The sequence below is a fragment of the Nyctereutes procyonoides genome, unplaced genomic scaffold, assembly GCF_905146905.1.
Source record: "Nyctereutes procyonoides isolate TBG_1078 unplaced genomic scaffold, NYPRO_anot_genome, whole genome shotgun sequence".
Lineage (NCBI taxonomy): Eukaryota > Metazoa > Chordata > Mammalia > Carnivora > Canidae > Nyctereutes > Nyctereutes procyonoides.
In genome coordinates, this window is record NW_026575139.1 from 35,897,376 (window position 1) to 36,041,554 (window position 144,179).

The window sequence follows — 144,179 nt, forward strand, 5'->3', positions numbered from 1 at the left end:
GACAGGAGAGCCCCGTCCCGGAGGAGCAGGAGCTGCACCAACCTTCCCGGGCGGGCGGAAAGGGGCTCGCAGGGAGTTGGAGCAGGACCCAGGAGGGCGGGGATGCCCTCGGGCTCCCGGGGACACTAACAGGCACCTGCGCCCCGGGAGAGTGCGCCGAGCTCCCTAAGGGCTGCAGCGCGCACGGAGGGACCGACCGGAGCAGCTCGGAGGGGCTCGGGCGGCGGCTCCGCGGAGGGGGCTGCGGGGCGGGAGCGCGAATCCAACAGCGCAGGCCCCGGAGCACAGGGCGCCGGGACACAGCCCAGGATCCGGCCTCCCCCGGGACAGGCAGAGGCCGGGAGGGCCCAGGACAGCAAGGACGCTCCTGCCCCGAGCTGAGCAGATCAGCGGCCCCGCCCCGGAGCCTCCAGGCCCTGCGGACGGAGAGCCGAGAGCCCGAGCCCCGTAGTTCCTGCGGAGGCTGAATCCAGGCTTCCAGAGTTGCCATAGCAACTGCGACTGTTCCTCCTGGGGCCTGACGGGGTAAACAACCCCCGCTGAGCCCTGCAGCAGGCAGGGGCAGAGCAGCTCCCCCAAGTGCTAACACCTGAAAATCAGCACAGCAGGCCCCTCCCCCAGAAGACCAGCTAGACGGACCAGTGATACTCCCCCGTGTTCCAATACAACTTGTTTTTGGCCACTCTGCACTGAGCAAAATGACTAGAAGGAAAACCTCACTTCAAAAGAAAGAATCAGAAACAGCCCTCTTTCCCACAGAGTTACAAAATCTGGATTACACTTCAATGTCAGAAAGCCAATTCAGAAGCACTATTCTACAGCTACTGGTGGCTCTAGAAAAAAGCATTAAGGCCTCACGAGACTTCATGACTGCAGAATTTAGATCCAATCAGGCAGAAATTAAAAATCAATTGAATGAGATGCAATCCAAACTAGAAGTCCTAACGACGAGGGTTAACGAGGTGGAAGAACGAGTGAGTGACATAGAAGACAAGTTAATGGCAAAGAGGGAAACTGAGGAAAAAAGAGACAATCAATTAAGGGACCATGAAGACAGATTAAGGCAAATAAATGACACTCTAAGGAAGAAAAACCTACGTTTAATTGGGGTTCCCGAGGGCGCCGAAAGGGACAGAGGGCCAGAATATGTATTTGAACAAATCCTAGCTGAAAACTTTCCCAATCTGGGAAGGGAAACAGGCATTCAGATCCAGGAAATAGAGAGATCCCCCCCTAAAATCAATAAAAACCGTTCAACACCTCGACATCTAATAGTGAAGCTTGCAAATTCCAAAGATAAAGAGAAGATCCTTAAAGCAGCAAGAGACAAGAAGTCCCTGACTTTCATGGGGAGGAATATTAGGGTAACAGCAGACCTCTCCACAGAGACCTGGCAGGCCAGAAAGGGCTGGCAGGATATATTCAGGGTCCTAAATGAGAAGAACATGCAACCAAGAATACTTTATCCAGCAAGGCTCTCATTCAAAATGGAAGGAGAGATAAAGAGCTTCCAAGACAGGCAGGAACTGAAAGAATATGTGACCTCCAAACCAGCTCTGCAAGAAATTTTAAGGGGGACTCTTAAAACTCCCCTTTAAGAAGAAGTTCAAGTAACTCTGAACGTGAATGGGCTTAATGACCCCATCAAAAGGCGCAGAGTTTCAGACTGGATAAAAAAAACAGGACCCATCTATTTGCTGTCTACAAGAGACTCATTTTAGACAGAAGGACACCTACAACCTGAAAATAAAAGGTTGGAGAACCATTTACCATTCAAATGGTTCTCAAAATATACCCTAAAAACTACAGAACACTTCTGAAAGAAATTGAGGAAGACACAAAGAGATGGAAAAATATTCCATGCTCATGGATTGGCAGAATTAATATTGTGAAAATGTCAATGTTACCCAGGGCAATTTACACGTATAATGCAATCCCTATCAAAATACCATGGACTTTCTTCAGAGACTTAGAACAAATTATTTTAAGATTTGTGTGGAATCAGAAAAGACCCCAAACAGCCAGGGGAATTTTAAAAAAGAAAACCATATCTGGGGGCATCACAATGCCAGATTTCAGGTTGTACTACAAAGCTGTGTTCATCAAGACAGTGTGGTACTGGCACAAAAACAGACATATAGATCAATGGAACAGAACAGAGAACCAGAAGTGGACCCTGAACTTTATGCTCAACTAATATACGATAAAGGAGGAAAGACGATCCACTGGAAGAAAGACAGTCTCTTCAATAAATGGTGCTGGGAAAATTGGACATCCACATGCAGAAGAATGAAACTGGACCACTCTCTTGCACCATACACAAAGATAAACTCAAAATAGATGAAAGATCTAAATGTGAGACAAGATTCCATCAAAATCCCAGAGGAGAACTCAGGCAACACCCTTTTTGAACTTGGCCACAGTAACCGGAGAAGGACAAACAGTGTATGTTCTCATTCATTTGGGGAATATGAATAATAGCGAAAGGGAATATAAGGGAAGGGAGAAGAAATGTGTGAGAAATATCAGAAAGGGAGACAGAACATAAAGACTTCTAACTCTGGGAAATGAACTAGGGGTGGTGGAGGGGGAGGAGGGTGGGGGGTGGGGGTGAATGGGTGACGGGCACTGAGGGGTACACTTGATGGGATGAGCACTGGGTGTTATTCTGTATGTTGGTAAATTGAACACCAATAAAAATTAATTTATAAAAAAAAAAAGAACACACAACACCAATAGTGAACTCTAATGTAGACTATGGACTTTGAGTGATTATGATGTATCTATGTAGGTTCATCCTTAGAAAGAAAGAAAAGAAAGAGAGAGAGAGAGGAAGAAAAGAAAAAGAAAGCACCATTCTATTAAGTAATGTTGATACTAGGGAAGATTATGTATAAGTTGGGACAGGAAGTATATGGGAAGTCCTCTACCTCTCAATTTTGTTGTGAACCTAAAAAAATTCTTTGAAAAAAATATACTCCTATTCATGGACTGAAATTGAAATTGAAAATAAAAGAAAAAAATTAAAATCAACCAAAAGGGAAAGATAATGTATCTAAAACTAAATTATAAATCACATTTCTCATCAATGATAGATGCCAAAGGACTGAAAAATAATATATTAAAATGTTGAGTGGAGTTGGGCATGCGGGTGCCTCAGTGGTTGAGCATCTGCCTTTGGCTCAGGTCGTGATCCCAGGGCCCTGGGATTGAGTCCCGCATCAGGGTCCCCGCAGGGAGCCTGCTTCTCCTTCTGCCTGTGTCTCTGCCTCTCTCTGTGTTTCTCATGAATAAATAAATAAAATCTTTAAAAAAAAATGTTGAGGGGATCTCCACTTTTGGACAAGATGAAATAAATGTTAAAAAATAAATAGCTCCAAGAAAAGTCCACTCTCTGTAGCTCAGGGGTTCTCAACCTTGACATTATTGATATTTCAGACGAGATAATTTTATTGTTGTTGTTCAGGGTAGGGGCAGGACTATTTTGTGTACTGTAGCATATTTAGCAACATCTCTAATCCCTACCCACTAGATGCCAGTAACAACTTCCCACTTCTAATAGCAAAAAATGTCTTCAGACACTGTCAAATGTCACCCAAAGGGCAATTCATCCCCAATTGAGGTCTCTCCTCTCTAGCCAAAGGTCTTGGAAGAGGAAAACTCTAAAGGATAGAATATCTTTTAATATACCTAGCCCACTCTAAGCAAACACCATGAAAAAGCCACATCCCTGTGCCTCCCCACCAGGCACTGTGCCTGAGGGAAGGAGCCCTGCTGACCATCCCTGCCCTACACTAACAAAGCAGAGGTAGCAAGCCTCCTCTGCCCAGGATGTGCCACCCATGGGGCAAGGTGGAGTCTCGTTGACCATCCCTGCCCTGCACTAAGATGAAATCAGGAAAGAGGCAGTGCTCATTCCTCTCTGCACTGCCACAGTGACCACCAAGGCTACAGACTATGAAGGAAAGTACTATCAACCACCACACTGGACCACGTGGAGGACAACAGAGCAGCTGCCTCATCTCAGCTGGAGGTAGGGGGTGGTGATAAAGACTACAGAGAAGAGGGAACTGGATAAACTTATAAAATAGTCCATGCATAAAATCAATCTTAACACAGGAAAGTTTTGAAAACTGAACTACATTGAAAAACAGAATACACAGGCACAACATTCTAGTAGGGGTGAGGATGTCATCGTTCCTTATCGTTCCTTATGTACCATCTACCGAATCTTTTTTTTTTTAATTTATTTATTTGAGAAAGAAAGAGAGCACAAGCAGAGGAAGGGGTAGAGGGAGAGGGAGAAGTTGCAGGGCTCCATCCCAGGTCCCCAGGATCATGACCTGAGCCGAAGGCAGACGCATAACCAACTGAGTCATCCAGATGCCCCCCCACCCCCATCTGCCAATTAATGATAACAGTCAAGAAAAAGGAAAATGAATAGACAAAGACAATATTGGAAATATTATGAAAGCAGTTTTGACCTTACTGGCCCTCTAAAGTCTTAGAGACCTCCACCATGCAGGGTTGCTAGGTCCACACTTTGAGAACTGTTGGAATAAAGAGGGGCATCCAAAGAAGAGTCTCATAGTGGAGAAACAGACCAAATGTGGCAACCATGTGTGTGGTTACTCCTTGCAAAGCACCAAGCTTATTCAATAGATTGACAAAAATTGAGGAAATAAACCTAAAAGTAGATCTTTCCTTAAAGAACATACAGACTAGAGAAAGGGAAAAAAAGAAAAAAGAAAGGAAAAGAAAGAAAAAAAACTTAGGAAGTATAGATAAAATGAGCAATGGATTCTGTTGAGAATCTGTTGGACATTTGTACCTATTGGAGAGTTTAGAAAGACTTCAGAGAGAAAACAGCATGTGATTTGGCCACAATGGGAGAGAGAATCCCTTTTACAAAAATAATTTAAGGTTCCTACCTTCTAATAATTTTATATGGGCTGATTTATATCAGATAAAAATGTACATGTTTGTCTCTAGGATTCAAATCAATTTATTAAAACTAAGATAGTCTTACCTTAATTATGAGTAGCTAATGGCTGTGATTACATCTCTTCTACTGTAGAATAGCTTTTGGGTGTTAAGTAGCAACCAAAAAAAATCAAGATGTTCAAAATCTCAAGAAAAGGACATGCAGTAAAAATCAACATTTACCATTGAAGAAAACCTCTTTCAGTAGTTTCATATTCTAAACTCTGAGTCAATTTTAAAGCAAGAATTCAGCATGCAATTTGTTACACAGAAAAAATATTATCAGTAGTCAAGAATTCTCCAGTTTCCAGGCATCCGTCATCCTCTCAGTAAGTCAAAAACAATAGTTTGAGATGAATAAAATCACGAGAATACAACACAAATGGAAACTTAAAAGCTTAAATAATCTCTTACCCCCTTACAATGCTTCACACACTGACAAGGCACCTTAATAAAATCCATTTGCCCCCATAAGAAAACAGCTTCTCTTTGATGGAGTTCTCATTCCCCTTATTTTTCTTATTCTGGGACCTTCACAGACTTTTAGCCCTAATTTCATAGCTTTGTCCTGAGTCCATCTTTTAACTTTTCCAAAAATGAGAACTTTGAGTGTTTCAATTTTTAAAAATTCTTTTTTTTTAAGATTTTATTTATTTATCCATGAGAGACAGAGAGAGAGAAAGAGGCAGAGACACAGGCAGAAGGAGAAGTAGGCTCGGGCAGGGAGCCTGATGCAGGACTCAATCCCAGGACCCCAGGATCACAACCTGAGCTAAAACCAGACACTCAACCACTGGGCCACCTACTGGTTTTTAATTTTTAAAAATTTTTAAATTTTTAATTTAAATTCTTAAAAAATTAAAAATTTTTAAATTTTCAAAAAATTTAATGGTTTTCATAAAAGTAATTCACAAAGCATATAGGCTTGTTTACTTGAAATTCCCCTCAGCAGCACCTCATTCAGACATGTCTTTCCCAATAACAGCTCCAAGACCAAAACCTCTCCTTTCCTGCCCCACCATCATTCCTACAGCACAACAGCTCTCTGGTAGGAGGAAAGAGAATGATTTCTTTTCTGAGCAAGGCAATTATCATTTCAGGCTTTACCGCCTCAGTATTATCTAAAGTTTTAAAAAGGAATGTGATACTCCAAACAAAAAGCTAGTTGAAGTAGATGCTAAAAGTTTTACCGGGAGTATGGCTGACAGACTCAAAGATGGTCTCCAACTGCCCTCATCTTCTGATACTCACACCCTTGTGTAATATCTTCTCTTTGAGTTCAGCAGAATCTCTAATTTGCTTCTAAACAATAAAATACGTCAATGGTGATGAGATGTCACTTCTGTGATTCTATCACTTAGGATTTTAATACCTATCTTGCTAGGAGACTTCGTTTCTTGCTAGCTGTGATGAAGTAAGTGGATATACTGAAGAGATTCATGTATTAAGGACCTGAGAGGGAGCTCCAGCCAACAAGAAATGGAGATCTTCAGTCCACGAGACTGCCAGGGTCTGAACCTAGCCAACAAGTGATACACTGATAATATGCCAACATAAGCCTGGAAGTAGATCCTTCCCTAGTCAAGTCTCAGGCCTTCAGATGAGAACCCAGACCTGACTGACACCTTAATTGCAGCTTTGCAAACTCCCAATACCCAGAAGTCCCGTCCAGACTCGTGACTTAACAGAGCTGGGAGACAGATGTGTTGTTTTAAGGCACTAAGTTTGTGGTAAATTGTTGCACAGCAAAAGATAACAAATACAGGGGGAGCACAAAGAAAAATTATCATTATAATTACCACCACTAACATCTAACAATTGATTTTATGCTGATGGACCAGTCAAGAGAAACATTATAATGTGCCTCTAAAAAGCCTAAGGACAGGATGGTAGAGTCTGAGGGATGAAGAGCTATCCTCTACTTTCTAATTATGGAGAAGCAGGGGAGGGCTGGTTGAAAGCAGCCTAGCTGCTGGGGACTCTACAAACTGAAGTTGACAGAATCAGTGTGGTTCAACCACAGTTCAAAGAAATAATGAAAGTGAAGAAAAAACAGATTGGCAGATAAGGAGAGTTAGAGCATGGGCTGAAATGCAAGAGAAACAGGAAATATCAAGATGGGCAGTGGGAGTATGAGATAGAGAAAGGTTACTCTCAGTCAGAACCTGGATTGCCAAGAACTGGATCAGCAGGGACATCAGGCAGATGAGGTCATCATGGACATTATTAGAAGACAACGCCTTTGTAAAGCTTGATAATGGGCCGACCAGAAATTTCTTCAGGTTTATCAACATCACTGGTCAGGCTTTTTAAGACTTCAGAACCAGGAGGGTATCAAACTCCAGGGAGACCCCCTAAAATAACATCCATCCAGTACTACAACCACCCATCAGTCATGCCCAAGTCAGGGGCAAAACTACAAAGTCCAAAGACATCACTAGGAGCAAGTTAGCATAGAGGATCCCATAGCCCTTTTGGATCTTCCGTAAAAGACATAAATAGCTGTTGCAGTGCCTCTAAGAGCCCATCACTAAAATTGTCCTAGGTTATTAAAAATTATATGTGTTCATATGCACTGCAAACCCACATGTTCATGGTACATGCTGCAAGTATACTTGTGCAAAACTGATAAGTTTTGGGAAGGAAAACGTCATGATTTAATACATCTATTTTAAATCTGAGTTGTCTACCTTAGGGTGATTTCTCCTAGATTCACTTCTGTAGAGTCCTATATTTCTAAACAGATAATTTGGTATTCATTTTATATTCTTCACAAAGAAAAGTGGAATCAATGACTAGGACTCCATTTCTAAAGGACAGATTATTCCTGCAACATGAGCCATACACTACAGCCTGGATCTTGTAGAGGGTGAGGAGACATTTTTAATGCCTACTATGTGCACCATCTTATTTAATTTTTACAACTTCTCAGAGTGGAATAAGATAGCTCTGGGAAGTTAAACAATTTACCCGTGGTTACCCAGGCAGTGAGTGTTAGGTCCAGTGTTCAGAGCTCAGGCACTTCTGAAGCTAAGCTTATACTTTCTTCCACTATCACACTGAGTTCATCAACCTTTTCAATTGTCTATTGAGCTAAGTCAGTGGAAAATCTAAGTTTCATTGGTAATAGATTAAAGGAGTCTATAAATATGCAAGTATGTAAGCCAGGGGAATTTTCACATAGGGTGGATAAAATCATTTTATGTTTCTTAATCTTTGTTTCATTGCAAATCAAACTATAAAATGTGACACTGCATTCCTAAAATTAGAACTCTCAAGGATCTTATACTCTTATTTTCAATACGAAAATCTATCATAAAGGGATGGTATCTATGCATACATTTAAACAACCTAAAATCATATGTGTATAATCTGTTAATGGAAGTATAATAGTTGTATATAAGAATTTTATTTGTGCTTCAGATACCTCCTTAATTTAGTAAAAAGAGCTGTCAAAGATTTTATCATCATTTTACATACATAATCATTGTTAAAAGGCATAAGGGGCATCTTTTTATCAATCTATAATGTTAAATAATAGTTAATAACTAAATGATATCCTAGTGACCTAAAAGAACAAATGTCATCCAAATTTACCATATGCAGGAAAAGGCTTATTCTTCCCAAGAGACCTGGCCCATTTCTATACAAAACATTGGAAAGTCAGCTCAGCAAGAAAAGGCTTCTCTGGGCTTACCAAATCAAAGATGCCATGCTGAAATTAAAGCAATGGAATTCTACTCATTCAGCATGAAGTTAGTCATTCTGACTTTCAGAATCTTTCAATAGGGTAACAGCAAATAGGTAAATCAATCCAGAATACTGTCTCCATACACATCTTTATGTTTTCTTCAAGTATTTAATTCTTGGTTGAAAACAGGAGGAGGAGTTTGGAAAACAGAACAAGAACAAGCAGCTTCTCAGATTCTTTTTTCTAAACTATTTATAATTACTAGGCTTAGTCAGCTTTTCAAACTTAAAACAAGCGCACAACCCTTGTATGTCAAATCGATACGTCCTCAGAACTCGGGTTACTATTCTAACCAATCTAACAATATCTAAATCTCTTATTTTGGAACTGTTCCTTTTCCTAAGTACACTAGCAGCATGGGCGTTCTGGGAGGGAAAAAGTGTGCACAGAGGCCCACTGAGGCATCAGTGGTTAAAGCGACATGATATCCGGAATTTGCTTGCAGAATACCTTCCCAATTTAGGGTCTGACCCAAAATCATCCACTGTGTTTCCTTGTCTCTGGTCCCCCTCAATCTCAAATAGTGCCTCAGCCCTTTCTCATGCCATAGACTTCTGTGGAATGTCTCTTGATTTGCATTTGTCTGAGATTTCCTCTTGATTAGAATCAGATTATACATTTTTGGCACAACTGGCATTGTGTCCTTCCACTGTCTCATACCAGGAAGCACAGGATATCTGTTTGCCCCATTACAGGTGATATTAACTTTGATTATTTGCACAATGGAGTGTACATCCATGTTTCTCTACTGTAAAATTAACATATTCCCCTTTGCAATTATTATAAGTCATCTGTGGGAAAATTCTCCAGGAATGTAAATATTCTGGTCTTCAAGTTTTCACACAATAGTTTAGCATCCATGGATGATTTTTGCATGAATCAATTGTTACTATGATAGTTACAAAGTAGCAATTTTCCAAGTCTTAGTTGGTCTATATTTTTTAATTGGCACTATTTGTAAGCTTTTTAATAATTATTAGAATTGGAAAGAAATTTACTCAAGAATGGGTCCATTTTCACTCAAAGTCAAGCAATTTTCTTTTAAATCCTGAACAGCACCTTTCTGGCAGAAGTTCCCATCTTTACCTGCTAAGGACCTGCATTTGATTTTTCCTTTCTCTGCTCTCTCTTCCTTCTATCCTGAGCACTAAGTACAGGGTAGAAATTGCTGATGGGGGCAGGTAGGATAAGGAAAAAGAATTTCCAGGTTACTGACCAAAAGCAGAAAGGAGGGAATGGCCACTGGCAGAGGTAGCCTGTGGGGTAGCTTGTGAACAGACCAAGCCAAATGACACAAGATCAACCAGTAAACCAGGAGCAACCAGATGGGGACCAGATGTTCCCCTTATGAAGCCAAATGTTTGTCAACACAGCCACAAAGACCCATCCACTTGAGACTTGCCTGAGATTTCTGGGGTATAATACAATTACATATTTCCAACATTGCCCAAACAGGCCTACCTATTCCTGAGAAACTATTCTTTTTTTTAATAAATTTATTTTTTATTGGTATTCAATTTGTCAACATACAGAATAACACCCAGTGCTCATCCCATCAAGTGTCCCCCTCAGTGCCCGCCACCCAGTCACCCCCACCCCCCGCCCACCTCCCCTTCTACCACCCCTAGTTCGTTTCCCGGAGTTAGGAGTCTTTCATGTTCTGTCTCCCTTCTGAGAAACTATTCTCATAAACAGACTACAGTGACTTCAATAATAAGGACTTCATAAGGAGAAATATTAGTAATAAAACAAATGACATAAATGGAAGAAAAAGAAAAAAATACTTCACTGTGATTTGGAAACCCAAGATTATCTGGAACACTTGTTACTGGGGCAATCACGGAACATAGTTCAAATACCTGAGTACCACCACTTTATATAATATACTGGGCTAACAGCAGTTTTTCCCTACTAGTCTCTTATCTTTTTTTCCTATTACAATTCTTCCAAATTTTTCAATCTTTTAAAGGTCTTATAACCTGAATTATCCAAATAAAAATATGAATAGCCCAAGAGGAATTTAGTTGGAGGATCGAAAGTTCCTTATCATGTCATGATAACTCACTGAAAACCAAGCTGAGGTCCTCAGCTTCTCCATTCCTCTTTGGGAATGGGCTCTTAGGCATAAGATATTTTTCTTCTATTTGTTACATTATTTTTTGTCAAGGTTGTAAGCTGCCAGGCAAATATTTTTAAAGTATCTCTGTATTTTATATCCATTTACATACCACATTCATAAAGGTCCTTCTGGATTCCTTCCAGAAATGACTGGAGTAGAGCATTCAGATTTTGCCTGGCTTTAGAACCAATATTTCTCTCAAGGGGAAATTTCCTGGGGGAGAAAACGGGGAGAGCAGCCAGCTAGAGCCCCACGGCAGCACTGTGCCCAGGTGTGATGTCTTCATGAGGCCATGTACTAAGCGCACAGCAAAAGGACAGGACTGCTGAAGAAGTGACTGTCACTCTGTGCGCCCACCTGCCTCTCACCTGCAGAGATGGTGAGAAGGATGGGAAGCACAGTAGCTTCAACACCATCTGGAACTTGTTAAAAATGTAAATTCTCAGGCAGCAGCCAAAGTTCCTGTATCAGAAACTCTGGGGCGGGGCCCAGCAATCTTTTAACAAGCCCTCCAGGTCATTCGATACACATTTAAGTCTGAAACTTACTATGTTAAAAGAGAGATAGAGATAGAGAGAGAGAGAGGTGCCTGGGTGGCTCAGTTAGTTAAGCATCTGCTTTCTGCTCAGGTCACAATCCCTGGGTCCTAGGATAGAGCCAGGCTTCTTGCTCAATTGGGAGCCTGCTTCTCCTTCTCCTTCTGCCTGCCACTCCCCCTGCTTGTGAGCTGTCGCTCTCTCTCTGTCAAATAAATAAATAAAATCTTTAAAAAACTATTAGAGAGATACCAGAGTATTTTTTTTAAAAAAAGCTCTTGGGGTATATTATACCCCATATTATAATTATAATATGCAGCTAAGCTGAGAACTCTGTGTCCGGGAAGAGCCCTGGGCTCTAGTTTCAGAACCAACTTTATGATAACTATAAGAGGACTCTGGGACTTGAAGCTGTAAACATGGTCAAGATTTAGGGAGCATTTTTCAAGACACTGGCTGAAAATACCTCCCTTCTCTTCATTTCCATAGTAGAAACACGTAGGAAGTCTCTCACATTACTTCTGAAGAAGAACAAAGACAAACTAATTATCCTCTACACTCTGGAAACTTTTCAGATTTCCAGCTTCATCCCAGCTGAGAACAAACAGATTTTAGACCATGCCAAAAAACCAGCTCGTGAGATAATCTGATTGAATCTTATAATTTTTTCCACAAACAAAATAAATGGAATAAAGTTTGGTTCTTCAGTAGAGTTAAGTATACCATGTAAGGAAGTAGAAGAAACATTTATCTAAATACATTGGGACAGAATATGACCAATTTTTTTCTAGAATACCAAATGTATCATCTTTGCCCAAAATATAGAAAATGAATAACACTGTCCTACTGCATTTGTGTGATGCAAATGCCTATAGATACTTCACGCTCCTCCGGTTTTGTTTTCTTTAAGAAACACAAGAATAAGGCCAAATGTGACGATCCTCCTCTTTGTTGGGTCTTACTTTGGTAACAAAAGCCTAAATCCATAATTTCTTTTCCTAGCCTCCCCCCCCCCCAAAAAAAAAGTTAGCCAGATCACCCTTTTATAAATGAGGAAAGAAAAAAGGAGGCTTGGCCAGATTAGCTGGTTATCAAAACATGATCTACATTTTTTCCCATTTAAAAAAGGGGGGAGCACGTTGGTGCCTCCACACATGTAAAATGATGGTAAAGAGGGTGAGCAACCACCCTTTACTGAGGGCCAGCTCTGTGCAAAAGATCCGTCAGCTTTGTCCTGACTTTAAAGATAAACCAAGGACATCGGAGGTGGCCCCGCTACTAGTGAACTTCAGAAGTTTAAAATACAGATCTGTTTGGCTACCCAAACCCATGCTCTCCACACTACTCCAAACTGTGTGTTCTTGGCTGGGATAACAGCTTGTTTAAAAGAAAAATAATCATTATGGCAGACATGTGAACCCCCATCTTCCCATATTTGTCCCATCTCACCCCTCAAAAATGCCAACCAAAGCTCCTCTCTCACCAAGACATGCATTCGTTTGTTCATCCGTTCGCGGATTCCTTAACACGCGCCAGGTGTGTGTGTGGCAAGGACTCTGGACGCGGCACCTCTGCGAGGTAAGTATAGGGCAGGAGTGGTTGCGGCTCTGCTCTGAGCTCCCTCGGAGGCCCTATTAATAAGTATCCAGCTTCCAGTACTTCTTCCTTAACCAGCTTTCATAGACGTGCTTGCATTTCCAAAAGCACAGAGCCAAGAAAGCGGTGGTGCCAAGATGCTCAAGGGAGGCCAGCTCAGCGCCTTCCACCACTTCCATTCAGTAGTTGTGACCTCTGTGCGCGCGCCAGCCTCGCCCCCTCGCCCCCGTCCGCGGTGACCAGACGCCGACTCTGGCCGGCCCTCGGCTGCCCGCTGGGGACACGGCCCAGCTGGGGCCACCGGGCGGCCGACCAGGCAAGCCCCCGCATCCTCGGGAGGCACGCGCGCCAGTCACCCAAACTCGAGGCGAGCCTTGAGCCGCCGGCGCCAAAAGCTCGCCGCGCCTCGGTGACGGGGCTCCCCAAAGCCTGGGTCTGGCGCCTGGGGGCACGGCCCCCGGGGCTCGCTGGCAGGCCCCGCGGCATCGCTGTGTCCCCTCCGCGGCGGCGCCCGCCCCCTGGCCACAGCCCTCCGGGGCCAGCCGCCAGGGGCACCTGCGCCCCTCGGGCCCGCCGGGCGGCACGGGGTGCGACGGGCAGAGGGGCGCAGGCGCTCGCCCCGGGGGCGACGGGGGAGCCCACCGCTGCTCCCGCGAGCCGGGCACAAAGGCAGGCGTCAGCAAGGGGAGACCCCCCTTGGGCCCCGCGGCCTCCCCCCGGGGCCTCGGCGGCCCGAGCGCACTTACTGCCAGTCGCCATGGTCCGGCGAGGGGCTGCTGGGCGGCCGCCCGCGGCTGGGGTGGCGGGCACCGAGCCGGCCGGCGCGCTCCTCGCCAGGCCCCGCGCGCTCCGGAGCCGCCGCGCACCGCCCCTCCCGCCGCGCGCTCCCGCCGCGCCGCCCCGCGCCCCCGCCCTCCGCTCCCACCCACCCCGCCGCCCGGTGGGCGCCCCGAGAGCCCGGCCCCGCGGTGCCCCCCGCCCCCGCCGCAGCCCCTCGCGGCCTCGGGCCTCCCTCCCGCCCCCCGGACAATGCAGGCGCCCTGGCCGCGCCGGGGTCTCCCCGCCAGCTGCCTTTCCCACTGTCTTCCCCCAGGACGTTCTGGTTGTCGCGTCACCTTCACCGTTTCCACCTCCTCTCTGCCCAGGCTTCCTGCCCAACCCTGCGGCTTGGGACCCACGCTCAGCCCCGGCTGGAAAGAGCTGGAAAGAGCCAAGCGTGGAAAGAGGGCTGAGAGCGGGAGGCAGCGCTCCGCCAGGGGCCAGGCAGCGGCCCTCCCGCAGCAGAACTGCGGGGACACCTGCTCAACGCGGCCGGTAGGTCCCAGGGGGCCTGTGCCCTCCCCGTTACCATCTGTCTGGTCTCCGCCCGGCACATGGTGGGCTCTCGACAGCTACCCGTTGCCTGGGCGGATGGACGGCTGTATGACCCGAGGCCTGCATGAGCATGAGCAAATGAGGGACCGACTACACGGCCAACTGGCCGCAGGCCGACTGGACGAGCAGCTGAGTGACAGGTGACCACGGGCCAAACCACAGCCCCGCCAGCCAAGGATGGACGCTGGACGCCCGGGGAACTGGATCCGCCCGAACGAGTGAGGCAGGCGCTTTGTGGCTCCATGGACCACGGCCGGAGGGCTCGGAGTCACAGCCTTCTGTGACACGTGTCTGACACGTGTCTAGCTCGAAGTTCACAGACTGATTTCTTTTTTTTTTTTTAAGATTTTATTTATTTATTAATGAGAGATACACAGAGAGAGAGACAGAGACACGGGGAGAAGCAGGCTCCATGCAGGGAGCCCGCCGTGGGACTTGATCCCAGGTCTCCAGGATCACACCCTGGGCTGAAGGCAGCGCTAAACCCCTGAGCTACCGGGGCTGCCCACAGACTGATTTCTGATGGACTTGGTATATCGGCAGTGGTACTTGAGAACCCCAGATCCTTTACACAAAGAACCAAATAGCTCAAACATATATTCTAAAGCACAAGGCAGTCTAGTTACTCCTTCCAAATATAATCTATTTGATGCATTTGAGGATCCACATTCAAGCCACCTCATAGGGATCCCGACAGGGATCTTCCCAGCCCCAGGCTAGACACCAAGAAGACAGCGGGGTTAAGAGGTAGTTTGAAGCAGCTCCCATCTGACTGGGAAGAGCAGGGAGTAACACAGGAGTCCTTTCTGATCAGTCCACAGAACACAGATGAGCAAGAGGTTGATAATCTGATCAGGTTCTACATCCAAAGCAAGGACATCCTGAGGGGGACCCACCGGCATCAGTTTTTTTGTTTGCTTTTAATCCCTGTGTGTTTAGCACAGGTGATTCTGAGGCATACTTGTATTTAACAAGCACCAAGATCTGGCTCATTGGTCTTCAGAGCAACCCTCTGTGGTGGGTCCCCAAAGCAAAAAGGCTTGAAATGGATCAGATGCGGAAAAAAAAAAAAAAGAAAAAAGAAAAAAAGGATTCCTGGGTGGCGCAGCGGTTTGGCGCCTGCCTTTGGCCCAGGGCGCGATCCTGGAGACCCGGGATCAAATCCCACGTTGGGCTCCCAGTGCATGGAGCCTGCTTCTCCCTCTGCCTATGTCTCTGCCTCTCTCTCTCTCTCTCTGTGTGTGACTATCATAAATAAATTTTTTAAAAAAATTTAAAAAAAAGAAAGAAAGAAAAAAGAAAAAAACATAAAGATTGCCCCCGGAGTTTGGAACCTGTTTGAAACCCACAAACCAGTAGGTTAAGCTGCTGTGATGGGAAGATAATGAGTTGGGTTTGAACTCATTTGAAGGGTCAGTAGAACATTCATGAGGCTCTTTATTCATTAATTGTACTTACTTTTCTAAGTCAGAAAGCATTTGAAAAGTGATAACTCCAAGTATAAATTCAGTAAATGCTTTCTGAATAACTGATCTGTTTGATAGCAGGTATATTAGCCTGGAGCCAGATGAGGGATGAGAAGGGGTTGAGAAGTACATGGATGCCAAAGAAGTGGAGGCCCCAGGTATAGACAATTCTCTCCCAAACGTTAGCAGTGCAGGGAATGAAAGGGGATGGAGAGCTTTAGGGGAGGGGAGGGTTGACTGGTTTTTGTTTTGTTTTTCTTTTTTTAAGGTAGAGGACTTTTCAACAGGAAGAATTATTTCTGTCCACGTGTTCTAGTATGTAAAAGAGAAAAAATGTTTGCTTTTCTATAACTAAGTTGACCTTCTGGCCGGGGGGCCCCATTCCACCTGGGGCTAGGGAGCTTGATTTTTAATTAGCTCAGGGTAAACTCCATTGATTCAGGTTTTTCTTGGGTAATTCCATTTTCTTGCCCCCCCCCACCCCCCGCTTTTCTGGGGGATGCATCCAGGCTGGAGGAAAGAGCTGGACAGCATCAGCATGGTTTGCCAACAAACAAGACATTTAATGAGATGAATATCCCCAGAGGTCTCAGCTTCTCCAACCTCTCTGGAAGTTCCCTGGCAATGGGACTTTTCTCTAAGAAGGGGAGTAGGGGGAATGGGTGCAGAATATTTGCAACTACATCTAACTACAGTCGGTAGCTTAGGCAGTAGAAATATCTTCTCTCACATAACAATGAACCCAAGGTTGAGGGGTTCTGTGGTGTGTTTAGCATCTCAACAAAGTCATGAAAATTCAGACTCTTTCCATCTTCCTACTCTGCCATCCTCACTTTGTGGATAAGAAGACTGCCACAGCACCAACAGCTCATATCCTTACATGGTATTCCAGAAGTTCCAGGATTCCTTCTCATCTCTCTCTTTTTAATCAGGGGAGATAATCCCTGTTAAAAAACAAAAACAAAAACCCTCAAAAGCCTTCTCCTTCTATTCCAGCTGCAATGGGAGGCTGGGAAAGCAAGTGTCCATTTTTTTTTAAGAATTTTTTTTATTTTATTTATTTATTCATGAGCGACCCAGAGAGAGAGAGGCAGAGACACAGGCAGAGGGAGAAGCAGGCTCCATGCAGGGAGCCCAACGTGGGACTCGATCCTGGGTCTCCAGGATCACACCCTGGGCTGAAGGCAGGCGCTAAACTGCTGAGCCACCCAGGGATTGCAAGTGTCCATTAACTTCAGCTTCCGTGACGCAAGGTAGGTTCTGTCGGCAAAGGAGAATGGGTAGGGTAGGGAAAGGTGGTTGGGCACCCCATCAGTGTCTGCCATTGTCTTCTCACACCTCAGGAGGATATCAGCTCCTTTATAACCCTTGCTCTCTCCAAGGTTGACGAGACCCATTGCCTAAGGTGCTGGAAAACTGACTCTTAAAACACCCTATATTCTTTTTTTTTAAATATTTTATTTATTTATTAATTAGAGACACAGAGAGAGAGGCAGAGACACAAGCACAGGGTGAAGCAGGCTCCATGCAGGGAGCCCGATGTGGGACTCAATCCCAGGACTCTAGGATCATGCCCTGGGCCAAACAAAGAAAGGCAAAGGAAGCCGTGACCTGCTGAGCCACCCAGGGGTCCCAACATCCTATGTTCTTGCAAATCTATGCATCTTTTTCATGAACTTTTGCTTCTGAGATTCCAAAGCCAAGATTCTGGGGTTTTTTTGTTGTTGTTGTTGTTTTCTATATAACCTGAGGCTATAGATGGCTAAGTCTAGTTAGAGATAGGGAGACCCACATGGTACGTGAAATTACATGACAGGACTGAAAAAAAACACACAAGTCAGTATCAAGCTATAATATTAGTGCAATTTCAAGGGGAGGAGGAGTGTGTGGAGAGAGAAAGGATATAAAATATTGAGGCAGGACTGGGTGTTAGTTGAAAGAGTGGCTGGCATCACCAGCATAGCAGAGTTCCATCCTAGAAAGATGCATTTTCAGTCTCAGAAATGCAGGTTGAGGAATAAGAGAGACAATGCAAAGGGATTCTGGGGTTGGAAGAGAGAGGTTGAGGGAGTTCAGGCGTGCTGCCCGGTCCCCAAGTTCTCAATCATGTAAGGACATGAGCTTAGTTACCAAGGAAGAAAGCAGAGAGGAGAGGTGGAGGGCTTTGAGGGGAGAGTTGAGAGGGAATCCAGGCCACGAAAAGAAGAGGCTACACGGAGGGCTCACCTGGAATTGGACCTCTCGAGCATGAGAGGGAAGGTGGCCACATGCAATCTTCCTCCAACATGGCTGGGGAGAAGCCATGGAAGAGGATAGGACTTGGGGGGCCACAAAGAGGGAGGAATTCTAGGTCACTGTGTCCCTGAAATAGCCACAGGGGTGGAGGGACTGGGAGAGTGTGGACAGACTCAGGGCCTGAAGACCAGGAGGAGGGCTGGTAAGAGACCCTGTGGTCTGTGAGAATATCAATGCTTTGGACTGCACGTCCATAGAGGGGGTCAGGACAGAGAAAGGACAGGACCTAGCAACTGCTTTCAGAGTATTTTAGCTAAGGTCATTTGTGATTATTGCCTGGCTCTTCTGACTTATTTGCCGTAACTGTGAGGCAAATGACCACCCACATAGCTTGAGTTCATTTCCAAAATAAGAAAGGACAAATACCTCTTACACACATTGCATGGAAATTACCATATAGGCTCTCTGACCCCTGGCCTATGACCACATCCTGTTGACTTTATTAACTCTGGCTATAAACAAGAAAGGAGAACAGGGCAGGATGAGGGGCTGTCACCGCCACGGTGAGTGGGTCTGCGTCACCGCGGAGACTATTTTTGGTTGAGATAGCTATTGCTTTGTTTCTGTGTTAGAGTAGGTGAAAACAGAAAAATTATTTTGACTATAATTTGTGCATGTAGGCTGCGAGCTAATGAGCATTTTATCTGACAGGAGAGGAAATTTTTATTGTTTTGTGTAAAACTTGCCTTTGATTTTCATTCAGTCTCTATGTCTGTCCTAAGCCTCTGAACTCAAATACTTCAGAACATTCGATTTGACGTGGATTGTGCTAATACGCAAATAAAGCTTTTAAAAAGTAGCCATTAGGTAATAAATGGCATCATATTCTGGTTGAACCCTTGCAAGTCACACAGGGAATGGGCGGAAGTGTGACGGGACTTATCAGGCAGAAGTCTGGCCTGAGAAGTGGAAGGCAAGGCCTGGGTGCCAGCCTGCAGTGCAGTGACTGAACTTCCAGCAGACACTAGACAGACTCACCAGCTTACAACTGGAAAATCACAGTGTTACGCTTGCCCCTGTCTCATGGCAAGTTGTCTCCTTGCTAGTCCATACAGGGTGTCAGGTTAATATGTGTAAGGTAGGAATTCAGAAGAGGCAAGGGAAAATAACCAGTCTGGAAAAGGAGACAGTTCGGAGACCAGGAAAGCAAATAGGTGAAAAGGAAGGCTTTGCTGTTCAGCATTAATTTATTTTTTATTTTTTAAAAGATTTTATTTATTTATGATAGAGAGAGAGAGAGAGGCAGAGACACAGGCAGAGGGAGAGGCAGGCTCCATGCAGGGAGCCCGACGTGGGACTCAATCTTGGGGCTCCAGGATCACGCCCTGGGCCAAAGGCAGGTGCTAAACCACTGAGCCACCCAGGGAATTCTCTCTCTCTCTTTTTTTTAAGTACATTTTAGCAGTCATTAAAAAAAAAGTTCAAGAATGTTTTATCACCTCATTTCAGAAAGCAATACACAATTATAGAATATTAGAAATCTCAAGCAATACATACTCATCCTGATATCAAGTGCTTGGAGCAGGGTGAAGCCAAAGGCCTAGAAATGCATCCTAATAGCTGTTCAGTGTTTTTGCCAAAGGCAAGTAGGTCCAGCTTTCACCAGCTCTGGGCCTCAGACCACCTGGTACACAATCACCTGGAGAACTTGTTACAAATGCTAATTCTCAGACCCCAACCAGCACTCCCAGGAGCAGAAGCTGTAGCAGTGGGACCCTAGGATCTGCATATTAAATTAGCTCCCCAGGTGTTTCCAGTACAGCCTAAAATTAGCAAACCTCTGACCCAAGTAACAGCTGGTGACAGGACAATAAAACTACCGAGACACCTGGAATGTCAGACCTGGGAGACTTACGTCTCTAGTTTCTTACATCTAGCAACAGAGAATGGAGGTACTGATAAGTTATAAATGCTGAGAATTCAGCCACTAGGAAACAAATTCAGTTTTGACAAACCTTTTCAATACGTGGTTTTTACTCCAACCTAATTAAAGACCATCCGTTTAAAAATTAAAGTCCATTCTTTTAATGCTTCATAAAGATAGAGAACTGGTTATAATTCTCAGTAATTAATTCTTCATATAATAAGAAAAAGTTCCAAGAGTCATAGGGCCACATTGTTACTTTTCTCTTTCCAAGCTTAAGTAACTTTCATTCTTTGTCAAAGTACTTACTTGTTTTAGCTAGAAGAATAGGATATGATTTTTTCAAAACTGTGTTTTATTTGAGTAACTCTTAGACAAGAGCTTTATGGTTGTCAGGAAATAAAACACCCACTTCGCTCTACCTGTGAGTAGCTAATATTTTTTCAATTGGACACAAGGGAATAGAGCTAGATAACTATAATGGGAAATGTAAATAAGGTTTAAAACAGTGATTTGCAATATTAATGTATTGCAAGCTAGAATACAACTTCTAGTTTTAGTAAATCATTCTCTGTATCATTCTCCTTAGCTCTATTTTCTAAACCTATAAACATCTTGACCTTTTGATCCTGGGCTTCTCTCTGGCTGAACCAGTTTGTCTTTGTTCTCGTGCAAACTTCTGAAAAGAACAATCCATACTTCCCATCCAGAGTGCATCACTTCCAATTTAATCATCAACTCAGCACTAAAATTAGCCCTGTGCCTTGATCTCTTTGGGCTACTATAACAAACATACCATAAACTAGGTTGTTTAAACAGCATTTATTTCTCATGGTTCTGGAGGCTGGGTAGTTGAAGATAAGTCACAGCAGATTGGTATCTAGAGACAGGCCTCTTCCTGGTTCATAAAGGGCTATCTTCTGTGTCCTCACATGGTGGAAGGGGCAAGGGAGCTCTCTGGGGTCTCTCTAGTAAGTGCACTAATCCCATTCATGTGGGCTCCACCATCATCGCCTCCCAAGGCCCCCACCTTCCAAAAACCACAGCACTGGGGATCAGGCTTCAACATAAGAATGGGGGGGGGGGACACAACATTCAGTCTTTAGCACCCTCAGTAAAAGCAGTGACCTAATTGCCAAATGCAAAGGATAATTTTCAATATTGTATCATAGTGCTGTATGAGGACAGTACTTACTACTCCATCCTTAGGATTCTACTCCCTTGGCTTCTGTAACACTTCGTTTTCCTCAATTTCCACCTACATGTCATGTTATTATCAATGGTTCTCCAAGGTTACTCATCCCCTCCAGAGTGTCCTTATATTTGGTGTTCCATCCTCAGGTCACTGCTCCATCCTACACACTCCCTTACTATACTTTAAAAAAAAAAAAAAGATTTTATTTATTTATTCATGAGAGACATAGAGAGGCAGAGACAAAGAGAGAGAAGCAAGCTCCATACAAGGAGCCTGATGTGGGACTCGATCCCGGGACTCCAGGATCACACCCTGAGCTGAAGGCAGATGCTCAACCGCTGAGCCACCTAGGTGTCCCATCCCTTAGTATCCTATACTCTCTCCTGGTTTCACTAACCAATTCTTTGCAATATGTTGTGCAGTCTCCCTTGAGATTCACACTCACCTGTGTGGGGTGAAAGTATAGGCTCTGCAGCCAGAACACACAGGTCCAATAATGTCATCATCACTCACCAGCCTTGTGATATTGGGCAAGTTCTTATTATCATTGTGTCTTTGTTTCTTCAGTAAAATGATGATAAAGAATACCTCCTTGGACTTCTACTTCTGGCAGTATGACAAATCAGATACTTACAAAGGGCATCCCCACTCTTCCTGGATAAATTACTATAAAAAGAAATTTTAATGCATTCCTGCACTCACTAGAAAGTAAGGAAAATCTCCAAGGGGAAAAAGAAAACAATGAGCTGAAACCAGAGAAGTAGGCAATATGTTGTAAGCAAGTAGAATAGAGACCAGCAAAGTGGAGCTGACCTGATAACTCCTGCAATCAAGAGACCAAACTTGGAGCTTAACCTGAGATTCCAAGGACCCTAGAGGTACCAGAATAGTAGTATTCCTGGCTCACAGCAGGCATAAATGTAAGTCTTCTCTAAAGGAAAGCATCTCAGATTAGGCACACAGAATTCCCACTTGTTAGGTTTGAGAAAATACAAACTCCAAATACAATTAGGATAAAATTCATCATGAATGAGAGTTAGCAGAAACAACAAATTATAGACTTGTAGAATTTCAGATATTGAAATTATCAGATACAGAATATAAAACAATTGTTTGAAATAGTTAATGAAATAAAAGTTGAACTTAAAAAAACAAGGAACAAGAGAATATCAAAAATATCTAGGCACATATAGAAATCTCAGAAGTGAAAAAACAAAGTGGAAATTAAAAACTCACTGGAATCAGTCATGGCCTGACTTGGACTTGGCTGCCCCTGGTACCACAAATTCCAGCCTAAAGAGGCTTACTGGAAGCCCATGCCTGCCTGGTTTGATTTCACGCAGGCTAGTCACCCAGGCTTCATACATTACTAGAGATCCTCTCCTCATTCCATCAAAAAATTGGTTATCAGGAGAAGTATGTAAATCCACCAGAGGACAAAGAAATTTCTGAACATACAGCCCTAAGGAGACATTCTACATTTTTCATTTTCTTCTCTGAAGCAATAAATCCCAGTTATGGAGATACAGAAACATTATAAAGAGATAGGATCTGGATTCTGTAGTTTTGTGAATTATAGTTGTAAACATAAAGGATTTTCAGAAAGAAGGCTAATAGAGTTATTTACCAGTATAATATTTACAGTATGTGGGTAATTTTGTTAATAATTTGGTATTTGTTAGGTGTCAGTGGGAATACTAAGGAAGATAAGCTATATTTTTTGATTGGCTGATTCATCTTAAATTAAAAATAGAATGATTTTCCAGACATATGATCTCTAAATACAGGACAGGATATTTCATTGTTTTTGTTTTAAAGATGTATTTATTAGAGTGCGTGCACAGAGTGGGAGGGACAAGGGGGAGGAAGAGGGAATCTCAAGTAGTCTCCTGCTCAGCACAGCGTGGAGCCCAAGGTCTGGTGGATCCCTCGATCCTGAGACCATGACTCAAGCCAAAATCAAGAGTCAGTTGCTCAACCTACTGAGCCACCCAGGCACCCCAGGATATTTTGTTTTTAAATGCAATGCTAAAATTGGGGAAATTGCCTGGTGTGAAAATCTTATAGGCAACTAAGTTTACAAAAAAGAATACTTTCAGTTAACCACGTGTAATAAAATAGTGTGTAAAGTTAGCAAGAAAGTCAGTATACCAGTTATGCTGCAAGAAACTAAGAGATAAATCAACCATTTAAAACATTTAACAAAGGAACAAGAGTTAACAATTTGTGACACTTTAGCAAAACTCATTTTATTTAAATCATATACACTGTAAAAAGCTCAACAAATCTTGGGTATTGACTTCTCTAAAAACAGTTAAGCTAACATAGCCCAATTAATTAGGTACTATGCTGATAAGGTATTTGAAATCATCCTGTAGGTAATGTAACTATATGAAGGCTTTCTCTTTTTTGTTATCTTAAATAAGATTTTTTTTAAAGCCTTATATGAAAGCACTGGTAAGAAAAGAAGACCAGTGTATATAAAAAGGTTTCCCTCATAACATAATCTGTAATTAGCCTGATGATTGGTCTTTGCAGCTTGCAACCAAAAGCAAATTAATAACATAATTTGATAATTCTGTAGTGCTTAGCATTTTAGAAAGATTAACTTCCCTGAAAAATCAGGGATTTTTAACATTTTCAGAAGTGCACCAATTTCTTTCAAGCCATTAGGTTAGTATCACGCTGAATTATATTAAATATATTTGGGTGACCTAAATGAGCTAAAGTCTCCAAAAATACTAAGTGGAACCTTGGTAACTTGGGAGACACTCAGGGCACAAATTCAGTAACTTCTGGGTGAATAGGAAGCTATTACCTCATTCGTTTCTGTGATAAAAGCAGAGGCAGGGGGATCCCTGGGTGGCTTAGCGGTTTGGAGCCTGCCTTTGGCTGAGGGCGTGATCCTAAAGTCCCGGGATCAAGTCCCATATCAGGCTCCCTGCATGGAGCCTGCTTCTCCCTCTGCCTGTGTCTCTGCCTCTCTCTCTCTCTCTGTCTCTCATAAATAAATAAATAAAATCTTAAAAAAAAAAAAAAAAGCAGAGGCAGGTGCAACCCTTGAAAGGAGAGATCCAGGTTGATACAGCTTCACTCCTGAGTGTACACCCCTGCCTGGAAAAGGCAGGTAGAACTCAGGCAGAAAGCCTGAGTCCTACTGACCGAAGGAGTCAGAGAAGGAAGCCTGGGTTGTCAGAGTGGTTAGACATCGAGATGGGCAACCCCAAAATGTGAGTGTAAAACACCCTCACATCTTAGGCTGCAAGCAGGCAAGAACTCCAGTGATTCCAAAACAAGCGAACTGCTCAAGAGCTCCAAGGTCAGGCCCTGCCAGGAGAATGATGTGGCTAACACTCCAGGCTTTGCTGTGCCCTGTGGCTTGTGACCCTGCTACACTGGCCACAGCGGATGGTACCAGGGACCTATGCCGTAGTTAAGGGCAGCCATCCTTTGGGTAGATGTAAGGGAGGCCAAAATAATCCACTGGAATAATCTCTGTCCAATCAGGAAGATCTCTTTTGGTTTATTCAGATCCTCTTTCAGAGGATGCCTGCGTGGCTCAGCAGTTGAATGTCTGCCTTTGGCTCAGGGCGTGATCCCAGAGTCAAGGGACTGAGTCCCACACTGGGCTCCCCTCAGGGACCCTGCTTCTCCCTCTGTCTGTGTCTCTGCCTCTCTCTCCGTGTCTCTCATGAATAAATAAATCTTGAAAAAAACAAAAGATCCTCTTTCAGGAGCAATAAAAGTAGCAGACAGAGAAATGCACAGAGAGAAGCTGGAAAACACACGAATAAGAGTATGCATTTTGTGACTACATAGCAATGGACATCCATTTCAAAGATGAGAACACAACCCAGCCATCTGAGCTGCTGTGTTCACTTAATGACAAAGAGCCATTTTTTCAGCTCTCCGGGAAGCTGTGCCTCTGAGGAGATGGCTGCCTTACTGTCCCCCGTATTCTGAAAATAAGCCTCCAGGTTCTAAGATAACATGAATGTGCCTTTGTTCCTTGCAACCACAAGGAGCCTGTCCAAATTTATCTTAAAAAAAAAAAATCCAGATCTGCAATATACAACACATTAAACCAAATAATTCAGGCATAAAAATACTACATTACTACATGAGAAGGGGTACACCATCTGAGGTTTTGGCATCTACTTTACTATAGGGAATTTTTTTAATGTGCAATGGAAATCCTTACATAGTTGTTCAGAAGATAAATGAAAATGTGAATAGTTAAGCACCACAGAGTCTTCTCAATGCCATTTAAAAAGCAAGCATTCTTTGAACGGTAATTGAACTCAAGAATCAAGGGGAAGTTAGGAAGGCATTAGCAACTTCTGCTTATTTTCCCAGGCTCTTTACATGAAAGCAAAAGTAAATTTCAGTTCATAAAGATATCTCAATTAAAGGTTATTTTATCTCTCTATATATTTGTGAATCTTTTTGCCATAACCAAAATAGGTTAAGAGGAGGATATATATTGTGCCTAATTCAACTTGAAAAAAGGAAACCAGGAGCTCCTTAAGCTGTCAGTTGAGGTAGGAGAGCTCTGTCTCATGTCAATCTAAAAATCTGTGTAAACACATAAGCCTCTGATTATTGTCTTAAGAAAATCACATCAAAAGTCACACTAAGCTAAAGCACCTAGGTGGCTCAGTTGGTTAAGCGACTGCCTTTGGCTCAGTCATGATCCTGGGGACCTGGGATGGAGCCCAGCAGCAGGGCAGGCTCTCGGCTCATCAGGAATCGGCTTCTCCCTCTCCCTTTGGCTCATGCTCTCTCAAATAAATAAAAATCTTTAAAAAAAAAAAAATCACACTAAGCACTAATAATCACTCTGGTTTCCTTGGCATCCAAGTATTTTTTAAAAGCTTACACTTTCCAGAGGTTATTATTCTGAAGCTTAGAATTTCATTATCTTTGCATTTTCAAAGCACTATGCAATTCTAAGTATTTGTGACAAGTCTGTGAGACAGTTCTGTATTATCTTGAATTTACAACTGAGAAAAGGATTTAGACAAAAAGGAATTTTTTAAGGATACACAATGAATCAGTGGCAGAACTAGGATACAAATATTTGACTTTCTAGTCTTCTAGGTCAGGAAAATTACAGGTATTCAGATCATCTACATAAATGTATTTTTAATGCATTTTCCTATTACACCACTGTTCTGGAAATCTCTGTAAGAAGACAAAGTCTTTGCGTGAAAGTTGGTTCATTATCTCTCCTTTGGCAGTAGAAAATAGCCTGCAGATGGTATAACTGTGTCTGTTTCAGGGAACAAGCACTTTAATTGGGTATTAAAGAGATTGGGGATGTTTCCCCACAATAAATATATCCACTCACAGGAAACCTTTGAGGCATTACGAAGGGGTTATAAACCCAAATGGGATTGTAGGTGTACTTACAACATAAACTCAAAAGAGTACCAGAAAAGAAAACAAACACACTGTAGTTTCTCATAGCAAACTGCACATTTCCAGGGTAGTTTTCTTCTGAAGACATAAATTACAATACTTCATTTCCAAAGTGAAAAATATTTCCCTAATCAGTATCTGTACAGCCTCCATTTCCTTTATGGTTCTGCTGCTTTCATTCATGGTTTTAGATACTCCCAAGTAAACCTGGTACATAACAGTAAAACTACTAGATTCCAAGTTTCTACTTTGAACAGTACTATATTAAGATTTCTGAAAGTGGAATGGTTTTAAAATACAGCTTGTGGCTATAAATACTACCACACAACTCGTCTTCCTCGGAAAACATTAATTTAGTAATAAATATTAAAATCATGTATTTATAACTCACAGCAATTGTTTTATTATAATCAGGGTGACAATACAAATAATTTAATAGGTAGCTAGTATTATGACACCATATTTTAATTCTGAAAGCATACTGTTAAACATGAAATGTTAAACATTTTCTACTTAAATTCTATTTTAAGGGACGCCTGGGCAGCTCAGTGGTTGAGCGTCTGCCTTTGGCTCAGGTCATGGTCCCAGGATCAAGTCCCACATGGGGGGCTCCCTGCATGGAGCCTGCTTCTCCCTCTGCCTGTGCCTCTGCCTTTCTCTCTGTATCTCTCATGAATAAATAAAATCTTTTTAAAAAATTCTATTTTAAAATTTGATTTCATATTTAAAGCAAATCTATCAAGTGATTCACACCCTATCTTCATAATATATTCATGAAAAACTTGCTATCAGCTAAAGCATATACTGTGTCAGATGTAGCCATGTAATAATTCACAACTGCTTAGTACAATTTTGTTACTCTTAACTGTCTACATTTTCTGCTGTTAAGATTCAGGCTATGTTCAACTGGCAAAAATTACAAAGATTGATAACAAGTGTAATGGAGATGTGGAGAGACCTCGTAAATACTGTTAGTGGGAATGTAAATTGGCAGTCTTTTTGGAGCTTGCTTTGGCAATAATTAACAAAATTCTATATACATTTATATGTATATATACATACACACACATAGTCCGACATGCAAATTCATGTATAGCTTTACCCAACAGAAATATCAACCTAAGTGAACCAAAATATACACCCAATGATCAACACAGCAGTGTTCGAAATAGTGAAAAATGAAATGAACCTGTGCAGAGAAGAGGCACCAAAGTAGGCCTGAGATTGCAGTCCTTAGAAGGGCCTTCCTGCAAGGTTGGCCATTGGCTGACATTTGTGAATTTGGCTGGTGAACGGTTGCCTACGCTGAAATAAAGCTCCCCCTGAAGACCCAAACCTGTATATGAAGCCATCATGGAACTGACGTACTTTACAACCCAGAGCACCACTCTGCACTGAGACTCTACTAGTTTTCACCTTTTCTTATTGCTTAGGCCACTTCAAAATAGGGTTTTACTGCTTGCAGTCAGAAGTATTCCTTTGGATTTCCATTTCTGTTGGCTTATATAAAATGACACTGAAATTATAGGCAAGAGCCCTATATTTGTATCCCAGATGCATCACTTACTAACTCTGTGAATGCAGGCAAGGCACTTACCATCTTAAGATAGAATTTCTTCATTGTACAAGTGAAATGGTACTTTGTCTTTTGTTTAAGTACTATTATGAAAAAACAGAAGGCAACTCACTGTGTTAGCTGTAAAATGTTTGTAAATGTTAATGATCAGACAAGTTCTAGCCAATAACCTCGTACACAAGAGGCCAATCCCACTACCAGAGACATCTGAAATCAGGGGAAATAATTTTGTTTAGTAATTAATGTGATAGCACAGATTCTAATAAATGAAAGTTCATTTGGGGTAGCATTAGTATTTTTATTTTAAAGGATTATAGATACCACACATTTTCACTCACAGGACATTTGCCAAATTCCTGAATATACAATGCTGGAAAACAACATGGAGTATAATCAACTGTAGGACAGGCTGAGCCAACCACATGATATGGAGGTTGGCTGCTATTAGGAACAATTCAAACATCACTTAAGTGATTTCCATATGTCTTAAATGAGAAATTAACAGAGGCACGTCCACAAAGCTACAGAAATTTTTTTCTGTACCATCTATTCTGTACCATAGACACATTCTGGAATTTACACTACCAATCTTTAAGGTTTTATTAGAAATTATTAGTATTTAGGGGTACCTGGCTAGCTCGGTTGGTTACCTGGCCAACTCTTGATTTCAGCTCAGGTCATGATCTCAGGGTCATGGGATTGAGCCCTGCATGGGGCTTTCCTGCTTGGCAGAGAGTCTCTTCCTCCCTCAGCCACTGCACATGCGTGCACATGTACACATGTGCTCTCTCTAAAAATAAATAAATCTTTAAAAAATTTTTTTAAAGAAATAATATTTAAATGTACTTTATCTTAAAGAAATAATTAGTATTTAAATGTTGTACTTTAAAAATGTACTGAACTAATCATATATGTATATGTATGGACACATGCATACATATATCTATATATAAATACGTAAATGTTAGGCCAAAGGGAGCTTTAAAACAAGCACCAAAGAATACTTATTGATTGCAGAAGTAGAAACTGGGCTTCCTAAATATTAATCATGCTATTAACCACATGTTCAAAAATAGAGCAAATAAAGCAAAAATTATATTGCACTTAACCATACAATATATAAAATGGCTAATATACAACAAACAAATCCATGATCAGACTGTAAACGTAATTAGACACTTGCATGTCATAAACATTACTACCTTAAGAATATATACTTTAAATAGTATTATCAAAACTGTTCTAAGTATCACATCACAAAAAGTTACAGGAAATGGCAATAACCTGCAAATAACAGGATTATTTCTATTACATTCTAAATCCAAATTTTATTTCCATTTATGCACATAAAAGGAAATGTTAAAACTAAATCCTGAAGTAAATTCCTCTTTCTGATTTTTTGTTTCTTTATAAATCTAGAACTATGTTACAGTATTGCCATTTCAAAGAAATAACCTACAGTTTCCAAGAAGAATTATTTTTAATACCAGCAGTCTTCCTGTTCAATATACAAAATATAAATCTCTTCTTCTGTCAGAAAGGTCAACATTAAGAATTCTATACCAGGTTCTTTGTTCTGTATTTTCTTTTCCTCTTGGGTGCAGTGAACTCTAAAGACATAAAATTAAGAGTCTGTCAGTTCTAAAAAATAACTGGTAACATACATTTAAACTACAGAGCTCGGGAATCCCTGGGTGGCTCAGCAGTTTAGCGCCTGCCTTTGGCCCAGGGCGTGATCCTGGAGTCCCGGGATCAAGTCCCACGTCAGGCTCCCTGCATGGAGCCTGCTTCTCCCTCTGCCTGTGTCTCTGCCTCTCTCTCTCTGTGTGTCTTTCATGAATAAATAATAAATAAAACCTTTAAAAAAAAGTAAACTACAGAGCTGTTTAATTGGAATGTTCTCACAACAAAATTCCAACAAGAAATCCTAAACCTAAAAAAAAAAAAAAAAAGAAATCCTAAACCTAACATATACATTCTTTTCTTCAAAATGATACTGCAGTTGAAAACTTACTACTTACTACAGTAGATCCTATTCTTTCTTCCTAAGTCCTATTTAATAATAAGCTACTCTGAAGTGGTTTCATATGGATATACTCTTCCTACAGCTAGCATAGACCCAGTGTGCCAAATCGGAAGGTATACAGACTAATGCAATGAGAGTGATTAAGATTTGAATTTCATTTCAGTTAAACCTGAAAACGTAACCCAAACCACTAGTACCATACATCTTTTTGGCTATGACAATGGATGCCATAACCAACAACCAACATCCAAATATGTGTTTATCTAGAAACAGTTGTGAACTTAAAAATTACAAATCATTCAAAACAAAAAAATAGTAATACAACATGAAAATTATGAAAGATGTAAAGAAATAAAATATTCCCCATCAAAGAAAAACAAAAGAGGAGTGATAGGAAAAGGAACAAGAAAAGACAAGAAAAAGGAAAAACAAGTAAGAAGAAAAAGAGATTCCAGGAATCTTCTAGATCCCTAGAAGACAGCAGTGACCAGGATGGAGTGGAGCAGGCCAAGAGAGCAAACCATCCAGTAAAGCAGGTCAGAGGTCAGCCAGAGACTCTTTTAAAAGACGAAAATGACAAAATTCCTCTTGTATTTGAATATCCCAATAGGAGATTTACTCAATCGAGGAAGAGTTTGAGGATAAATTAGTGTTAAGTCTACAGAAAAAATAAATTAGTAAGGCAAAAAGTTATCAGTCTCTAGGGAAAACAAATGTACACATTAAGGAAAAATCATAGTAGATTACAGGGCTCTGTTGTCAATAATGTTTTGTAAATGCAGAATACTAATATAACTAAAATAATTATACTGGAAGGCCGGGGCCTGAGAAGTACACATGTGTCTCAAGTGGGAGGTGAAGAATGTATTAAAGAGAACTACACCCTTGCCTTCCTCACTGTAAAGTCAAGAGATAATCCACAGAACTAAAACATAAAGAAGTGACAAAATACATGGTTTTTTTGAGACACAGAGGTAAATACCAAAATAATAGTCAAAGTGATTAAGAAAGAAATGGAAGCCAGAGTCAGAAGACTGTGATTTCCTATAATGAATATTATTAAATTATTTGAATTCAATCATGTGCATTAATTAAATTATAATTTAACCAAATTTTTAAAAATCACAAACTGACAGACTTTAAATGGGACTTGCAAAGAGCCTTAAAGGTTTGTATATATAGTTTAACTGCTCACAAGAAAAGCCACCAATCAAGACTGGAAAGAAACTACAATCTGAAACTCATCATAAGACTGTAAGGAGTATCTTAATACTAACAAACAAATCACAGAGGCACTCACATTTCTAAAGGAACAAATACTCCCTTGTAAGTATCTATTCTTTTTTTTATATACTTCTATTCTTTTTCTATATACTTCTGTAACACCCTGCTTCTCCCTACCATAATGAACTGGGTTGGTTTTTCTCCCTAACTAAACTCTAAGGTCCTTGAAGGGACAGACTGATCTGATTCATTCAACAAATATATACATAAGTCCCTATGGGCCAGTCACTGTGCTCAGATCCATAACTGTGATCAAAATAAAATGATTCTAAAATTCCAGTAGTATATATCTTTTTTTTTTCCAGTAGTATATATCTTTACAGCCCTGTACATAGCTAAGTGTTTGAAACACAATAGGCACTCAGTAAATGCCTGCCTAAATAAATATAAACCAAAATGAAAAAAAGTCATTAGGCATTATTCTTAACACGTATTCATTATCATTGATGGATTACCAATTATCAAGCCTAGCCTGCTAAATATAACTTATTCTCTGTAATACTCTAATTATTACTAGAGACAATATTAATTAAGCTTGTTTAATAAACACTACAAATTATGAAAACTATAACACTAACAGATATAGTCATTTTAATTTACATCATGCAATTTACAACTATTTAGTTACAATACAATACAATCATTCCATAGGTGAAAATTTTATATTCAAATTTGAAATAACTATTTTTTAAATAACTGTTTTTTTTAACAATAAAATCTTCTTAAAGTTATATCCAGAAATTTGTATTTTGTGAACCCTTTGTTAGGAACACATTCCAGACATCCTCAGGATGAGGTATGTTCACGTACTAATAATGGTATTTTATCTAGCCTTCCCTTCTCACCTCAACTGACCACTACTTCTCCTTTCCATTTACTTATTGTATTAACAGTTACTTTTACATGTCATGTTGAATACTAAAATTCTCCAATGTGTCAAAGAAAAAAGCATCACGAGAACACACAGCCAACCATCATGCTCTTCAAGAGTTCTAAACCTCACTCTACAAGCATAACTTTCCATTAGTAGTTTGACAAAATTTCATCTGTACCTGGTTCACTAAAACTTTCATTGTCCTCTTCCTCTTCTGTAATTACAGGCATACTCAGCCTCAATGATTTATCTTCTTTATGTACATTCTGCATGTCATCTGGAAATAGTTGGGAAAATGAGTTCATATAAAAACAAAAAGATTAATCTTGAAAAATGTTTACACAAATAATGGCATTATTGCAAGAACATAAAAATTAAACTAAAAGCTAAAATTAAAACGGTAAAGAGCAATATGCATTTTAAAATAAATATCTATTTTTAAGTATTATTATATTTGTACCTATGCTTTGAAAAAAAAAATCTAATTCTTCCATTAAAGAAAATGGAGGAAAAGAGAAAAAATGAAATTATCCAAACATGAATATTTTACTCAAGCTTTATCACACACGTCATGGGTTGTATCTGCAGACAACAGAGAATAATCATGTGTCTTAATTCACCTTAATTAATTAATCACAAATGTAATTTTAAAGGTAATAGCCTTGTTTTTGAATGTGTACTTTCTTTTCTCACTACATGTGCTCCACAAGATAGATTTCTCTAGTCATAATTTGCCACTGACTTACCATTTTCCAAAGTATTTTTCTACATCAACCTTCTGGTGCCCGAAGAAATATCCTAACCAAATTGATCAAATACAATTGTCTTATCAGGTCTCATTTAGCACATAACTTTCAGGTCTCAACAGTAACGCCTACATATATTTTCATTCCTCATGCTGCCTTATTCTTCTCCACAATATTTTTACCACCTGATCTATTATTACATGTTAATTTTGTTTCTCTATGGTCTCCCTCTTCCCACTAGAATATAAATTTCACAAAGACAGACTTTGGTTTAAGTCAATGTATCCCTAACACTTAGAAAAGTGCCTGGCATACAGTAGAGCCTGAATAAATATTTATTAAATGATTAAATATGGGTTCAACGATTTTATACCACAGTATTTCATTTAGCACACGTTAATACATCCCTGTCAGCACAGTAGGCAAGAAATTAAATGAAAATAAGTTTAAAATTTTCTGCTCTGAACACATACACGATGAGATTCTTAATGGAGTATGGAGTTTATGGAATAAATACAGATTGCTCTAAGGTGGAGTTGAATAAATTGTAGCAATAAGCTTCCACGTAAACATAATTCAAACTTAAAATAATACTAGTTTCCCATTAAATCATTAAAGTAGAATTTTACCTTTACTTGCAAATCATAAATACTAACCTACAATAACTTACATGATTTTTAAGATGATCAATAATGTTTTAGGAAATCTCTTTCTACATCTAATTATATTTTTTTAATACTTGAACCTATTTTTTAATACTTGAACCTGTAAAGTTTTTCAGTTCACAAAATTAGTACAATCTACCCAAGTTAACTTCTGGCCATGTCCATCCATACCCATTATTAATGATTTTTCCCTAACTCCACATTTACAACCTCATAGAATCTATCCAACCACATCACAAGGTAAGGATTTTTGAGTTAACACGGAGAGTTGAGAAACAAGCCTTATTTAGTCACATGATGATTAATCACATTTTAAGAGATGGATTTCTATATTGTTTAAAAAAATAAAAATCAGGGCAGCCCGGGTGGCTCAGTGGTTTAGCGCCGCCTTCAGCCCAGGGCCTGATCCTGGGGACACAGGATCGAGTCCCACGTCGGGCTCCCTGCATGTAGCCTGCTTCTCCCTCTGCCTGTGTCTCCGCCTCTCTCTCTCTGTCTCTCATGAATAAAATCTTTAAAAATAATAATAAATAAATAAAAATAAAATAAAAATCAGTGTTTTCTAAGAGCTCTTAAAAACAAATACAGTGCTTCACCCATCTATTTTGCAGCCAGAAACCAAGCAAACACACAAAACTTCAGATGTTTATCTCAAAGTCCACATATTAAATAAGGTTCATGAACTTTAGTTACCAGTATGTTCAAGCCTTTATCTAGAACCTGATTACATTTATTTTACATAAGTGAAATGAAGGGCCAACCAGTTTCTGAAACCATTACAGTTAAGGTGCAAAAGGACCAAAAAAATTGCTATAAGCTACAACAAGAACAGAAAGAAGACACCTACCATGATAAACGTAACAGAAAAAACTTTTTAAAAAGTAAAACCTAAAAACTGACAAAGTACTGCAGCATGAAGCCATAAGTATACACTTCTCCACACAAGATATTTCTTGATACGATCATTGCATTATAAAACCCAGTAACATAATATGCTTATGATGATAACCCTGATTCATAAAGAGAAAATTAAATTATGTTTAGGATACACTGTTCTAGAAAATAGGAGAAAATAAAATACATTTAAACCTTTTTCTAATTATAAAAATGATAAATACACATGGTAGAAAACAAGTAATATACAGAGAAGAATGTTTTAGAGAGATATTAACCAGAATAATTAAACTTCTAAAAAGTAAATTTTGACATTTAAATTATTAACCTAAATTATTACAAAACTAACTCCCTAGAGGGTTTCAGGCACTTAGTTTTACTATGCTCAAAGCTAACAGAGTAGGATACAATTATAACTAATAGACTATTGCTCAATCTCTAGTAACAAATGATTACTAGACATGCAGCCGGAATACAATATACTAATTGCATGTCTAATTTGAGCTCCAGACTCACATTTCCAGTTACCTGAGGGACAGCAAGTATAGCAGTTAAAGATTCAGGCATGGATTCAGACACACTGCTATTTGAGTCTCAGCTCCATTTATTAGCTAGGTAACCTTGAACATGTAAAAAAAAAGCATGGCAGATATTAAGTGTGACAGAAATAACAGCTGCTACCCTCTTCACCATCATATCAACATTACTATTACTGATGTACTTCCAGAAATGTGTATAATCTAGGAATGAGGAACACATACAGCTGAAGCTTAAATAATACAGACCTAGGTTAAAAAAACAAAACAAAACAAACTTAAGTAAATCCAATCAATACACTGAGCACTTATTTATGTGCCAGACAACAATTATAGGAATTGGACCTGGAAAGGCAAACTTGGGCAAATTCTAACCCAAATGAAATCTTCATCCTGTGATCCTTATTTCTGTCAAAGGCACCAACATTCCCCTCAGTTGCTTAGGCATTAAAAGCATCCTTATATCCTGTCCCTCTCCACCAGCCTCTATATTTGGTTACATACAACTACATTGCATCTACATTTGGTAATATACATTGGCTCTCATATCTGTCACTCTTCTTTGTCAATTCCTACAACCACCTAGGCCAGATACTCATTACTCCTAAACAGCCTTTTACTTAGTGTTCCTGTTTTCAGTTTATCCCCATCTACCTAACCACACTACTCCCGACTGATTTTTTTCTAAGAAAACTGATCATACCACTTTCTTGCTCAGAATTCTCAATGACTCCCCTCTGCCTACCAAAATTTAATGGCTCCACATTTCAGAGCTTGTCGAAATACAATCCTCGACATATTTTTCTACATTAACAGTAGCTCCTCAACACATCCTTTATACTCTCAAGCAGAAGGGAATCACTATACTACCAACTACCCTGCTTTTTTCATGCCAATCCCTCTATTTGTCTAAAGTCTGTGAAAGTATTTTTAATTATATTAAAATAAAAAAACTCTGGATTTTTTTCCTGATTTCTAAAGTAACATACAGTTATCACAAAAAATTTACAACATTATAGAAATTCATGGGCTTGGAAATTTCTCATGATCCCATCCCTAAGAATTAACCACTATTAATATGCTTCTAGATTTCTTTAATGATAAACATTATGTTTATGTCTACATATGTATTTCTTAAAAGATTTTATGCATGTATGTATTTGAGAGTATGTGTGTGCAAGCAGGGGGGAGGGACAGGACAGAGTGGGAGGGAGAGGGACAAGTAGACTCCTTGTTGAGCTCAGAGAGCCCAACAGGGGACTGGATCCCATGACCCTGATATCATGACCCAAGACAAAACCAAGAGTTGGACACTCAACCAACTGAGCCACCCAGACACCCCTTAAGATATTTTTATGAACAGAAATGCAATCTAAGTAATACACTAAGTAATACATTGGTATATTTTGGATCTATTTTCATGTCACTATATATAGAACTTTCTCTAGCTTTTTAATAACTGCAAAATACCCATTTGTATGGGCTGACAATTTTATGTACCCAATTTTTCAATGTTATATATTTGACTTGTTTAGTCTTTGCCATTTCAAACAATCCTGCAATAAATATCTTGTGTGTTTTTGTTACTTGTAAAGGATAAATTCCTCAAAATTGAATTGCTATATTAAAAGGCACGTACCTTTAAAATTTTGACAGATGATTCCAAATTGCTGTCTAAAAAGGATGTGCCAATTTATACTCCCACTTAAATTCAGATTTTACCTCTTTACACTCTATCAGTGGGTATTCACTTATCCTAAATCTTTGCCAAGCTAATAAATTATATAAAAATCATGTTTAATTTACATTCCTTTAACTTTTGAGATTAAAAATCTCTTCATATGCATGTTGACTGCACTTTGTGAATTGCCTGCCAAGGAGTTTTTACACTGGGTGGTGGCCTTTTTTTCTTACTAATCTATAAGAGCTTCCCTAAAATTAGAAATGTTAACATTATTATATGTGCTGCAAACAGTTTTGAAGCTATTTTGCACTGTATGAGTATAAAGTACCTCTGCTTTACAATAGCAGAGTTGAGTAATTTTGACAGAAATCATATGGCCCATGAAGCCTAAAATATTTACCCTCTGGCTATCTACAATAGGTTTGCTGACCCCCTAATCTAAAGGATTCTTTTTTTAATTAAGAACGGATGCTAGATTTTATCAAATGTCTTCTTGGGTAACTATTAAAATGAATTCACATTTTCCCCTTTAGCTTATTTGTATGGCAACTTATATTCTTATATTGATAAATTCCTAATTGTACCATCCCTGCATCCTGGAACAAAATGCATTCATCAAATTGTTTTATATCTGGGATTCTTTCAAAATATATAACAAAATATATAACACAAGTTTTTTTCAGTAATACTTATGTGAGATTGGCCTAACAGTTTTCTTCCCAATATCTGCTAATCTTGTAAAAAGAACTAAAAGGGCAGCCCCGGTGCCCCAGCGGTTTGCCACTGCCTTTGGCCAGGGTGTGATCCTAGAGACCTGGGATCGAGTCCCGCATCGGACTCCCTGCATGGAGCCTGCTTCTCTCCCTCTCCCTCTGCCTGTGTCTCTGCCTCTCTCTGTGTCTATCATGAATAAATAAATAAAATCTTAAAAAAAAAAAAAAACTAAGAAATTCTGCTTTTGAAGTATTTCCTGATTGTCCTTAACAAATATGGTATCTCCTTTGAATTTTCAGTATACTTCAAGCAACTCTTACCGAACTTCATCATATCTGGACTATGTTAAAGGTATTTAACTTTAATTCTCCTTCCACTGCCTCAATATAGGAAAGAAAACATTGTTAAAAAGCCATAATATATCTTTATATACTACTGTAGTAGCTGGGAGTATGTTTTGCATCAAGCATTAAATTTTTCCTAATGTTTCCGATGTTTTTTACTCCTGACCCTGCTAATTAGATTCCAACTTTATGTCTGGTGAATGTATATTACTTGTGTAATTTGTTAAAAATTAAACTATTGAAATATATAGTCATTTCTTTAAGAATCAAATACCAAGGTTAATTTTATAAACACTATTTTAAAAGAAAAGGTACAGCTTAATTAATACAGCTAAAGGGTAATATAGTTTATATAGAGTATACAGTTAATAGAATGTATTACTTATACCTAATTCTACACATAAGTTTAATCCACACATAAAAAGTACTAATAAAGTATGCCCTGGATAATTCTAGAATGATTCTACAACTAGCTATTTCATTTTTAGACAACTTAGTTAATTTATGTGGACCTAAATTTCATCATCTTTGAAATGATGAATCTGTCAACTCCTGGGGTCCCTTAAAGCAGTTTCTAAGAATCTAAGAAAATTTATTTTTTATGTTAAATTTCACAAAGTTCTCAAACAAGTACCTAACCCCTTTTAATAAAGAAAAATCGGTGAGAAGAGGTTGTAAACAAGATGCATTATCCCTCATGCAGTCTCAAAAAGACTAAAAAGTTACCTCTGTTTCTGGAAGGCATCTTCCTTCCTTCTGATTTCAATGTTTCTTTGTTTCTTTTTTTCCTAGTTGCTTTGATTTGTCCTTGACCAGATGCGGAATCAGAGTCAGAAGAGTCAAGTTTGACTTGACGATGCCTTCTTGACTTGGATGCCTTAAGAGTTAGAAATCCAATTAACCACAATGAATCACAAAATGAATCCAACTGACCAATTTAGGAAAAGGCAAAATATACAAAGAGGAGGAAAAATAAGTCATAAAGTACTTTATCATTATACTGGCTTAATACCTGGTGCATAAATATACTCTTTTATCTTTACAACAGGAAAGGCTCCCTGCAGCTGTCATCATCCACTCAAACTGGGTAAAAAATATGGTTGTTGGGTTAAAACGTAGTTGTAGTTGTATGGTTGGGAAACAGGTGTAAAGGATGAGTATGGTTTCTTACTGCCTAATATCCTATCCTCCCTTTCTTCTAATAACATTTATGTTCCTAGTTACCACCATGTGTTGTGAGTGGAACTACTTTATGCCTGGCTCCAGGTATATGCCACTGATCTAGTCAGAAGTTTCACATCACCACAGCCACTGATTTGTTCAGGAGTGGGCATGTGAGCTCTATCACAGCTCGATTTTATTTTATTTTATTTTATTTTATTTTATTTTATTTTATTTTATTTTATTTTATTTATTTAATTACTTACTTACTTACTTATGCTAGTCACACAGACAGAGAGAGAGAGAGGCAGAGACAGGCAGAGGGAGAAGCAGGCTCCATGCACCGGGAGCCCGACGTGGGATTCGATCCCGGGTCCCCAGGATCGGGCCCTGGGCCAAAGGCAGGCGCCAAACCGCTGTGCCACCCAGGGATCCCTCACAGCTCGATTTTAGAATTCTGTCTAGCTATTAGGAAGGAAAATTCTTCCTCTCTAAAAACCTAGAGCTGGGAACGTACAAAGCTGGCTGTCAGACACAACACATGAAGAGAGTGAAAGCAACATAAGAGCTAGAAATGGAGGGACAGCACAAGGACATTTCAGTTTTATCAATGAATTCCATTATTTGCTTAAGCAGAGTCCTTATAGGAGTTTTCAGCTAATGTGACATACACAGTCCAGGTATTAACAGACATTTAAAATTATCACTCATTATGTTAATTGTACCTCAATAAAGAAAAAACCTGCAGCTATGCTATGACACACTCTTATAACACTTTGTGGGAATTACAATTTAATTCTTAATAACTTTTATGAAGTATTATATATCTTAAAATACACATTAAACATTAATTAGTACTATATACCATGGAATAGTTCTGGTTTAAAACAATTTGGATTAATTAACTTACTATCCTTAGGGCTTTCTTTTTTTTTTTTAATTTTTTTTAAATTTTTATTTATTTATGATAGTCACAGAGAGAGAGAGAGAGAGAGGCAGAGACACAGGCAGAGGGAGAAGCAGGCTCCATGCACCGGGAGCCCGATGTGGGATTTGATCCCGGGTCTCCAGGATCGCGCCCTGGGCCAAAGGCAGGCGCCAAACCACTGCGCCACCCCGGGATCCCTCCTTAGGGCTTTCATTCAATATTTTGTACTCAATTTACTGTGGATGGCAAATATGTAATACTTAACTATAATCATTTTTAATTTTTTTATTTATTCCTTCTCATTTCTACAACTAGAAAATGATAGTAATTTCCACAGGATAAAGACACTCTTATACTCATGAAAATAATCCAAAAAAAAATATGGGATTAAATACATAAATTTATCAGTGCTTCCTCCTGAAATCCCACTAAAATGAGTGTAAGAAAATAAAAATGAATAAACTCACAATAGAAAACACAGCTGCTAAAAAAAATTTAGTAGTAGGAACAGTGAACGATAGCTGATGTAACAGAATCAAGAACTCTAAAATCTAATTGCCTGTACCGAGAAAGTTACCATAAGGCAAGCTAATCCAAGTGGATCAGAAATGAGAGTCATCAGAAATGGGTCTAAAAAATGAGAGATATGCTGAAAATCTACAAAATCAATAGTGTCCCATTTCCCAAAGTCAACTGACCTCCTATAGAAAACTGGAGGCTTGGGGTAGCCCTGGTGGCGCAGCGGTTTAGCGCTGCCTGCAGCCCAGGGCGTGATCCTGGAGACCTGGGATCGAGTCCCACGTCAGGCTCTCTGCATGGGGCCTGCTTCTCCCTCTGCCTATGTCTCTGACTCTCTCTGTGTCTCTATGAATAAATAAATTTAAAAAAAAAAAGAAAAGAAAACTGGAGGGCTTGCTCTCTGGAGAGGCTAACCCAGAGAAGGTGCCAGCCTTTACTGATAATAGGGAAGTTAAGTGAAACCTGCATGAGGAATGGTATACCTCTTGATTTTCTCTGTAGGCTCCCAAAATATTGGTAGCTGGGCTTACTTACCCTTCCCTCCTCCCGACAAGGGAATGGAAGGTTGCTGTCTGGTAAAAATGACAAGATCCAACAAAAAGAAATACTGATGTTAAAAAGTCTTATCTCCACATGCCCACTCTTAAATATGATCTGAGGCTCTTCAAACATTTTAAAAATGCCACCAAAATGAAAGAGATCAAAAATAAAAACAGGAACTCTGGAGGAAAAGGGGTAATCTACAAAACACTATAATTAACATCCTCAAGGAGATAAAAGATAAAGATATTACATAAAAAAATACATTTTTTAAAAGCTTTTATTTATTCATGAGAGACACACAGAGAGAGGCAGAGACACAGGCAGAGGGAGAAGCAGGCTACATGCAGGGAGCCCGATGTGGGACTCAATCTCAGGATGCTGAGATCATGATGAGAGCCGAAGACAGATGCTCAAACACTGAACCACCCAAGTACCCACCAAAATACATTTTTTTAAAGAAAAGATTCAGAGAAGGAAAAAAAAAAAACCTTAGCAATAAAAAAAATTAAAAATCCAATATGATTCAGAAGACAAAGTTTAAGCAATCTCCCTGAGAACAGAGATTGAAAACAGAAAAGAAAAATAAGAAAATAAAAATTCAAGAGAAGGAGCAAAAAAATGCAGCAAATACTATCAAAGCAATTATTTATTTAAAAAAAACTCCTCAGAACTGCTCAAGCTCCCTGCAGGCTATCAGATCAAATGGATACCTGCCATGAGAGCCAAGAATGATGGGGAAAAGACCCATACCAAATTACATTATCATGAAATTTCGAAACTCAAGGGATAGAGAGAAAATCCTAAAACCTTTCACAATCAAGAATACTAAAAGTGGGGATCCCTGGGTGGCTCAGCAGTTTAGCACCACCTTTCACCCAGGGCGTGATCCTGGAGGCCCGGGATGGAGTCCCGCATCGGGCTCCCTGCATGGAGCCTGCTTCTCCCTCTGCCTGTGCCTCTCTCTCTCTCTCTCTCTCTCATGAATAAATAAATAAAATCTTAAATAAATAAATAAATAATACTAAAAGCTGGAAGACAATAAAAAGCAACAGTATCAAAATTCCAGGTCAAGACCAGAAAAGACAACTAAAAGAGAAAAAAAGTTGAAGATGGATTAGGAATACAGGGGTGGAAGTGGTGGAACAGGAGACTGCCGGGTAATATACGCTCTATAATAGTATTAGACTTTTTAAACCATGTACATGTATTACTGTGATGAAAAATAATCTCAAAAAAAGCATCAAGTCAATTCTAAATGACCTTATTAACGAAATAACTTACCTGAACCACAACTGAAAAGGCCTTTGATTTTATTCTTGCTAAGGATTCTGCCCTTTCACATCTCTGGATAAAAAAGAAACGGGAAGGGGAAAAAGTCAACACACATAAACCTTAAAAGAAATTACAGATTCCCCAGTATTTGTTACCAGAAATGAGATCTGAGACAAAAGGTAGGGTCAAAGAAATTAGCATTTATTGGACACATTGACCAAAGACATACATGCACACTACATTCTCATAGCAGGTTCACAATACCATCCCTATGGCTACTGACTGCTGTTATTCAGGATTTAAGGAGACTATGAATGAAACCCTTGGTGATCGGGCCATTCCTCCCTCATCTGCCTATGTCCTAAGATGGCTCCTTGTCTCATCCACCAAGATGGATGAAAACTCTGGAGGCAGGAAGCACTAACTGTAGCTAGAGCTCCATACTGGTTCAAAGTCAGACAGGAAGGAAAGACATTTAGCAAACACCCTGCTCTGTCTGTGTACGGACTGAGAGCACCTTCCACCATTATGCTTCCCTTTCCCTGTAGAAACACTTAGCATCCTCACTCCCAATCTACACTTGATGTGTCTTTCACAGGGTTTCTAGTAAAAAAAAAAAAAAAAAAAATTCTTCGGAGAACTGATGTTTCAGAACTGTCTCAGATAATTGTTACAAAAGTGACCAAGAGTCATGATACTTGTATATAGAATCACAGCTACATGTAAAATGAAAGAAGCTAACCCAAATACTGCCCTGTAAACAATCATATAGTGAATTTTTCTGACCTCTGATTCTTGCGAATTTCCTTCTCTCTTTTCTTCTCCATCTTTAACTTTTGATTTTAAGGGTGGATTCTAAAAGAACAAAAAAGTTATATATGCACATTTATAATTCAAATTAACTAAAAATCAACTGCAAATCATTTCATAGCAATGAGAATCATTTAGTTTCAATTATTGCAAAACTAAAAGATCATTTCACATTATTACAGCATGGTTCACCACTTGACATTAATATCACGGTTAGGTTTCAGAATAGTTCTAAAATTTATCAATAAAATGCCTAAATCCTAATGAAGGAAAATATGCATTTCATATAGCAGTAATAAAACTGGTTTAAGAGGTGCCTGGGTGGCTCAGTGGTTGAGTATCTGCCTTTGGTTCAGGTTGTGATCCTGGGGTCCTGAGATCGAGTTCCGCATTAGGCTCCTTTAAAGAATTTTATTTATTTATTCATGAGAGACAGAGAGAGAGAGAGAGAGAGAGAGGCAGAGACACAGGCAGAGGGAGAAGCAAGCTCCCTGCAAGAAGCCTGATGCAGGACTCGATCCTGGGGTTTCCAGGATCATGCCCCAGGGTTAAGGCAGTGCTAAACCGCTGAGCCACAGGGGCTGCCCTAATAAATAAAATCTTAAAAAAAAAAAAAAAAACTGTTTTATTCTCCTTTCCTTCAGGTTTTCAGAAGTCTTAGTAATGCTAACTAGAGTTTATTAAAAGAGAGTACTATAAAAAGAAGTACTATAAAAGTACTAAAAGATAATAGAATAGAGTTTTACATGAATAGCCTAGGTCATTTGTGTAACCCATTTATAACAAAATATTCAGACATTCTAAAATGTGCTGTCTCTCATTAAAATAAATATGGGTAGAGCAAGCAAATTATTTCCTTCTTCCCAAGACTGTAATCTCATCACTTTCTTCATCTTTTGTAAAATTAAGTTTTGAGCCAGCTCCCTTTATACAATGAAAAGCCAAAAGCTGGCAGCCAATCTTTCTGAAAGACAATATATAAAATAATAATATGGATCTAGCATTTGTGAAAATACTAACACAATACCAGGCACACAGTAAGTCATCAGAACTTGCTTATATACTATATTTATTTTTTCCTAAAAGGATTTCCTAAAATAAGATGGAGTAGTGGTTTCAAAGTTAAAGTTAGCAAGGCTGGCCCTAAGGTTTCCAGAGTAAGAAAGTTTCCCTACATGAAAAGGTTACTGTGGAATATGAGCAGCTCCAGCATCAGTTTTTGGATCAGAAAACTAAATTGAAGATTTATGTTGATGAGGTTTATAAATGGATAAACCGAGGCAGGTAGAGCATGTCCTACCACAATGGAAGAAGCCACCACTCAGGGCTAGCATATGCTGCCATGCAGAAAAATGGGCCCTGTGTTACCAAACCACTGACTTTTAAAAAATTTTTTTTAGATTTATGTATGTATTTTAGAAAGAGAAAGAGCATGTGAACTGGGGAAATGGGGACAGTGGCAGAAGGAGAGGGAAAGAATTTCAAGCAAACTCTGTGCTGAGCCTAGAGCCCAACAGAAAGCTCAATCTCACAACCCTGAGATCATGCATGACCTGAGCCAAAATCAAGAGTTGGACATTTAACTGACTGAGCTACCCAGGTGCCCCCAAACCACTGAAGAGAAGTTTTAGAGAACAGAAGTTGGATGTCTGAAATTTTAAGTGAAGTCCATAAAAATTTAAATGCTAGTGATTAATTCAACTTTTTAAAACAATGTTAGGGGTGCCTAGGCGGTTCAGTCAGTTAAGTGTCTGTCTTCAGCTCAGGACATGATCTCACAGTCCTGGGATCAATCTCTTCGGGCTCCCAGGTCAGCGGGCAGCCTGCTTCTCCCTCTCCCTCTGCCACTCCCCCCACTTTTGTGTGAGGATGCTCTCTCTCTCAAATAAATAAAATCTTAAAAAATTAAAAATTAAAAAATAAAACAATGCTAGGATCAACATTGTGTCAAATAAACCACACCTGTGTGTAGGATCTGGCCCAAAGACTGCCAGTGTGCAAGCTCTGGAAAACCACAATTACTTATTCCTCTATAGTTACACCAATATTATATATAAATATATAGTGTATATGTGTGTATATATATGTACATATATATAGTGTGTGTGTATATACAGTGTATTACTTAACATGTATTATAGAATTGTTATTAATAATTGTTTCACTATATATACGAAATCTGTTTGTATGGTTAAATAACATCACACAGCTGATAACTGGCAACACCAGAGCTAGGAAAATAAAGCCCTCGAAATCTTAACTCCAGAAGAACGTAGGCACTGAACTAAGCTGCATCTCAACTTTTTGACTTATGTCCAGCCATGAATGTACCAGGTGAATACATGGTGAGGCATCAAACAAGCGGTCACATACCTTTCTATCTTTGTGCCACTGCTGATGCTCCAAAACTATGTTCTTAATATTGTCAAAAAAATCATCCTTTATCAAGCTGAGGGCTTTGTCAGGATTGGATTTATCACCTGAAATTATATGTTTCATGTTCTGATAATGATCATGAACATTCAGCATTTCCTAAAAGTGAAAAGATGAATCTTTTATTTCAATTTTTGAGGAGAAACTTAAAGGCAAAACCAACTCAAAATAAAATGACTAAGTTGATAGGAATAACATGCTACAATATATTGAAAATAATATAATCATGCAACCAAAATAGTACAACTTTATTAATGAAGAAGCTGCTTTCCAGAGATAATGACTCACTGAATTTAATTCAACAAACATTAATATACACTGTATGGAGAGAGATGGGGAAAAGATAGGACATAACAAAACTTACTTACAGTATAACATCATTAAATATCACTAATGACAACCAAGATCGTATTTTTTTAAATTTTATATTATCATTTCGAGGATATTTACACAATTCTTTATTTTCAGCCATAAATTCCTATGTAATGACTCTCACCCAATCCTCCACCGAGATGTGCTGACTTTCACAAATCTCAAAGCCTATGTGCCTGTAAGCTTCATCATTTTTTCACTAGTAAGATCCGGGATTAAAAGAAAGAGAAGGCAATGTGTAACAATATTTGAGGAATCACTTATCACTTAGACGTTTATTCCCCAGAAACCTCCAGCCAAATGGGTAGGTCTATGAGGTAAGGAGAGAGATAACACATTATAGGCAGACTTTGGAAAACAGATAAAACCAGTATTGAGACTTAGCGCAAAGACCAGCAGAGAACTACCGTCACTTCCATCATAGATGATCTCTCCAACATTTGAATCATCCCTAGTTAGGCTACTCCATTCATTTCCAGCAGGTTTTGATGGAATTGATAGATATCTGTTCAAGCAATCATAAACTGCTGGATAGTGGTGAGTGCTCACATATGCATGATATTCAAAGAATAGTGTCTAGACATGGGGAGCCTCTAACTTTTTACGGCTTATAGTGTACTATATCCCATATAGTACATGCAGAAGAATATAGGGAAAAGATCACTACGCTGGACCTGGTTTTGAGCCTGAGTTCTGTCACTTGCCAGACTGTGGCTTTGAGCAAATACCTCAATCTGAGAATCACATTCCACATCTGTACAAAATTAAGCGATGCCATCTAATCCAGTATAAAAGTATCAAGTGAGCTTTTACAAGTGGGAGTGTTCTATAAAATGTAAAGCACTATACAAAGTAAAGGATTAAGAAATAAAACAATGAACTTCAGAGCTTTACAGCCTTGGACAGTCAAATCTAGTCTACACCTTGCAGCGTGCAAATTACTTAACTTCTCTGAATCTGTTTCCTTGTTTTTAAAATTAGGAAAATACTACCTCCTTTACAGGGTTACTATCAGTAAGATAACAACATAAAGCATCTAACATAGTTCCTGAACATGCTGAAACCTCAACATATAACAGCCATCATTATAATTGTATAAAGAAAGACTCAGAAATGAAATGACTGGTTCAAGGTCATATTTAAGTAGCAGAGTTAAAATTAATAGTCAAAAGTTTCTTTTTCCCCATATACTTTTTTTAAAAATTCCATTATAATTAAGTTATATTAATTTCATTTTAAAAAATTCCATTATAGTTAACATACAGTTATATTAGTTTCAGCTGTACAATACAGTGATTCAACAAAAATCAAGTTCTGGTCCTATTCTTTTCATTTTATTATTCCTTTTAACCACAAAGCTAGAAGTGGCAGAATGATGACAAAAATACAGGTCACTGACAGGCAAACTTAATAGCATTTGCAGGCAGTAGAAGGAAAGTAGAGAAGTATTAAATGTAAGGATTAACAGTAAGAATGGGTCAAAGACTATGCTAGGACAGGACAGTCAACTGAGGTATTGAGGGATAAGGCTCTCAAAGCAGATCAGTGGCAAGCCAAAAACCCTAGATAAAGTCAGGATGACTTTATACAGAAGCTCCTAGCTTGGCCCTTCTGACCCTCTTCCTCAATCACCCTAATAGGATATGCCATTGTGCCATTGTGCATCACCTCAGCTCTGTTCTCTAAAATCTTCCATACCTATTTGCTGACATGAACAATTTTTTTTTTTAACAGAGGAACCTTTAATTCAACACCTTCAGAACCTTTAATTCTTAAGATTAAAAGAACTTAAAATCAAAAAGCACGTTTAAGAAGGTGTGTTGGAAAAAGTTAACATTCTACCACCCTATTAGTCCATGACCAAAAATTACAACCAATTGGATTCAAATCCTCCTTTTCATTAGAAGAATAGGAATAAGAATAATGCAACATCTTGCTGTTCTAAAACATCCTCTGCCTCTCCCTTTTTATGGTTAACCTCAGTACTTCCTGGCAAATTCTTTCTGGTATCCCCAAACCTTCTGTTCTTCCTAATAACTATTGCAAACTCTCTATTCTCAATTCCTTGAACTCCCAATGGCCCTCTCTTAAAGTTCAGACTATTAGATCTGTTTGCCTTCTACTTCTCTTCTTCACAACAAATCATATGAATCCAGTTTCACCTTCTTTCCTCAAGTTTGAAAAGAATCAGGCTTCTCCTGGTCAATGCTAATCTTTCCCCTGGGCTTCCATCCCAGACCTGCCCACCTCCTCTAAAGCAAGAACCCTTCTCCTCCTTCTTCCAAACAACCTCTCCTGACTCCTTACCCTAAACCTAAATAAAAATTTGAAGTTTAACAAATAATTAAAAATTGTTTAAAACACCTATTTGGCAGGGATATTATAAGGATTAAAAGAATCTACACAAAACATCTTATTAAGCTCCTGTAAAATAGCTTCCTTCTAATGCAGTAATTCTTATCTTTTGGGGCAGGGGGCATGAACACCTTTGAGAATCTGAAGACAGTTATGATATCTCAACGTAACCAAGTGTCCATATGTATGACAGTTTATTATACAACGTAGGGGAAAAAGGGATACATGGACCATCTGAAGGTCATCCATGGATTCCAAATTAACAATTCTTGCTTTAAAATAGTTATTTTACAAAACACACCCAGAGTACTTTCAAAAATCAATTTGCTGGGGCACCTCAGTGGCTCAGTTGGTTAAACGTCTGACTCTTGACTTCAGTTCAAGTCATGATCTCATGGGTCCTGAGACTGAGCCCCTTATCCTGCTCCACATTCAGCAGGGAGTCTGCTTGAGATTCTTTCTCCCTCTGCCCCTTCCCCAGCTCTCACACATACACTCATTCCCTCTCTCTCTCTCAAGTTTTTTTTAAAAATTGATTTACTACCTTAATTACAAATCATACGTGATATCTGACAGGCTGAAGCTATCAGAATATGGTAGCATCTACAACACAGAAAAACATTTGAGCAAATCAAAGATCTGATCCCTCTTTTACTCCTGATATAGGAAGATTGAATAGTTGAGGGGAAAAAAAGGAGTAACACTTATCAGGAGTCTACTATGTGCCACATGCCATCCTCAGCATTACTCAGGCATAATTCAGTTTCAATTTTCATAATTGGATGAAATGAAGATGGTAATCCTAATATTAAAGACAGGGAAACTAAGGCTCAAAGAGATTAAAAAATCTGACCAAGGCTCCCATCTGGTTAGACTCACTCTCTCATGAGAACTCTCTCTCTTTATATATATGAATGAATCCATTCTTTTGAAATGTTAATATATCATGGATTACTAAGGCTGTAGTCCTATAGTGGGTTTGGTTTTTCAGGGCAGTGCTTTTCTATGCATGTAAAATTCTGTGAGTCTTACTACTGATCCATGTGAAAGATTTTTTTTCTCAATACTAAACAACTGGAATAAAATACCAAAATACATTAGTTGGTAAAGCTACTTTATGACTGTGCCTCTTATCCATAATTCTTGACTTTAAATTTTTATCAGAATAGCATCATTGGGGGATCCCCGGGTGGCTCAGCGGTTTAGCGCCTGCCTTTGGCCCAGGGCGCGATTCTGGGGTCCCGGAATCGAGTCCCATGTCGGGCTCCTGGCATGGAGCCTGCTTCTCCCTCTGCCTGTGTCTCTGCCTCTCTCTCTATCATGAACAAATACATTTTTTAAAATCTTAAAAAAAAAAAAAAAAAAAAAAAGAATAGCAACATTGGGGCAGCCCGGGTGGTTTAGTGCTGCCTTTAGCCCAGGGCCTGATCCTGGAGACTCAGGATGGAGTCCCACGTCAGGCTCCCTGCATGGAGCCTGCTTCTCCCTCTGCCTATGTCTCTGCCTTTCTCTCTCTCTCTCTCTGTGTCTCTCATGAATAAATAAAATCTTAAAAAAAAAAAAAAAAAGAATAGCCTCATTGCTCTCAATGGGTTTTTAAATAGACATTATAAAAAGGAATAGGAAATGAATACATAATGTTAAAAAATAAAAACAAAGTCCCTTTAATTCTTGTTTTACGGCCTATCTAAAGTCAAATACAAATGGTGGTTTCAGTACTTGAATCTAAATATCCTAAGTCCAATTAGTCTTCTACATCTTTTTGCTTCTGAGGTTCAAGATTCATTCCATAAATTTTCATATATTTAGGGTGTATTATTTCTGATACTTTGGAATAACAATAAGCATTCTCTGATTGGTTACATTCATTGGAAAAAATTCCAGTATCCCACAGATGAAGGTACAACTTCAATATATAGTTAAAAATAAAACAATTTTTTTCTAATATTTGAAGGGCAAAAAAAACAAATTTACCTCTAATACATCAGAAGTGATAAGTTTCATTACACGATCATTTGGGTCCTTAAATTCTTCTGTAACTTCAGCTCGTTGAATTTTCTTCTTCATCCTATATGATAGCTATATGATAATGAATATTTCTTAGATAACTATTTTTCAGAAACTATTAGACTTTTAAAACAACTTTTAAGAGGATCCCTGGATGGCTCAGTGGTTTGGTGTCTGCTCTCAGCCCAGGGCATGATCCTGGGGTCCCAGGATCACGTCCCACATTAGGCTTCCTGCATGGAGCCTGCTTCTTCCTCTGCCTATGTCTCTGTCTCTCATGAGTAAATAAATAAAATCTTAAAAAATAAATAAATAAAACAACTTTTAAGATGCCATGCCATGTACTTATAAATTCATATGATCTTCAGACAAGTTACATGATTTGCCAGCTGATGTCAGAAGCAGACTTAGGACTTAGTGCTCTTTCAATCTAGTGTCTCAACTGTCATGATTGAAGAAATATATTTTATTAGTGGAAGTTTCTACTTTTCACCAACTATTATTAAAATTCCTTGGTCCTCTTTCAGTAACCTGTTCTCTGAATAAAGAAATAAGCAAATGGCAGATGCCAAAACTCATTTCCTTTTCTAACAATTTAATAGACAGCATTTAAAAACTCACTGCATTGAAAAGGAGACTGAATTTTTGTTTTCAAAAAAAAAAAAAAGTAATCAGAAAGCATTTTCTCCTATTTTTAAGAAACTTTCTACAAGTATTGGAAATTACATAATATCTTTTCCAATATATGGAGACTGAGGTACTTTATGAACAATGAAGCATAATCTCTCATTTTGAAAAACAATCTATTTTAGATAACATACCAATTTGGGCATTGCCGTAAAATGAAATGCTTTGTCTAGTCGTAATTTCCTAAAAATATAAGCTGCATCAAAATGTTGTGCATTTATCAAATCTTGCTGAAATTTTAAAACTTCATCCCAATCCTTTAGGGCAACTCTAATCTACAACAAGAGTAAAAGCATTGTTATTAAAGGTAAATCTTTTTTCACAAATATATTATAATTTTGAAACACTGGCATTCCTATTAATATCAGTTTGTTATAAAAATACTTTACCAATTTCCTATTTTGCTGAGGGAAAACAAGTATTACCTTTTGTTTTGGTTGACACAGTTGGGTGTTATATAATCCATATAGCAGATACAAAGCACCAACTCTGATCTGGAAGGTGTATGGAGGTAAAAAATATTGCCAAGCCAAAGCTAATGCTTCTTTTGTAAACATGTTCTTTTCTAAATTTCTCATTCTACCACTAGAAAACAAAGAGAAAATATATTATGACTCTTAAGTAAATACGTAATGAACAAAATTTAAAAGAGGTATATTCTAGCAGCTGCTAGACACTGAAGGGGTGGGTATCCTACATCTGATCCTTTCATGATCAAGCACAAAGACCTAATTTTCTGCTGTGCTTATTATCCTGAGGCACAGGCATACACTAGGTAAACAAGATGCATATTCCTAAAGCATCAATTTTACTTGCTGAATTGGGGAGCAAAAGGGGAGGGGTCACAAATTATTCCTGGTTAAGAATTTTAAGCCTTTAAAATATTAAAATCATGGTTATAATACAGAATAAAATACAAAAATTACATGCATTTTAAAATATAACAGAGATTTTCCCCAATGCTCTCAGGGATTCACACTACACCTCATTTGTCCTTGAGACACCTAGATGAAAAAGTTAGAAAACCACAATACAAAGTAACCCATGCCTTCCTCCCAATTCCACTGGGTAAAGCTCACCAAAGTAAAGAGAGAACAGGGTAGGAAAGCAGACTCCCCTATACTCCCAAAGCCTGGGCTATTCAAATAATAAATATACTAAAAAAATGCAGAATACTTACTGTAGTTTTAGCAACCTAAGCAATTTCTAAATAAATAACATCACTATTCCCAAGTAGTCCCTACCTTTTTCTCATTTCTAGTTTTTCCCATTAGCTAAATATTAAGGTAACTCCAGCAAAATTTTCCTTAACTCCCACTTTTCAAGGGAGATGCACTTAAAGACCATGGGTTTTGGATAGCAGCAGACATAACAGGTTTCATTATCTGCTCTACCACCTACTAGGTTTATGATCATGGACTTAACCTCCTTAAGCCTCAATTTCCCCATCTATAAAACAAGGATAATTATATACTTGCTTTTCAGAGTTGTTCTATGAATTAAATACATTAAGCTATAAACACGTTACATTTAGTAGCCATTAAAAAATTAGTTCCTTTCCAGGGCACTTGGGTGGCTCAGTCAGTCGGTGAAGGGTCTGCCTTTGGCTCAGGTCATGATCCTGGGGTCCTGAGACAGGGCCCCACATCGGGCTCCCCGTTCATCAGCAAGCCTCTTCTCCCTGTCCCCAGCTCATGCTCTCCTTCTTTCATAAAAAAGTAAACTCTTAAAAAAAATTAGTTCCTTTCCTTTCATTGACTATACAACAAATAGCTCTCTATCCTCCAAATCATGCAATGGACAAACTACATAAGTAATTATTACATTGAGGGAAAAAAAAGAAAACTTTTAATTTTTATCCAGGAAAACAGTTTTAATCACAAGGACTCATTCAGCCAATTATTTAGCTTTTCCAATATCATATATATTATGCTAAAGGATACTAAATTCATCCAGTCATTGTCCTCACAGAGCTCTATCTAGTGAAGGGAAAATTTTAAAGCAGTAATAATAATGATGAGTATTTATGGAGCATTTAGAGTGCCCTCAACATATTTTATCTCATTTAATCCTCAGAACTATGATATGAAGTATTATCACTATCTCCATTCTACAGATATAGAAGCTCAGGCAAGTAACTTGACCAAAGAAGTTACTCTGTGGGGTCTGACTAAAAATCAGGGGCAGCCCAGGTGGCTCAGCGGTTTAGCGCCGCCTTCAGCCCAGGGCGTGACCCTGGAGACCCGGGATCGAGTCCCACATTGGGCTCCCTGCATGGAGCCTGCCTCTCTGTGTCTCTCATGAATAAATAAAATCTAAAAAAAAAAAAAAAAAAAAAAATCAGTGGGGCTCAGTGATCTGAACTTAACCACTATACTACACACACAACAACCTGCTCTAGGAAAAACGGAGTATGAACGCCTTACTTACCTTACCCTAGAAGGGCAAAGGAAGGCTTCCCTAAAGAACTGTCACTTGAGCTTAAATCTGAGTGAAGAAAAAGGTGGACTGGCAGGAGCTGGGGGAAAGTTCCAGGCTTTGGAAACGCCAAAAAGGGCCACAGGCAGAATGGAGCAAGTGAGTGCATGGAGGCGAGAGGCAGATAAAGCTGCAGAGACGAACCGAGGCCCGTCAGGCGTATTAGGGAATCTGAGCTTTCTTTACCCTAAGGGCAATGGAAATCACCCGAGTGGTAAGTACGGGGAGTGACTGGATGTCATTTGCACCTTAGAAAGACAACTTTCGTTATTCTGTGAGAAATGAATTCAGTCGTGCTGGGATTTGTTCTTACTTAGGTGTTTGTTTTTAAACATGGGGTTCTAGGGAACAACAGTGGAAGAGGGCAAATGATGAGGGGCTTAGGCCACGGTGAGGCAGGAGATGAAGGGAAGGGTTTAGAAAGGCGGCCACGCAGAAGTACCAACTCGTCAAGAAGCCGCAAAACGATGCAGTCGAAACCAATCCAAGTGCCCAGGAATGAGGCCCAGGGGGCTGGCGGCAGCATTCGGACACTGCCGCCTTTCTCTGCCCTTCCCAGATCCAGCGATGCCTCGGAGAACAAAGTGGCGTCCTACGCCGCCTCCGACCTGGGAGAGAGGCGGGCGGCGGACTAGAAACACGCACCAGAAGATGGTCCCGAACTTCTTACTCCTCCAGAGCTCCGTGAAGTCCTCGAATCGCACGCTATCCGTCTCCTGGAAGCGGCTGAGCAGCGCCTCGCAGTCCGTTTGCAGGCCGGGAGACGTCCCCATGCCTGCGAGGCCCGCAAGCCGAAAGCGAACTAACCCGCGGCTGTCGCCGAGGAAACCGCAACCGGACGTCCCGCCCCCTACAACAGGACGCACTTACGCTCCGTGACGTATTATCCGGCCTCGTTAGCCCCGCCTCCACCCGGCCGCGTGCGAAACGTAGTTTTGCTTACTGCGCATGCGTGGGGGCCTGTTTTCCGCCCCCCCCCTTTTTTTTTTTGCTTACTCTGCTCTCCTTAACAGAGAGACCTAAGGTCACTCCTTTAAACTTCATTGAAGAGGTTTTGATCTCAAGTGTCTTGTGAGCCCAAGAAGGATTTTAGGTCTGCATTAGGCTAGCTTGTGCACATTGGCTTTACTCTCACTATCCCTTTCCTTTAAGGTGACCCCACTATGACAGAAGTCAGCTTTTACCTCTTAGCTTCTCCCTGGAGCTAGATAGGGAGTGGTAGTTTGTACTTTGCACCATTTTCAGATTGCAGGGTATGCTATTTTTATTCTGTAGGAGTGGTATCCCAATATAATAGAAAGCATTAGATGATCTGGCTGTAGATCTGCTCAACTTTCCTGATTGTTGATCTATTTTTAAAATTTTATGTAATATTTTTATGTAAGCAGAAAACTTTATGTAACCTATCTGAGATAAGAAGCATAGCCATGAAGTGAGTATTTGTGTCCCTTCTACCTGTGTGGGACAGGAGCATTATCAACTCTGTCACACTAATCTGTGAACTCCTCTAAACTAGTCCCCCTGCCTCTACCGCTACCTTAGGAACAACTACCTTGTTTTGTTTCTCATTCTCTTGTATGTATTTTTATGACATGTGTATGGATCTCTAAACAATAGATTGTTTAGTTGTGGTTGGTTTTGAGTCTTATGAAAATAGTATTGCAATTTTTTTTAAGTTCTATGCCCAACTTAGGGTTTGAACCCATGGCCCAGAGATCAAGACTAGCATGCTTTCCAACCGAGCCAGCCAGGCACCACCACTCCCTTTTTTAACTTTACCTTTTTTTTTTTTTTTTCGATTTCTAATATATGGTCTCTGAATTACTCTTTTTTTTTAAATTACTTTTTACATTAAATAATGTTTCTAAGATTTATTCATGTTACTACTCATAGCTGTAGTTCATTCATTTTCACTGCTGCCTGATGTTCTGTTGTGTGAATACGTAGTTTATCGATTATTTCCTCCATGCAAATTTAGGTGAGCCCTAGATTTTATTATGAACAGTGCTACTATAAACACCTTTGTACATGGCTCCTCTTATTTGTAGGATAGCCAGAGAAAGTAGATGAAGCCAAATTAAAATTGAATTTTAGACAAAATTTAAAAATTACTCATTGTTTATCTTAAACACAAACTTTAAAAGATAACATGAAATTGTTTTTCAGGCGTGGTTGAACTGATTTTCACTTCACTATCAGTGTGTGACAGTTCCAAATTCAGCCATATGATCTCAGAAACTTGGTATAAAATTGTGGTCTTAACAGGAAGTTCTCTAATTATTAATGTGGTTGTGCATCTTCTTAAATTCTAATTTTTTCCTACTCCCTCTACTATGAAATGCTGTTCATATATTTTGTCCATGTTTCAATGGGGTTGTTTGCCTTTTTCATATTGATTAATAGGATCACCTTATATATTCTGAAACAAAACTGGTGTACATGTGTTATAAATATCATTCCCCACTCTAACTTGTTTTTGTTTACTAACCTTATGGTGATTTTTGATGTGCAAAGATTCTTTTTAGTGTAATCAATTTTTAAATCTTTCCCAATAAGGACTTTTGTCTATAAAAATGTTCCCTATATTTCATTATTAGTTAAGTAATACTGGTAATGTGACTTAATCAACTTAAATGCTTAGTAGCTTAACACAAATGAAAATTATTTTTATTCACATTAAGTTCAATTCATGGCAGGATGAGGTGGGAAGGGTTCTGCTCCAAGAAGTCATCCAGGGACCCAGACTGATGAAGCCTCTACTGTCTTCAACCATTGGTTTTCAAAGCTACCCTGACTACAGACATCTAGTCTGTAGACAGGGCAAGAAAGAATGTGAAAGATTGCATGAGAGATTTTTATGAGCCATGCCTAGAAGTGATGTGAACTCAAGTGATGCTAATTTCTGCTGGTCCACAAACTATTACCTCTCTCTCACTCAGTAGTACAGAAATTAAGAATAAGTATTTATAATTTTTAATAGCAATCTGACAAAGTAATTTTATGTGTATCATATCTAATAAAAAACTGGCTTGCATTTGGTCTGACTTTTTAAATATCAGTTTTCTGGCAGTTTATCTCTATTTTCATTTACAAAAGTATTGGTCTATAGTAAATTGGAGAGAAACTGTCCATTACCACAGACGGTTTGAGAAGCACTGGTGTACACCATTTCAGTCCACAAACTGTTGGCCAAAAGTCACTCACATAATCCTACCCCAAGGCCAAGAGACCTGGGAAACATTGTCCCTAACTGGGCAACCTCTTCCTCACAAAAAATCTAGTCTATGGAAGAGGTGTATAATCTTTGTTGAACTGCCAACATTGCTGCTACAATTTTATTCCAAAAGTCTTAAAGTATTGCCTTTCACCTTTAATTCACTATATCCATCTAAAAATGATTTCTAGGGGCGCCTGGGTGGCTCAGTGGTTGAGTGTCTGCCTTTGGCTCAGGTTGTGATCCTGGGGTCCTGGGATAGAGTACCGCATCGGGCTCCCGATTGGAGCTGCTTTTCCCTCTGCCTGTGTATCTGCCTCTCTGTGTGTCTCTCATGAATAAATGAATAAAATCTTTTAAAAAACTAAAAAATAAAAATGACTTCTGTATATGGTATGAGTTAAGGATCCAGTTTCACTTTTTTGCTTACGTATAACCATATATATGTATGTATGTGTATTTTCCATATGTGTAATTTCCCAGCACCTCTGATTGAACAGTCCATCCTTTCCCTAATGATCTAAAGTTACTTCTAAAAAAATAAATAAAAATAAAGTTACTTCTGTCATACATCAAATGTGCAAGACTAATTGAAGCCAGAACACAATTGTATGGCTCTGTACCTGTTGTTAAGATATTTACATTACTGTTAGTGTATATGATATAGGAGTCAGTTTCTCCCAGGAGGTGCAGCCTCTTAAGTAGCTACTCAGAGGGTACAGCTCCAGCTATGCACACAGTTGCCTGGGATGATAGTTGTTTTAGCAAGGCTTTCCTTGGCTCTCTCCTTTCCAGATCTCTAAGAGCCTGGCTCTGTTGGTATCACATCCAGCCATTAGGCTCCAGTAATTGCCTACTGATTGCTCCATTGCTTTTGACAGTGTCCTGGGGGCATGAATTGCTCCACAGTCTAATCCAATTACCTTTAGTCTCCTTTGCAAAGGTAGTCTTCAAGATTTGTTCTGATCTCAAGAGGGCTTCTCTTAAGTGTCTCTTCCCCAGGCTTTCCCTAGTAAATTAGTTGGTCTGCAGTTTAACTTGTTGCTGCCATGGAGCTACCAGCTTCCTCTTAATTACTACCATAATATCCATTGTTTCCAAGAGCACCTTTGGGTTTGAATCTTCTCAGACTCTTCCAAATAAATTCCATTCCACTGGTAGAGCTTCTGAATTCTCTGTTCTAATGGACTTTCTCTCCTCCTGGATAAAATCTCTGAGCCACTGCTATGGAGCTGGCGATAGGGACAGTGGCCCACTTCTCTCAGAATGATACCTCTGCTTTGGGAGCAGAGTTCTGGGAGGAAGTAATGGTCTGTTCTTTTCAGGATGTCTCTGCTGGCATGGAACTCCCAGCTTACATGTGAGCTGGGGTGAAAGTAATTGGGGTCCCAGTACTCATGGCCTGTCCTATGAATAGTGTCTGAAAGGAAGAAATGAGTTCCCAGTCTCCAATCTCCTGACTGTGCTTGTCCATTTGCCTGGAATTTAGCCTTTGCAACACGAACTTAAAGAAAATGAGAAATCCTGGCAGCCTGGTCCTTCCACAGAGATACCATAGCTCTTCACTGGGATCTAGAATATGGGGCCCTTTGTAGCCACACCCACCTGGAGTTGAGCTTTTGTCATACTGAGCAGCGAAGGGGAGGCTGCTGGTCACGGTTCAAGTGTCACTGACTCTTGATGTTCTTACCAAGATTTTGTATATTTTCTTACTAAAATTTTCTTCATCTGCTGTATTCTCTTCAATTTCAAGAAACTTTAAATGGTATTTTTAAAAAAATTCTTTGGGATCCCTGGGTGGCTCAGCTGCTTAGCGCCTGCCTTAGGCCCAGGGTGTGATCTTGGAGTCCCAGGATCCAGTCCCACATCAAGGTCCTTGCCATGGGGCCTGCTTCTCCCTCCGCCTCTCTCTCTCTCTCTCTGTCTCTCATGAATGAATGAATGAAATCTTTAAAAAATAAAAAATAAATTCTTACCAGTTGTAGTTGTTTCACTTGGGAGCAAGTCCATGGAGCTCCTCATACTGTCATTTCCCTCGAGATGAATTTAAAGGCATAACGCTCCCATCCAATGACTGAGCAGAGTAGGGGAGTAAAGGCCCCAGCCCTCTCTCTAACTTGGAACAACTCTCAAGGACTATCCTAGGTCTAGAGCTCCACATAAGGTTGCTGAAGATCTTTGCTGGGACTGCATCTCAGCTCAGTTTCTCCCTCTGCCTACTTCTGCTTTTTTGCTGTTTTCTCATGCTGTCCCTTAAACCACTCCCTAATACATGACTTGCTGTCTCTATCTCAGAGTCTACTTCCCAGGGAACCCAATAGCAGAGTCTTGGGCATCATTACACCATTCTCTTTATTTTTGTACATGTTCAAAGTTTCCATAGTGAAAATTTAAGAAAAGAAAAGAACTGAGTCAGACTGGATGTAGTGGATAAGATTATAAGTGACAAGCCATCTCTAAGGACTGGTTTGGGAGACTGTGTGGTGCCATTCATTGAACAGGGAATGCAGGAGGAGGAGACATTTGGAGAGCATATGATGAACCGTTTGGAGCACACTCAGTTTTACAGAAGCCAAATTTGAGGTTCCTGTGGGAAGCAGTATAGTCTGGGTACAATTATCAAGCTAGAAACAATTCATCAAAATAAAAGTAATGGTGACTCAGAACATCTTAAATGGCCAATAAACATTCTCTTTAGTCTTTAATCATGTTTTGCCCACTAACAGTTGAATGTGTGAGTAGCTCTTAGAATGGGAATTAACCACAATGCTAATGGTAGGCACCACATTCTGGAATATTTATCACCCACAGGTCTTAGAATAACATTGTCCTCATCTGTTCAAGCTGCTAGAAGAAAAATACCATAAGCTGGGGAGCTTATAAACAACAATTTATTCCTCACAGTTCTAGAGGCCAGTGAGGACCCTGTTACAGTTGCAAATGGCTGACTCTCATAGTATTAGGGTTCTACTTCAGAGAAAGGCATTATAACATATAATGCTACTGTAGCAACTAGACTTGCTAGAAGAGCTGCCCCACTTCCTAATACTGTCATCTGGGAGGTTAGGTTTCAACATACTAATGTTGAGAGGAAACAAACATTCTGAATATAGCAGACATCTTAGACTCACTCAACTCTCAGTAATTGTTCACTGAATGAATGGATTGCACTGAAAGAACTAGAAGATAGTCCTCTTTCCCCCATTCTTTTTCTCTGATCATAATTCTTCTCTGGTCCCTTTGTCACTTAAGATCTTCTACTACCTTTAATTATGTGTGAGTTGTCCTTGTGCAAACAGAGTTGAAGGTTTTAAGGAACAATCAAAGATGAATCATATAGAGTCATGCTTGCAGGAACTAAGAACTTTAGTAGAGGAGAGGAGACATGCATAAATGACCAAGGAAGATAAAAAAAAAAAAAAAAAGTAAAGTAAGGAAGCTAAAGGTGTACTGACATGGCAGTTCACAGAGATGGCAAATATTTGCCATCAAATTTCCTGGGAATAGCCATAGCACCTACCCAGGCTATGCTGGCTCCTTTCTAATTTGTAGTGTTAAGAACTCACTTTTGTTTATGTTTTTGCTTTCAATATTCTGCCAGCAGACTGGGAAATCAGGAAACAGTCTATGATGGTTTACCCCTCAGCTGTTCAGAGCTCCTGTGTTTGTCATAGCAGTTGTGTGTAGAACCATTAAGAAAAAAATGTTTGAAAGAATAATATTATCTAGGAATATTTGTTTGTTTAAGGTTTTATTTATTTATTCATGAGAGACAGAGAGAGAGAGAGGCAGAGACACAGGCAGAGGGAGAAGCAGGCTCCCTGCAGGGAGCCCGACGTGAGCCTCGATCCGGGGACCGCAGGATCACACCCCGAGCCCAAGGCAGATGCTCAACCACTGAGCCACCCAGGTGCCCCCTGTTTCTCAACTTTTTAAAATGCATTGCCCTTGGTGATAAACATTACAGCCACCCACTACAACCCCTAGCCTGTTCTGCTCTATAATCACCAGTTTATGATTTTTTTTCCAGTTTATGATTATTAAGCATCCATAAGACCAAAAGAGTTGTAGCACTCTCCTTAAATGGCATCTCCTTAAATAAATACAAACACCCAAGATGATTGAGGCTACAGATCAGTTTTTATTAGTAAAAAATATTTAAAACACTCCAATCACTTTTTAAAAATGGACTCTTACTTTCACAGTCTGTTTGAAAAACCATAAACAGTGAATTTTCCTGAGGCAAACAATTTAAAATAAAATGTAAAATGTTGACAACTGTGGATATGCACAGATGAAGTTATTTATTTTAAACAATACCTTTCTTTGTACTTTTACTACAAACTGCAAAATCGTAAGATACCAATTACGGGAGATTAAACTTAAATGCCCCAAGCTTTTCCGTATTCCATAAACTCACCTCCCTTCTGTCCAACAAGATTATCTTCTCCCAAAGGATTCTCAATAGCTGGCCTCAATAGGATGCTGGCACACAACATTCAGAAAACACGACAAACAAAACACAAAACAAAGCAAAAAAACACCTGGGGCAGCTAAGGTTCCAATTTACTTAATCAGGGATATCTCAAAGTGCTTTATTTAAAATAAACTAAATCTTTGAGTGCCTTATGGGAAATATATTTAAATAACCGAAACAGTCTTCTAATTTTTGACCAGATTAGTAGATGACTAATTTTAAAAATCTGTTATATAGTTAACCAAGGTCCCATCTGATAGGAGACCTCAGATATTTTTCTATTCCACAAAGCACAGCTTCACATCCCAAAGTATTTGGGAATTCTGCAGACAGGTTCGCAGCAACGCGAGTGTCAGTTCCTGAACCTCCCAACCGTTTCATCCCCCAAAGAAGCTTGGGCAAGGGCCAGGCGTCAGAATTGGACAAATCACGGAAGACAAAGGGCACTGCTGACCACGAGCGCACCCGCCCGTCCCCGCTAGAGGCCGGGAGGGGCCGCGCCTCCCGCATGAGCTCTAACACGTAGGCGGAGCGGACCCGGCCTGGGAGCCCGGAGCCGGGGCCGGGGCTGCGGTGCTGCGCCCGAGCACGTACCGGGGCGTGGCCTGCAGCGCGGCGGGCGGGGTTTGGGGAAGTTTCTCCCAGAGGCTGGTGTTTCGCATCCTCATCATGTAGAACCAGCGGCACCGGGGTTCCAAGGGGTGGCCGGTCCTCTCCGCATCCCTGTTCTTTTCCCCGCCGAGGATCTATCTGGTCAGTGCTGCTCTCAGGCACCTGTCTTTCCTCTCCGTCCCGCAATGGAGCCGAGACATGGGAATAAAAGAAATTAAATAGTACAAGGAGATCGGGTGTCTGGGCAGCGTCTTGGATAAAACCGTCCACTACAGGTAAGAAAATTATGTCCAAATGAAAGGTATGAACACCACAAAGCTCCAGAAGGCGTTTGATAGGAGGGTTTGTGATAAGGTATAGCTTTTATATTACAGGGAGACTATTTCGTATCAAATTCTACAGATCAAACCACGATCTGTAAAACGATCTGGGACAACAGGTTCTGCGCTATTTTAAGGGATGAAATAGGAGTGAAGCGGTTCGTGGCAGACCTAAAAACAAAACAAACACCTGAGTGAAAGATTTTCTCTACACTTTTGTTGGTTCCAGTTGGCAACATGTTGGCAAAGGGCTTACTTAACCAAAAAGAAAAAAGATTCCACATTCTTTGCACCTTGTTTTTCATTGCTACATTGGAAATAAGAATTTGTAGAATCTAAATGTTTACATTTATGCAAAGCCAGTAACTTTAAGCTCATATTTTCTGTATTATAGAGGTTGTAGGCGATAAGAGCTATTTGGAGTGCTAATTGCAAAGTTATACAAACTTAAAAAAATTAAATAAACGTGTCTATTCTGCCATTAAGCCAAACAGCTCAGGGAGAACTGTATCCATGATATACTTTTTCTAGTTCAGTAACGAGCTTTCCATATATCACCTCACTTATCTGTTTAATGTCTCCATCACCAGACACCCAAATCTCTCGTTCAAATGCAAAATTTGATAGCACTTTAGAACACCATTTTTACTCATTGTCATTTGTGTCTTACCATTTCTCACTTAGGACACCCCCTCAGTGTTCTCTATGACTTCATTACCTTCACCCTATTGCTTTCTCTTGTTTGCTATTTAAACAGTTAAAAGGGAAGAGTATGTGCTACTTACCTGGCTAGCAGGCTGCAGCGTTCAGCACCATGGGCTATGGAGTCACTTATGGCCAGCTCCAACGCTTTGAACCTTGAGCTACCTCTCCAAGACTGTTTTCTCATGTATAAATGTGATATAAATATTAACTCCTAGGGTTTTTTGAGGATTGTGAGATAACATGTAAAATGTTTAGCACAAAGTCTAGCATATAATACTGAAGAGATACCAGATTCGTTTTAACTCCTAATCTAAATGCCATTGTACTAAGTTGTGGTAAGCTCTCTGTGACACTTTTTAGTCCCAAAGTTAAAAGTGAGGCCTAGAACAAAAGAACAAACTATACTAACTGCTCTGCTATACTTTCTTCATCTGTGAAAATAATACTGTGGTCATTCGCTCACAACAGCACCAGAGAACCGGCGAAGTATAGGCACGCATAGGAAGAAGAGCTATTATAGAATTCTAGCTGCTAGAGTATACTTCAGAGAAACGCATTATAAAGAAATAAGTGACAGTCTCAGAGGTCACAATGCTGGAAATGAAGGGCTGGTTGTGCTATTTCCAACAGGTTCAAGGACTCCAGGGAGGGTTGTTTTCTGAATGACCAAGACGTGGGTACTTGTTTTCTTCCAGTTCTGCTGTTCTTTAAAGTGACTTCCTCTTTTAAATAACTGCTCTTACAAGCCATTTTCTGACTCCTTATCATTACATAATCTGATCACTTATACTTACTAATATTTGAAAACTAAACATATACTAGTTTTCAACTAAAGCTAATTTGCTACCAAAATAAGCAGAATTTTTGGTATTTTGAGCTGAAAATATTATGCAACTATGTTATTCTGAAATGCCATCTCTACACTATCTGTAATGAAATACAGACATACTTTGGATTATAGTATTTACAGTGAACTATACATGTGCCCCCCAAATCTTGGAGTAAGTCTTCATATTATAATTTTTGTTCCCAAATTTTCATGTAATTGTAATAACATTTTCTTCAGTCTTAGAAAACAGCCACCTATGATCTGGGGCTTAGTTCATTTTGTCCAGGATATTTTGTTCTTATAACATCAGGTTACAGGACCTAAGGCTCTGGCACTGCCTATGTAATTTGTCCATAAAAATCATTTGCTGTTACTTCTAGATGCAGAGGTTCACGGGGGTTTTTAATCTTTTTGTGCTAAATTTTTTAAGTGAGAATGTATTACTTTTATAATCATAAAAGAAACAGAACTATTCCATAAACAAAATACAGAAAAAAATTGAATAAAGCGATTTTAAAAATATATACAGTATCATTTAAAAAAATGCAAGGTTTGTTCTAATTTCATATTAGAGTCAGAAGACCTAAGTTTAAATCTTTGGGGTACCATTTACTACCTTGAAGACTTGGACAAGTCGATTATCATTTGAAGTCTACATATTTTTATCTATGAAATGGGAATAAATTGGAAATCTTGTGGCCCTTACAACATTATGTAACTATAATGTTCAGGATTTGCTTCACTCATCTCATTCACCTGGGATTAAAGCATTAAAATCTGCTTTACTTTAGTAGGTTCACAAATTTATAAATGATAAGTTTCTTTTCTAAAGGCGTTTTTACAGTGGAACATTATACTTAATACTTAACATGACATTTAGGGACAGTATACATTAAAGTGATGGCAATAAAATGTAGAAATAATCACTGATGTATAACTTTCATAAAATAATTAAATTATTGGTAATCAGTTTCATGAGTTGGAGGCATTGAAGCAAATATTTTTAATATAAAAGCTGATCAAAGGGGGCCTGGTCCACAGAAGATGTTTATTCGATGTAACAAAACAATACAGTTAGTGTTAGATCCAACCACAAAAAGCAAAAGGAATGAAAAATTTGTACAATGCACATAGAAAAACAAGATGTTTACTGTGACAACTATATATTTCTAAAATAATGCTTCTAAAATTACTCAATTATTGAAATCTACATGAAAACAGAAGGATGTTAATAGCGACAAAGTGCATAAAAACCAAACATCAAATTTTGAGCAAATTAACATACTAGGCAATTTTGCTAACAAAGCATGATTTTTTTTTTCTTGTTCATAATCTGCTCAAAATATCTTTATACCAACAGGGTGGGCAGAACATTTAGGTTTAATATCAATTACACAATATTAGCATAAACTTCCACAACTACAGATAGGGTATTGTTTTCTTTTGAGCTGGCAAAGTGACTACAGAAACATCAGATCATTTCTCTGAATTGAGAATTTTATCCAAATAAATGTCACATACCTTCCAGATATATGCATATCTTTCTATATCATGTAAATGGCTTTACCCATTTAAATAATAAACCATACAAGCATTTAAGAATCATTATTATATGATCAACAATGTCATGTTCCAGGTTTAACAATTTCATAGGCCAAAAAAAATTTCTTCTTAAAAACTAGTTTTATAAATGCAGAATATATTGCATGAGTAACTGCTGGTATTTTCTTAAGAAAATATATTGTGCAATTGTGGCTACCATGTACTGCTGGCAAATCATTATTGTTTATGTAAAATGTGAAAAAACTGAGTAAAAATTTTTCAAACTGATCATGATGAAAGGTTACTGCCTTCTTAAAAAAAATTATATTGGCATCTTATTAAAAATAATTCGATAAGGGACAAACTCCCTAGCCCAAAATAAATAAATAAAAAGGTGCATTTTAAAAATGACGCTACTGCAATGTAATGGTTTAAATACCAAGGAACTGTGAAAATGTGCTGTCTGTGATCTGGCGTTAAAGAATGTACTAAAAAAGAGCATTAATGTAAATGAAGTAGAAAGGGGATCAAGACTGAACTTAACCAAGTTTGTGCAGTATTGTAGCCAGGCTTCTAAAATTAGATATAGAAAATATAAATAGACTGCTTTAGGTAATGAGCCACCAGTGTCCAAAAAAAGGAATGAGATTATGAAAAAGCTCAGTTAACTTGATCCAAAGCTCTGAGTAATTCTTCACCCTGCAGTAGGTTTCTGCTGCCTTGTATAGGAGCATTAACTTCACAATCATAACTGGTCAGTTGTGGTAATCCACTCTCATCCATTGATTGCCCCAGCAGTCTACACGCTAAATCTGAAAAACAAAGACATGCCTAAATATTTGTTCACCTCATCAACAAATATTTTGAACACTCACTATGCTATAGGTATTGCAGGAAAATCAAATAAGCTCTAGGTTTTCAGTCTATAGAGCAAAACCACAGCTATGTAAGATAGGTAAGTGCAATAAAGTGTTACTGGTGCTGTCACAGCATTTAAAGGACACAATGATGGCAAATGGAGTGATAAATCAATTTTGAAAAGGGCATAAAAATGTACAATTTTCAGCTTTTATTCAGTATTGATAGCACAGAGACAGATATATATAAAAGGTAATTTCTAAAAATTAAAAGTTCCATCTTGAAATAGCTATTCCTGCGTTACGACCAGCAGATAAAATGCTACCTTACTTTTAATGATGCTAAAGAATGAAAATGACTCTGAGAGTAAAGCTTCTAAATAAAGTTTCACATATTTTAATTCTCTGTGGAATGTTGAAGGATAGAAAGAATAAACTAACCAGAAGGTATTAAAATAATTGTCTTTTGCTCCATTCCATTCTGTTCACTAGACTTGCATCCTTTTACGCGTTTCCAAGAAAGTGATGTAGTAGTTGCACGATCATCTGGCTGCTGTAATAATGTTCCCTAAAAACAGTAAAGTTATTTCAGTTTTACTGTGTTGAATTTCTTTTAAATCAACAACTTTGAAGTCAGGTTAAATTTAATAACAGTACAAAGGCAGATTTCTTAAATACGGCCCTAAATTATTTTTCTTTCTTTCTCTTAATATACTATGATAAAGTCATTTGCCACTCATTATGGCAATTGTTTCTGTGAATGCTTTCCAGTTAGTATTACCTGAAAATATCAGTATGAATAACACCATCCCTGATTTAACATTAACTACTGTCTACAACAAGAATGTATTCATTAAATGTATTTTAAAAAATATTTCATTTACTTATATGACAGAGAGGGAGCACAAGCAAGGGGAGCAACAGAAGGAGAGAGAGAAGCAGACCCCCTGCTGAGCAGGGAGCCCAATACGGGGCTCAATCCCAGGACCCTGGGATTATGACCTGAGCTGAAGGCCGACACTTAACTGACTGAGCCCCTCATTATATGTATTTTTATGAAATAGTACATACAAAGTGAAAGAAATAATGTTTAACCTCTGAAAATATAATTTTTGTATCTGGGAAAAATGAAGAATTAGCTATATATTAATTTACATTATATATAGTACATTAGCTAGAACAGAAAAACAAGTATGTACTCTCACACTTACAATTCCTACTGCTTGAAAAAGTGAACCGTCATGTTCTATTTTTCGCTTTCTCTGCGCATTCTGCAAAGCTAGTATCTTTGGATTTAGTTCTTCCTCAGGAATGGTAGTTCTGAAAAAAATATGATTGCTTTATTTTTAAAATATCTAACTTTTTTTTGAAAATATATAATGCTTGTTTGCCAACATTAAGGAATATAATGTTATATGTAAAAGAACTTTCCTGATTACTTAAGTTTATCATCTTAAAAGTCAAAGCTCAATTTTTAAAACAAAATTTCTTAAAATATGCATTTACCTGTTCATAAAACAGATCTGAACACAACTAAATTGACATTTTTATAGGTTAAAGTGAAATATTGGCTCTTCATTCCACTCAGTATAATATACAGATATTCTTGGGACTATAGTAATACAAGGTAATTTCACATTTGTACAGTGTTTTTTCATTTATAAAACACTGCATGTTCATTAGTTCACTTTAGCCTCACACCAGTCTCCAAGATAAAGGAGGTATATAACACCCATTTTATAAATGAGAAACCTGAAGCTTGTTTTCAATGGGGCTTTAAGCAAATTACTTAGTTAGGTGCAGATATGGAAGTACATTCTAAATCTTAAATCTCCTAATACCCATTCCTTTCCCAGTAATCTTTCCCACTAAACCACTTTGTCCTCAGTATTGATCTGGTTATCAAATTTGAACTATCTGCATTTAAATTAATATTAAATAGTGAAGAACTGTTTTTGCATCAGGCAAATGAATTATCATCTATTTTGTCTCTTCAAGAATTCCTCCCCCCAGCTCATACACAATCACAATGTCTCTTTGCTCTGTTCCATGCAGTTGGAATGCCATATGGATATCACTTACCCATATGATACATGATTCAAATTGCTCTCCTACATGCAGTTTTGTTTTGTATTTTAAAAAATTCTATAAAACCTTCACTATATAGATAGGCAAGTTTAAAAATTCCTATATAAATATATTATCTTTATGAAGCATAACTCTGTCATGTAAATATCACTTTAGTATTAGTAAAAAAAAAAAAAGCCTTCATAGAGCTCTTCAAGGTAAGTTCATCTCTTAAAAGTGGCAGCATATACTATTTTGGAACTAATGTGGAAAAAAACTGCTAAAGTGACTATATGGTAGACTGGCTTTGACAGGTAGTTAGCTGTTCAGAGAACTTAACATCTCATAGTCCTCTGTACTAACAGTAAACTGTAAATTCGAAGTCATTACCAATTCTACAACTATAGTCATTCATCTATCCATCTAATAACCATTTACTGAGCAACTAATACAAATTACATACTGTACTAAATATTAGTACCATCTAAGACATTGTCACTGCCTTAAAAGAGCTGAGTCTACAGTCAGTTAGTGACATACTAATTTGTAAAGTAAATGCAATCACTTCTTTGTTAATAATCTAAAGCCCCAAGATCTTTTCTTAGTTCTGGAAAAAGGTTCCTCCTAGCATTCTAGGTAAAAATAGTGATGAAGGGCAGAACAAAAAGGCCGTAAATTCTTGTTATGGCAGTGCTTTCCTCCTTAAACTGCCCCACCAACTAGCTAAAACTTGTTTCCTCTGATTACAGCCTCAAATTTAAAATGTCAAATCCCACTATAAAAATTACATATAGAGCTGAGTGAAATAAGTCAACTGGAGAAGGACAAACATTATATGGTCTCATTCATTTGGGGAATATAAAAAATAGTGAAAAGGAATAAAGGGGAAAGGAGAAAAAATGAGTGGGAAATATCAGGGAGGGAAACAGAACATGAGAGACTCCTAACTCCGGGAAATGAACTAGGGGTGGTTGAAGGGGAGGTGGGAGGGGGGTGGGGGTGACTGAGTGAAGGGCACTGAGGGGGGGCACTTGATGGGATGAGCACTGGGTGTTATTCTATATGTTGGCAAATTGAACATCAATAAAAAATAAATTTATAAAAAAAATACAACTTAAAAAATTATATATAGAAATTGTAACTTAAAATTTGGGTGGTATAAAGGTATTTGCTCAAACTAACTCCATAAAAGCAACATCATAAATCATGCTTAGATTCTTGTTGTAGCTTTTAAACATTTATTTAACCTATAATATAGCTAACGTTCTATAAATATGTAATGAAAAATAAAAGCAATTATACATAAATTTTAAAAGAAGGCTTGTAAATAAATACCTGTATTAAATACTGAGGATTGAAGACTATCAGGCTCAATTTGAAATGGGGAATTGGAAATACCCTTAGGTTGGAAGGTCTTTTATTCAAGTAAGCTTTAAAATAACTCAAAGAGACAGAAACAGTGAAGATGGTTAACTAGTCTGATTTACTTAACTACAAGAAATTGGGCCAATTTTTGTACATTTAAGAACTTATTGGCCGCATTATATTTTTTAAAGGTACTGGAAGACCCTCCTACCTCCTACTTTTAGATAGGTGATGTGGTTATTTTCAAGAAAATAAATACACAAGTTAATTTAGAAACATTTTTTTGAGTGCTTGTTTTATCAGAATTTGTATGTCAATTTAATATTCTTAAAGCATATTTACCAGAAAGTTAGTTATGTTTAGACATAATTAACCCTACATACATTTTAATAAAAGAGCTGTAACGTTAGTATTATATATAAATACCTTTGACTCAAAGTGACAGATAACACGTTAGGGCTTCTTGGATGAGATTTTTCCGTCTGTTCTATTACTCCTTTTCCTGCTCTGTTTGGTGAGGCTGTCCGACTTCCAGTATCACTGTATGGTGATGTTGTGGCACTAGTAGTTATTTTAGGTACATGGGTAGGAGATGGAGCTGCAATCAATATTTTAATGTCTTCTATGCCATCTTTTGTCACTGTTTTTAATTCATCAGTGGTAGCAGTGGTACTGGTAGTAGTAAGAGGAGGTTCTTGCATTGGAGTCGGCTGGAATACTGTAATTGTGCTCGCACTTTGAGGACTTGTAGAACTGCTTTCCAGTGGTGACAACTGATCGAAGGAACGTAACTGGAAGTCATCATCCATTGGGATATAAGGAGCTAACATCTCCAAGTCTAAATCAGTGTCCTTTAAAGCAAAAAGTACATGAGTTTTACAATGGCCACATCGTATAAAAGAAAAACAAGTTAACCCCAAAATCACTTCAAGCTAAAAATTAATGAAGTTTAATAGAAAATATAATAAACAAGTTCATATACCTGGGTGGAAAATGGATTCTTTGCTTCTGTGTCTTCAGCAAAAAGTTTCTCTACCAATTCAAGCTTAAATTCATTGACCATATCACTATCCACATCAAAACAATATTCACTGGGACTGTTGGGCTGTAAAAGGAATTCAATGTGTTTACTTTTCCCTGAGGAAACCTACATATATTTTGTTAGTTAGAATTCTCAAGCCAGACCTCAGAGAATAGAATACACAACAAAGTCCATTTCTTCTATCACATTTTATCTAACTAGTGACAAGTTAAACTTCAGAGCTTGCATTTATAACTATACATTTCTATGTAACAACATCATTTATGAAATTAGGACTAAAAGATACATTCATCTGCTTCTTCTGAAGAATAAAACTCATCTACTAATTCAACTCCCACATGGTACCTAATTGGCCAATAACTAGATATGATATACTCACTGGAATCTACCTTTATCCTGAGAGGCCAAACTTCCGTGATGATGTACCTAAAAATCTCACATGTTTCGGGGATGGGGTAGGGGTGAGGACGTAAGTTCTTTTACTTACATTCACCTTAATGAATATAGTACTATTTTAGGGGTTCCAAGCAAGGATTCTAACCAGTCACCTGTAACTACATAGTCTAAGCATAAGCTTTTGCTTTCTTCATTTTAACATTTGTTAGATTTACTTTTGTTAGATAAAAAAACAAAATAAATCAATAGATTTTTATGCTGGGTAAGCTGAGCAACTACAGCACAGACTGTATTTTTCAGAAGGCTGTGAGATGTCAAATCTCCCTACTCTTAGCTCACCAGTTTGAACTGATAAATATTTCATGTAAAATTATTCACCACTTATTAAGACTTACCTGTGCCTCATGGGTCATAATATTCAAGTCTGAGTTGCCTTACTACTCCTGAGCATATTTTTTGACATAGTAAGCTCTGAAATGGAATCATTCTAGATTTAGAAATAAAGCCCTATGTGACATCTTTAGTCTTGGCCTCAGCCTAACCCTTAAAAACTATTTTCATTGTGTTTATAGAAAAACTATTATCAAGACAGAACTTGAGTAAAAAATAGTTATTAGGTATTTACTCTGTTTAAGACTTGGTATTTTCATATTATACTTATCTAGGATTTCAAAACAGTGATGGAAATTGGGCTAAATTAGGCAAATAGCTTAGGGTCCCTTCGCTTTTAAAAAGCTTAGTTAAAATAAGCCTTTTGCTACTTGACAGTTCTCCAACTCATAGGGTAATATACCTTTGAGGGTAGCAATTACAGGCACACACATTGTTCTCTATGGATGTCTAAATTCAAGACTTTTTTTGTATTCATTTTATAAATACATTCCTAAAATTAAAATATGAAAGTTATCCTCTTCTTAGATCATGACACCTACCTCAGGTGAACTTTGTCTAGTGCTTCCATCAGAAGGACTAGCTGGCTGATCTTGAATCTGGGGCATAGTAAAAGAAAGTTCCAGTGACTCTGGATTTGGCTCTAATTTTAACGCAACTTCTTGATTGAGTGCCGGGTCAGCACTACTTCGAAGTGGCTTTGGAGTTTCAGAAGCAGGTAATGGAGACATTGCCAAATTTATATTCTGTAATTTTTCGTTGGATGAGGGGAGCATTACATCATTATACAACGGAACTTCCTCAAGTTGTTGGTCATCAGTTTCTGTGTCTATAGGGGAAAAAATTATTAATCAATTTAAAGAATGGCTAGATTTTAACATATAGGGAATTATATGTCCCCTTTTACAAAAGGTCTAATTCACTCAAACAAGAGTGTTACCAAATTTTCCTTAATCAGAAAGTTTACAGATATTATGGTATAATCATTAAATCTGAGTTGTCTTTCCAATCTACTGTTGACAGGTCCTATTATATTTATGGCATAAAAATCCCCTGCAATTCCAACCTTTTCATACCTTCTATTCATTAAAATTTAACCAACTTTGAAATTACAATTTTTATTTTCAGTGTCTGATATTATGGTATGACTGATTATCCTTTAATGAACTACACCTACTGCAATATAACTTTTACACTGTGGAGAAAATATGGCAACAGGATATAGAAATAAGAGTAGCTGAGACACATTCAAGTAGGAAAAAGAAAGACCTAAGAACCCTTTGAAGCACAACTTACAACAATGACACAGAAGCAGGAATGCTTAGAAATTGCAGGGGCAAACATATTTAAGCAAATACTTTGAAAAAGACATTGAAAAACAAAATATATAAGACTACAATATTCACATGATTACCAACAATAACATGTCCAAGTTTAGTTAAAGTGGGCTTGCAGCAACAGATAGAGTTTTTAGGCAATCGAAACAATAACTAAAGACCCACCATTGCTGCCGAAATCTAAAGATATGATTGTGTCTCCAGCAGCTGGGGCCAGTAAAGTTAAAGCATCAGGTTCCTTCTTAAGCTTATCAAAGAGACTACTTGTATCTTCTGATTCAACTTTGGTGAATAGCTGAGTCATTTTCATATCTGAAGATTCAACTGGTTTGAGGACACATTCTGTTTGTTGAAGGGAGAAAATCAAGTCGTGCTGAATAATACCACTGTCAAAAAAGAGAGATTAGTAGTTCTTAAATGAGCATTGACACAATAGGGTGAGGGTGACTGAAATAACCTGTCTCTTAAAATTCTGCTTTATGAAAAGGAACATTTTAAGATGCTTTATACTAATCTCTCATGCATACCTGGTTACATTCAGGGTATAAAATAGCAATATGAAATAAAGACCTCTAAAAATTCAAGAACTTCAGATATCCCTTTGGGAAGAGTGATGGTGACAAAGAAATGTAATAGTCAAGTACATGAAGGATACAAACAGATCTTCACAATTTTTATGCTGATTTAAACATGTAATAAAACCAACACAGAAGAACTCTTTGAGACTGATGTATGAGGTATGACCTAAAGATGGTCCTAAAGTAAAAAGATATATAAACAACCAAGGTCTTTCTAAGGAGGGTGCCATATTTTCCTTGGTGCCAAGAAAATGATACCGTTGATAACACCTGCAGGATAGCGTTGAAGAGGAATGATGAACAACAGATCCATCTTTGTGTTTGGCTTAAATGTAAGTTTTATTGTCCCTTTAATCAATAAATATTTAAGTGTTTACAAGTGAAATGAACCAAGGATACAAAGCTTAAAACACATAACCTTTGCCCTCAGAAGTTTATAACCCAGATATAGGGATATAGGATATATAAACCACAGTTTATATCTACTGTGAAAGTAGATGTGCAAACAATTAAAAAACAAAACGGTAACTGCTAAAATACAGAACATCTGCTTCACAGAGAAGCCAAAAGCTGAAACTCTGGCTCAACTAGTTTTTGGCAAATGGGTAATGGGGAAAAGCAGGACATTCCAAGTGGATGATTCTTATATAATAGGAAAGTCATGAAAGAACTCTTTGGCACTAATATTAAAACATTAAAGTATGGCAAAACTACAACAGCAACATTTAAGGACAGTGTCAGAAGTGGCAACAAATAAAAACAAATTACCAAAGTCTTCCAAAGAGAGGTGGCCACAGATTTTAGAAAGAGGATGGAATCTGTGAAAGCATGTGAGTATAGAAAATGACAAGAAATGATGCTATGCAAGTAAGCCATGGTTTATCTTGGGAGTGATGAAAAGATCTTTAAAATAATTCTAAGGAAAATGAGATGATCAGATATCCATGCAAGAAAACTCAGCATGGTGGTAATTTAGAAGATGGACTAGAAGGGGGGAGTCACCTGCTAAAGTAGATCAAATGAAAGATTAGTTTATGAGACCAATAATATTCACAAGTCAGTAAACTAAAAGAAAAGTTCATGAATATACAAGAGCCATGGACATTATACAGCATTTTACAGTCATTTCATGTAGGATTTCATCTAATGCTCTTTACAACCTTTTGAGCCAAGTATTATCATCTCTTCTATATGGGTGAAATGCAAAGAAATGAGAATTTCCCAAGGTCCTGGAGCTAATGAGTGAAAGAGCTATGACATAAACCTAACTATTCCAAGGCCAGTATTCTTCCTACAAAAATAACACAGCTACCTAAGATAGTATATGCTGATAGATACACGACTAAAACTAATCCAATAGGAGATCTGGAGTTTTTTCAAGGTCTTTTTAAAAATGGGAGTGAAAAGGAGGCAAATAGATGGCTACTGTAGAATAGCTGGCCCAGACACTCAAGTCAGAGTACTAAAAACCATAATTAGGCAGAAATATGAAAACAAAATACAGTTAACATTTATAATCTTCTTCTCCTATTAAAAATGATTATCCAAAAAAGTTACTACTTGCTCCCCCAAAATATTTACATTCCAAGCTTACCTCACAACATAATTTACACATACAATGCACTGTGGTTGAGAGTTCTTAGTGTTATATATGACAGTTGCTTGAGTTTCAACCCAGACATAACCACCTCTTTTGGCAAGCATCCTGTACTGTCCTGTGGTGACTTGTCCTTTAGTAAACACTAGGAGTGGAAAGGAGAAAGAGTCACACAGAGAAAATAACTTTGAATTTTCAATCAAATGAATGCATGCTGAATGCTGGCCATTATATTAGAAAAGAAGAGATATGTTTATTTTAAGGGAACCAGCTATAACTGTTTAAAGTGATAGAGAAAAAGCCCCAATATAGCCAAAAATATATGCATTTCATTCTTCTAACCTCCAAAATAAACTCCTTTCCTGCCAATCTTCATTTTAAATAAAATGAAAGCTAGAAATGAGGGACAGCACTAAAATTCCTTTAACACCTTGTATGTTCAAAGTATCAGAAAGACTAGAGAATGAGTAATCTTGATTCTATAGAAAGCATTTGAGCAAGTGGCACTGCTATATTTTCTTAAATTTGTACTGAGGTTTCCAGAGAATTAACAATGTTTCAAATAGCTGTGCAAGCATATTTGAATCTCAACTGATACCATACTAAAAATCTTTTTTTTTTTCATACTAAAAATCTTTTGGCAATTTAGGCAATTTTAATCTATTACTGATTTGGAAGAAAATACTAGATAAATAGTAATGAGGACATTACCATGAGTACTAGGGGCCCTGACTGCTGATTTGGACTCATTCTACATTCAAGGCTAATCGTACTAACTCAGTTGACACTCAAATATACCCAATCACATTGGGAAGTCATGTTAGGTACAGATTAAATGGGCAAGTGAGATTTCAAAGTCTTACTTACTATGGATCTTTAAATAACATTAACAAGTAAAATGGAGAATTTTATCTTATGTCACAGGTACCTGTTACCACTTGCATTGATCACCTTCACATTCACCGAGTCACTGAACAGTTACTTTCTGAGTGCCTTCCATGTGCCAACAACTGGTTTGAATACTTTATTACAAATCCTAAAAATGATGCTATAATATTCTATGACCTTTTTTTAGTCTTTGTATTTAAAATACCAAGTTAGTTTTACATATTATTAAATGATTCTACTTTAGTTTTGGTTACAACAAACACAAAACAAGATTTAATGGTCAAGATTCCTAATGAAGAATACTATTAAGACATTTAGTCTAGGATAGGCGCCTGGGTGGCTCAGTTGGTTAAGCATTTGACTCCTGATCTCAGCTCAGGTCTTGATCTCAGGTTTGGGAGTTAAAGCCCCAAACTTAAAAAAAAAAAAAAATTTAGTCTAGGAAGACTGGTTAATTTTAATCAAAAAGTTAGATATCTGTCTAAACAGTAAAGAGACTGTAAGAATTAAATAATTAGGATATCTGTAGTTCTTCCACTGTACTTACTATCATGATGAGTTTTGGTCAGATGGTCAGAGTCCAAAGCATGATAATATTCATATATTGAGCGGCCCAAAAGTTCTTCTGGCTCATATCCCATCAATTCAGTAATTCTGTTAAGTAAAAAATATAAGAGAAAAAAATAAACTAAATGATGAAGACTTTGCTTCTCCAAAGTAACTGATATGGATTAATCCTACAAACAAGTGGATTTTCAAAAATAAAGAGCATCCTTCTTTGCTTAGAATAAGTTAAATCTCACCTTTGGTAACTCTACAGTTAACTAAATAAAGCACCATGCATTTCTGTAAGTCTTCTGGAGTCATCCTGCTACTTGACCCTTTTATCCCCTTCACCCAAACTTGTTACCTACTTTTTAAAAAGATTTATTTATTTACTTCAGAGAGAGGGTGCCAGGAGGGAGGGGCAAAGGGAGAGGGAGAGGGAGAGACAGTCTCAAGCAGACTCCATGCTAAGCGCAGAGCCCAACGTGGGGCTGGATCCCACAACTCTGAGATCATGACCTGAGCTAAAGCCAAGAGTTAGATACTCAAAGTGACTGTGTCACCCAGGCGCTCCCTATTTTTAATCACATTTATTGTACTTACTTTAACAAGACAAGGGATTCATAACTAGATAGGAAGTACTGCTAAATTAAATGATAAAAGTTATAAAGGTAGTCACTGACATTTAATTTGAAATATAAGATTATATCCATAGTATTAACTTACCATAAAACCAGATTCTTTATTTAACAGTGCCCTAGACAAGGCTTCACTTTAGGGGAATCAATATTATTATAGAATTTTAGTATCACCAACCAAAGACTATCTACATTAAATGGGAACTTAAGAAATACATATTATGTAGGTTTTAGAAGATGCTCTTGTATTTAGTTTTTTTAATTACATAAAAATATAGGAATTCATTTCAGATGAAAAAATGATATCAAACTGAAAATGGACTAGAAAATAATTCAGTTACCCCTTCTGATTTCCAGGCAACTCTTTTAGGACAGATATTAGATCTTACTACTTTCTATAATCACACTCTGAAATGGGACCCATTTCATGTGAAAGAGAATGCTATCTTCTTAGTAACACACTAAACAGAAATATTCTCTTCTTTCTAAGAGCAAAACATGAGTTCAACTTTCAATTTCTCAGTTTTAGACTTCAAAAGACTTCCTGATGTATAAGCAAAAGTTACTTAATGTACTGTGTCCAAAAACACAACTACAAAAAACACAGAGGGAAGATACCTTTCTAAAAAATGTATAAAAGGAATACTGTTTGTGTTGTCACACTTTAAGGCAAGATCTGCCATACAGTTTATTCCAAAATAAAAACAGGTAAATAGAAAGTGGTTTGTAAAAAATCAAATGAAACCAAGCTAAAATCCAAGCTTCTTTACAAATGGATATCCCTAAACACATCTGCACTAGGTGGCAGCATTACAAAAGGAAACCACGGTTTTTAAAAATAGTCCTGTTTCTTTAAATTATACTTTAAAAATAATTTTAATTGGTCTTATATTGGTTACTTAAATGAAATTCCCATGGAATTAATAAAAACTTCCATTATTTAAATCGTTATATGCCTGAGTGTGTCTGGTACTGTTCTAGGTATGAAAATGCCAGGTCAAAACTCAACATGTAGCTAATCTTCTGGAACAGTTACCATACTACTCATGAAATAATGTGGTAAGTGTAGTGACAAGAATCTGTTGTAGGAATCAGAGGAACCACCCTTATCCAGAAGAAATGGTTGGCTGAGGGACAACGTTTTAGGATTTTAGGAGAGTGAAAGGAGACTTAGGGAGTTGAACAGACATGAGAAACAGAGAGAGCAAAACCATTTCAGGAAGAAGGTATACCAGAAGCAAAGCAGAGATGAGCTTAACACCGTATAAATAAGAAGGATTCATGTGGTTAGTGGAGGCAGATGAGGAGAGATGAGTTTAGAGAAGTAACCAGATTAATGAGGGCCTTGTATTATCATGTTAAGAAGCTCTAGTTTAATTAGATGTCAATCAGTACTTCTCAATCTGAGTTGAGGTAAGTCTATCACTAAGGGATACAAGATGTTAAAATATAAACGGCATATTTTCCTAGAAAATCAATTTAACTTTAGAGAATTACATAACTTATATTCTGTACCAAAAAGGGAAGTGATCCAGAAAATCTTATCAAAAAGTGTTTTTAAGGGACTAGGACTAGGATCTAAAGCAACTACATAGCATATTATTCAATCATTTTAAGTGTCCCAAGTGCAAGAACTGTTGCTCTTCATTTCTACTTTGCCATGAACTTGTAGATGCTCAAATAAATGTGTTAAATGACCATACATGGAAATTGGTACAGTAAATATTGTTTGTGAGACAGTTTGAATGCCAGAAGCTTGATAGGTTAGCTTTTCTCAAAATTGGGCAAAAATTTTTCTAGATCTCAGTTCTTAGGGGTTTCAGATGTGAGAAGTTTTTAGAAAGAGCTCCAACCAGAAAACAGCAATCTCCTGGACAAACTCAAAACCTTACTTGGTTGCTCTCTAAGCTGGCAGTCTTTACTCCTCTGTCATGATCATTCTGCCAGTTTTTTGATATAACCAGAGAGAAATGTCACTCCCTCTCAATTCTCATTCTAGCTCTGCTAGAATTTTCTCCCCAGCTTACCTCTATACTTTGCTAGAGTTCAAAAACTAAAAAAAAAAAAACCTCAAAAAAAAAAATTTCTGTTCTTTCATATATTCACATGAATAATGGAAATAAACACCATAAAGTACTTGTTAGTTTTTCTATCTTCATTTTTCTGATAGCTGACACCAGTGGTAAAGCATTCACTATGTGTATGAGGCACTCAACAAATTCCTTTAATCCTGGCAACAGCCTTTTGAAATATTACCCTTACTTAACAGGTAAGGATCATAAAATCTGAAATAGTTAAGGTCAAATACCAAGGCCACACGGTAAGTATCAGAACTGCAAGCCAGGACTGAATCCAGGACTATGGGATTTTATTTTTTTTTTAAGTTTTTATTTATTTATGATAGTCACACACAGAGAGAGGAAGAGGCAGAGACACAGGCAGAGGGAGAAGCAGGCTCCATGCACCGGGAGCCCGATGTGGGATTCGATCCCGGGTCTCCAGGATCGCGCCCTGGGCCAAAGGCAGGCGCCAAACCGCTGCGCCACCCAGGGATCCCAGGACTATGGGATTTTAAAGCCAGAGTTCTGTCACATTTCCTTGTCCAGTGGGGTGGGGGATTCCTATCTACTCTGTATCATGACTAAGTGCTTAAAATCGGTTTTCTCATACAATCTTTAAGTTGACCCTACATAAAGTGTTACCAAAGATGAAACTGGGACCCTTGGGTGGCTCAGTAGTTGAGCAACTGCCTTCAGCTCAGGTCATCATCCCGGGGTCCCGGAATCAAGTCTCACATCAAGCTCCCCATAGGGAGCCTGCTGCTCCCTCTGCCTATGTCTCTGCCTCTCTGTGTCTCTCATGAATTAATTAAATAAATAAATAGATGATAGATAGATAGATAGATAGATAGATAGATAGATAGATAGATAGAAAACAAAAGATGAAGAAACTGATGTGCCAAGATCATTTGGATATAGGCAGCAAAGTCAGGATTTAGTAGTCTGGCTGTGGAATCTATGCCTTCAGTTACTATATTACACAGGCATACATTAAAAAAAAAATGGGACAAGTAAGCAAATAATTACAATAGTAGAAAAAATGTTGACAGATGTACGCACAAGGAATAGTATAGTTTCTTGAAGGATAAAGGGAAGTTCCATAAAGGAATAGATGGCTCTTGAAAGATAAATATGTGTTAGGAATTGAAGAAAACTTCATCGCTGAATGGGAAGATGTGTGTAAAGGAACTAAGACAGCAAGTTAGCATGTGGTGTTCTCCAGCTGTAGGATGTTGGGGACATCAGAGTAATCCCCTCTTCCTGATTAATGTAGAGAAGTGGTCAGGGGCCAGATCATAAATATTTTTGTTGGCCATGCTAAGAAGTTTGGGTTTTATTGTAGAGGTCCATTTTTCTTTCAGCTTTTCAAAAGGTACATCTTTTGATAAAGAAAATCCCTTGCCCTCCTCTAATATTTTTATAAACCCAAGTTTTTTCTGTGTAAAGACAAAGGGAAACAATTGACACATTTTCAACAGTAATATGACATTATCTGATTTTCACATAATGAAGTCCACTTTTGGGGAATGTAAATGAGAGATTAAAAGGGCATAAATCTTTTGGCAGAGAGGCAGCCTAGGAGATTATGGCAAAAATTTGAGCCAAAGGTTGTAATAATGAGCTGAAGAATTCAGTGGCAGGAAGGCAAGGGTAGAAAGGAGGGAATGTACCAAGAGATATATGTAGATAGTAAATCTATAGGATTTAGAGAACGAGTACAGATGATGAAAGTAAAAGAGGGATGCCTGGGTGGCTCAGTGGTTGAGCGTGTGCCTTCAGCTCAGGGCATGATCCCAGGCCCTAGGATGGAGTCCCACATTGGGCTCCCCACAGGGAGCCTGCTTCTCCATCTGTCTCTCTCGATCTGTCTCTTATTAATAAATAGATAAAATCTTTAAAAAAAAAAAGATAGTAAAAGAAAAGTTAAGGATAAATTCCAAATTTTTGCAGGAGTTATGTATCTACAGTGGTATACTACCCATGTCAGCATTATTAAAACAGCGCAATTTTTAAAGTTGTTGTTTTGGGGCAATAGTGGTATAGTTCAATTATAGAAATACTCAGTTTATTAATATAGAAAATTATCCAGATAAAATATCAACTTTGCAGTTAAAAATAAATATGGACATAAATTTGGGAAAAGGCAATAGAAATAAATCATGGGCAATATGTAGGGTAAGGAGATGATCAAACATTTTCCTCTCTAGTCCATAACCAAAAGTATTTTGTTCTTCCCCAAATAATGCATTGTATCTTTGAAATATGTTTCTTTTTAAGTAAGTTAGAACCCCTAAAGGAAAACGACCTCATCATTATGATTTTTGATAGCACCTTGATAGAGTATTCATAGTGCACAGTGTTTGATAAATGCAGCTGAATTAATCTACAAAGTTAATCTAGTTATTACTGACTTCTACAATGTATCACTATTCAACTTCGTGGAAGGAAGCATTCGCAGTCTTTATTATAGTGAATGGTAAAAAAAAAAAAATACGCTAGGGACTAATTAAAATTTTCAAGTTATATTTTACATATATTTACCTTTCATCACAATAAGAAAATTTCATATCCAGACTGTGACGACTGAGAAAAGTCTTGCTATCTAAAGGAATTTCAATATTTGATGGATGAGGAATGGGTTCACAAATCAGCACCAAGCACGTCATGGGTGGTTTCTTATACCCACACTGAGATTGGTTACTATTAGTATCGTAGACATGAATGTGGCCTGTGCAGTGAAGTACCTATGTACAAAGAAAACAAAGCAGTTTTTTAAAAAACATAAAATGCTAGTTTAAAAATGCAGAGATAAACATCTGAAGTGACACAGCAGATAAGCTTTGATAAAATTTATTGTCATTAGTGGATTAACCATATCTTTGAAATCAATAAATGTTTCCTGGGTAACACCACTCATGTAACTCAGGCACCATAAAATACTCTTTAAAAATTTTCTTTCAGACAAATCTGGGCTGGTTTTTCATTCATTTCATCATAGTGGCTGTTTATTATTTTGTTACTTCTTACTTCGATGAATGTTGCAACACTGAGCAAAGAAATGAAATAATAAACAGAAAATTAAATTCTATCAAGACTCAAACACTGAGTGGGTGGCAAAGCCAACTGATTAAGTTAGTTCAGTACAATTTAAGTTCATGCCTCAAAGACAGATTTCTAGTTTGGGATGGTAACTCTGCAAATGCTAATAAATAACTCTAAGTTTTCCCTCACAATTCTAATGCTATTTTATGTATTAGTAGTGTTGGGATATACATCACTACTCACAAGTCATTTTTACTTACTTTCCATGTTGCTGACTTGATATTCATAGTTCTCCCCCGGCTAGTTAGGGTACACTTCATTCTGAGAAAAAAACTTCGCTGTGTATTCTGCTCTTTACCCTTTTTCACAAGGCCTAATGAATGAAAGCATGAAATAAAATTTAAAAACTAAATTTTTAAGTTTGTCACAGAGTAGCACAAAGGTGCTATATTCAATTAATAAGTCTCAGCATGAATAATGATTCACACTCCAACACGTTCAAGGGATCTAACATGATTCAATCACTAACTGGGGTTCACAACTCCCAATGATTCCCTGGTTTCAGACAGCAGTTAATCATTTCACATTCAAGCTTGTGAAGTTGGCAAAATTACAAAGAAACATAAATGTGGTATAAATTTGCCTTGTAATTGTGCTATCAGTTTACAAGCACATCCCAGAAAAGACTGCAGCAAACTCCTCTAAACCTTTGCTAAATGTGTTAGTTCAATTTATAATAAGCATACCCTATATTTATAGAACTTTTAAATCAGCAACTTTCTTTTCAAAGCAAATACCATTTTTATTTATCTGATTTTTCTTTAAATCTTCCTGTAAAGCAGGCATGACATTATTTCTACTTTGTTACTAGAGGAAAAAAACAAAGCAAATAAATGAACATACTGAATGACTTTTCCAAGCAAAACTAGAATGAAATAAATTCAGATCTATTTACTCCCATTCCAAACCTTACAGAACTAAGAAATGGTGAGAAGGAAAAAAAATGAAAAGCACAGAGGTGAGGAAAAGAGAACACATGTTTAGGAAACAGTAGATAGTTCAGGATGCTATAATATGAAGTACATGCAGAAGAGTAATGAGACAGAAAGGGAAGATTAGGGTTGTTAATAATGGAGGACTTCTGATGGCCTAATGAGTTGTCTTAAATATGCGACATGAAACTTCTAAAAAATTCTGAGATGGGAAGCACAATCAGGAATTTAAGGTATATTAATCCAGAAGCAATATATATGATGTATTAGAATCGCAGGATAATGATGGTAATCAGGGGCTGAGCAGTAGCAGAAGTGAAAAGGGTGACAAAAGACATATGAAGAACTAGAATCTATAAAAACTTGAAAACTGATGGAAGTAGTTGGGGAGGAGAGAAATTTAAAAAGAAAAAAGATCTGAAGATTTTAAGGCTAATATACTGAAAGAAAAGTGTCAAGTAGAAAGGAAACAAGATATTAAGTTTAAATTTAGGCTTACTAGCTGGAAATGCTGGACTCTTGAGGAAGAAGAATTCTAGAAGAAGAGTTCTAGTTCCATATCAATGGAACTAGGCAAGGGGGTGGTCTTGATGCCGATACAAATTATTTGGGTTTACTCAAAAATTAAGTTTGCCCTCCCTAGAAGCATTTGAGAATCAATTTTAAGAAGATGCCATGAGAACCATACTGGTCTCAGTGGTGGTACAGAGGTGAGTTGTAGTTGTGGTGCAGCAGAGATTTACTTGTAAATTCTCTGTGGATTTTCAGTCCTTAATAATCTAAGCTTGAATTGTACTGACTTCTGGAAACCCAAAGCTTGTGAATTGAGACATGAAGATTAATTTAAAAACCAAGGTACTAGCATTTTCCTAATGGAAAAAAAATTTTCAAAAGAACTAAATTTTCAGACCTTTAAAAATAAATCATATCTTATAATTTAATGGACTCTAAGTAATTATTTTAGAATTTAAATGAAAAAGTAATAGGACTATGTCATATAAACACACCACAGGTTCTTAGCATATCATTGGAATGTGATACATTGCAGCCGTCCCTCTTTTCTAAAAACAAAAAGTGCAGTTTTTTCCTTCCCAATGCAACATCAAACATTCATTACTTCAGGAATGATTTCCAAAAAGTTCATGTACCATAAAAACCCATCTATTTACAAAAATAAAAATAGAAAAAGTTTGTTTAAAAATATACATCTAGGGCAGCCCTGGTGGCGCAGCGGTTTAGTGCCGCCTGCAGACCAGGTGTGATCCTGGAGACCCAGGATCGAGTCCCACGTCAGGCTCCCCGCAGGGAGCCTGCTTCTCCCTCTGCCTGTGTCTCTGCCTCTCTCTCTCTGCATGTCTCTCATGAACAAATAAATAAAATCTAAATAAATAAATAGATAGATAGATAGATAGATAAAATACTTCTAAACTATATTATGGGGGATCCCTGGGTGGCTCAGCGGTTTGGTGCCTGCCTTTGGCCCAGGGCCTGATCCTGGAGACCCAGGATTGAGTCCCACATTGGGCTCCCTGCATGGAGCCTGCTTCTCCCTCTGCCTGGGTCTTTGCCTCTCTCTGTGTCTCTCATGAATAAATAAAAAAAATTCTTTTAATAAATAAATAAGTAAATAAATAAATAAACAAACAAACTATATTATGTAGAATATATTTGATTTAGAATAATGCATTAACATCATTACCAAATCAAAACAAAACTTCCTAATATCCATCCATTCATAGTCTAGCCCAAGGGAAGCACTAAGCAGCCAGTACAAACTTCAAAGTCTAAACACCAGAAGCCCTATTTTAAACTAACTGACAGCCCACCTAGGTCCCTGTGTGAAGTATATTTACTCTTCCTTTATATAAAATTCTAAAAATTATATATTTGCTTTCCAAGTTCACAGTAAACACAAAGTATGAGATTAAAAAACAGAAGAGGGCTCCTATTGGAAAGGTCAAAAGTGACCACAGAATGTAGTGAGAGCTGGTGAACATGAAATATCTCCAAAGTACTAATGAGTGTGGACTCATTTCCATTTACCTGAGTTTAACCTACACTCTGCCATTTATCTTGGTAAGTTACTTAATAACTTACATAATCTTGGTAAGTTACTTAATAACTCAGTGCCTCAGTTTCCTCAGTAAAATAGAAATAGTAACCTCACAGGGTGTTATGAGGAAAAAGAAGTTAAAGCACATAGCAGCAGGGAACAATGTTCTGGCACAGAATACTATCTAAATAGAGGTTAACTATTATTGTAAATGAGATGAAAAAGAAAACCATAAAAATATCCAAAAAATGTTATGAACTTGAGGTTGTTTAATACAGAAGCAAACAAACATACACTGGAGAGCAGCAAAGAACTATAGAGCAGAATGATAGGTTTTCATTGTGATAACTTTACAAATTATCCTTATATTTTGTTTAAGAAGGCATAGGTGTAAAGAGACTTCTTTAGTTATTAAGTTTTCATAATTCAAGAGGTACTTTCCAAAAATCTTAGAAACTTATTTTTAATAATTCATTCCTAAGAGTTAAGAGGTCTTAGTGGTCTTTTTTGTTGTTGCTAATGTGGGAGAATCCATAATATAATACTTTGTAATTTTACTACATAGTCTCAAATAACCGTGAATATCCTGAGGTCAAATAAGCAGTTATTAAGCTCTTAAAAATCTGGTGAACTTTCTCTTTTCTTTTTCTTGGTCCTTTAGAAAGCTTGAATGCAAACTGGTACCTCAAGTGTAGTAACTATCTAAATTCTTATTTGATTATGCTTTCCCTTGGCCTTAAAGTTGTACGCTATAAATTGACTTCTTTGAAGGTCCCGATTTTATTTACTTTTCCATTTAATGTGGTTTATATCTATATAATTATTCGTGGACTTAGGTGGGCTTTAAAAATTTTTTAAGTCTTTTTATGAAATCTCTAAAAAAATAGAATAATGCAGATTTCACAGAGAACAGAACATTAAACATGAAATGATGTTTTGAGCCTTAGGTTAATACAACAGCAAATTTTAAAATTAGTGTCTTATTCTGTAAAACCACTTGTTACATTAAATCAAACAATAGACTTTTCTTCTTACCATTTCTGTGTGTAAGCATTTCTCTCATTTCCTCATGGTCACATGGATGAGTAAAATCAAACACACTGTGTCCAGTTAGTTCAAACTGTAAACACATTTAAAAAATTAGATCTATATCATAAAATCATAAAAACATACAGAAAGGGTTCTTAATATGTAGGTATTTTACCTGAGTCAATCCCATGTATTTGTTCACATTATCAGAAATGTAAATCATGTCACCATCATCTGTGAGAACCATAACAAAACCATCCAGGGCTTTCAAATAAAAGCAATTCATCTGTGCCTTCATTTCATCTTCAATATCTAAATCACCTAAAAAGGGCACATGAAAAGAAAAATAATTAACGTAAAAGTTATACTTAAATAATATTTAGATATTTTTATAAAGTTTTCCCAACTTTATTTAAAAACTACAATTAGATTTGCCAGCTGTTTTTAATGATTATTTAAGATTAACATAGCAAGCAAACCACTGAAAAGAGAAAGAAGGGTCACGTTATTAAAAGGAAGATAGGTATAGGAAGGTGGGGGGAAGGCCAATATCTTAAAACTTCCTTACTGAAGCTTTAAAAGCAGGCAATTAAAATCACATTAAAAAAGGAGTGAGAGTATGACCACCTTCTAATTACTTCTAATTTCTAATTTTCAGGCCTATTACATCTTTGTAAAACTCACCAGCATCCAGAAGCTTCCTTACACGCAAATAGCTGATGGTAAGCCTCATAACAGAAGCCTTATCAAGATGCGAGCTCACATTATGAGGAAGTGGCAACTGATGAGCAAGCTCATAAAAAACTTCAGACTCTTTACTTCGCCGAGATCTGGCTGCATCTCTAGACTTTTCTTTTCGACGTTCAGAACTTATTCTATTTAACAAAAGAGAAAGAGGAGAGGAGAGAAAAACAGAACACTTATATAAGTTAGTTTGCTGTTGCTTGGATATAATTAATTTTACATTTTTCTGCTTTCCACGGAACAATTAAAAGATGCCATGTAGATTAAATTATATAGAGATTTGTTTAGTACATGAATGTACAAGTAAGAATGTAAAATACAGGTATACAAATTTCTGGATTACTGAAGACATAAGGAATTCTCACAAGAGGTCCAAGATGAAGTTTTACTTTTATTTAAACTTTTTAAAAAGATTTTATTTATTTACTCATGAGAGACACAGAGACAGAGGCGGAGACACAGGCAAAGGGAGAAGTAAGCTCCATGCAGGGAGCCCGAGGTGGGACTCGATCCCAGGTCTCCAGGATCACGCCCTAGGCTGAAGGTGGCGCTAAACCACTGAGCCACCCGGGCTGCCCCAAGATGAAGTTTTATATCTGTCTGAAACAGGGTATTTCCTCCCTGGAATATGCAATTAGGATGTTTTTGTTTTAGCTAAAATCTAAAAGGTAGCCTATGTATGTAAGGCTGCACTCTCACAGCCATTCAGAAGTAGTCTCAACGTAGAGAAATCACCACAAAGTCTAGTGAAACTAAAGTTGTACATATTAACTTGAAAACAAGAGTTGTTAAGCTGACTACAGACTGCAGGTACAGACTGATTTTTGACTTGTTTCTTTTGACTCCAGTATTTTCCCATCCTCTACCCTACTACATGAGCAATATTGACTGCTATAATAAGTTACCATTTTCAGGTTGCTTCTTCCCTTATCAGCCCCTATTCTATTACTGGCACAACAGGTACCAAATAAAGGCAGGAGTATAGGGAAAAAAAAAAGATGTAGCACAACGGTAAGAATTCAAAGAAATAGGTTAACAAAGATTAATAAAGGTGTCAAAACAATGACATATCTTTAGGGAACTCTTCCAAGAATAAAGTCAGAAAGATTTTCCTAAGTCACAGCAAGCAGAGACATATTCCTCTGCTTAATTGTGTGGCAACATCTATGCCTCCTGACCCAGCTGGAGGTAAGCAAAGCTTAAACCTGGTTCTGTCCTTAGTTTCTTCTTTAATAGCTATTGTTTATTAAAACCTATTATGTGGGATCCCTGGGTGGCGCAGCGGTTTAGCGCCTGCCTTTGGCCCAGGGCGCGATCCTGGAGACCCGGGATCGAATCCCACGTCGGGCTCCTGGTGCATGGAGCCTGCTTCTCCCTCTGCCTGAGTCTCTGCCTCTCTCTCTCTCACTGTGTGCCTATCATTAAAAAAAAAAAAAAATTAAAACCTATTATGTGTCAAGCTACCAAATACCAAATGCCTAGTTCTCTCCTAAAGTGTAAATAGGTTAAATATTATTATATTATTCCTTTTTACACATGAGGTTATACATTAGGTTAAAAACAGCCATTATATACCAGATGGAATTTGAACACAGTTGTTTTTTTACTCCCATGTCTTTGTTTGCTCTTCCACCGTGTTTTATCTTAAGGAAGAATGTTATTTCTAGCTCAAATACTCAGCTGCTTTCCTATGACCCTCAACCTAATTGTTAAGTCAATTATTTATTAAATGTTGAAAATAGTCACTACCATTTATTGAGCACTTAGCAAGCAGTATTGCAAGGACTTTGCCAGAATTATTTCACTTAATCCTGTATCCTAAGAATAAGCGTATCTACCTCAAATCTCTCCTCCCTCCAAATTATCTGCAAAACTGCAAAGTTCAATCATAGAAGCAATAGTCTCAAACAAATAAACAAAAAAACAGGCAGGGTTCACAGCACATGCTCCCACTATGCTGTATAACAAGTGAGTAACAACTGTTTTATACACACTGATAAACAATATGATATTTCAAGAGTTGACAAACCTGAGTTAGATGAAAAAGATGATGAAAATCAGAATATCCTCTAATACATAATCTATCTAGACATAAAGCAATCACGAGACCTATAATAAAGATTTAATATAGAAATGTATCTGATGTTCTTTGCATGTAACTATGGGAGTTTTTTTTTTTTTTTACTATGGGAGCTTTTAAAACATTGCTTAGCACTGAGTGTTATGCTATATGTTGGCAAATTGAACTCCAATAAAAAAATATACAAAAAAATTGCTTAGCTTAAAGCTATAACTTCCAAAGTGCAAATGAATTTCAGCATCTGAACTGCCCAGCTTCTTGTCTACTCAGAGGAAAGCTCTTTTTAAGAGGTCATTCCCCACAGAATTACAGTATTGAACAAGAAATTTCTGGTAGACCACGGCATCTAGGTCCCACAGAGATGAAGTCTGTACTATTTATTTACTTACTACTTAGATTGCACAATAAAAGTTTTGTAGACCAGAAGAAAGCAGGCAGATTTTACACATGTAAATAAGGTCACTGTATTTCTCTAAAGTATCAGTTCCATCTTTGTTTTTATTAAGTACAGATCAAGTAAAGTTCTGCACTGACATATACGCAGAAAGTGTTATTTCACATCTGCTAATCATAGTAGAAATCAGGTAAGAGTACAGTAAAAATTCTGTCTTTTGAACAGTTTGCTTACCCATTTCTATGTTCTAGGACTAATGAGTAAAGTAGCAAAATAGCTTTGTGACACTGTAGTGTCACACTTATTTTATTATTACTTAACATACAGTACTAGACAAGAAGCTAACAATTATATCTTGAAATCATTTTGTATAGGAAATATATCTAGGAAAAAAATTTATAGCCACTGTCACAAAGCTTCCTTGTATACAAAGTTGAACAGCAGTAGCCATTTTACAGAGAATGTTTAGTATTCTTCCGATTAACAAGAACACAAAATTGCAGATATTTTAATTCATCTGCGTTGTCTAATTACACAAGAAAAACCTGTTAGCATTCCTGACTGTAAATATATGTGACTTTAAGAACTGAAGTTAGGAGCATCTGGGTGGCTCAGTCAGTTAGATGTCTAACACTTGATTTCAGCTCAGGTCATGATCTTGGGGCCGTGGCATTGAATACCGTGCTCAGTGCAGAGTCCACTTGTCCCTCTCCCTCTGCAACTCCCCTGCTAGCACACACTCTCTCATAAATAAATAAATAAATAAATAAATAAATAAATAAATAAATGAATGAATGAATAAAATCTTACCCCCCCCCAAAGAACTGAAGTTAGAGTCAATCAAAGTGTTAACAATTGATCCATCCTATTTCTAATAAAGTTAATGTATACATTTTAAAGAAATTTCTCAACTATTATTTACTGCTTTAAAAACTTTCTGGCCTTAAAGTTACAAGCTGTTTTCCTCTTCTTATGCCGGTATTTCTACAGGACAGGCATTCTGAAGTTAAATTCCATGATCTAAAGGATGTGGCATTTAAATTTACCTTTCCAAAAAGGTCTGTACCCATTTTTATCTCTGGTAATTGATGAATGTGTCTATTTGCCCATGCACTCTGCAGTAGTATATATCACAGATCTTCTTTATCTTTTCAATTTTTGACAAGCTGGTAGATGAAAATTGTATATCTCACACTTTTTTTTTAATTTTTTTTTTAATTTTTATTTATTTATGATAGTCACACAGAATGAGAGAGAGAGAGAGGCAGAGACATAGGCAGAGGGAGAAGCAGGCTCCATGCACTGGGAGCCCGACGTGGGATTCGATCCTGGGTCTCCAGGATCGCGCCCTGGGCCAAAGACAGGCACTAAACCACTGCGCCACCCAGGGATCCCTATATCTCACACTTTTAACTGCCCTGCACTCCTTAAAATTTCAGGCCAAAGGAAATTTCCATGTTCTTCAGTTGGCATTTTGGCCTGCAGCTTTAAATCCAAACCCCAAGGTGCTTGCTATACACACAGTGGTATTTTAAACATTTCTCATTAATTAACTTACTTTTTATCATCATCACTGTGTTACAGATAAGGAACCCGGTTAAATAACTTACCCAAGTTTACAGAGTTAAATAAATGGTAGAGCCTGTATTCAAACTCAAGCAATTTAGCTCTAGAAATCATGCTGTTAACAGTACTCTGCTGCCTCTCAGAAACTCATTGTAATTACTAAGTATACATATATATCCAGGCATTATAAAGTTCATAATTTGTCTATTTCATATCTCTAAAGACATAAAGGAGGGGTACAGACTTTGGCTTTGGAATTCAAGACTTGACTCTAAGCCATTCAGAGGAATTCATGGCCAGGCTCATTCCTGGAGTCTAATTCAAAAGCACCTACAGCGGTGATGCTCTGAACTCCACTAACAGCTTTACAAAGCAATACAACGTTTAATGGATACTGCCAACCACTAAGGAAAGAGAATCATTGGGTAGTAATTCAATCTACCTCATACATTCCCACCAGTCTTTAATTTCTACAGAGGAGCTATTCAAACATCCCCTAGCTCACTATTGTTGGTGTTTTATTTGCTCAACATCTGAATCCCCTAAAACCAATCTGCATACTCACTTCAGACCTGGCTAGGCATAAGCCAATTGCCAAGATACCTAATCACACAAAGTATAAGAGAAAAGATGAAGAGAACTTTCCTCTTCTAACATTTATTGAGCACTTAGTATGTGTCAGGCTCTGTGTTAAATACTTTCACGTATTAGCTCACTTAATTATAACTCTATATAGAGAATGAAAACATAAGATGGGAAGTCGCCTTCCTAAACCTCAGAATAACCAACTTCCTTAATTCAAGAAATATCCATTAAATAAATATTTAATTTTAAAAACTGCCAGTTACAAGAACATAGTGATACACAGAACAGTCCTCATGGATTAGACAGCCTCCCACCTAGTCTTTTGTAGAAATAGTTTCCTAATGCCCTATTTTGAAATGCTGTTCTAAGCGCATCATAATTACTTAAGGACATTCAACATTTCAAACTTCTGGGCTGTCTTTGTAAATTCTGATTCAGTAGATTCAGCCCAGCCCAAAATTCTGGGTTTTTAAAAACTCCCAAGATGCACATGATATACAGTGAGATTTGGGAACCACTGATTCAACTACTTCACTATTACTCTGCTTTAATTTTGCCCTCAAATTACTACCACAATCATCATTCCAAAATAAGAAATTGGATATTATGCCCTGCTTAAAATCCCATCAAATGTACACAGGACTAAATCTATTTTCTAAGGAAACCCTCTCTTAGAGCTAGTTCCCTATCCATCTCTTCATCTTCATTATTTTCTACATTCTTTGGCCACGTTGTGGTTACTCACAAGCATAATATTTCATTCTTTCTGGCTCAGTCTCTCTCTGCCCCAGGTATCCTTTTCAAAAAGTGGCTTGCTAAATGTACATAAAAAACTTTCAAGATTCAACTCCAGCATTACTTTGTTTCTGTTCTGTCTTCCACAACTGCTACTCTCCCCTAGATCTCACCATTCTTATTATTCTGCTACATACAGACGACCTTGGAACAACACAGATTTGAAATGTGTAGGTCCACTTTTACATAGAATTTTTTTATAAATACAATACAGTACTGTAAATGTTATTTAGATTTTCTTAAATTTTCTTTTCTCTAAGTTTAAGAATACAGTAAAACATACATAATATATGTGTTAATAGTAATTGGTAAGGCTTCCAGTCAACAGCAGGCTATTAAGTTTTTTGAGGAAGACACTTTATAGTTACATTTTGCGGGAGTCAAAAGTTATATGTGGATTTTCAGCTGTGCAGGGAGTCAGCATCCCTAACTACCTGCATTGTTCAAGGGTCGACCATATTTCTCTTTCTCTATAATCCTTACAGCTTCTTGGAGGCAGGAAACCTCCTCATTCATCTTAATATTTTTGTTTAAATTTAAAAAAAAGATTTTTTATTCATTTGAGAGAAAGAGAGCAAGCCACCACGAGTGGAGGAGAAAGGCAGAGGGAGAGGGAGAAGCAGGCTCAATCCTAGGTTCCTATGATTACAACCTGAGCCCAAGGCAGACGCTTAATCAACTGAGCGATCCAGGCACCCTTCATCTTTATATTCTTTTTGTTTTTTAAAGATTTCTTTCATTCATTCATTCATTCATTCATTCATTCATTCATGACACAGAGAGAGGCAGAGACCGAGGGACAAGCAGGCTACATGCAGGGAGCCCAATGTGGGACTCAATCCCAGGACCACGGGATCAGGACCTGAGCTGAAGGCAGATGCTCAACCGTTGAGCCACCCAGGTGTCCCTCATCTTTGTATTCTTAATAGAGATGTGCGTAAGTTCTACTTGGCTTTAGTATTTGGCCCTAATCTTCTATTTGACTTTGACTTAAGTCCATCGAAGGTTGACTGCCCCCTTCGATATTCTTTTTAGGATCCCTGAATTTGTGCTACTTCAATGCTCCTGTGATACTACATATTGCGATCATAACTGAACAGCATAATAATATGTACTATGAATAAGGCATACTATTTGGATTTACTGTGATTATCCGGATATGCATTTTCAAATGCAAGTAAGTATTTCATAAGCATCTAGTAAGCATACTAGACCTAAGTTAGAAAAAAGCTATTGATTTAAAAAAAAAAAAAACCACCAAGTAGTACAACAGTGAATAGCATCAATACAATCATCGTGGAGAGCAGGTGATATTGCCAGAAGAGAGATCTGGAGGCATAGGGAGAAAAGCAAAGAAACTAGAACACCAATGTATTGAAAAGAAGTGAAAGGTTTAAAATTATTTTCCCTTATCACGCTGATCTATACTCTAATGTCTTCTACTATTTTGTCCTAAGCTAATGTGGTCAGGAAAATGCATGAGTTGTAGGTAATGCTGTTAACCAATTAAGTCAACACCTTTACAATTATGTCTTTCTAGCCCAGCTGGAAAGAGAAGACTTGACTCTGTTTTCTACAATCTTTTTCAAAAAAGTGTTGTAATTTTCATCCTAAGACATGAAAGCCTTTATTAGGTTGATTTCTAATCCTATCGACTTATTTCAAGGGGAGGTTACCCTTACACAAATATATTTATTATTTAGAGTATTCTTATGATTAATAGGATTTATTTTCTACCTGGTAATTGCTGCAAAACCAGAAGAGATCAAACAGATAATGTTTAATAAAAATTATATCCCAAATTAATGGAAAAAACAGCAAAAATTTGACATTTCAAATTAAATGTAAATTACATTTTCAGGATAGCTCTTCTTTTTTTTTTAATTTTTATTTATTTATGATAGTCACACACAGAGAGAGAAAGAGGCAGAGACACAGGCAGAGGGAGAAGCAGGCTCCATGCACCGGGAGCCCGACGTGGGATTCGACCCCGGGCCTCCAGGATCGCGCCCCGGGCCAAAGGCAGGCGCCAAACCGCTGCGCCACCCAGGGATCCCGCTAGTTATTCTTTATAATTATTTTATCCAGGAAAATGTCTTCTGAGTTCTAATCAATAAACTTAAAAAGTGAACCTTTAGGATATTCATATTAGAGGATGTCATTTATTTATTCAATAAGCATTTCTTAGTGATCTCCAATGAGCCAGACACTGTTCTTAGCATAGGGTAATAAACAAAACAGACCATGTTATTATTCCCATGGAGCTTACATTCTAGGACAAATATATCTTTATGTTTCTTGTCTTTATTCAATAGTAGTTACTAGAATCAATCCCTGACAACATATGCCCTAGGAATAATCTTTCCATAAAATCAAATAACAAAACTAAGAGACAAGGCAAAGTCTAAGAAAATTAATCTATGCTTACAGAAGATGTTACAATATAGTATTATGTGATAAGAGGTTATACAACTAAATTTCAGTATGAATTCATTTCTGTAATACATGTGTACATATGTAAATAAATGTGTGTATGTACACATATACATATATATGAACATATAACTTATAAACGCATATATAAAATCAGAAATATACAAAAGTATACAGTTAGCAGAGTTTACAAATATTAATAGCAGTTTCAAGATAGCAGGACCACAGAATATTTTATACTGTAAGAAAAATTCAGTGAACTGACAGTATTATATACTTTTTTATTTTTGAAAGCAACTTCAATTTCTTGGTTTAGTTGTTTACTATCTTACTAGCTTGGCAATATCCTGTAAATATCCACAATCGGAGAAAAGATGTATTATTCTCCTCCCAATAACCTCCTGAAATGCTTCAATACTCAATTTTCTAAGGCTGCAGTAAAATATACAGGGAAGAAAAGAATCACTGTTTTAAATTCAGGGTACATTCTGAAAATAAGATCTGTATCATATCTGAGGTAGTATTAATGTGAAAATGTTCTATTTATACTCTAAGTAAACTTATTAGCTAACAGATTTACATTTGTTGACAATATTGTGTATTAAAGTTTTATCTGTAAAAAGAATATGCTTTTGTTTTTAGATTACTCCTAGTGATTTAAATCAACTCTCTCCTGGTTCAGAATTGGTATTGATCCTCTCAAAAAAATCTTTGATCCTCTAATGCATATAAAGTACTAGGTAAATAAAACCAAAAATGCGTACGTGAGGCTATTAGCCTAAGGTGGAGGTTCTCTGCAAAAACAGATTACTGGATCTTACCCAGAGTTTCTGACTCAGAAGGACTGGATGGGGCCTGAGAATCTCTATGTCTACCAAGTTAGGTAAGTACCAATGATCTTGGGCTGGAGAACACTGAGCCCCTCTACTGTAAGAAAATACTTCATGTGTCTTTCAAAAAAACCCAGAAAAAAAAAAAAAAAAGAAAAAACCCAGAAAAGTAAAGGATTGTTCAACACCCAAAAAGAGTTAAAAAACTTTCTTTTAAAAAATCTGCCCAAGTGCCTTATATATATGGGAAACTTATCCAACCTCTTAGACATTAACATTGCCACATACTTAGGAACTCAAAAACTACAAAATACACTAAGGAGTTTGACTGGATTAGTCACTGGTTGACCTACGGTATACATCACAATCACCAATGAAACTTTTTTCCCAGATATTTGTGCCTAAATCCCAACCCTGGAAATTCAAACTGTGGACTTGACATGTCTCTTTAAAAAACAATTTCCCAGATGATTCTGATCAGCATTCTTAGCAATTCAAGGTTTGTGTTTCACCTATGATTACTAGTAAAGTTTACAAATTCCTGAGTCTCATTCCAAAATTACCAAGTCAGAATCTCTGAGGGTGGATACATGGAAATCCTTATATTAACTAAATACCCAGGTGATTCTTAAGCCACAGAAGTTTGAGAACCATTAGCAGATCTTACAGCAGAGATTTAACATGTTAGCCAGCAAATTCTGAAAAAGAAAAATTTATTTTAGCAACTACATACACATACTATGACAAGTATGTTTGTCAGAATACTTCACTGAATGGGATGGGTGATACTATATAGAACGAATGCTGGGAATAAGAAGCTAGAGGTACAACTCAATGATTAGCAAGTAATAAAGTTTGTGCTTAGTAAAATAGAAGAGGATAATTGGGCTTCAAAGATGACCAAATGAAAAATGTAGTAACTGTATTTTTTTTTTCAAATCTTTGAAACGATTTTAAAAAATCAACCTTAGGGCAGCCCTGGTGGCGCAGCGGTTTGGCGCAGCCTGCAGCCTGGGCTGTGATCCTGGAGACCCAGGATCGAGTCCCACATCGGGCTCCCTGCATGGAGCCTGCTTCTCCCTCTGTCTGTGTCTCTGCCTCTCTCTCTGTGTCTATGAATAAATAAATAAAATCTATAAAAAAAAATCAACCTTAAATCTCTTTATGAATGCCACAAACATAAAAGGGGTTGAGAATCAATGTCTACAAATAACAGCTGTGTTAATGGCTTTCCCCATATTACCTGTCTTAGTCTTCTCCCTTTGCCCTCTCAGTCTGTAAATGCTTTTCCTTATATGCTTTTTGGTAGTAGAACTGAAACAGGAACTTAAAGAAGGTCAGCGACACTACACGTGTGGATGTGTGTATTCCGAAGAACGTGTCCTTAATTATTTGCTTATATATATAACAGAACATATATAAGTATTTATAGAATAGAAAAAAATTGACATGTATGAGAATAAAGGTATATACACAGAAATCACATGCTGAGTTTTCCCATTTAGCTCTAAATCTAAACTCTGACAATAATGAAGATTCTGGAAACAATGACAAAGGAGAAGCTCTCCTAAGCAAATGTCTTGATCCTTCACCTACACTAATCCAGCCTATTCAATGTTAATCCAATAAATTTTCCCAACTAACCCTCTGATCCTGTTTCCTTATCTATAAAAAGGAAGTAACAGGATTGATAGGTCTCAGATTCCATCTGACACTGAAGCCCCCATATTTAATATAGTCCATGCCTTTTCACAAATCAGGTGCTCAATAATTTTTAAATCAAAAGATTACAGAAATTTGTGGATGTTGAAATAACTACCTTCACATATTTGAAAAGGATGTCATATGGAAGGCAAATTGGATGATTTATTCAACTGCAGAGAGTAATACATGGGAGTTAAAAGATGGCAAAGGTTTTGCTCAGTACAGTTAAAGCAGTGTTGAAGGTGAACTTTAAAAATTAATTTTTAAACCTCATTCTGGTGGCAATATAAGAAAAAGAAAAAAAAAGCATATTCCGGATCATCTAAATGATCTCTATATAGGTCTTGCTACAAGCCTTCTGTGTTTGAGGTTGCATTTATTTATGATCAAATTGGTACCAAATGATCAATAAAGGAAGTTACATTTTTTAATGTGCACAGTCAGAATGTTAGTGGGCATATCTCAGAGGTTCACAGGGATAACTTTGCTCTAAAAGATATCTAAACATTAGTGAGTGTTAAGAAATACAGGAACAAAGAACTTTCTAACATTTAAAGTTGCCAAAAATGAATAGACTATTTTGTGAGAGTACTTTTGTGTGTCTAAGAAAATTCTCAAAGCAGACTGGCTAAATTAGCAAACAAAATATAGAGGATGCTACTGTGATGATAGATATTAATAAAAAAACTTAAATCTTAAAGTCTGTATTTTTCAAGAATCTCAAACTTGAAATTATACTGGAAAATAAAAGATGGAATACATAATTAATGTATTAAAACCAAAAACGAAATACTCAAATGTGGCCTGAGCCATCACAATTCAGTGATATGCTTCACCAATTAGATGCACAAACATCTGCTGAATAAATGGATAGACAATAATCTGTTATAGGCCATAGTGGTTAGGTGCTATAGGAATGGTCTTGGGTTGAAACAAGTTTTTGAATCACTGAAATAAATCATGTTCATGTAACCCAAGAAAAACGCTCCTTCCTCCATTCACAGCAAAGGCTTTGATTACTGGTTTGACATACAACCCATTTAAACATTTTAGCTATGTTATAGCAAAGGCAAGCAAATTCTAACTCTCCTCTACAAACAGGTTACAAGACATTTAATGAATTCCTAACACCAAAAGAGCATGAATAAGTAGGCTTTCTTAATTTGCCATCCTCTAACAGCCAAATAAACAGACTTCAGAATTTTTCTCCTTTATCATTATCACTATGGAAAATGATATTTTAAAACACCATGTCTATTAAAAAAAAAAAACAAACCCTAAACTAAGTATCTTCATTTAATCTGCAAAAGCCAGACATTCATGGGAAAAAAACAATGTAGAGGAAAAGCAGCTCTAATACTTTACCACTATTATATAGGTTCACTGATGGTGTGGCCCAAGTAACATCATCCTTTGTTAAGACTGTCCCAAAGAAGGCTACAGTGGTTCTCAATAATGAGACTGCAAGAGAACTCTTAAAAAAAACTTAATAATTGGGCAGCCTGGGTGGCTCAGTGGTTTAGCACTGCCTTCAGCCCAGAACATGATCCTGGAGACCCAGGATCGAGTCCCACGTCAGGTTCCCTGCGTGGAGCCTGCTTCTCCCTCTGCTTGTGTCTCTGCCTCTCTCTCTTCTCTCTGTATATTCTCATGAATAAATAAATAAAATCTTTAAAAAAAACTTAATAATTATTATAACATGAATCTAATGATAGTTTCTAGTTTATTAAGTCCTTATTTTGTGCCAAGACCTCTTCTGAGTGCTTCACAGGGATTAATCTCTCTTTATCCTAACAACAGTATTAAGAATAAGGTAAATTGGGCAGCCCAGGTGGCTCAGCGGTTTAGCACCATCTTCAGCCGAGGGTGTGGTCCTGGAGACCCGGGATCGGGTCCCACGTCAGGCTCCTCTGCCTGTGTCTGTGCACCCCCCCCATCTCTCTCATGAATAAATTTTAAAAAAATTAAGAATAAGGTAAATATTCCTATCATCCTAACTTATAGAGCAAGTGAGACCAAGAGAGATAAAACAACTTGTGCGAGATCACATAGCTAGTAAGTGGCAAAGCAAGCAGCCAACCTCTAGAGCCTAAATTCTCAGCCATTAGTCATTATTATCTCTTCCTTTCTTAAGGAAATGCAATGAAAACCCTAAACCACAGTAGAAGGGACTCTAAGCTTTCCAAAAGGCAAAGTTTGGATAGCTGCATAACAGTTATGATTGGCATATAAAAAAAAACCACTGTAGAATATGAATTTAGAGAATTTTCAACAAAAACCTATAACTCATTCATTACAATATGAGCAATGATCAAGAACCTTAGATAAGGAGATAATTAATAATCTACATCAATACAAATACTTTACAGTAAGACATTTACTCATGTAATCAGGGAACCCCATTGACACAGTTAAAAATGAATAGTCCAAGCAGGGCAAATTGGCATTCATCCAGGAGACTGTTATATGGATACTAGAAAGGAGAGGGGGTTTCTTTTCATTTTTTAATACAAACTGTATGAACGCAGGCATGGGAATGCTAGATGCCATCTTTCATTTCATACAGATAGCCTGTCAGTGGCAGAATGAGGCTAACATGCAAAGAGAACAAAGGCATATAAACCAAGTAAGATTCAAGAGAAAGTCAGGAATTACACCATGAGGACACCACTTGAGACTCTGGATTTAACTGTTCTTTCAACCAAAACTATATTGTGGAAGCCAGTAAACTGCCTTTCTCCCTTAACTAACTTGAGTTGTGTTTCATCGCTGCAATAAAAAGAATCCCAATACACCTACAAACTCCAAATATTTCATATTAAAAACAAACTTTAAGGATGATGAAGTACAATAAAGTGGCACTCTCCAACACTGCTGGAGAGTATAAACTGGTCCAAACTTTCTGGAAGTTTACAACAGACTTAAACATTTGCTAAAGATGAAACCAGGTAAAGGTACCTCCCATACTCTCACCTAGCTAATTTTCGGCAGCCATACACATATTCCTATTTTAGTAAACTTTTTTTTCTCAGTGCTCTAAATATATAGAATTGTTGGGCACTAACTTTTAATATACCTTAAAATAAGGTACTAGTTACTTACAAGGCCAAGTACATGTGACATAGCTGTATTTATTATTAACAAAATAAAAAAATATTTTTCTAGCCTGGTTCTAATAGATACTATATTTTTGAAATGACAAAAATAAAATTCAAGATTCAAGAAAGTTCTAAAGTAGCATAAGACACTTCCAAGCATAAGAAAAATTCCTATTAAAAACAGGATATAGGGATGCCTGGGTGGTTCAGTGGTTGGGCACCTGCCTTGGGCTCAGGTCCTGATCCTGGGTCCAGGGATTGAGTCCCACATCTGGCTCCCTGCAGAGAGCCTGTTTCTCTCTCTGCTTATGTCTCTGCCTCTCTCTGTGTGTCTCTGATGAATAAAATCTCAAAAAAATAAATAAATAAAAACAGGGTATAGAAGATAGGACAATTTTGACTTCCAAAATACCTAAAAACCTTAAAATCTTTCCCTGCTTCTTTCTCTTTGTTCTTTCAATCATTCTTTGTTTCATTTGCTCATTTAGATACTTACTAAGAACTCAATGTGTGTAAGCATTCTCTTTTACATCACAAGTTTCAAATTTGGTCTATTTGTGATCTTGCCCATTGAAATAGGTTTCCTTCTTTTTCTTTTTTTTAAAGATTTTATTTATTTATTCATGAGAGGGACAGAGAGAGGCAGAGACACAGGCAGACGGAGAAGCAGGCTCCAGGCAGGGAGCCTGACGCGGGACTCGATCCCAGGTCTCCAGAATCGCACTCTGGGCTGAAGGCGGCGCTAAACCGCTGAGCCACCCGGGCTGCCCTGAAATACGTTTCTATTTTATAACTGACAAAGGGGAACGGATCACTTTAGAGAAATGTGGTTAGCATCTTAATTTGTAAGATCTATAATAACAGCAATACATCCCAACTTTTAAAGACTTAAAACTTTCTGCCTTTCAACCTTATGTTTATTTTTACCATAGTATTTTTCAAGTGGAAAAGATATTCTCACAAACTATTAGGAAAAGAGAAGCAGCACAGGAAATGGTCATTAATGAGTGAAAATTGCAGTATTAAGTAGCAGACACTTAATTTGCCTAAATATATTGTGACTTTCAACACAAGTAGGTGAAGAATCACTGTAAGTTATGTTCCATTACTAAATTTTTGTCCCATTTGCAAAGCAAGAAATTTTGAAAATCACACTTTGAAATCATCTTTAATACTATAACCAAATGAAATTTTAAAATGAAGGAACACTCATAAATGACAGCTGAGGTCACCAGAAGTAAAAGGTAACATCTTAGAGACAGTTTTCTTATGCAAATAAGTCATTTCAATTATTTTTAAAAATCTTTTAAAATAAGTTACCAATTAAGTAGGACTTTATCAACAACAAAACAGTTATATACCATTTTAATCAAGTATTTTTCTGAAAACGTACTGGCAGATCAAATCTTTCTAAGTCCCTAGAACAACTTAATTCTCATTTTAGAGCAGCTTAACTTCACTTCTGATAAAGCTTCCCTGGCAACTGTTCTTGGTTGTTAGCTTTAAGTTGATTATTATACACAAACAAACTCTTAAAAGCACAACCTCTTCCACATGTCCATGAAAATGGCTATTATCATAAAAAAACAGAAAATAACAAATGTTGGGGAGGATATGGAGTAATATGAACCTCTGTGCACTATTGGTGGAAATGTAAAATGGTATAGCTGCTATGGAAAACAGTATGGCAGTCCCTCAAAAAAAATCAAAAATAGAGTTACCATATGATCCAGCAACATACTTCTGGGGATATATCCAAAAGAATTGAAAATAAGATCTTAAAGGGATATTTGTACACTCATATCCATAGCAGCAGTATTCACAATAGCCAACAGGTGGAAGCAACCAAAGTGTCCACTGAAAGATGAATGGACGAGCAAAATATGGTATACATTAGTCAGCATTAAAAAAAGAAATTTTCACACATGCCTACAACGTGGATAAATCTTAAGGACATTATGCTAAGTGAAATAAATCAGTCACAAAAGACAAAACTGTATGATTCCAAGTTTATAAGGTATTTAATAGTCAAATTCACAGAAACAGTAGAATGATGGTTGTCAGGAACAAGGAAGGGGAACCTGGGAGACTTAATGGTTATGATTTCAGTTTTACAATGTAAAAAAATTCTAGTTACACAGCAATGTGAATACACTTAACTTTCTTGAACTATACACCTACAAATGCTTAAGATGGGAATTTTTACATTATATGGGTTTTTTTTTAAACCACAATTAAAAAAAATCACTTCAAAAGCTATGGAAAAACAAGTCAAGAAAAAAATTAAATTTACTTTTAATAAATTTAGATTTTATGTTTTCCATTTTTCTGAAAGGGTAATTTCTGTCAAATGATATGGGTTTGATAGTTTTTATTGCAAAAACATGAATTTTAATATAAACCTCAATACATATACAGAATATTTAATTTTTTAAAAGATTTCATTTATCTGTGAGAGAGTACGCGCATGCGCAGGGGGAGGGACAGAGAATCTCAAGTGGACTTGCCTCCAGTGGAGAGCTGATGGGCTCAATCTCAGGGAGAGTCCTGATATCATGACCTAAACTGAAATCAATAGCCAGATGCTCAAATGACTGAGCCACCCAGGCGCCCCAACATAGTTTATTCTTGATACTCCAAGAAATAGAGATAAAATTATTCTTAAAATTCCAAGATCCAGTTGTTTCAAAAATACTTGCCAAACTTTTACCAAAAATACTGAGCAACATGACTGATTTATCTTAGCTTCAATTATTTTCTAGCTCTGTAGTTAAGCAGAAAACCATACATAACACATACACCACAAGTAGCAGAAGGCTGGCTAAAATCCACAAACTGAAATAATTAGTTCCATCATTAAAGAAAAGAAACAAAGAAACAAGATAAAAAAAAGAATGTTCTTATGAATTAAAATCAATTTCTTAATAGGAAATGAATCCAACAACACATTTAATTTAGATTATTTTCTCCTACTTTAGAAACATTTCTGTTAATCTTAGGTAAGAATATAGTATTTTAGGAAGTATCTAAATTTTAAAAATTATATTTTAAGAGGATACATCTAAGAGCAAATAGTAATCTAACCAAATCTTTAACATCCACATATGGTAACGGTTTTTTCTCACCACCAAACATAATCAAATGTTAGGAGTTGTTCAGAAAACACGACTAGAAAGACTAATCTCCTTCAGCCTCCTACACACCATTCTTAACATACAATAGAATATAACCACAAAATCTTAACTTTGAGCCCACACAGACAATGGAAATCATCAGGTGGAAAGACTGGACAATCCCCACACTGCACAAAATGCTTTGTAGTGGCCCACAGGAATGAATTATCACAGTACAGGTAAAAGAGTGCACGCACATAGATTTCATATAAATCAAGACTCAAAAATTGGACTAACATAGTGTGAAGCCTATGAGAGAGAAACCTTGAGAGAGAAACCAACAGTCTTAACTGGAGAAATTCAAAAGCAAAGGACAGTTTTTCTATCGTGTAGGTTCACATACTCTACTGGGAGTATTTTATTAACCCACCATGTTTAGCAAAGATAAATATCTATAAAATTGTCTAAACTGGTATGTCAAGACAAAAAACGTTTTAAGTTACTGCCACTCCTAAGACTGCAGTGTGTTGCACATACCTTTCTGATATGAACTTTAAGCGTGGTGTATGTGCTTATGACTCTAGTCCCTGAAATCCAGAGTAAATTCAAGTGGTCTATTTGGGGAGGAAACAGGAATTGGGGTGGGGAAGAAATTGTGAAGACGGGGGACCTAGAGTAGACAGAAGAACATATGCTCCAGGAAGAATACTTGATGCTAGATGCCAGGATAACCCAGGGATAACCCAGGGATGTACTGTTTTAACTGGAAAAGAATCCCCTTTAAATCTGAATCCCATGTTAATATTTTATTTTTAGGAGATTTAGAAAAGATGCATGAAGGTGGGAAGAAGAACTAATACAAGAAATATTTGGAAACACTTGCAAAAAAAAAAAAAAGTTTGTAAATGCTGTGAAAGTTTAAACTAGAACTTGAACAGGTAATGGCTATTTTCAAGGATGCTGTTCTCAAGATCCCTAACCCAGACAGTGAACATTACCTCATTTAATCTTCACAATAACCACTGAGATAGTTGCTATGATTATCATCATTTCAAAAGGAAGAAATAGGCTCAGAAGCATTCAGTAAGTTGCCCAAGCTTACAAAGATAACAAGTGAAAGAAATGGGCTCTTTACTAAGGGATGTCTGGGTCCAGATCCTATGCCTCAGCTACCAGGCTTGTTCTTCAAAAAAAAAGGGGGGGGGGGAGAGAAAGTCAAAGTATAATTGTAACAAGAAAAAAAAAAGCTTACTAACAAATTAAAGTTTCTTGACTTTTAATGACCAAAAGTTAAAGATGTTAAGAGATGTCCTTGCTTAGAAATTTTACTTTAACGATCCAATAACCGGTTTTGGATACTGAAGGAGTCTGGCCTGAAACCTCTAAGAGAACAATGAACATCTTGACAGTCCTTTGAAATCTAAAAATTGGTATTAATGTGCTACTAAGTCCAGCCCCTACCTACTGCTAATGAATCAATGTGAAATTCCCTGTTAAACTCATTATAACCATATCCATCCTCTGTTCTGACATCTTACAATGCTTCAGTTTTTGAGTTTCCTAGACCTTCTTTAAGGAAGACAAATATGTCTCCCCAACCTGGGCTCTAGAGCACATTTAAAATGGAAAAACTGTAAGGAGAAAATACCTTGCTCCTTAATGTCTCAGTTATTCTTTCAAAAAATTTAAAAGTATTAGTTAGAAAATGATAAAAACCAGACACCTTTAACAAATACCATCTAAAAGCTGAGTGGCCATTTACTAAGTATTTAACTTAATTTCAACTTATAAGAACCTCTATGTTAAGAAATACGACTCAAACTGATCCAAATTTGCTAAATTTTCAAATGAGAGTATTTTGAAAGTAACAGATGGGACTGAACAAAATCTAAGAATGAGTTTAGAATTGGGGATGATGCACAGTAACTAATTAATTCACTTTTATTAATGCTGCTTGTGATATCCCAGCTGATGAAGTGCAAAGGAGAAATGAACAGAATATTGCACATAAAAAGGGAAGCGATTGGCGTATAACTTGATGCACGATATTAAGTATGATTCAGCATATAAGGACTGAAAACTGACACTACACGGAGATAATCTGCTTTACGTTTATAATCTAGCAGCCTCATCATTTCATCAAAAGCACTGTAACCACTTCTGCAAAATTGATTGCAATTAATTCCTGTCAACTCTTGGAATTAAGTCTAGTCCTGTTCACTCACTTTTTGAATTTTATAAGAACTTTCTCTGGTGTACACAAACTGAGAATTTATCATTCCACCAAAGGAGGACCAGAATGTACCCACGAAATAGCAACAACACAAACAAGCCTATCTTGCGCTGATACTGATTAGGGAAGTTAATCTCGCCTAGAAGAGCAAAACGACTTTTAAGGAGTAAAACCAGTGTACTAACCACAACTCTTTATTACGAACCTCCAATTCCTTAAAATGTTTTCCACAAAGGTTAAAATACCAAAAGTGTACCAAATTGTGCCGGCGGGGGAGGGGAGTGGTGGTGGATCACTCTTAATCCCACTGGTTCCATTTACAATCCTTTATCCTACAATGTACCACTCAGACTCAAACTTTAAGGTGCTTTAAAAACTTGCATTAAGTTCTAACAGGATGATCATTTACGTCAGGTATAACTAGGTCTCCCTTTAATACACTTCAGCTTCATGAGAGTGAGACGGTTCTAAAAATTTTGATGCTACGTTTCATCTGCTGCGATCACACACATTTCTTCCCCACCCCCACCGCCCCCCAATCTCATTAATATTGTTTGCCTAAATTCAGCCAGCCGCTACATTTTCCACCAAGACGCTTCTGGGGATGAATGAGGCACGTATTAATTTATAACGTCTGAACTCTCTTGACAGCTGATATTAACGCCAAGTACCCAATTCCGAGGTTCTCCTTTAGTATGTTTTAAACCCTTTCTCCAAATTCCCGTTAACTCTCTCGGCCTGGACGAGTTTTTCAAGGCGATTAAAACAAAACAAAACAAAACAAAACCCGCACGTGCAAAGTAAAAGTTAGCATCTTCAGGCCACGGCGACAAAGGCCAAGACCCCCGCCGCGGCTGGTCCCCCTCACGCGAGCCCGCGTCCGAGCACGCGAGCCCCTCGGTCGGAGCCCCAGGGCCGCGGGCCCCCCTGGGAAGCCGGGGGCCGGCGTGCGCGGGCCGCCCCGGGGCCGAGTTCTCAATGGAACCGGAGAGAATGGGGGCGGGAAGGAGCGGAAGCTCGGGTGCAGGCGGCGGCGACGGAGCCGCGGCTCGTCTCTCCTCCCGGGGCTCTCGGGCTAGGGGAAGTCCGCCCGGATGAGGGTTCGAGGCGGGCCGGCAGGACGGCGGCGTGAGGCCCAGGCGCCGGGAGGCGACGGCTGGCGGGGCTCAGCCCCCGGACCCTGAAAGCACTTTCGATGCGTCGCCCACCCCCCACGACAAGATGGCGACGTGGGCAGCGGGGGAGCCCGGCCGGCGAGGCTGGGGGAGAGAGGGGAGGGGAGAAGAGGCAGAAACAAAAAGGCGCCCCCCCCCACATACACACACACCCGGAACGCCGAGCCGGCCAGCGAGCCCTCGGTGGCGGGGTGGCGGGGTGGCGGGGTGGCGGGGTGGCGGGCGGGCGGGCGGGGGCGCCTGCGGAGAACGCGGCGGGCGGAGGAAATGGGCTTACTTTTTCTTGTCGTTCGCGCCGCCGGCGCCCTCCATGGCGAATCGGTCCCCGCGAAGCCTTCACGGCCGGCAGCCCCCCCAGGCTCGCTCCGGCCTAAGCGCTGGCTCCCTCCGCACGCGACCAGAGGAGCGGAGGCACGTCCAGAGGTGGGAGGTGCAAGGCGGGAAACCCCTCGCAGAACGCAGGCAGGAGGGCAGGCGGCGATCGCTAGGGTCCAGCTCTAGGCTCCGGAGAGCCTCCCCTCGGGCGGCTTGTCAAGGCCCGAGCCGACGCGCTGGCCCAAACGGCGGCGACCAGGCCGATCCTCGCGTCCCCTCAGACGAGGCGGCTCTGTGCACTGAGGAGCCGAGGCAGCGGCAGGGGGCGGGCAAGGGCGGAGGCGCGCGCGGGGGCGCGCGCGCGGGGGGGGAGCAGGGGGAGGAGAGTGTGTCGGGGGCGCGCCCGCCCGCGGAGCCCGGCTCGCGCTCACGCAAGCCCGCCTCACCTGAGGGGGAGGCGGGTTCCGCGACAGCCAATGGCGAGCGGCGCAGGCGGCCAGTCCCACCCCAGCCCACGCCGGTCTCAGCCAATCAGGAGGTGGTCAGCTGAGGCACAGCTGGGACGCGCTGCCGCGCTCACGTGCTCGCCTGTGTGCAGCTGCGGTGGAAAGAGAAAGGAGCTGGGGTGCGGCCAACCTGGGTCTGGGGACGCTCTGCCTACTTGCAGGGAAAGCGGCGGCTGGCTTTGGGAGGCGCTGCTGAGAAGGGATTTCGGGTTTTGGGTCTCAAGACTGCATCACATTTCCTTTTCCCGGGGCAGCAAGTCTCCCGCTCGCTCGCGCTCTCTCTTCCCAGTGGCGGCGTCGTGCAGGGTTGCCGCCAGCTCCGCAGACAGACATCCAGTCCAACAAAGCAGACTTTTTGCGTCGTGGCAGCGAACGCTGTCGACCCTTTGCTTAGATGTGTTCACGGTGGGGGTTTTCTTGCCCGGTTATCCGACCCCGGGCCGTGTCACCGACCGGCCTCTTTGCCATGGAACACGAGGGTACTCGCCTTGTCCACCAAGTTTCTCGGTGATGAAGTTTGGTTACTGAGTAAATGCAAATAAAAAAAAAAAAATGGAAAGCAAACAGACTCCTCATGCTGTAAACTTCCCAAGGGAAGTAGTTAAGGCGGCAGGGAAATCTTAAAATCCGAAATGATTTTAGCATTTACAAATAGGTGAAAGTGGCTTTATTTAATAAAAGCGCATTAACCAGAATTTCAGGGGAAGAGGAGGAAATGGCTTTAGGTGGACTTCCATCTTACCTCCTCATTGTTTGGAAAAGGGTCAAGAATAATCTTTAGACTGGGGGGGGGGGGAGGGAAGACAACCCTTAGTTTGAGACTCACTGCCTGTAACTCACTGTGTAGATTGAAAAGAGGAAATATTCTCCAAACCCACCAGCACCCAGTCTGGGGCAGGGAGGCTGAGCCAGAGTTAAGTGGGTATGGTGGCGGCCTGTATTGTCTGTCTGCTACCCTGACCTTGCAATCCACTGAATAAAAAACGTAATCGCTCTTTGGATTTGAAAGTATGTATTTCAAAGCTGTCAGCCTTTTAACCGGGCGAGAATGTATTTTGACCTCAAAGCATCATTGCACTTCTATCTCCACTTGACAAGAGATTATTTTACTTCTCACGTTTGCCTTATTACATTGTTACAATCTAGCTTTGAGTTGTACATTATGGATACATTATTGTGGATATCTGTAGTGGATTCACTTATATTGATGTGTAAAAACAATGGTCTATATATAACATAGCACTAAACTCTGTTAACAACTGATGGACAAAGCACTTCGTTTTAACTGGTCAGTAGACCCATAAAGATATATAGTTAAAGGCTGATCTTAATGTTACTTTTTTTTTTAGATTTACGTTGCTGAATGATATGTTTTCTTTATAAGTATCATTGGAAATGCCTGAAAAGAGGAAAGGATCAAAAATATTTATTCATGTTTTCTTTTTTAATTATGGAAAGGATACCTCGGTAAAATACAAAGCTTTTAAGTTAACATTCTGAAAACTCAATCTTAAACATAGTGGTGCCATTCAGGAGTGAGTTTGAATACAGACTCTGACTTTTTTTTTTTTTTAAGATTTTATTTATTTGTGAGAGGCACACAGAGAGAGGCAGAGGGAGAAGCAGGCTCACCACAACGGGTTGCCTGATATGGGACTCAATCTCAGGACCCCGGAATGATGACCTGACCCAAAGGCAGATGCTGAACCACTAAGTCACCCAGGTGCCCTCAGACTCTAACATTTAACAACAAGTTATTTAATCTCTGAGTGCCTCCGTTTACTCATTTATGGCTATATCACAGAATTAAGGCAAAATTCAGCAACATAATACATATAAAATCTCTTAGAACAATTCCTGGCATATAGTAAGCAGTCAGTAAACGTTAGCATTAGTATTATTGGTGGGGTTTTCTTTCCATTATTCTTCTTATTATTACCCCCAAATTTGTGCCTCTGCTAGAAATAATTACTTGGGCTTCTGTCACAGTTCAGCTAGTTTTAACTATCCAAGAATGCCTATTATGTTAATATGAATCCATATATATTCTCTATTTTCAATTTTGGAACTGCCTACAGGGTTCCCATCCCATCCCAGCAAGATGGCAGAGATCTTCAATCAGTCCTTTCTCATTACACTTGTAAGAAATTCTCTCTAGCCAGTGATTATAGTCAAAGTGTATGATGTTTTTTACATTAAAAAAAATTTTGTAATAGCAAATCTAAGTCATTGAAAAAAATTGAGCATTTCAAAAGTTTAAAGCAGAAGGATAATTCAATCAGCAAAAGACATTTTTGAACATTCATTAAATTTCCTCCCAAATGTGTAGAATGTGCTATTTTATGTATGTGTGAAGAAATATGTAAGTATATATGTTTATACACACATACAAATATAAACATGGAAAGCAGTAAATATTCAACCAATTTGTTTTCACATAGTTACAAATGAGCCAGATAGTATTCCATAATCCAATCAATCCTATAAGTAACAGAATTTGAAAAAGCAAAATTTTCAGTGGAATAAAGTTTTAAATCTTCCTCTTCACAACCACCTATTAATAAATGTATTTAGGTTATTACAATTTAATCCTTAATGAACAGTTTTATTTATTCACTTTCTAATATTTGTAAGTGCCCCAATTTGAATCCAAAACATTGCAAAACTTTCTCAGTAGACTGACAGATGACTTGCAAATGACTTGATTAACTCTTAGCTCATAGTAATAGGAAGCAGGAAGTTGGGCAGTGATTGAGTAGGAGACAAAGTGAAACATGAAATTTGGATTACTACTAAATAATATGGAGCATTGAGGCCCCTGGGTGGCTCAGTTGGTTAAGTGTCTGCTGTCAGCTCAAATCATGATCCAAGGGTCCCACCTCCCTCCCTGTTCAGCAGAGAGCCTGCTTCTCCCTCTGCTCCCCACCTTTGTGCTCTCTCTCTGTCAAATAAATCTTTTTTAAAAAAATAATATAGAGCACTGAGTCTTTTTTTCTTTTTTTGAGCACTGAGTCTTTTAAAGATACATCAGAAAAAAATAAAGATACATCAGATTCAGATAGTTTAGAATGTATCAAGCTATACGGAAAGAACTTGTGGTCAATAAGTATTCTTGTCTTATTATTACCCTTAATTCCTCCCCTACCTTTGACCTATTGTATTATAAGAACAGTAACAGACCAAAAAGAGCAGAGCATTTGGAAGGAAAGTGCTTAGAAGACAACAGACATTAAAAATCTTTTGTTTTTTCTTTTAAGGATCAAAACAAAAGAAATACATATATTTGTCTGAGTTTATGGAGAATAAGAAGAGCCTGAAAATTTGCCACTAGCATTTTTTAATTGTGATCTAGATTTTAAGCATAATTTCACAGAGAAATGCTAAAGGATTTTCAGTTTCTGGTCCAACATGTAAAGAGCTTGGAAGCTCCCATTCTCACCATAAGAAAATAAAGCTGAACAAACTGAAAACCAGGAACTCTTCTTAGAGTCGGAGAATTGAGGTCACTGGGCAAATTGCTGCCCTGAAAACTGGAGAGACAGACAGATGGATGTAGAGAATCGCAGCTTACCAGATCACAGTTTACGGGGAGCAGAAGCCATCAGCTGAAGCCAACATGACAGTTGGAGCAAATATCAGTAGGAATACTTTAAATTCTAATTGTGGAATTGCTGGAGGCTCTGCGTGGATCTGCTTGAGAGTTAAAAACTCCCAGGCTCAGTATTGACGAGGTCTCCCAACTTTTCTGAGTTTTACCTTCAAGAGGCCTAATAAATTCTCACTGTGAAGATCTGAGAAATCCTCATGGGGGAGAGGAAAAGTAACTTTTAAAATTACTCCCAGAGCACTCTGTTCTTCTTAACAGGATCTGGCCTATTTTGCCGAAGCCTACCTGACCTTGGGTAGAGGAAACACCCAACTCCAGCCCCTTCTAACCTTCAACATAGGAAAGGGGAAATACTCAACTCAGGCTCACTAAAAGACAGAACTAATCAGAGGACTAGAGAATGCTTTCCTTCCTCCCACACCTGACCATACTACCACATCAGTAGAGCTTCTGTGTAATAATAGGGAATTGCAGCTAAAGGAACTGCAAACCTCAGACCCTATTTAAAGAGTCACTAGGGAATCCAAAGACAACAAGAGAAACAAAAACAAGGACACTAGAGGCAATTTTAGCCTCAGACACCACAGCTATAGCAAACAATAATTCTTAGCCAGATAAACATAAAACCTCATAGTAAAGTTTTATCTACCTAACTTCCTTTTACCTGATAAAGCATGTCTGGCTTTCAATAAAAAGAGATGTACTAAAAAGGGAAAAAAACACAATCTGAAGAGATAAACCAAACATCAGAATGAGACTCAGATATGGCAGAGATTTTGGAATTATCAGACCAGGAATTTAAAATAACTATGATCAATATGCTGAGGGTTCTAATGGAAAAACTGAACAACATGCAAGAACAGATGGGTAATATAAGCAATGATGTGGGAAAAAAATGCTAGAAATAAAAAACTATGTAACAGAAATAAAGCTCATCAATAGACCGGACACAGCAGAGGAGAAAATGAAAGCTTGAAAGTATATCAGTGCAAACTTCCAAAACTGAAATGCAAAGAAGAAAAATTAATTAAAAAGTTGGGACAAAATATCCAAGAACAGTGGGACAATCACAGAAGGTTTAATGGAAATACCAGAAGAGGAGGAGAGAGAAACACAAGAAATGTTTGAAGAACTGATGACTGAAAATTTTCCAAAGTTAATGACAGACAGCAAATCACAAATCCAGGAAGCTCAGAGAATACCAAGCAGGATAAATACTAAAATATCTGCAGTCAGACCATAGTATATTCTCACTGCAGAGAACCAAAGACAAAGAGAAAAAAATTTAAAGAAGCTGGGTAGGGGGTGGGGTAGAAATACCTTACTTACAGAGGAGTAAGGATAAGAATTACACTGGACTTCAGAAGCCTTACAAACAAGAAGAGAGTGAACTGAAATGTTTAGTGTTGAAGGAAGAAAACACACTGACCTAGAATAATATTCCCAGGGAAATAGTCCTTCAAAAGTTAAGGAAAAATAAAAATGAGACAATTTCTTGCCATTTCTTGCAAGAAATGTTAAAAGAAGATTTTCAGAGACAAAGAAAATAATATGACTTAGAAACTCAAATCTACATTACAAAAGAAAGAGTGTTACAGAAAAAATAAACGTAAGTTTTTTTTAAATTTTTCTTAGTTCAGAAAAATAACAGTAAAAATATATTCAATGATTATACCTCATGGACAAATGATTGGCAGCAATGTTAAAAGGGACAGAAGGGAGGAATGGGGAAAACTCTCACAAGGTATTTGCATTACTGGTGAAGTAGTGTAATATTATTTGAAAGTGGACTTGTATTAGTCATAAATGTACATTGCAAACTCTGGGGTAACCACTAATTTTTTTATCCCATTTCTGTCCCCACACCTCTCCTGGACCTAATTTTTTTTAAGTCTAATTAAAAAGACAAGAAAAATGTAATCACATAAAATAAATCAGATATAATGTTTATTTTTAAAACTAAAAAGGCAGAAAAAGAGTGGAAGCCAAAAAAGAAAGGAAAGGCAAGTGCAACAAATAGAAATCCAAAGGTTTGACAAAACAAAAACTAAAACAAAACAAACAGAAAAACTCCTGGAATGAATAAGCAATCATAGTAAGATTACAGGATATCAAGTTAATATAAGAAGTCAATTGTTTTTTTGTATCCAGAAATGAGCAATTGGAACTTGAATTAAAAACACAGCAGCACTGACTATAGTTAACAATACTGTATTGTATACTTAGGAGTTGCTATGAGAGTAGAGTTTTAATGTTCTCACCATAACAAGAACAACAAAATGGTAATTATGTGAGGTAAATGAGTGTTAACTAATCTTATTGTGGTAAATGAGTGTTAACTAATCTTATTGTGATACATATATGTGTATCAATCAAATCATCGCATTGTACACCTTAAACTTACACAGTGTTGTATATTAAGTATACCTCAGTAGAGCTGGAGGGGCAAACACACACCATTTTTATTAGCGCCCCCTGCCCAAAAAGAAAGAAATACTTAGGTATAAATCTAATTTAATATGCACAAGATCTATGTGAGGAAAACTATTAAAACTCTCAGGAAAAAAATCAGAGATCTAAATAAATAGAGATTTCACATTCATGGATAGGAAAACTCAATACTGTTAAGATGTTAGTTCTTCCCTCAATTGATCTATAAACTCAATTCAACCCAAATCCTTAAAGGATTACTTTTCATGATTCTAAAGTGTATATGGAGAGGCAAAAGCTCAGAATACCAAACAGTATTGAAGAAGAATAAAGTAGGACTGGCACTACCTAATTTCAAGATTTAGTATAGAGCTGCAATACTCAAGACAATGTGGTATTAGCAAAGAATAGATAAACAGAATAATGGAACAAAATAGAGAGCTCAGAAATAAACTCACACAAAAATAGCCAAGTGATCTCTAACAAAGGAGCAAAGAAAGGCAATCCATTGGAGAAAAAAAAAAGTCATTTCAACAAACAGTGCTAGAATGACTGGACATCCCCTTTAAAAAAAAAATCAGTTTAAACTCTGACCTTATCACACCTTTCACAAAAATTAACTCCAGATGGATCTTAGACATAAATGTAAAATGCAAAACTGTAAAATTTTTTGGTGAGAACGTAGAAGAAATATCTAGGTGAGCTTGGCTTTAATGATCAATAGAAGAAAGCATGATCAATGAAAGAAAAAGTAGTTAAATTAGACTCTATTAAGTTCAAAATTTTTACTTTGCAAAAGGCACCGACAAGAGAACACAAAGACAAGCCACATACTGGGAGAAAATATTTGCAAAACGAAGATCTGATAGAGGACTTGCACATAAAATATACGAAGAACTCTTAAAACTCAACAATAAGAAAATAGACAATCCATTTAAAAATGGACAAAAGATCTAAACAGACACCACACTAGAAAAGATATACAGACGGCAAACAAACATACGAAAAGATGCCCAATATCATATGCCATTAGGGAATTGCAAATTTAAATAACAATGAGATACTACTACACATTTAAATGGCTAAAATCTGGGACGCCTGGGTGGCTCAGCTGTTGGGCATCTGCCTTCAGCTCAGGGCGTGATCCCAGGGTCCGGGATTGAGTCCCACACTGGGCTCCTTACAGGGAGCCTGCTTCTCCCTCTGCCTATGTCTCTGCCTCTCTTTCTCTGTGTGTCTCTCATGAATAAACAAATAAAATCTTTAAAAATAAAATAAAATAAGATAGCTAAAATCTAAAGCACTAACACTCAATGCTGGCAAGGATGTGGAGTAATAGGAACTCTCATTCATTGCTGGTGGGAATGCAAAATGGTATGGCCACTCTGTAATACAGTTTCTCAGTTTATTGCACAACTAAACTGTTGTCCTACAATCCAGCAGTGATGCTCCCAGGTATTTACCAAATGAGTGGAAAACTTACGTTCATGCTAAAACCTGCACATGAATGTTTATAGCCACTTCACCCATAATTGCCTAAAACTCACTAATGGGTAAGTGGATAAAGAAACTGTGGTACATCCAGACAATGGAATCTTATTCAGTGCTAAAAAGAAATGAGTTACCAAGTCACCAAAAGACATTTAATGCATATTTAAGAAGACTTGAACGACAAATACCCACCATTTGCTTCAACGTGGATGGAATTGGAGGGTATTATGCTGAGTGAAGTAAGTCAGTTGGAGAAGGACAAACAGTGTATGTTCTCATTCATTTGGGGAATATGAATAATAGTGAAAGGGAGTATAAGGGAAGGGAGAAGAAATGTGTGGGAAATATCAGAAAGGGAGACAGAACATAAAGACTCCTAACTCTGGGAAACGAACTAGGGGTGGTGGAAGGGGAGGAGGGCGGGGGGTGGGAGTGAATAGGTGACGGACACTGAGGGGGGCACTTGACGGGATGAGCACTGGGTGTTATTCTGTATGTTGGTAAATTGAACACCAATAAAAAATAAATTTATTTAAAAAATAATAAATAAGAAGACTTGAAATATATATTGCTAAATGAAAGCCAATCTGTAAAGGTTTCATAACATATAATTCTAATTATGTGATATTCTGGAAAAGGCAAAACTGTGAAGATGGTAAAAAGATCAGTGGTTCCCAGAAATTAGAGGGAAGAAAGAAGGAAGGCATAGGTAAAGCACGGGGAATTTTTAGGGCAGTGAAACTATTCTGTGTGACCCCTAATGGTGGATATATGAGATTATACATAAGGCAAAACCCATAGAAATCTATAACAAGTGTGAACCTGATGTAAACTATGGATTTTATTGAATAATAATATATCAATTGGGTGTGTTTACAGGTCAAAGAAGAGGGATTATGTGGGAACTCTCTGCACTCTCTGTTTAATTTTTCTGTAAATCTAAAACTACTCTAAGAAATAGTCTCTGAATTTTAAGACAACAAAAAGAAATACCTTTCCAAAGTCAAGTTTTCATGTTTTCCTGAATAAAGCAAAAGTGTAAATTTGTAAGAATAAACCTTGAAAAAGCATCCCTTTGACTAAAAAGAAAAGTGATATTTGGATATTTTTCCAATATCAAACTCAGCAAAAAGATACTGAAAAGCCACAGCTCCATAAAAGTTTTATTTCTAGGAAGGAAAGATATAAAAGAAACAGAGAACAGAGTTCTATTTTTGAAAATTAATGTTAATACTATCTCCTGATCTGAATGCTTATAGGATTTCCACATATTTTTTTCATTTGTCTATAAGTTGGTACATTAATAACCCCAAGAAAGATGCTTATTAAGAATCTGCCTTGCCTGCTTTCTATCCCCCCCACACCAATATACTCTAAGTATACTTATAGTATATTATTGTATCATTTATTAATTCAATATACATTGTGTCCATTCCCTTATGGGCCAGACATATATTTTTTGTTTAATCTGTAGGCTTCTGTGTCATTGTAGAGTTTGAGCTCCTTACAAATAGGAAACTTTTATCTTGGTAGCCCTAGAATCTAGGATGGTGCCCAGAATGTAAGACAATCATCTCTTGAACACCTGTCATATTATAAGCACTGGCCTAAACATTTTTATTTTATTATCTTTTAAAGATTTATTTATTTATTTTAGGGAAAGAACAAGAGGATGAGCAGACAGGGCAGAGGGAGAGGGAAAAGGAGAGAGAGAGAATCTCAAGCAAACTCTGTGCGGAGCACAGAGCTGGACAGGGGCTCAATGCAGGGCTCAATCTCATGACTCTGAGATCACGACTAGGGCCAAAACTAAGAGTCAGATTCTTAACCAACTGTGCAACTCAGGGCCCCTGTGCTAAGCATTTTTAGACAGACCCTTTCATTTAAGCACTATGACATCCCTATGAGGTTGGAGTTGTGGTGATCGTGTCATGGATCAGTAAGTTAAAGGTCAAAAAGAGATAAAAACACAAAGTCACAAAGCTAAGAATCAGTGGAACCAGGATTATAGACCATGCCACTCCTCTATGGTACTTAAACTGTGATACTCTGTGGCAGGGAATGCTCAAAGCATCCCAGGAAGGTGGGATGAGGAGAATGAAAGCATAGTCCATCTTCCCAGAACATCAATTTTAGAATGAGGAAAAGTTGAGTAATATAACTATGTGTGTGATTGTGAGGTGTGTAATGCTTTAGGCTAGAAAAAAATTCAAATTCAACAAAAGAGCAAATACAAAAAAGTTCTCCTGACCTCTCTTACCTTTTCCTTCTCTATAGAGAAACTCATTGTTACCATTATTTGTGTGTCTATCCAGAGATATTCAGTTAATGTACCAAAAGATCTATTTTGTGTTCTTTCCTTTTTGTACAAATGATAGACTAGTATATACTTTGACTACCTACTGAATTTATTTCATATAACAATATCATTTGGAGCTATGTATCACCAGTTCACATATATCTAATATTTTCAGTATTTACATTAAACAGATATATGACACAGAATGCAAAATTGCAAAAATTTTTAAATGAAATTAATGTAATGTTAATATCTGTGAACAAATATCTTTTAATTTTGATTGCAAATAAAATTTGGTTTCTCTAAGCAGGTTAACAAAGAGACATCTAACAACTAGAAAGACAAACTTTTATATTATAGTTTGCTTTGGCAAAACCTCATCATGTCAATTTCCTTATCTGTTTGTCAAAGCTATCAACCTTAAATGAATTATACATGGAAAAAAAACTGCCTGGATTTTACCTGTATGGACTATTCTAACCAGTTAAAAATTATTTTTTCTTTCTTTTGTCTTTCCTATCTTTAGAGCAACTACTCTGATTTTGGATGTCATACATCATTTTTTTTCAGCTGCAAGGATGCAAAACTCCTTTCTGTATACAACTAATGACTTAAATATCCAGTTCAAACCAGCTGGGCTTCATCTGATTTTTATGAAAGTTAAAAGGACACCATGAATCTCGGATTCTATATTAAGAGTTTTAGGAATTCACTTAATAGATACTGAGCATTTCTGATTATTTTATGAATTAATGTTATATAATTATTCCTTGGCATACAAATTTAATTTGCTCACATATTTCTAGAGGAAAAATATCTTCCAAGTTCTATACACAGTCTGCTGAGGTTATGTCAAAACTCTGTTAAACAGTAAGTTCTTGCAAGACTGAAGCATTCCAGAATTTCTGTGCATCTCCATCCAACTTTGTTTCAATGCTATAAGGAAAAGTTTTTTTCAGGTTACAATACAGGTAGCCAGATGACAGAGGGCAGGGGAAAGAATCTCAGAATAAATCTTATAACAGAAGTACTTACTTGTTAAAATTGTTTATGTGATATACTTATCCTCTCCAAATCAACTGTGGTTTCTATTAGGAAGAAAACACTAGGGACACCTGGGTGGCTCGGTGGTTGGGCTTCTACCTTTGGCTGGTAGTGATCCCCGGATCCGGGTTCGAGTCCCGCATTGGGTTCCCTGCAAGGAGCCTGCTTCTCCCTCTGTCCGTGTCTCTGCCTCTCCTCTCAATCTGTGTCTCTCATGAATAAATAAATAAATCTTTAAAAAAAGGAAGAAAATACTACCAGAACATTAAAAATGCCCATAAATATGGCATTTGAAAGGTACTTTTCCTCTAGATGTTAATTTCTATTACAAGAAATTTATCTTTCTTTTATCCATGGATTTAAAATAACCATTTTTAAGTGAAAAACTGTGATAGAAAAATTATAACATAAAGAAAACAAGAATATTACATTGCTTAATATTTATCCTAGCTTGGTTTTCTTTCCATGGGCACTAAGCCACTGGCAACTCATATTTTCCAAATTTTGGGTGGATAATATTTTCCCTTTGATTTTTTTGTGGGTAATGCAGAAACATTAGCTGTTTGGCTCTTATTTTGGAAAACTTACAAAGATTCCTTTGGTTAAGTGTGTTAGGACTTGCCTATGAAGAATCAGAGGCAGTCACAAGAAGTTGATTAATTTTATACCTGGACTTGCAAAGACAGGTTAGCTACTCTCCCTGTGTGAGCGTAAATTATATGGCAATACCAAATAAGCCAAAGCTTCACAGCATTATCTTATTATCAAGGCTCATGATATTAAACATGCACTGTGTGCCAAGGTTTGGGGTGGATCTTGGGAATTGCAGACATTGTCTATCATTACTTCAACCAATACCTTCTAGTTCTGACCCTCACCTCTACTACCTACTTCCTGTCCACTTTTCTAGGATTTTAAGGGACAAAAGGAAAACAATACAATAAGTTGTTAAAAGTTTCTGTATTTGGACAGATAAGCACCTGGATTTATGAACTGTTTCTCCATACTCTTCCTGTGGCCAGGCAGTAGAACATCTGTGATGTTTGCTGCAAAGACATTCTCCAAGCCCTTTAGAGATCCCGTTAGTAAGATCTGTAGCAATTAGGTCTGGGGACAAAAAGTTATCTTAAGGTGTTATTGCTGCTGGCACTTCATTGATACTTTCCGTTGGAGCAAAGAAATCCTAGAAATCTTAGGACCTGCAGGAGGAAATAGCTGAGAAGATAATGTGGTGGGAAAACACGAGTCCATCCTAAGACATTATAATATTAATGCGGTAGTGGATACACAGGTATGTCCATATCTCAAAACACACTGAACTCACATAAAGTGGTTTTATTTTATTGCATGTAAATTATACCTCAATAAAACTGATTAGCAGTGACACGATTATAAAGAGGCTGACCATCCGTTCACTGAACCACTCATCTAATTTCTGACATTTTATTTGGTATTATCATCACCAGGCTACATACATTTCAGCTATCAATTAGTTGATCACCTGACTGCTGTCTACAACCTAGTCCTTGGCTGTCTTTCATCTTGGTTCTGTCTATGGCTCATTGAATCCTGGATCCCAGCTCCATTTTTCAGAGCTTTACATGCTCTGTTCTCACTACTCCTCCAACCAGGAGAATATATAGCAGCTGATTGTCAGGTGGCACAAAGGAGAAGAATTCAGGAGCATAAAATAGCTGAATGAATTTCCTCTGCTCCAATACGTGAAGGGAAAATAAAATGTCCAGAAATAGATGTTAAAAGGTGGTCTTTTATCCTTCCCACTAAACTAAGGGCTGTTCTGTGCTTGGGGAATGAATGCCACCAAAGGTCTCTATTGACAATATATGTTTGTCATTGAGTAGTAGGCAGATACCTGAAACATACATATATATGTTTCTCATATTTCATGTAGGCCTCTATACGTGTATTCTTAAATGGTGAAAGGACTTGGAAACTATTTCTAGGAAGACTGAAATTTTAATATTAATCCAATATGGAGATGAAATATTCCAATAGTTACTTCCAACTAAAAACATACACTGCCAAGGTGAGCATTAGCTTTGTGTCCTATAAGCTTGAGAATAGGTTACTTTTATTTATTTATTTATTTTTAAATTTTTTAAATTTATTTACGATAGTCACACAGAGAGAGAGCTAGAGAGAGAGGCAGAGACACAGGCAGAGGGAGAAGCAGGCTCCATGCACCGGGAGCCTGACGTGGGATTCGATCCCGGGTCTCCAGGATCGCGCCCTGGGCCAAAGGCAGGCTCCAAACCGCTGCGCCACCCAGGGTTCCCAATAGGTTACTTTTAAAACACATATTGCTTTTATGTCTAGTGTTTCAGTAGAATATAAGCTCTATTATATTAGTGATTTGTCTGTCTTATTAAATGCTGGTCTTCAGTGCCTCAAATAGTACAGAAAAGGGACTCAATAAATACCATTTTTTGGTCTCCTAAAAACTGGACTCTATGAACCCTAGTGTGTAAAAGCTCTGGGGATAAGCAATGGTGTGAATGAATATCATATAGCTTACCCAGAGGCCGAGTGAATAAGCACAGTGGCCAACTGTTCACTTTGAATATTGAATAATCTCTGAAAAGAAGTAATGTCCTTGAGGGTACTCTTCTATGATGTGGTGAAGTGAGTACTATGTATTGATCAGGATTTTGGGTTCCTGATCTTTTATACCACCTGCAACTGAAGTAACCTGTTTTTCCTTGGGACTCAATTTCCTCATCTGAAAAATGAGAGATTTGAGCTATGTAATCTGCAGTCCTTTCTAGCTCAAAAATCCTATGATAAAGCTCCTCTAAAGTAAATTATCTCATACACCCTCTAAAAGTTGACTGAGAAACTTTTATGAGTGAATGTCATAGCTTACTTAGGTGGACAAGTAAATTCAAAAGGTAAACTTTTAATTAAATATCATAAAAATAAGAATCCTTCACATTTGAATAGTACAGTTCATATTTTCCACTTTCACATCTATCACCCTGTTTTTTTTTTCAAAGGTTTTATTTATTTTATTCATGAGAGACACAGAAACATAGGCAGAGGGAGGAGAAGCAGGCTCCATGCAGGGAGCCCAATGTGGGACTCGATCCCAGAATTCCAAGATGAGGTCCTGAGCCAAAGGCAGATGCTCAACCGCTGAGCCACCCAGGCATCCCTATCACCCTCTTTTATAATCAAAGCTGCCTTGTGAAACTATTTAATACAAGTATGGTAAGAGGGCAGCCCAGGGGGCCCAGTGGCTTAGCGCCACCTTCAGCCCAGGGTGTGATCCTGGAGACCGGGGACCGAGTCCCACGTCGGGCTCCCTGCATGGAGCCTGCTTCTCCCTTTCTCTGTGTCTCTTCCTCTCTCTCTCTCTCTCTCTGTCTCTCATGAATAAATAAACAAAATCTTTTAAAAAAATACAGTATGGTAAGAAATAGATTCACAGCATGAGATCACACAGAAAATTAGAGACAGAGTTGAAACTAGAAACACAATTTCCAGAACCCTAGTTTTAGTATATTTTTCTTTCTAAATATATAAATACTCTTAAAGTTGCACAGTAAAATCCTTTATGCTTTTTCTGAGAATGTAACAGCATATCCTAGCTTAGCTGAAACTTAAATTCTAAAACAGCTATAGGCAGAGACAGGCAACTTCTCATTTACCTGTGTCTATTTACATCTATTCCATTTGATTCGGTTTATACAGATACTGATAAGCCCTTGAGAAAAATCATTGGGATGTCAATGATTGGATTTCAGGCATATATAGGCACCTGTAAATTGTGAAGAACTCAATGGAAGCAAAACACAATAAAAGGACAACTAAAGGTCAAAGACAACTTATCCTATAGAAAGTCTGGTGTGGATTGGATTTAGCAACATCTAAGTGATTGAAGCAAGCTGTTCTGGGTGTTTGTTTTCTAGAGAGCCATACTCAGAGACAAGTATTGGTTGGAAAGAAAAGGTTGCTTTATTCAGGAGTTTGGGAACCTGGGAAGGTGGAGGACCATGTCCCAAAGACTGTCTTCCCCTTGCAGGTGAAGCCAGAGGCTTTTAGAGGAGAAGGCACAGGAAATGGGGAAGGGAGTACGTGCAGAAGCTGGTGCTCAGCAGTTAATGATTTGTCTTTGCAAGGCATCCAGAGTTCCCTGCTTTGTCAGTAATCAGGGCTCCCAGGTGTCTCTTAGTAAAGCACACCCCTGACAAGCCAGGTCCTGGCGAGGCCATCCACACACCTTCCCCTGTGTCAGGAATCAAGGCTCCCAGGTGTCTTTTATTGAGTATATCACACTCGGTGGTGGATGTTTTCAAGTGGTGAGGCTTTCTCTTCCCCCAAGTCTGGTCCTTTGTCTCTTAAGGCCAGCAGTCTGCAGGATCTCAGGGGAAGTAGGTTAATTCTGTTATAAACTATGAGGTTTAGGTCAGTAGTCAAGGAGTGGATAATCTTGAGGTAAGTTAACCCTTAACACCAGTTGGAATGCAGTCACAAGACCCTCTAACAGTATAATAGAGGAGAAAAAAGTTTCCCTTCCTACTTAGCAGCTCACTGCTGCTATACTATTACATGATTTGGCCACACTGGTAGCTGAAGTGATTGGCAAGGGTATGTACCTGGTGTACAACATCAACATGGCAGAAACAAGCAACAGCATTAAAGCAGATCTCCAGCTGGCACTTACCACAGCAGAGCCTGAGTATTGCAGGGCGGGGAACCAGCCATAATATAGAATGAAGAACCTGGACTGACCGGTTAAGGTATGTGACTTACTCCTCTGGGACTCTCAGAAATACTTTCGGGGAATTCTTATCTGAACAGGTGGGAACTTCTATCTAAGTGTCATGCAGGATTATAAGACAATGATTTTTTTTTCCCCTGGATTTGGCTCTTAAGCCATGCTGCTATAGCTTGGGTTATCTGGTTGTTGCTTGTATCTGGTTAGAAGTTTGACTTTTTAAACTACCTGGAAAATTCCAAACCCTATTTTCAGTGACTAATATATTGATTTCAGTTAACTCCTGCATCCCATTACATCATTTTCTCATTCAATGATTGAAAGTATTTCCAGCTTTCAGTGGCAGTTGCTAAATTTGCATATTTACATAATATACAATTTCACTTGAAGTGAAATGATATTTATGTTAAGTTTTTCTGAAAAATTCAAACCATAGTATATAAGCTGTTTTTTGTGTTTGCTGATCTCCTTTGCTAAATCTGTCTCCTTTGCTTCTGAAAAATAAATTATATCAAAAAGACTTAAAAATCTTGTTAGTTTCCTTCAGGAAGCCATCTGACTTCTATTTGCAGAAGAAGCCTCACATACTGCTCCTTACTAACATTAAGTTTTATGAAAAGGTAATCATATTTGCTATGTTATTTTATTTTATTGATGGTTTTATTTACTTATTTTTATTTTTTTAAGATTTTTAATATATTTATTCATGAGAGAGAGAGAGAGGCAGAGACACAGGCTGAGGGAGAAGCAGGCTCCATGCAGGGAGCCTGATGCGGGACTCGATCCCGAGTCTCCAGGATCATGCCCTGGGCCAAAGGCAGGCGCGCTAAACCGCTGAGCCACCCAGGGATCCCCAGATGGCTTTAATTGTAATAGATAAAGGATGGGGCTAAAATTTGTTGAAACCAGTTGATGTCAATGCATGATGCAGTTCTTTGTGAGAACTTTAGGACATACTTCCTTTAGGTGGGCTATACAGTTCTGTGTCTTCCAACTGTGCAATTTGCTCCAACAGAAGCACAGGGCACTTAATTCTCCAATGGTACTTGTGTTTCATCAAACCAAAACTCTACAACAGCAAGTCTAGATGCTCTAGTATAGTTAGATTCTAAAGAACTTACAAATATCCCTTCTAACAGTTTATAATCATCACAGAGAACAATAGTTGCCATTAAAAGGCCTTGTTGTCAGTAACTGTATTTCATCAATCTGAGTGGAAATTTGTCTTGCCTTTTTTTTTTTAAGAGAGAGAGTGTGTGTGTGTGTGTGTGTGTGTGTGTATTGTGTGGGGGGAGTGGGGGTGGAGGGCAGAGGGAGAGGGAGAGAGAGAATCCCAAGCAAGTTCCACACTCAGTACAGAGCCAGATCTCAAGACCCTGAGATCATAACCTGAGTTGAAATCAAGAGTTAGACACCAGGGCACCTGGGTGGCTCAGTGGTTGAGCGTCTGCCTTTGGCCCAGGGCATGATCCCGTGGTCCTGGGATGGAATTCTATATTGGGTTCCCCGCAGGGAGCCTGTTTCTCCCTCTGTCTATGTCTCTGCTTCTCTCACTGTGTCTCTCATGAATAAATAAATCTTTTTTTTTAAAGACTTTATTTATTCATGAGAGACACACACACACACACACACACAGAGAGAGAGAGAGAGAGAGAGAGAGAGAGAAAGAAAGATGCAGAGACACAGGCAGAGGGAGAAGCAGGCTCCATGCAGGGAGCCTGGTGCAGGACTCGATCCTGGGTCTCCAGGATCACACCCAGGGCCGAAGGCAGGCTCTAAACCGCTGAACTACCCAGGGATCCCCTAATAAATAAATCTTTAAAAAAAAAAAAAAACAGGAGAGAGACACTTAACTGACTTAACCACCCTAGCCACCCAGCATTTTTATTGTTTTTAATGTGCCAATTAATTACTTCTCAACTAACAACTCATAGATACATCTTTGAATCTAATCATTGGTCAGTGACAGTTCTTTTAAAATACTGGATTTTGCTGCATCACTATTGAAATTGTAGTCTCTCCATTCATATAGAAGTCTTAGCAGCTGTATGAGTGTTACCAGGTTTTATAATGATTTCTGCAATTTTCTAGGACCCAAGCACTCCATTGTTGTTCATTCATATATTCTTCTTAACTAAGGAAGTAGCAGTGCTATATAGCTCAAAGTTCTGTTTTAAAGATTTGAAATATTATATACATTTACCTACTTTATCAGGATGTTTTCTTTTCAAATGTTCAAATGGTTTCATAGCCTGAAGGAGAAAGATCACTATGACATATAGACTATCTGAAAGCACATTTATTGAGTTGAATGGGCTATCAGTAAAACCATAGGCTGATAGTAAAATATTGTTGATATCTTTTAAATGCTTGACATAATAATGGATTGAAAGACTTTTGTGGAATTAAATTGTAAAATATAAACTATTTTTACTTAATTATTAAAGCCCAAGTCATACACATAAGCACTGAGAATCATAGACATCTACAAGGTAGTAAATGGCAACCAACAGACCCATATGCACAGTCCACTCTCACTATATGACTTCAAGATAAAGCAATCCATCAAGAGAAAAATCTGCCAATTATAGCCATTATTCACTATAGGTTTTTAGCACTCATCTTATATATGTTTTGTGTATTTTCCATGAAATCGATATTAATCCTGCTCATGTAATGCCCAAGAAAATCCAGTAAGAGAAATGAAATATTAAGGAATAGGATTTTGTTTGGTAGAGTTGAACTTTAAAGAACCACACACTATTGTAGTATCTATAAGGTATTTTTTTCCACCCAAGAAGCATTTATTGTGGATGCTATCACCTTTATTTAAAATGTGTATACTAGAAGTAGTTGTGGTGGGAAAAGATATCATTTGTACTTCCTGGCAAATCTCAAAGGAAAATCATAATGTAAACCCCTGGGGTTCTGGCACAAGGATATGCCTTCTGCTGTGAAAACTATACACCATTCAAAAAAGTACTCAGTGGACTATTGAGCCATGGTAGAGAGAGAGCATATGACCATGAGATAGTAAGTAGTTTTCCAAGCCATGCTGCCTATCATTAGCTGGATTCTTTCAGACCCATGTAGGAACCTACTTTATAGCAAAGGGGTGTAGCGGTGGCACATGCCCATGGGGTCCATTGGTCCTATCTCATGCTGTATTCCCCAGAAGCCATCAGTCTGGTTAAGTGGTAAAACAGCTTCTTAAAGATGCATCTGAGGCTCCATCTTGAGGAGGATACTTTGTGAGGTTGGCACCACCTTCTAGAATGCTGTATAAATCCTAAATGACCAACATTATACGGTATTTCTGTATCTCTGATAGGTAAAATACAAAAGTTTGGGAACCAAGGAATAAAATGGAGCTGTCCTTTTATATCATTACTCCCAGTGACACATTTGAGAAATTGTACTTCTCATCCCTGCTCTGGGCATTGTGGGTCTGGAGACCCTGCTGTCAGCAGACATAAGAATCCTATTACAGTTTAAGCTTCAGCTTTCAATTGGCTACTTTGGGCTCCATGTGCCAAGAGACTAACAGGCAAGAAAGGAGTCACTATCCTAGCAAGGACTGACCCTAATCATCAGGAGAAATAAGGCTACTTACTGCTCCATTTTAGGGGCAGGGAAGGATATGTTTGGCAATCGGATGATTCATTGGAGCCTCTCTTGGTTTTCTCATGCCCTCTTGTTAAAAGTAAATGGATACCATCAGCGGTCACCCTCTGAGGAAGGCAATGGTAATTAGAGGCTCAAATTCCTCAAAGATGAGTGTCTGGGTTACCCTACCAGGCAAGCTGCCTCAATCACACAGGTGCTAAATAAGAGTGGATAGTGGAGGAGGATAATGAGTATCAGTTATGATCCTAAGGTCAACTATAGCATCAGGAGGTATAGTTCATCTCACTAACCTTTCTAAGTTACCCAGGAAACATGAGATTTCCCAATCAAGCTCCTAGAGAAGCTACAGCTGGATGGAGTAAACTTCTAAGAAACAAGTGGACTGTGCTGTGCAATGGTGGGCTTTCATGGATTCCATGAAAGCTTCTCTCTTCAGGGCTGGCTCATCCAATCCCAACTGTTGGGAATACCAATAGCTTGCAGGTGTGTCTCTCCCAGGGCATTGCCCTCAGGCACAGAAGATGGCCTTGCCACATGCTGTACCCTCTCCTATGGAGTGGGCTATAGCCAATGCCTGGCTGATCTGAGAATACAAAGACATATTTGGATTGCTTCACTTGGAGACCACTCTGAAGGGCCATTCCTGATTTAGAGCTCTATGTTGGACTAGCTGAAGTCTCAGTTGCAAATGTATCATGGACTGGCTTCTCCCTCTGCCCAATTGTCTTTTCTTCTTTTCTTTGTAAGTATAACTCCTTAAAAGGTCTGTCTAGTAAGTCTTCTGTATGCAACTTTTGATTTCAAAGCATGTTTCCAGGGAAGCCTGGCTGGCTCACTGGTTGTTTCCAGGGAAGCCTGGTTGGCCCAGGGCATGATCCTGGAGTCCTGGGATCGAGTCCCACGTGAGGCTCCCTGCATGGAGCCTGCTTCTCCTTCTGCCTGTGTCTCAGCCATTCTCTCTCTGTGTGTCTCTCATGAATGAATGAATGAATGAATGAATGAATAAATAAATAAATAAATAAATAAAATTTTAAAAAAGAAAAAAAAGCATGTGTCCAGGAAACCCAATCTTAGACACTATCCTAGAATATATCCCAAAATTTTCCTAACAAACCAACCCTAACAGTTACTATCAGCTGCAATCAGGTGGCCAAAATTACAATCCTTGCCTATGACATTATTATTGTTGATGTCAGATTAAATATTCATTTGTTTATTCATGTTTAAGGAAATCTTTTTTTTAATGTAGTTTACCTGGATGAGCACAACATATATTTGTAGAATAGTACAAATGTTTATTACTCAGTAGAAAGTTGATTGACTTTTTTTTTTTTTAGGGGAAAATCGGGTGAGGTGGTGAAGGTGAAAGGGCAGAAAGGATATATCCTCTTTTCATCTATTTATTTCATGGATTTTTTAAAGGAAAGGCTTTGCTTACTGATGGATGAGAGAAAAGTGCTCTTCATTTAAGTCACATTAAAAAAATGAATGGGATAATTGAGTGGTGGGCAGTAAGGAGGGCACTTGATGTAATGAGCCATGAGTGTTATGTGCAACTGTTGAATCACTAAGTTCTACCCCTGAAACTGATAATACACTATATGTTAACTAACTGAAATTTAAATAAAATCTAAAGAGAGAGACAGAGATCCCCCTAGACCCTAGTAGTCTTAAGACAATGTCCTACAATTAAACACTTCTGCTAATTTTTAAATTTAAAGCTTGCAGATTTACATTCATTCTTATAAAATGCATTTTCAACTTTCTACCTCCTAAATATCTGTAATAAAGAAATGAATTTATGGAAGATGTTGACCTAAAACCAATCTGACTTCAATTATATTCTGTGCTGTTGAGGAGAGAGATTACTGAAGGTCACATGTACTGCAATGGATTCTTAGTCCAGGGGAGTTTTAGGGCATGGTAAGTAAAAGCTGTGTTAATCCAAGGAATTTTTTAAATACCACTTAAGAAAACATTGTGAAAATATCACTTGGAGACCAAAGTATCTCACACATTGCAGGCACACTAAGGGCCCTTCATATACATTTAACCATAAGAATTGAGACCCACCTGGTTGTGATTTAAGTGCTTTGGTTTACAGATGAGCATTGTGAGACATAGGGAGATTATTTCTATCCACGGTACTTCTTCAAGCAGATTGTACTGTAATTATGACTGATAATTTAAAATAATTCTCAGGCAATGAAAAGCTTAAAGAAAGATGAAATTATGTTATGGCTAGTTTAGTGTAGTATTGATTACACTATACCCTATAGTTCTCTAGTTCCATGAGTATTGGTAAACATGCACAGTATACATAGCAACTATTAAATAGGCAGATCCATCCTATCACCTTGCGGTTTGGATTGTCCTCTCCTATCAGCAGCTATCCTGGCCAACACTTCACAAAGAAAGTAGAGGTGGATGGATAGGTCTGCTAACAAATTTGCCTTACTCTGCTTCTTGAGTCCACTAACAAATTTGCCTGCGTCTGTTCCTGTCCTTAGCTCTCTGTCTCTAGGAAGAAATCTCTCTCCTACCACCAGCAACTAATCTCTGCTCCTGTTTGGATTTCATCACCTGCCCTTTCTTCAGGGATCTGAAAACATGGCTTATCTCCTCTCTCACCTCTCTCTTCAACCTCTACCCTGATTCTTTTCCCTCAGATTACAAACAGGCTCGGATGCCTCCCATCTGGAAAAGAGACTCTTTCAATAGTCTCCTGTAGCTGTCACCTGATACTGCTTTCCCCTCACAGTCAAATTTTCTTAAAAGTGTAGTCTGCACTCTTTCTCTTCCCAATGTATATCCCCACTGTCTTCTACTTTCACTACTCCATGAAACTGTCTTTACCCAGATATTAAATTGCTTATTCAATAAATGATGTAGAGTTCTTTATCTCACTTTACTCATCTGAAGAATCTGACATTATTAATTACATCCTTCTTGAAATACTTCCCTTGATTTTTAGACTACCACCCCTGCTGGCTTTCTATCTGCCTCTTAAATTGCATTTATTTTATTTTATTTTTTTATTTTATGTCTTTCTGTTCTATTTTCCTTTACTTTCTTCAGCCTCATCTCACTTTTTCTCCTCCACATTTTATTTAAAAAATTTCAAGTTAAAAGTTGGAAAAACTGTGCAGTGAACATCCATATGTCCATTCCATTTTCACTCCCATTGCCACTGCCATCCCAGTTGAACTTTTCTAAATTCAAACTTATGTAGTTCAAATGCAAATTTCTACCTTGATGGACAAGAGACATCTCAAACCCAACATGGTAGAGATCAACTCATAATTCTAGATTCATTCTGTATTTTTTTTCCTTTATCTTATCAATTAGTCACCAGGTCCTGTCAGTGCTGTTTCTTTAAAATCTCTTCACTCTCCCCATATTCAGGCCCTAATCTTTTCATCTCTAACTGCTCTTCCTGGAGCTTGGCTCTAATTCACTTACTACACAGCCTCTAGAGTGTTGTTTGTAAGTGCAAGTGTGGCCATCCCATTCCTAGTTTAACATCTTTCAAAATTTTCGGTTTACGCTCCTAACTCTTGAGCAATGCTTCTCTTATCCCTAGGTAGCCTCATCTTTCTCTGTCTTTCCTCTCAGACTCTGTGAACCAGGCTACATGAAGCTACCTAAAGTTCCTGGAATGTTCCTCTGTGTTCATACCATGTTAACATTTCTCACTGGTATGCATTCCCTTGCTTTTTCACCTAATTATTGTTTTCCGACTGCCAACCACCTTTCCAAGTTTTCCTTCAAAAAAAGTTTAGATACTACCTTTTCTGGGAAAACTTCTGCAGCCTTTCCTTCTCAAAATTCTACCACCTAGATCTAGGTGAGACCCTCCTTATATGGCACCTTCCCATAGTAGCTTGTACTTATTTGGTCAGTTGATTGAATCATTTAATAGAGATTTGAAGTCGTATAATGTGCTGGGCACTATGTTAGGTGATGGGAATATAACAGTGAATAAAAGAGAGCTCCTTCTTTCAAGGAATTTACGTATTATTTGAGACTTAGTATAGTAAGGGGAAAAATGTGATAAAGTATGGTTAGTTCATGAATGAATACACACAAGGCACTCTGGGATACTAAGAAGGGATCCAAGTCCAGACTTGGAGAATGAGGGGATAGTGAGAAAGACTCACCTAAGAAATGAAGGAAGAATAGGAATAAGTTAGGGGATGGGAATGGTGAAAGCAGGGGGTGGCTGGAGAAAAGGAAGGAGAGGTTCAGGGTGCTTGTTAGTAAGAATCTGGCTCACTCAGGGTAGAAGTGTCCTGAGTGCTCAGCCCAGTGTGGGACAGACTAGGCACTCAGTGACCATTTATTGATTGAATGCACATATTCCATGAATGAATAAACGAGGCCAGATTGGAAGGACCTCATATGAAAAGAATTTGGATTTTATTCTGAGGACACTCCATTGCTACTCCATAGAAGGAAAAAAGGTAATAAGCAAGAGGTTGACATAAGCAGATTTGTACTTCATAAAGATTACTTTGGAGAAAATGAATTGGAAGGAGAGCGAGAAGCAGGTCTAGCAGCAGAAACTCAGTTGAGAGGCACACGTGGTCATTGATGTCAGAGATGACAGTGACCTGAAAGAAGGATGTGCAGTTGGGATGGAGAAGTGAGTGTTTTGAGAAATGAAGGAGACAGGGCCAATGGACTTGGTGACTGATTGTCAGAATGAGGGTGAGAAAGCAATCAAAGATGATATCCAAGGTTTCAGCTTGGGCAGTTGTTGGCAGTAGTCATCAAGGGAGAGAAACAGGATGAAGAAGTTTCTGGGGATAAGGTTTGGCCATGATGGAAAATGAAAAGTTCAGTTTTGAACACTGTGAGTGAGTTCGAGGCATGTATGGGTCCTGGGTGTTTGTCCACAGATCATTTTCTTTGCTCTTCCCTGCTCTGCTGTGTATCAACAGGAGATGACCTGCTGGTTACAATTCCAAAGCTCCCGCGTTAGCTGGCTTGTGGCTTGATTTGAGCAATGGGAGGTATTGGCAAGGGATTTGAGAACAAAAGGAGGGGAAAAGCCAGGATATTGTTCCTCTTTACGTTCCACCTCTGGCAGTGTCTCTGGCAGCAACTTTGTCTGTTCTGCCACCCAGCTCCTCCCAATAGGCTTGTTTCATTCTCCTCCGATAATCCACACCTTGTGTTCTAGTGACTCAATCACCTTACCTTGTCCCTCCACTTTAACACTTCCCAATGCTTCCTAGTGTTGCCAGATGCAGGATTTCCTCGGAATCTCCTGTTCAGCCTCTCATCTCTCTTCTCCCCTCAGTAGCATTAGACTTTCTCTGTTTTAAAGATTTCTGTATTTGAGAGAGAAAGAGCATGCACGTGAACGCATGAGCAGGGGGAGGGGTTAGAGAGAGAGAAATCCTTAAGTAGACTCCTTCATAAGCCCCACACGGGACTCTACCCCAGGGCCCTGAAATCATGACTTCGCCAAAATCAACAGTCAGATGCTTAACTGACTCAGCCACCCAGGTGCCCCTAAACTTTCTGTTTTAAATACTCAGATGTCTGAGGAACATCTAAGGGATGATATTCAAAAAAGCAGCCAAGTATGTGGAAGAGATGACTAGAGTGTCCTTTTCTTAATTTTTTAAACTTAATTTTTTAATTTAAATTCAATTAGCCAACATATAGTACATCATTAGCTTCAGATGTAGAGTTCAACAATTTATCGGTTGCTGTGACACCCAGTGCTCATCACATCACATGCCCTCATTAATGCCTATCACCCAATTACTGGAGTTTCTATCATAACAGTTTCCTGAAGAACAATTGTCTCCTCACCTGCATGTCCTGTGCCAGCCTTGGAGATCCTTAAGTACAAAAAGATTATCTTATTTCTGTCCATATTCCCAGGACCAACTCAACACCTGGCAAAGAATAGGCACTCAATGTTTGCTCACTGAATGAAGAAATGAATGCATAAACCCTATACATTATTTTTAGGTGACATTCATTTGTGTGTTCATTTATATAATAAAGTTAAACACATTTGATGTGGAGAATGCCCAATATGAATTAATAAGAAACCTGAATCACTATTTGTTAGTATATATAGTATTATAGCCCTCAGGGTTGTCATGATGCAATAAATGAACAGGAAAAGGTTGCCCCAATTGTTTAGTCATGTATTGGGTAGATAAGAATGATTAGAAATCATTGTACTTGTGTATACAACTGTGTACAAAAAGGATATTGCTAAATAAATTGAAGATAGCACGTTTGTTAAAATGGGTTAAACATTCCCTGAATCCCCATATCTTACATATACAATAAGTTTCCCTGGAAATGATTTGCAGAAGTAACCTCAGCCAGGATCCATATTACCAACTCTGAACTGTGGCTGAATAAATTAGATGTTACAAACAGGGCATTACAAAGTGTAGATACTGGCTTTGGCCTTGAGTCAGGATTGTCTCTGAGACTATGGGTCATGGGCTTTGCTTCTGTCACCAGTAGGAGGGGCCATGCTGGGATCTAGGGGCTGCACACACATTGCACACTGCTGGATTTGTGGTTGGGAGGGAAGGGATGAGGCCAGTGACAGCTTCAATTCCTCCCCTGTATTCTGGTAATTGAGAAATCATCAGAAATCTTTCCCCAGCTTTCTATTAAAAAAAAAAAAAGGAAGAAGCAGTGAGAAGCTAGGGAAAGTGAGTCTTTGATAACTTAGAGCAGCTATGATGAAACTTGTATTTTAAAAACATTTTAATTTTGTAAAAGAACAATAACAAAACTAAAATATACAGATAAGAAAAAAATGAAATTAAATCATTCTTAATCCCACTGTGTAGAGGCAACCTCTTCTGACAATTTGGAGTAAACTCTTCTAAACCATTGCCACACACATTCCTATAGAGTAAATGTTTGTGTTTTCCAAAAGTCATATGTTGAAATCTAAGCCCCAGTGTGATGGTATTTGATATTTGGAGGTAGGGCCTTTTAGGGGTGATTAGGTCATGAGGGTGGAGCCCTCATGAATGGAATTAGTGCCCTTCTAAAAGAAATCCCAGATTGATCCCTTGTCCCTTCCTCTATGTGAGGACACAGCAAGAAGACAGCCTCTAGGAACCAGAAATCAGGCTCTTACCAGACCCCGAGTCTGCAAGCACCCTGATCATGGACTTCCCAAACTTCAGAACTGTGAGAAATAATTGTTGTTTATAAGCCACCTAGTCTGGTACTCAGGTATAGCAACCTGAAATGGCTAAGACACAAATATGCATATTTAAAAGTATCTTTATACTGTACATACTACTGTCACCCACTTTTTCCATGCAAAATATGTCATGAACAATCTTCCATGTCATACATGGTTGCATTATTGATGGTTGTATGATATTCTGTTTTATAATTTTACCATAATTTATGTACCTAATCACCCACAGAGAAATGTTCGGCTCAGCTCCAATTTTTCACTATTGCATACATAAAAATCGGCAACTGATTTTTTTTTAAATTTTTTTAATTTATTTATGATAGTCACAGAGAGAGAGAGAGGCAGAGACACAGGCAGAGGGAGAAGCAGGCTCCATGCACCGGGAGCCCGATGTGGGACTCGATCCCGGGTCTCCAGGATCGCCCCTGCGCCAAAGGCAGGCGCCAAACCGCTGCGCCACCCAGGGATCCCTCAGCAACTGATTTTTAAGTTTAATCTTCAAGTACTTATAACAAGATTTTGGAGCAGGCTGTGGGAAGGACAGAATAGGGAAATGAAGGAGCCCAAGGGGGGAAGTACTGATGACCTTATACTGTTCTTGATATATAAAGTCCGTCAGTTAACAGGAGTGAGGTGGGGAGGATGGAGGGGGGGGGGGAGAAAGCAAGAGAGGGTGAAATGACAGGGCTGGAAAGAGAGAGAAATACAGTCAGACTATAGACTGTGAAACAGGGAAGGAAAGAAGGAATGTGACGAGAATAAATAGAAAGGATCAAAGAGTTATCAAGGCCACTCAAGAAAAAAAAATGTGATTTCCAAAAAGGACAGTGACATTTTTACCATGCAAATGATGATATATCACTGAATGAATGAAAAGGGGGACAATTTGCTCAAAACCCAAAGGGGACATTGGTTATCAAGGTAGATACAGAGTAACATTTAAAAAACGGAAACAGGGGCACCTTGGTGGCTCAGCTGGTTAAGCATCTGGCTTTGGCTTGGAGCTTGGGTCATGAACCCAGGGTCCTGGGATTGAGCCCCATGGTGGGGCAGGGTGGGCTCCCTGCTCAGCAGGGAGTCTGCTTCTCCTCTGCCTCTGCCTTATCCCTGCTCATTCTCTCTCTCTCTGAAATAAATAAAATCTTTTTAAAAGATAAAAAACTCTGAAACAAAGGAAAAATAGTAATTAAGAAATCTCATTCTACTTGACTTAATGCACCAACCTACATGTGCATATCATGTGTTAAATGTTTTCTTTAAAAAATATGTCTTTTAAAAAATATATCTTTCTTTAACTCTTGTCTCTGATGTTTTCTCTTATGGTGATTGACTGGAGTTAAAATATTTTTCATCACTGCTTTGCATCACAGCCCCAGAGAAAGTAAGAGGAAGGAGTTAGCTTCTCCTTTCTCCCTATTATCATGCCTAGTTCCTGTTTCAGAAAAATTAAGGTGTGAACAACCACTTTCTCTTGCACATCATTCTTCTGCATATTTGAAGAGTAGGGTGGGGTGTGTCTTTGCAGGAGCTGGAGGATGGCCTCTATTACAAAACTTCCTATATACACTTATGGGGAACAATGAAAATAACTTGTATCATGAACTCCACTTATGTACATATTACAGTGTTTTTTAAACAAAGTTTTTAAAAAATCAACTTTTAGAAAGAGAGCAACCCTAATATCTTATGGAAAGCTGTGGGGCACAAATGAAGTTATTTACGTGAAAGTATTTGGCAAACAGTAAAAGTCTATGCAAGTGTAAGGTCCTTTTAATTATTGGACCTCTACTATACTCTGGCATCAGAAGAACCTTACTGGAGAGAGATGTTTCTGCTACTTTCCTACACTCAGGAGTTGGAATGGAGAAATATATCCACAAATAGCCTTACCCTTTGTTCTCTGCCAGTATGATCTTTTACATGGATAGAAAAATTTGCAAAATGCCTTTTCCTTTGTTGAACTATAAGAAGTGGTCAGGTTTCCTTATTTTAACTGAAAAAAGAAAAAAAAGTCTACTTAAGACTGGCTCATATTAATCACATCCTGTGTGAGCTCTGTCCTGTGTCATTGATACCCATCAAGCAAAGGAGGAGAATGGATCATCGGTTCCAATGCTCCTAAGGGCACTTTAATTAAAGCACTAATGCTACATGCCCAACAAGTTTAGCATGAATCAGCAAGATTAGTCACTTACGCCATCCTAGCCCAGGAGTACATGAGCATGTCCAATCACATGACCTTGGAGAACAGGGGGTACCGACCCTTGGTTGACTGCTTGCTCACATCAGTCCCGTTACTGAAGAGCAATCAGAGATGTGAGGCAGATCCAGGGCAGCACAGACCACTGTGGATCCTCTTCACATTTCTCTATCATATCACCTGGTGTCTAGCTGAGTATGTGCCAACCACCTCTGCCGAGCAGGTGGAGATAAACCTCCTTAAAGATTCTGATTTGTATCTTCCATTTGGAGAGGGCTTTTATTCTGTTCATATCCGTGGCTTTTTGTCCATTAAGGATTGATGGATTGCACACATGAATGAGTCCAAAGTATTTTAAGTAAAGAAAAAGCTCTGAGCCTCACCTTCATCATCTACACCCCAACTCATCATTTTTTTATAGTATCGACATAATTTAGTACTTTCTGAGCATTCTGTTCTTTCTGAAAGCATAAGTACTGTGTATAATTTGCTTGCCTTGTCATTTCTGCAATCTTTTATGCATACAGTTCAGGCATCCTGTTTGCTTCATATGTGCAATGCCAACTTATTTACTGTAAAAAATGTACTTTTTTCTTCTGGAAAATAGGAAAATTAAATATAACACACACATTTAAGCTGTTGCAGTATTCCATGGAGGCTGCTGCTGAATACTTTAACACAATGTCAGGAAATTTCACAATCCTGCTTGCTTTTTGGTTTTATTTTTGTATTTTTTTAAAAATGTCATATTGTTTAAGTGCTACAGTACAGGATAGAAGGACATTTTTAGTGTCTGAATGATACATGGTATCTTCATTCACTCTGGAAGTTTAAAATTGGCCAATTCTAAAAATGGGAGGGCTCAAGAAAATGACTATATGTAGTTAATTGTACTTTTTATGGCTCAGGTTTGCGTTTCAGAAGTATTAGGGACTCAAATTTAAGACAGACATATCTGCAACTGCTCCAACAATTCTGATATTTAAAATTTTTGTTGGTTTTGTGTGGGAGCTTCATAACCTGCATCATATTACTCATGCGTATTTGTAGGTTTAGTTTTGAATGTGTGAAAGGATGCTACTTGGTAAGCTTGTTTTTCTTCTGCTTCTTGGAATTTTTGTATCCAAGTAAACTTGATAGATGTCTTGAAATGTCCTCCGCATAAATTTACTCTTCTAGGTAGCAGGAGATTTGCTTTTTTCTATTCCTTCCACTTGGTTTTCCTTAGACAAATAGCCCTTACAGCTTATTCTGTGATATGCTTAGGCCTTAGAATAGCCACTGTGGCAGATGATATCTGAAATTCTGTATATACATTGATTTCTGACCCTTTGGAAAGGATAGTCCTTGAGAAGTTGAGTTGAAACCCACACAGACTTTCAAATGCTGGATGGTTTCAAATTCAGTATCTTTTCCTTTGAAGTTGTTACTAGGAAATAATTTGAGTAACAAATTAGTCATCACCATGTCCTGATAGCCCACCAGGAAGATAAATTACTTCCTGTAAGTTACAACATTTCACCTCCTCCCACGTCTGTTCATTATATTGTCCAGTTGTCTTCTAAGTAAATGATGTCCCTAAAAATAGTTAAAAGGAATCTAGTATAAAATAGGCTCACAAGTAGCCACTTAAGTACACAGTCACATAGTATTTAGAAATAAATAAGTAAACACAATCTTTTCTCTTTTTAAATGTGTCAATTACTGAAGTTTTCTGATCCTAAAGGAACCCCACGGAACCATTTAATCCATTCTCAGACATCTGAACAGACTGGCTAGCATTATGCTAGTATCATAAAGTGGCCAACGTTCCTTGTGCCCTTTACAGTTTTGCTTTGTTTGTAGCTTTTTTCCCCCCTTCTCAGCTGAATATATCTGTTTTAGAATATTGAGTCTATGACAGGTTCTACGTAAAGGAGCAGAAAAGAGAAAAATTTGCCAGGACAAATTATATGGGGACAACCACTATATTTTAATTTGGCAATTGTTTTCAGACCACACTATATACAAGGAGATATGACATGCACATTATTATGAAATTATGTAAATGTGGTTTAAAAAATACCTTCTAATGGCTTCATAGGTTGGCTGGTGTTCCCTCTCTACCCATTCAGAAATGGAGCTTTCACCACTCTATTCTAACAACTATGTATCAATACTAGTTGAGGAGTAAGCTGACATTTGATCCATGTCACAATGATCTAGACCATGTGTATGTTTTAGGAATGGAACAGACAGGCCATTTAATATACAGCCAATTTATTTCCTCAATGGTCCAATAAGTTGTGTAGGACTAGGCTGTATCACAACTGCGTGTGCTTCTTATAGCTCCTTTTTGCCCATTGGAATCCTTTCATGGCTTTACAGTGTCCAGATCTAATTTAGCAATTCCCAATAATTCTACTTTTTGAGAAAGTTATCTTTTGTGCTTGTTTTCTGTAATTTAGTTGCTTTGTCATTCAGAAAGTCTTTTACCGAGATATCCTATTTAGGGCCAATTTATTCACTTTGGTAGTATCTGTTGTTGTTGTTGCCATAAAAAGCATTGCATTTTTATCCTATTGGGAATTTATCTGATCTATTCCTCTCATTTCAGGGTTAAGAAATACTGAGAAACTAAGTGAGCTCTTCATGGTTAATAGACACTGGGGTAGCTGACAGCTGAGACTATAACCTTCTGATTTCTGGTCTAGGACACATTTTGGCAGGGGGAGAATTTTCATCATCTTCTGTGTTTTATAATAGGATTTCAAAAATCCTACTAATAATTTAAATGAGTGGCCAATTTCTACTAATCTTTTATTTATTAAGATGATATTAACAGTTACTTAATGATTTAAAATTTAGCACAAGTAGGGCTTTCTCCCACTTGACAGTAGGGACAGTATTTTCTCGACTCACTCTTCTAGGAGCCACTAAAAAAAAAATAAGCAAACATATTCACACTTAGATGTTATACCACTTAACTTGCTAGTAATCAGCCTGGACCTGTATTTGGAGCAGCTATGTTCACATTTGTTTTCTCCTTCCAGAGAGCTCCAAGAATACAAAACAACTCCCACCAATCTTGCTTAAATCTCATTAGGAAAAATTTCAGAAAAAAAAATTCAAATATGCAGTACTGAGGAATTCAACCCGCAAAGTAGCCAATTTCTTGAGATGATCAGAAGGAATTAAAGAATGTTGGAGAAAGGAAACCCTACCTCTGCAAGGCCATGTCCCCCATTATCATACCATGACATGATCCTGGGAGCTTCCATCTTTTCAGCCAGTACACAGAGGTCATGCCTATTGGGCATGCTACCAATAGCACCTTGGCACTTGCTATTCCCTTCCACTGGATAGACTCCCCCCAGATCTTTATAGAGCTCCCTCTCACCGACTGCTACTTAAATCTGCTTTATCAGAGAGGTCTTCTCTGACAGATCAGTCAGTAAAATAGCTCTCCATCTACCTACCCATCCATCCAGTTAGTCATTCAGTTATTCTGGGTTAACTTTCATTGCAATCTGCCTTGCTACCTTCTTTATCTGACTTGGTTCCTATCTGAATGCCTGGCTCTCTTCAATACACAATCAACAACAACAACAAAAGGTAATTTCTTCTCTTCTTGTGAGCTAAATAATATTGTTTGGTGTGTGTAGTAGGATTAATTTTTGTAAAACAGAAATGTGTATATGCAAAAAACTATACAGAGGAATACATGAAACATCTTAACCATGTAATCCTCGTGTAATGGAAGTTACAGTGATTTTCATTTCCTTTGTTATACTTTTCTTCATTGACTGAATTTATTCCAAGTAATATCAGTCAGATTACACAAACCTCTGTTTTGTTTTGTTTTTTTCTTTAATCAGAGAAAATAGTGCCAGATCCATGTGGGAAAATGAGTGCTGTTTAATAGAAGTCTGCAGGACATTAAACCAGGGAGTCAGAATAAGGGCACAGAATCAAGCCTTGTTTAGGGGAGTGAATTTAGTGAGAGAAATTCTAGTCTACAAAGAAAAAAAAATCTTGTTTCAGAATGTAGATTTCTTTAATGTGGCTGTGGTCACACGGAGTGATATTAGAAAACAAATCAGGTCTTCTATCCCGCTGATGATGGATCGGGTATCTTTCACTCCAGGACGAAAGACTGTGCTATAATGCCAGTAAGCTTATCAAGTCTTTAGCAATCAGCACTTCCGTCCCACCCTCCCTAGATTCTACTTGGAGCATTATAGGACAGACTAATGAATGAAACGAAATTAAGATCTGTTAAATTAATAATTTCATTTTCCCGATTAAAAATTTATTTTGCATTTACAAAATTGAACTATCACCTTGTGTTTATTTTTTAATGTGGGAAAATATTAGTGAAGCAAAGTCGTCTTCTCCATTTAGGTATTTTGGAGCAAGTTTTATTTTTATTCAATGAAAAGATAGCTTCTCTGGTAATTTCTCCTTTACCTAGTAAGGAAATCTTAATCTCCTTTCTGAAAAGGATTCTATTTGGGCAGCAAATCCTATATTGCAAATTATTCCAGATCTCAAGTTATGTAACTGAACAGATGGCTGTCTCATGGCTTTGACATGTTAGGCTGCAATCATAGGACATGCTGAAGAACCAGCTCTGGAGCCTTCCAGTGGACAAGCAGGCAGATCCTGTGAGCAAGCAGATATGTGTGGCTGTGGGATCAGATTACAGACTGCACTCTGGCTCAGCTTCCCATGTTCACTACCCAGGAACAAATTCCTTAGGATCCTGAAAGAGGTACAAACAGTATGGAGACACTAATGGTAAGTTTGAGTGAATCATAAAAATAAACAACTTTCTCCTGTGGGAGAAAACAAAGTCTCTCAGGGAATGCTATACCAGAAGAGTGATTTCATTTTGATGATAGTTGAAATGTCACTGGCGGATATTGAACTGAATGTGTTCTTTTTGTTTATTTATTTTTTTAAAAAAGATTTTATTTATTTATTCATGAGAGACACAGAGAGAGGCAGAGACAGAGGGGGAAGCAGGCTCCATGCAGGGAGCCCGACATGGGACTTGATCCTGCATCTCCAAGATCACGCCCTGGGCTGAAGGCGGCACTAAACCACTGAGCCATCCGAGATGCCTGAAATGAATGTGTTCTGATTATACCTGGGGCCTGGAGCACAAAGGGACACAATGGATAAAAATCCCTGTCTTCACAGAGCTTGCAATTTAGTGAGGGAGAAAGATAATCAATCAATCAATAAACAAATGAACAGACACATATGTGAGAGTGATAAATGCCAAGAAGGAGAAAAAATAACACAGAAGTGTGTATGAAATTTTAGATAGAGTAGCCACAGAAGTCTTTTTTTAAAAAGATCACCTTTAAAAAAAGAAAGGAAAACCTCAAGAAAAAAAAAATAAAAAGATCACCTTTGAGGAAGACGCGAAGGAAAGGAGGATGTGAATCATGTATATATCAGGGGAAGAACATTCTATAGGGAGGAAAAAGCAAATGCCTAGAGTCAGGAGATACTCAGAGTATACAAGGAGCCACAAAAAGTCCACAAAAACCTGAGCACCTGGGTGGTACAGTTGGTTAACCTCCGACTCTTGGTTTTGCTCAGGTCATGATCTCAGGGTTGCAAAATCAAGCCCCACCTTAAGCCCCTGCTTTGGGCACCCTACTAAGTGCAATTCTGCTTAAGATTCTCTCTCTCTTTCCTTCTGTCCCTCTCCCCTCCATGCACGCTGTCTCTCTAAAGTAAAATAAATCTTAAGGAGAAAAAAGTCCATTGTGGCTGAAGCAAAGTACACTGAAGGTAGGTTGTCCAAGATGACATTTGAGACATAATGTGAGATGAGATCATATAGAGAATTAAAGGTCATAGTTTGGGGTTTGGCTTTCATTCTGAGTCAGATGGAAACCGTTAGGAGAGTTTTCAGACAAAGGGCATGATTGAATTATTATGTATCAGGATTACTCTTTGAAGGAAATCAACTGTAGAGTGGTAAAGGGAGATAAGAGGAGCAAGGGTGTTGGGAGCAGAGAGGAAGCATTTAGAAGGCCATTGAGAGAGAATCAGGTAAGAGGTTATAGTGGTTGTCAGCAGTGGAGGGAGTGAGAAGTGGCAAATTCTGGCTATATTTGAAAGAGGAACCAACAGTTCTGGTTAACAGATTAAGTGGGTTCCCTAAGAAAAAGAGAGAAGTCTAGGCTCATTCCAAGGTTTGAGGTCTATGTGACTAAAGGATGGAGTACATTTGAGAAGCTTAGTGAAAAGGAGAGAATGTGGGAGGAGTAGATTGGGGGAGAGCAGGAGTTCAATTTGGGATGTATTGTTAGAGATGTCTATTAGACATCCAAATGGAGATGTTGAGTGAGCAGTGGGATGTATAAGTCTGATGTGCCACGGATAGATTTGGGCTAAAGATATACATTTCAAAGTCATAGGATATGTATGGTATTTAAAGCTATGAGACTTGATGGATTTACCTAGACAGTGAGAGTGAGTATAGAACTAGGTGAGTATGAAGGGAGTGATCATCTGTATGGAATGTAAAGTAAGTAAATGAGGCCATGTTGAAAATTGGATTTCATCATGTACACGTCATCATAAATCTTCATCAGAGCAGCTATATAGAGTCTAGGGCAAAAGCCTTGTTGGAGTAGGCTAAGGACAGAATAGAGACATTGGAGACACTGAACAAAAACAATTCTTTCAAAAATATTTGCTTTAAAGAGAGAAATGAAGTGGTAGCTGGTTAGGGAGAGAGGATCAATAGAGGATTTAAAAATTTTTATTAAAGCATAATGCATATGATAAAATGCATATTTCTTAAATGTATAGCTCTAATTTTCACAACCAAACACAGCAGGTAGCACATTTTCCATTTATCAGTCCCCAAGAAGCCTCATGCCTGTTCCCTCCCAGTCACTGTCCCCTCCACCTTCCTCTTTCAAGGGCAACAACTATCCTGACTTCTGAAACCATAGATTCATTTTGCCTCCTTTTGTACTTCAGTAAATGGAATCATATAATTCATGGTCTTTTTTATTTGACTATAGTTATGTTTTAATCATTCCTGTATAATAATCCATCATGTTAATAAATCCATCATGTTAATAATCTGTATAATAATCCATCATGTTAATAAATCAAGATTTATTTATATGTTCTACTGTTGCATGGCCGTTGGGTATTTTCCATTTGTCTTTTCTATTTGTATTTTCCTTACAAGTATTCACCTTTAGTTTTCCAAAATAGTTATACCAATTTGCTCTCTCTCTAACATTGTAAGAGTAGTAGGAGTGGTATTAGCTCCACCTGTCACTTCTTTGTCTTATATCTCATTTTTTTTGTGATAATTAAGGTAGTGTAGAAGGCTGATGCTTAGTGAGCCCCCTCAAAACCTTCAAAGCTAAGATTCTGCTCACAGGGTGGTTGTGATTACTGACCAACACGAAAGTGCTGGCACCATGCTGAGCACAGGCTATGGATCTAGAATGTGTTTAGATGGTGCTCTTATTGTGTAATCATCTTCTCAGACCTGCCTTCAGGCAGAAGTAAGGCAAAGCAGTGATAGCAACATATGCCTTCTCCTCCAGCTCCCCCTTATCCGACCATTCTTGCTTTGTAGGGTTGGGAAAGGATGAGAACTCAGGACGCTTCACTGAGCATGTATTGGTGCCAGGAAGAGCACAAAGGCTCAAATACCCCTTGCACTGCATCCTTTAATTAGACCAGGCATTTCACCAGATTGTTGGAGAGGTTGAGGAATGGTAATACCCTAGCTATGTTAGGTTTCACTGTAAAACAAGTCATCTAATATACTAGACAAATATACCGGGCAGCCCCGGTGGCCCAGGGGTTTAGCGCCGCCTTCAGCCCGGGGCGTGATCCTGGAGACTTGGGATCGAG

The 144,179-nt window shown here is 38.2% G+C and overlaps 2 protein-coding genes across 3 annotated transcripts; both read right to left on the reverse strand.

Annotated features, from left to right (window-relative positions):
* Positions 1–28,453: 28,453 nt before the first annotated feature.
* Positions 28,454–54,331, reverse strand: SNAPC1 (small nuclear RNA activating complex polypeptide 1). 2 transcript variants are annotated; one of them, XM_055304581.1, is made up of 10 exons: positions 54,154–54,331; positions 51,456–51,615; positions 51,165–51,305; positions 50,311–50,415; positions 45,550–45,708; positions 43,153–43,221; positions 42,376–42,438; positions 38,670–38,820; positions 32,539–32,637; positions 28,454–29,786 (listed from the first exon to the last, which is right to left on the reverse strand). In XM_055304581.1, exons 1-10 carry the CDS (start codon positions 54,279–54,281, stop codon positions 29,734–29,736), a joined length of 1,128 nt encoding a protein of 375 aa, XP_055160556.1. In that variant the 5' UTR covers positions 54,282–54,331; the 3' UTR covers positions 28,454–29,733. The 2 variants fall into 2 exon arrangements, with proteins under 2 accessions (XP_055160556.1, XP_055160557.1); XM_055304582.1 differs by lacking the exon at positions 51,165–51,305.
* A 10,363-nt stretch (positions 54,332–64,694) lies between these two features.
* On the reverse strand, positions 64,695–107,476 carry HIF1A (hypoxia inducible factor 1 subunit alpha). Its single transcript, XM_055304246.1, has 15 exons — positions 107,112–107,476; positions 86,769–86,959; positions 86,260–86,405; positions 86,091–86,175; positions 82,271–82,383; positions 81,510–81,712; positions 76,272–76,378; positions 74,834–74,981; positions 72,827–73,047; positions 71,867–72,153; positions 70,479–70,601; positions 69,923–70,347; positions 67,276–67,384; positions 66,506–66,632; positions 64,695–66,019 (listed from the first exon to the last, which is right to left on the reverse strand). Exons 1-15 carry the CDS (start codon positions 107,144–107,146, stop codon positions 65,868–65,870), a joined length of 2,472 nt encoding a protein of 823 aa, XP_055160221.1. The 5' UTR covers positions 107,147–107,476; the 3' UTR covers positions 64,695–65,867.
* Positions 107,477–144,179: the final 36,703 nt, after the last annotated feature.

Coding starts and splice junctions, on each gene's coding strand:
- HIF1A (XM_055304246.1), bottom strand. CDS start 107,146: ATGGAGGGCGCCGGCGGCGCGAACGACAAGAAAAA. Junction 82,384..86,090: donor AATGCTTACACACAGAAATG/GTAAGAAGAAAA, acceptor TTCATTCATTAG/GCCTTGTGAAAAAGGGTAAA. Junction 67,385..69,922: donor TCTGTCACTTTGAGTCAAAG/GTATTTATATAT, acceptor TATTTTTTTCAG/AACTACCATTCCTGAGGAAG.
- SNAPC1 (XM_055304581.1), bottom strand. CDS start 54,281: ATGGGGACGTCTCCCGGCCTGCAAACGGACTGCGAGGCGCTGCTCAGC. Junction 51,616..54,153: donor AAGTTCGGGACCATCTTCTG/GTGCGTGTTTCT, acceptor TTTGTTTTCTAG/TGGTAGAATGAGAAATTTAG. Junction 43,222..45,549: donor AGTGGCACAAAGATAGAAAG/GTATGTGACCGC, acceptor TTGTTCTTTTAG/AATCCACCCTTAAAATCAAA.